Raw genomic sequence first — 123,947 nt, forward strand, 5'->3', positions numbered from 1 at the left:
TGAGATATATGTTCCATCATTCTGACAACATAAGATAGAGCATAGCAGGTTGTATCAGATTGTTAAAGCAGATAGGGAAACTGTAAGTCTGTTCTTCTTTGCGAAACGTAACAAACGAAGTGAAAAGAAATAAAAATGGATTTCTTTTTTATAAATAAGTTTTTGATGTTCCGTAAACAATGTGATTTATGATTAGATGTATGGTGCATAATAATTAATAATTACACAATCACGAATATTGGTTATTTTATTTGTTCAAGAAAACGCCTTTTGATTTTAAGGTAGTTCTGCACATTTGGATCTTTTTTTTTCTACAATGTAGAATTTGATTAAACCCTATTTTTTTTAAAACTTCCGAATATACTTAGAACATTCAGCAAATAAAAAAAGATATGGTCGTGTGCTTGATTTTTTGCTAGAGTTATTTGAAAAATTAGGACATCAAGCCAGTTTTCTTAATGGGAGTCAACGGGAAAATCACAATTTTCGTAACATTTTCGCGAATAGAATTTTTTGTACAAAGTAGATTTTAATGAAACTTCTCACAGTCGTTCATAAACATATGGCCTATAATATGGTGAAATAAAATGTATATGTTCTTGTGCTTGCTTTTGAGATATTTGCAAATAATTAAAGTGACCCACACATTTCATGCTGGTTTTTAGTCCTTATTTTGAATTATTTAACGTGTCAGATGTTTAAATATCATATTTTAACTTTAGAAAGATAGTTACGCTGCCATTGTAATAAACTTACTCACGAGTAGCCGTTAATTCGTAAAATGATTTTCTTTTCCGTACGCCGAATCCAGGCTTTATTCTACGTTTTCTAGATAAATGACGTTATGCCATCACTTCCGGTTTATCAAACGTGCAGAACTACCTTAAGAGCGGATGCGCATGGTTTAACGTTGGTAGTCATTCCGCCACACTTTGTCTCTCTTCCGTTTATATGTGTGTCTCTCTTCCGTTTATATTTGTCATTTACATCTCTTGACGTAGCTGCCAAGTGAGCTCTATCTTATCAGTGCGCGCGTTGATAAAACAGCAATTTTAACCATGTTACATTTATCCGGTCATTCACATCGATTCGTTTTACGTCAGCATCCACTAGTTATTGCTGGAAAAGCAGCTGGACATCCGTGTGTGTTAATTAGCTTCATCAATTACGGCAAAATTTCTAAAATGGGCTAGGCCATCATTCAGATTGGGCATTATTGTTCAAAGGGGTGTTCACTGAAAATTTACTGATAGAATAGCGAGCAGTGCAGACCATGAACAGCTTGCATGGACACACAGGCTGATCTTGGTCTGCACTGGTCGCAAAGGCAAAATCGTAGGGGAGAGCCGATCGCTAATGTTGTAATAACTTGGGTCCAAACCCTTTGCTTTTCAATGTTTCGTAAAGGTCATTGCTAATGTTGTAAGACCTTGGGCCCAAACCTTTTGCTTTTCAATGTTTCGTAAAGGTTTGTTTCTTTATATACATGTATATATAAGCAATAAAATATTATTAAACTAAAAACTAAAGGCAAAATCACTTGCCGCCAGCAGGCTAAAGATTAAGATCTTCAATGGTGCTTTGGCGTACGTTTTGAATTATTTAATATTTGTTTCTCTGAAAGTAGTATCTGTGAGCACTGAACATTTTGCCACCAGCTTTGAATGAGTACCCTTGGCTTAAATTTGCTGCCTGAGCGGTATTTTCATTGACTAGACTAACATGTTTTTTTTTTCTTCTTCTTTTTTGCCCTTCCTGGTGGTTTGTAATTTAGATCGGATTTATATTTGAAAACAACAAAAAATGACAGAATCATTAAATATAGTGCTTTTCAGGCCATTTTTGTTCTGTGCATTTTCAGGTACACAGCTTTATACGGCAACAGACATATTTCTGAGGTGATGGGTAACAGCTGTGAAATTATGCTTTACAGTGACCGGTTGTTTGTTGTTCCGAAATCGTGCATACATATATATACATTTACATATGTATAATGCAGTATGTTGTTTACGGTCCTTGAAATGGTTGAAATATAGATGGACAGGGCATGGGGAACCCTTACTGTTTTACATTATATATAGCCATGTCTGCGCTTTTTGCAGCTGATATAAATATAGATAGACTTAACAATATGCATCATTAATGTGTTGTTGATTGAAATACCATTAAAGGTATTGTGGTAAAAATTTTCACATCAAAGAGAATTTTACATGGATATTATTACAGCTTACATCAAAGGCGATATTCTAATAAAAAGATTAAAGATAATAAGGCATTAAGCTTTTGATTGGGGCGGCTTTTGATTAATTTATCGCATTTCATCATTATGTTTACTTTGGTATTGGATCATAGTTCTTAGATTTAGAAAAAAGATGTCTGCTTGAAGGGTTATAGTTTTACGATGTTATAACGATTATTTCATTTGAGCCGTGCCATCTGGTCAGGCTCCATGCTGTTCGCTTTTAAAGCCTATTGGAATTGGAGAAACTGTTAGCGAACAGCATGGATCCTGATCCTGCGCAGGCTGGTCTGGATCCATGCTGGTCGCAAAGCCACTATGTTGGATTCTTATGGCGTGGCTCATTTGTATCTAGGGCCTATCTTGGTCTGCAGTGGCCGCAAAGGCAAAATCACTTGCCACAAGCAGGCTAAAGGTTAATCAGGGACACATTTTGTCTTCTATGATAATATGAAGGAGTTTAGTTATGTCATACGAAGTGCAAGTTTTGCCAAGAGATAATCGTTCAGATTATTCAAAATTATTCATAATCATGTCTTAACATTTTTTTTTTACATTTTTTCCAAGGTTGAAAATGACAGAAATTGAGAGAAAATGTCCAGGAAAAAGAACCATTTATTTCACATGTTACGTGTCTTCTCATACATAATGTATTCTTTGAAATATGTTCTTGTATTTCTAAGCAAGTAATTCTTATATATGTTTGTCTAAATGAATAAATAAATAAATGGCAAACACGTCTTGTACGTGAATGTACGAAACGGACAAATAAAACTTTGTCTAAAACGTCCATTTCAATACACTGTGATAATAGTTATTATCTTGGAGATCATTTTCTTCTCCGTTGACATTTTTTCTGACATTTCACACTCTTCAATTATCGTGTTTTCAAAGGAGCTATGATTATGCGTCCCAATCGGATTTTTATGTGTTAGAATTTCAATCAGCTAAACACATATATGACTTGATTCAGTCGTGTTTATCCATTCAATTTATCTGGACGCCGTCCTGCAAGAAGCAATAAAGTTTTAAGACAGAAAAGTGAATCCGCGGACTTAATAAAAACGCACACTAATAATTAAGATCAGACATGTACTCCAGATGAAACACAAATGCTGTACATCGATCATTTTTCCCCCTATTTTAGGTTATTACATCGAACTGTGGTAATCAAGTTCTGAACGGTGTCAGTGTGACGACAGTTCAGTATAACTCAATATATCGATCAGCTTCTCCTCTGATGGACAAATGTAATGGGATGCCCCGAAATCCTGCGGGTCGTACAGAATATATGTATACGGTTACTAGTATACAGATAAATGTAGATCAGCTTGTACTGGAGATATTCATAAACCGCCAAGTTGGAAACAAAGAAACCTACAACTTCTATATTTTATAAGTATGTTTTATCTCAGCTGTGAAAAATGACCGTGCGGCTTTATCTTATTAGTGTCAATTCCTCATAATATGGTCTTGTGCGGGTAACATGAACGGGAATTAAGCATAATTCAAACCTGCAACCCAACTGGAGCGGAAGGCACAAGGCTCCGAGGTGAAAACTATAGCAATAGACATATTTATAGAATACTGTTTACAAGAGTAAACAGTCAGTAATGTTTCATATAGTTGACGTGAATTGCTTTTCTTTCCTTCTAAATGTTTCGCTAAAAGAATTACAGAATGAAGACGTATGCAGCTTTATTGATTTCACGGCAAGTGAAAAAAATCCGACTATCTGTAGCAAGATTTAGATGCTTTTCTATTTTAGCTCGACTGTGAGACAAGTTCCAGAGAACATCGGTCAAAAATGCGAATTTGTCATTGGTCAATTTGTGATCGGAAAACATCAATTACATCCAGTTCTCAAGAAACATCATTTATGCAGACAATATATTTTCATGTAAAACGAGATTTGTTTAGTTGACAAGTATTCTAATGGCCGTATACATACACCAAAATAAGATTCTAAAAACGACTTGAGTCTCTCTGCAGAAAGCAGCATCCTGTTTTCTCATTGGTGCTTTTTTTCGTTGTTGTTTTAGGCATACAGTCATAAACCGAGACCATGTCGCCGCATGCTAAAATTACACTAATTTTTTTAACAGAAAAAAACACAGTGAAACAAAGAAAACCATCAATAAACATCAAGTAAATCTCCAAATCACATAAATAATAATAAAGTGAGGCTAGGTATTTCTACCGTCTGCTGCTAAATTTTTAGTGACGTCTTTACAGACTAAAACTGTTATGCAGTGTTTGCATATGCTACAGCTTAGTGAAAAATGTTGATTTTGACGTCAATACAGTCAATGGCGTGCGGTGCTTGACGTTACCATGCTTTTTATATTTGAAGATATCTTAACAACAATGCTTTATATATTCATGACATTTTTGAACAACATTGTAAATATATCAAGATACACTGGTGTGAATTTTTGTTGTTTCCTTTTCATTATTCAAATTTTTTATAACACCAATGTCGTTACTTCTGGACCAACCCTCGTATGTACAGAAAAAAAATATCATTTAAATTATCAGTAAAAACTCATGACTATAACCTTCTTATGGAGCATCGTGAATGAATAAAAAAAAAATGCACGCCTTTAGAAGTATGTACGTAATTGCCATTGACCGCGCATCGACGTCGGATCGCTGATTACGTCAACATTCAATGGTAATGAGAAAAGAACATTTAGATAACTGAATAAAGAAGCTCTCATTGCGGTCATTGACTGACAAAGGCGTTAAATATTACAGAATCATCAGTAGCTATCTGTTCGTATACCGCCGTAGACAAAACACAGTTACAACATTTACATAATACGAACATTTTGTAGATGATTGCGACGTCAGTTTTGTAACCAAGCAAGTGGGGGCAAAGTAATAAGAAATCCGCAGTAAATGCTGTATTACATCACATTACAGATTTTTTTGCTCATTATGTGTATGTATCCTGACCAACAACATTGAAGCTTACATTTTACATACTACATTTTAGTATGGAAGGTTCCTAAAATTCTAAATATTTAATGGGGGTGGAAAGATTAACAATAAACTGATGTCATATAAAAGCCACTGTCCAATAGCAGCGGTTTTATGATAGGTTAAACTCTAAAATAGGATTCTAAGTGTCCTTCCATTACTTGTGTTTTAACCCATAGCCTGCTAAATTTCTAAAATGGACTGGTCCATCATTCAATTTGGGCAATACCATTTATTATTCAAATGGGTGTTCACTGAAAACTTACTGACTGGATAGCGACAAGTGCAGACCATGATCAGATGTGCAGACTGATCTTGATCTGCGTTGGTCGCAAAGGCAGAATCTCTTTTTCTCAGGCTAAAGGTTAATTCACATTTCCCTTTTACTTATGATAGATCTACAATAACAGCATGTTTTTGCAAAGACATCCACATTTTTCCAATTTTAGCTTTATTACACCAAATGACAGTCATTAGTTCTGAATGGTGTCACTGGAGTGTAGTTTCTATTAGGTTTTATTGCGTGAGAGAGCACGATATATCGACCGCTGACCGAGCTTTTCCCTGCCTTCTGTAATAGGTATTGACTCACAATAAACTATAACGGGATGTACATGGTAATACGCTTTATACAGATAAAAAGACATAGTGTTTAGATTTACAAAATAGATTACTCTCAAGTCCATATTATATGGAACTGCTAAAAAGGGGAGTGACCGTGTCCAAATGTGATTCAAACCTGCAACCGACTGAGCCTGCCTGGTTACACTACAGACCATGGTAAAAACAGTTTGGGGAACAATAACAACACTCCTGCATCTGATTGGTTGTCTCAGCTGCTTGCATCCAAACTTATATATACGACCTTTGGCCCTTAAGCGCAACATCATCGCCTTTGCCCCTCCATACAGGCATATTGTATATAAAGAGGGGTAAATGCGGACGAAGTGCTTCTTAATCTATATGTGCTCAGACGTCTTTCGTATTCACCCCTCAATATGTACCGTTCCCCAGAAGAAATGTTGTTTACAAGAGTAAACAGGTTGTATTTTCACTCACAACTCTCCAGTCTGCCATGTCAGTTACATGTTCCCTGGATGACGTTAATTGCATTAGGAAACCAAGGAATTGCCCAAGTTTCTCCAGGATCCTTCTCCTTCCTAACAAAAACTTTACATTTCCGAATATAAAACGTCAATCAAGGTTGAAAGCGACATGTCATTCTGTAGAAAACAGCATCTTGTTTTTCAGCTCGCTTTTGACAAAAAAAAGTTTTAACCGAGAAAAGTGAATATATTTACGTCAGAAAATGATACATATGTTTCATCATCCTGACAACATATGATAAGGCATAATGTTGCTAAAGCCGAAAGGAAAATTGTAAATTTTTTTCTCTTTCCCAAACTACATTGTATTGTTGTAACAAAAAATGATACTTCCATTGATATGTTTTCTTTATTATCATACATACCTATGTTTTAGATTTCCTGTAAACATTGCATTGTGAAATTACAAGCAGTGAATTACTATAGTTGTGGAAATAGCTTATTTCACATGGTACAAGAACCCTTAAGGTTTTAACCGTGGTAGATACTCCATGCCGCATTGTCTCTGTGTAAGCATTGCTTTTTTTCTACACATAGCGAGCTGTGTAACAGTTGAGCCTATTTTCTGTCTTTTTATACATTACAGGAACAATTTAATTACAAATGTTGAATGAACAAAGTGAATTATCTAAATTCCATGGCTATATGACCGGTCATCGACATCGATTCGATTTACGTCAACATAACAGTGTCGGAAAAGCATGATCGGAAAATTGGACGGATGACGCCTAGATATTGAGTAGGCATATACTGGCCCAAGGTTTTCTAAATGGAATAATTTATTACATGATTTTCAGTGAATTATTAAACAACTAGAGCGAATTATATCCGGTATTTTCATAGTGAAAAAAATATCAATTTTTGTTTGGTAAGAAACTTTAGAATGGGTATGTTTAATTAAAACAAGAAATAAAAAGAAAACTTGTTTGTATCTAAGATCAAAATATTTTTCACTCACGAGCACCATATCGATGCCACTCGTTAAAATATTGCATCTGGTGCTCATGCAATCAAATAAATATCCTCTATATAGATATTTCTACACAGATATCTCGTACGAGTCGTTCCATGACAACCTGTACATGGGAGAAAAACAATCAAAATTGAGGTAAACTATTCATGAAGAGCATTCTTTAACCTTTAGTATCTGAACATCTGAATGCAACAATCACTATTTCAAGACTAACAATGGAAGCTTAGACATGTGACGTCAAGAACGTCATGAAAGTAGTATGACGTAGTCATGCATGACGTTTATTTGCGACAAATTATGCGTATCACTAACTTTATATCATACATTTTAACATTAAGAATTTAACCCTTACCATGCTAAATTTATATAATGAACTTGTCCATTTTCCAATTTGGACAGTACCATTAACTGTTAAAAGGGGTGCTTACCAAAAAAGATACTGACTGATCTACACTGGTCGCAAAGGCAGAACCAGTTGTGTCCAGCATGGTAAGCGCTAACATGATTTTACTGTAAAATAACTTAACTGTGTATTTTTGGTTTCATCACGTACCTTTTATCTACACAGCTCTATTTTCTAATGGTGCATGGGTGCTTTAGAATTTCGGTTTCCATGACAACACAAAAAAAACACACTTATTTGTAAAAAATCGCAGAATTTGATTTGCCATAGATAACTAAATTACAATACAATGTGTGCTAGTTTTTCTGCATGAACCCAGTGATTTTCCAGTATTTTAACTTTTTATTATGCAATAATTATACATATATCATGTCACTAATACGTGGAACGGTCCATATGTAACTGTAAACGTTTAGTCTGTATATTACTCTGTGTACTTTAAAACTAGCTGTATATTTCTTTCAACATACATATATTTCTTTTTTGTACTCTTTTAATATGACTGATAAATATATATGTCTTACTTTCCATGTGTTTGCTATGCTTATTTACTTTTCAAATTAGAACGAACTTTCCTTACACCCTTAACATTTTCATAAACTGTTTTGTTAGCAGTGGACTTTGAACTACAGAACGAGAGTCTTTTACACCGAGTTTATAAAAAATTACCAATCAGAACGACGATATGAATAGATATATTATTTCAAAAGTGCAAAGATTCCACGCTCCTGGGAAACGTTTACATTATAAATGTCTGCATTCACATGTTCGGAACTTAACCCTGTCAAAGTGTCAGTGTTAACAATGTGCGAAAGAAATAGTTCCATATGCCTTTCACTTATCCACTGGCGTAGCTCCTACTGCATTTACATGGAACTTCTCTAGGCAAAAGAGATACTTACCAGTAATTTTGGGAAAATATAGAGCGCGTTGTCGCTTGCAAGCGCAGTCAACATGATACGAAAACTCTTTAATCAATTTTAATATACTCTACACTGGCTTCAGCATTCGAGAGAAATTAGACTTACAAAGTCTGTTGAGATCAAATAGTCTGTAATAATATTAATTTCTTCACACTGACACTAAATTATTTTCTCAGAAAAACATTTTCTCTCTAGGCTCATCTCACGTTAGTGACAGAGGCAAGAGATATTGTAAATTATTTTAGAAAGTGGTATCAGAGAGGATTGATTTTATGGCCAGGTGCTTTACATTCAATGACTCTAACGACTGATGTCAGTCTAGAGAGAAATGGAAACAAGCCATATAGTCCGAGATATATGGTTTTAAAAAAGCCAAAAAGCTTGATGAGGCCCAAGCGTGGTTTGTATCTCATCCTTTAATTTGACGTCAAGGAAAATGGACTATAGCTTTCCGATATGCTCCTCCAACATTAAATTTCTCATCTACGCTTCTGCCATCATGGGCATGATGCTATTAACTCTAATAAAATATCATGCACGATATACATGTACCGCTAATAAAAGTAAATAAATCTGACCTGTCTGGAAATAGCACGATTAATACGCTCATTATTTTCTTACCTGAATCGATCTGTTCGCACGTTGTCCGGCCATTGACCAGTGCGATTGACCAGTGCGGTCAAGATAGGACGACGTATGAAATAACCAAGCACCCAAAATAACAGACTAGCGACCAAATTGTTCCATTTTCGTTATAGCTTTTATTCAATGTTAAGCCCTACATAATATAAATCGTGCTTCGTGCGTGTTTCAGATATTTACATCGAACTGATTTGACAAAGCTATGTTAATTTAGGACATAATCATATAAGAGACCAACATATCATATATAGTCAACGGATATACGAGATGTATACAAGCAAATGTTGAAAAAATCTAAGATGATATTTCCTCTGTAAATACTAAGTCTGACCAGGAAGGTCTAATACGGGGAGTAGAAACTCCGTATAGATCAATACATTTATCTGTATTATGCTGTCGTCCATACCTGTAAATATCGACCAGTCGTGAGCGATCGATATTTTGTTTTCGCCACTATCGATTAGCGTGTAATTAGCATATTACCTCATGTTAATCATGGAGCTATAACACTTATTGTTCAAAGTGTTTACCAGTCACATGTTAAGTGGCGATAATTAGATGATCAGAGATTGATCTAAAGGGATTCTGAAGCAAAAACAGCATGCGACTGCATGTGGTGATATGCTTAATAATCATGAATTAACTCGAGGTCACTTCCCTGAAGAAATATTTTACCATGTAACTTCAAACCTTTATCAAAGGGCCGATTTTTTGTTGGATTTGAATAAAACAAATGGAAATAACAGAAAGCTGACACTTATCTTAATCTTGTAGAGCCATAATTATAATTATTTTCTATAATGTCAGATTTCCACATACAGAAACAAACATTCTTCTTGAACGTAGGGAATGTTTCAACGAAATTGTTGTTTAAACTCCAAAAATTAGTTTAATAAATTTAATCTTAAAACTGATGTGTGAAAAATACAATGTATTTAAATTAAAATAACAATTTTCTTTTTTAAAAGGCCGACAACGAAGTTACATTTAGTATTCCGAACCTTCAGATAAAACTGCAGAAAATCATCTAGGTTTAACACGCATTTAAATGGTGAAGAACAGAGCAATATCATAAACAAATATTTTCAGGCAACAGTTTACAGTTTTGACTTGCTATTTTCATTAAAATATGTCCTAATTTTTTTGTTCTAAATACTCTGAATCAACAAGGCAAATATCATGTAAAAACGACATCTTTCTCTCTGGATAAGACACGTCTAGATTTAGCCATTTTCACAGGGCGAAAAGTAACATTAATATAGATATCTTCCATTTAAAAACAGATGCAGGCAATAATTTCATGGCAGAACTTTTGTTTTCAACAAAAAATTCAACAAATGCTTTCCCAGATTTTCACTGAAAGGACGAGTTAAACTGTAAGGCGTAAGTGTTTGAGTAATAGCAGAATAACCTACGGCATACGCTTCGATTGGACAACAGCATAAGATATGATAAATGCCGGTTTCCAGTCCCCGTATCAGTTGTTCCAGGTCTGACCCAATTGGGCACTTGTCAAATACATATAGAATTTAAAAAGCTACACTTAGAAGATTTAGGTCCGAATCCCGGTGATGTTTGGCTGATTTGGTTACTTATCAACCACGGATTTCTGTTGGGAAGATACAAGTTACTTGCATGGAACAAGTTAACAAACAAACTTGGACAACAATAAAGAAGTGTTTTATATAAGTACAAGAACACGTAATTGTGAAGTATGGAGTTAAAGTCCTGCTTAACGTCCAGAGATCAAAAACCTCTGTAAGTTTTGATCGACTTATTATATGTTGTAATATTTAGCTTCTAACAAGTGAAGCACACAATGTTGACACTAACCTTTTCAGGGGTGCACATTTGTTTTTAGTTTGACGTAAGCATAAATGCATTTTAATGTAAAGGTGGCAGGTTAATGAACTATTCTCGGTGTTCTTTAATTTTATGTTCTCGTATTTTTTTTTTTTTTTTTTTTGGTTTAACGTTTAGGTCATATGGCAACTTTCCAGCTTTGATGGTGGAGGAAGACCACAGGTGCCCCTCCGTGCATTATTTCATCGGGCACCTAAGAGAATCACCGAGCTTCCTCAGATGAAGAATTCAACGCCCCGAGTGAGACTCGAACCCACATCGGTGAGGGGCAAGTGATTTGAAGTCAGCGACCTTAACCACTCGTCCACGGACGCCCCATATTCTCAGTAAGTAACTGCATGCAGCTTCCCCACATGTATCAAAGAGAAATATTTTATGTTCTTTGTCTCACACAGAAAGTTTTCCTCTATATACGTTTGCTCATTTCTTGACTAAATGAGTGGTATGCAGGTTGTGCTTGCTTATAATGAACATGCTTGCTTGCCATTTAGTATCCCGTGTACCGGTCTACAAATCCAGATGTTGCAAAGACTGTGGGTAAATCAGTATAATCGTATTGGACAATTCATAAACATGAACCCCCACTTGTACATGCTTGTTTAGTATAACAACGAGCCTGCGTCGTATTTAGGCCATTTACTGGGCAATTGACTATCATTAATTACAGATTGTATCTCATTATACCACGAAGTGAGTACATCAAAGAAGTCATTTAGCTACGTGTGCTTAATATGCTATTAGATTATTATTAATAATTGTTGTAGAGAAATAAATTGCGAGCGAGGGCGAATGCGCATGGGTACGTGGGTGCGAGGGTGTGTGCCAAACAGTAACAATGAATTATGAATTTGCGTATGGAGGGTATCACAATAATTGTTACTGACTAGAGAAACTCTTTTAATGAGTTGGTTATAATAAACACTGATTGAAGGTATGAACACTTGAGTTATTTAAAAATATCTTGTAAAAACAGTTTTAGAATTTGATATTTTAAAAAAAAAATAGACAGGTAGTTGTTTTTTAAATCGATGTCCCAGACTGGTTCCAGAATTTGTAAGACTTTATCCATTATTTCAACAATTACTTCCTGTTTGAGTGGGTAAGAAAATTTGCTAAATATAAATGTGCAATATTAATGAGAAAGTATCAGATTCATCAAGAAAATCAAACATTGGAATTTCAAAAAACTTAATCGTTAAAGAAAATCGTTCTTCTTGTCCTCTTTTCACGAAAGTTATATTTGTTTTTGGAAAGAAATATGTACCTGGATAGAGCTTGAACATTTTGTTTTAGTTCATTAGTTCATGAGAATACCCTTACTGTTTGCAGTATCATGCACCTTACTGTTTGCAGTATCATGCAAGTGCAAGAGTGTTTGGACAAAGGTTCTTCTTCAAAAAAAAAAACAAAAAAAAACACTCCAATCTATGAAAAAGGAATATAAAACGAAAAGTATAGAACCGACTGTATAGTGCCTCCGGTTTTGAAAAAAGCTAAAATCACCGTAGTTATTTAATCACTTAATTTGCGCTGCATGCAAATATACAATCTAGACTGCGACCTAACCCTCTGTCTTTCAAGTATATATACAGTATACCAGTATCCAATAATGAAGACAGAGGTCAAAATTATTATTTATACCCATTACAGGCAGTCACTTCTGATCCATTGTATAACAGGTTAGTAGTATATTTGATAATATAAATGGCCCAGAGGATATCTTAAGTTCATAGTACGGTCAACGAGTCCGCTCTCCTGACCTGTCCGTGTCACCTCAGATGAACTCGTAAAAGTCAAACAGAAAATTAAATTTAAACAGATCGGGAAGAATACTTACAATAAGTGTCTTTTAAAATAACTCGCCTACCGAAGTTTCTTCCTTTAGCATTCATTATACACAGGAATATTTCAACATTAAATATTTTTGTTAAATGTGCTTCTGATGAGGAACATGTGGCAAGGGAACCATAGTAGACTGGACGAGGGGTCCTATTTTATTTGGTCTTGTGGCTATGTTTGTGATTAAGAATTACTTTATGTAAAATTCCGTGTTATGTTCACATTTACCGACGAACCCTTAATGCACGACATTGATAGATCTGTGAAGTTATATACTGGTATATTTGTGCACGACCAGATATGCAAAGAAGGAAAGTACTTTCATTTAAATAGTGTTTCTTTGGGTTTACATATTGCAAAGCCTGGTTCTCCATTTTCCAATGCATTTGCATTTGCTCGCACAGAAAGCAAGGTAAAAAAAATACCCATGGGATACGAAAGCTCTTCGATCTTTTTCGTAGTTTTTAACGTAATATTAACCGACCGGAAATATATTCTGTGAGAACAAGAAGCTAATAATTTTCCCAGTATCCACAATACCCCCAGTAGCCTCTACTCTACCCGCCTATACGTATGTGTGATGAAATAATTTATCTTGTCAGTTGTAACAAATTATTGACACACTTTTCTCATTCTCCACGTCAGCGGAAGATATTCTACATGAACTAGTAATGAGATTTTAGACTGCGGTCACTGACCGGTGAAAGCGGTAAATAATTACAGTATCAGCGGTATCTATCTATTCGTATAACGTCATACACAAAACAAAGTGACAAAATTTACGTAATACGTAAAGTACGACAAATGTAGATAAATCGCAAAGAAAGGCATAAGAATCCGAAACAAAGTGATTTTTACGCTATGTTACATCTTATATTGCATTTTCTGTAATTTTGCAGTTGAAACATTTTGCCTTTACAGAAAAATGCACACGTATATATAATACTAATTAATGTTTTGAAAACATCAACCATTTGTCTTGCACTAACTGATCTCCATACCAAGTCAGTTTCTCTCTTACGGTGTAACAAAAGTATGGCTGATGTAAATGCTTGGAGTGGCCATTTTGCATGCTTTTCATTAATAAAAGATTTGAAAAATATAGGTGGGTTAGGCAATGAGTCGGTGATTGAAAACTATTTAAGCTTTTGTGGCAAGAATATTCACATCAAAGAGAATATTACATGGATATTATTACATGGTGTTCAAAGGCTCTGAATAAGGTTGTTATAGCTAATTAGCGAGCGGCTTTTGGTTACCTTTTCGCAATTCATCACCTTCACATTTTTATCCGATTTCTATTGTTTAATCTCGTATTGTTGGGTATAGAAAGACGTTTGAATGGTAATAGCTTAACTAAGCCATGAAATGGACGCCGATAGTTTTCATTTGAAGTATTGTAATAGAAAAACAGTAATGTCATATATGCCTCAGTCCAATGTTATAATTTCAATGTAAAATATTATCAGCCAGCTAAACTGAACATCTTTTAGATGTATGTCTTTATTCAACTGTAAACAAATGTGATTTTCTGATGACAACATATGGGTCTACAAGAAAAAGAATTCGACTGTAAAGGAAGCCTTAGACAAGACTTGCTTGTAACAAAAGGACGCATCATACAAGACTTGGTACAAAATGTACTCTATAGACTCACAAGTAATTTGTAATAAGTGTATTTCTTTCTTCGTAATGACACTAAGAAAACCCTTTTCTCCCTAGGCTAATCTCAACTATATGAGAGGATTATATGGCAGATATATTTATTTTAAAGGACTCTAACGACTGATGACAGCCTAAGTATTCCAGAGCTGAGTTCTTTACTGGTATGTGAAATAAAACTGTGCCCACATTTTGGTCATTTTTGTGCTTATATGTTATTACATCAAGTTCGGAAGTGCCACAGTGCCATAGTTTCTTCAGTTCCGAGATCACTGGTCGAGTTTTCGCTGATTCCTGTGATTGGCTAACGGTACTAGCTAAATACAAATTAAACTATCATGCGATGCTCCAGAAATTCTGCGGATCAGTAGAAAAATATGAGAAAATAAATGTTTATGATGATGATTCTATCCCTTTAAAATACGTTATCTATAGATGGACGTAGATCAGTGTAGTAGAGATTAGTCGATAAGTACACGTGCAGAACGTGCCAACTTCATTTTAGTGTGCATGTATCTAAGTTCAGAAAACACCTTACGGCCTCTTGTATTAGTTTTGAGTGCGCATACTATGAACTTGTCAGACAGGCTTAGTCGTCTCCCGACCAGTGGAGTTCAAACAGGATTCAAATCTGCAACATTAGCAGTGCAGCAAGACATAGATTTTCTACTAGTCCAAGTTCTGAGAAGAACAACACAGAGTTTGAAGAAAAGTTTCAGACTGTTTGTTATACTGGCATCAGTCGTGAGAGTCCTTTCAAATGAATATCTCTGCCATGAAATCCTCTCAAACAGAACTTTCTGAGAGAGAAAAAAAAACAATATCTCTTATCTCTGACTCTAGAGAGAAAATGGTTTTCTTAGAAATCATCAGTGTCATTTTGAAGAAAGAAAGAAACTTATTACAGATAACTTGATCCCAACAAACTTTGTAGGTCTAAATGGTTGTCTGTAAGAAATTTTGAAACTGACCAATGATAAAATCGCATTTTTAGACTGGTCCCAAAACTCAAGTGCAACCTGTATATCTTTTACCATTACTATTCCCCAAACAGATGGCAGTCATATTCAACAGGTTGTATTTTCACTTACAACTTTCCATTCTTCTTTGTCAGTTATATGTTCCCTGGATGACGTTAATTGCATTTTTCTTCAAATTGCTTTGCTGACGGGATTACTGAATGAAGAAGCAGACATGAACTTTTGTCTAAAAAAATGAATCGGGCTGACAGTCTGACGGAAGATAGCTTTTCTTTTCCCCCGCATGGTTAAAGAGCGTACCTGTCAAGTTAAATTTATTCTGTTAAGGTCAATTCACGGTGCGGAAAGCGCGAATCCTGCTTTGAATAATCTAATTTTTCATTGAAATATTAATCAGCCGTGCCATGAGAAAACCAACATAGTGCGTTTGCGGCCAGCATCGGTCCAGACCAGTCTGCGCATCCGCACAGTCTGGTCAGGATCCATGCTGTTCGCTTTCAAAGCCTATTGCAATTAAAGAAACCGTTAGCGAACCTGACCAGACTGCGCAAATGCACTATGTTGGTTTTCCCATGGCGCGGCTCATTTCATGAAACAATAGAAGCACACTCTGCTATACCTTTACGTGATATTTTTAATTGCTCTGGTATTAAAAAAGTAACCAGATGAAATCTAAAATTATCATGCAAAGCAACATAAACAAGCGAAGAAGTTGAAATACCTGAAACACGTACTGTAAACAAGAAAGTAAGAAGGTCTGAAATATTTCAATAGCATGTAAATAAAGAAACCAGGAAGAGTTTGAAAATAGCAAACATCAAACCAGTGCAGTATATGTATGATGATATCTTAAATCTGAATGTTATGATAACTGTGGTATAGCTGTATTTCAAAAGGAAAATCGGTGTAAACGATAGTGAAAAAAAAAAAGAAAAAAAAACCAGCTTACATTTTACTAGACAAAAAAATAGTTCCTTATTAACAAAAAACTCTACAATCGACCGATTTCGGTTAATGCATCTGCTTTAGAAAAACTTTTTACTAAACATTTCAAAGGCCATGCATGGGTTTTGATAACACCTAAAATGTAATATTGATAGGTTATTAACTTTGTAACGAGAAATATGCACGAGTTCTGCAGCGGAAATATTGCGCGACTTCAGGAGAACGAGCGCATATTTCTCTATACAAAGCTAATAATCGCAGTTGCACATATTTATATTTTAAAAATATTACGAATTTAATAGCCAAAATGAACAAAATTAACAATACAGACGTAATTAAAAGAAATTAACTCAACGACACACATTAAAATGACGTCTAAATTCATGTTGGGGCATGACGTCATTTTAATGTGTGTCGTTGAGTTATGTTTGACGTCGCTTGAGTATAATAAAGTCAATACATAAAAATGATAATTATTTCGAACGACGTATAACCGCCCGAGTGTATAAATAGTGATAAAACAACGTTTTGCTATAAATTATTTCGATTCTAATATGAATTTCATTGTAAAATCTAGACTAAATATGACAGAACTGTTTCTTCGCACATGCATGGCGCCATCTGTTAGGCCGTCACGCTCTTTGTTTATGCACACCAGGACCGGAAATGGTAATATGACTTGCGGAAGAGTTCAGTTTTGGCGCAAAAGGTTTGCGAATTATTCTGCAAAGCGAATAACCAACTTAATATATGTGTACATTAATTAAGACAGTTGTTCAATGTGTCATTTCGTTTTAAATATGCTATTAAGTAAAACATTTGATCTTTGAAAGCACTATTTCTAGATGTATACAGTGGCGCTAAATATCACGTCGACGTGACGTCAACATTATATCGTTGTGATGATTAAAGCATTGATGGTCATATTAGAATAAAACTTTGACGTCGACGTTGTTTATTGTAAAAGAAGACAGTGGTCAAATTGACTGGTTTATAATAGTAAAAGAAAGAAGAAATTTTGATGTTTCGACAGGAAAAGCTAACATGTTATAAAAAGAATATTACATTTGTGATTTTCCATATTGAATTTATTAAACTCGTTGAATAAATTCAATATCAGTATCAATGTAATATCCTCTATGTATGTAATATATATATATTTTTGCTCTGGAATATGTTCTCATCTTTCAAACATCTGTGACTTGTGGTGCTACATCTGTGTAGACATTAACAACCAGTCTATCTTGCGTTGGAAAAGTGTTTGAAAGAGTAATATTCAAACATTTACACAATTATTTTGTAAGAAACGATTTATTTTACAAATACCAGTCAGGATTTATGCCATCTCACAGCACAGTATATCAGCTTATTGAATTTATGATAATATTTGTCAGTCTCTTGAAAAGAGAGAACATACATGTTTAATATTTTGTGACATATCAAAGGCTTTTGATAGAGTTTGGCATCGTGGATTAATGACAAAACTGAAAGCATATGGACTCAGTGGAAATTTATTTAACTGGTTACGTGATTATATTTCTAATAGGGAGCAATGTGTATTACTAAATAATATGACATCATCCGTAGGTAAAATAAATGCTGGAGTCCCTCAAGGATCAGTGCTTGGACCTCTTTTGTTTTTAATTTTCATGAATGATATTGCTGATGATATCCAAAGTCTAACTAGGTTGTTTGCTGACGATACTTCCTTGTCTTACTCTCCACTTCATCAGCTGATATTCAAGAAAATATTAATTCGATTTACAGAAACTTAAATATGGTCAGACAGCTGGTTGACAAATTTTAATCCTAATAAAACAGAAATGTTGTTCATAACAAATTCATGCAAGACAAATATTTTCGCTCAAATTTGGTAATATTGAACTCAGCGCAACAGACCATCACAAACATCTTGGAGTCACAATCTCATCCGATGCAAAGTGGGCTTGTCCATGTTGAAAATATCTATACATCTTGCATGAAGAAAGTGGTGTCTTAAGAAAGTTAAAATATATTTTAAATAGAAAAACTCTTCTTAGATTGTATAATTGTTTTATTCTTCCGGTTTTAGAGTATGCTTCAGAGGTATGGGATGGCTGCTCTCTCGAAAGTAGTAACTTACTAGAATCAGTTCAGTTAGAAATGGCTAGAATTGCATGTGGTTTGCCAATATTTTGTAGGAAAGATGCACTTTATTTTGAATCAGGCTTTGAGCCACTTTCTGTTAGACGAGAAAAGCGTAAACTTTTGTACTTTCTATAAGATGCATAACAACCTTGTACCCACCTATTTAATAGAATTACTCCCTAGTCAAGTAAGGGATTCTGTTGCTTATCCCTTAAGAAATAGCGAAGATTATATTTTACCCAATAACAGACTGACATTAAGTAATAAATCCTTTATACCGTCTTCAGTTAGGCTATGGAATAATTTAGAAATTGATTGTAGACGCAAACCTACCTTATCTTCCTTTAAAACTTCTATTAATACTGTTAAAAATGATGTACCTCCATTTTATCTTACTGGAGAAAAGGAAAAGTAACATATGGCATACACGTTTAAGACATCATTGTAGTAGTTTTAAATTATGATTTATATAGAGTCAATATTATAGACGATCCGTCGTGCATATGTGGTAATCCTTGTGAAAATGCTTGTCATTATTTCTTTGAATGTTGTTTGTATGATGATGAAAGATTTACTCTCATGAGAAGTTTGTCTATGTATGATATATCACTTGATTTGTTATTGTTCGGTTGTGAAACTCTCTCTCTTGAGGAAAACTCATATATCTTTCAAACAGTGCATCGTTTTTTGAAGAGTTCAAACCGCTTTTAAGAAAACTGTATACTTTATTATTATCTGAGTATGATGTTTTCTAGAATGTCCACACCCACTATAAATAATCCTTTACTTTCAGTAACTATTGACAACCGTTTTTTTTTTTTTTTTTTTTTTTTGTTTATTTAAATTATACAATGTATACTTTTGATTTTGTAACTACATGTATTTTCTTGCAGTTGCCATTGTTTTGTTAATTTTCTGGGAGAGGGTTTTAATAATGTTGATATAACTTGTGCCCAATCCCATTGTATATATTACATGAAAAAAAAATATTATTAAACCTTAAACCAGTTATGACTATCGCGTATACCCGCCGTCTGCATTTATTATATGCAGACGCAGTACGATGCAGACGGCTGTTGCTGAAAATCGTAGCATTAGCAACGGGTAATCAGTATGTCATACAAATTTGGCATGACTGATATGCATGTGTTTCTTATCAAAGCAAATAAAAAATAATCTTTAACACGGCCATTATCTGCTTACCTGAATCGATCTATTCGCGTGTTGTCCGGCCACTGACCACTACAATCTACCGGACTGCGGCCAAGAAAGAAATGGCTCCACAAATATAATGGCTATGGTTACGTGCTATTCGGGAGAGCTTTTGAATACTGGTGAAAAATCATGTTGTTGTTATAAAACATGTAAATATTGTACGTATTGATAGTGTTTTAACTAATTATATGCCGCAAATGACATGTTTGTACAGTTCAGACGCTAACGCAATGGATTCAGTTACTGTAGGGAATGTATGCGTACTAGCACTAGCGCCCTCTGAAGTATTAAAGTTTGGCCCTATTTTGCACCAGTCCGTCCGGTTAGCGCAACACGTATAGAGCACAAGGACCATAGGTTTAAATCTCTGTTAAATGTTTTCAGTTATTTTTCCAGTTAAAGGTCAATAAACTATAGTTTAAAAAGCAATCTAGATCTTGCAGTGAAGTTATATAAGAATTAAAAATGATCGTTTGTTTCCGGTAACATGCTAAAGAAAATTAGGGTAGGTAGGTCGGTATTGTTGTTTTTTTTTTTTCTTTATTTTATTGTTGTTGTATTTTTGTTGTTTTTTTTTTTTGGGGGGGGGGGGGGGGGGGGGGGGGGGGGGGGAAGCTATTAAGTGGGAGTTCTCGAAAATTATTTTTGTATCAAAAATGAGTACAAATAAGGGGGTTATACCTTCAGAGCATCAGTAAGTTGATCTCTAACATCACTGACCATGTTTAAAGCGTAAAAAGTGCAGTTGTGCAACTTTTTTTATAAATATGAAAAACAATTTCTCCAAGGCCATTAAAACATTTAGAGTCGGGCAAACGATTTAGGGTAGGTCGGGACATCGGAAACAAACACTTTTTGAGGCCTAAGTACGAGAGGTCGAAATCCTGCTTTACGTCAAGAGATCAAAGACCTCGGGTTTACATCTTGACCGATTTCTTGTTATATAACAAGTTTGTTGACATTAATAATTAAAGGGCAATATTTTTTCAGTAACGGAAGTCAGTTAATGGTAATCGGATTATGTCTTCTCCGCAAGTAGCAGACCGTTTCCAGAGGGGGTAAACAGAGTGACTTTATAGGTATCTCAAACAGAGACAATGACGGGGAACTGTGTGGATCGAACTGGGGACCTCTAAATACAGTTAAAACTCTTTATTTCAAATTTCAAAGGATCGAGCGTTTTATATTCAGTTATCCGGAAAAAAGCCCGACTTAAAACGTGTTTTCGGACGGGACTTGAAAATATCTTCGAGATAACGGGAACTTTGTGATAAGCAAGTTTGAGATTGAGTTCCAAATGTATGTACTTATGTGCTCGTTCACTGGTGAACATATGAGCCGTGCCATGAGAAAACCAACATAGTGAGTTTGCGACCAGCATGGATCCAGACCAGTCTGCGCATCCGCGCAGTCTGGTCAGGATCCATGCTGTTCGCTTTCAAAGCCTATTGCAATTAGAGAAACTGTAAGGGAACAGCATGGATCCTGACCAGACTGCGCGGATGCGCAGGCTGGTCTGGATCCATGCTGGTCGCAAAGCCACTATGTTGGTTTTCTCATGGCACGGCTCAATTTTGTTTTACCAGCGCCAATCTACAAATACAGATGCTTCGAAGCCAGTCAGTTTCTACTTAATTAGTTAAGCACGGTTGCTAGTTAATGGGCTTATATTAAAAAGGTTTCTACATTTGTTAAAATGTCATTTCTTCTCGAATGCATGTGTTTGTCTAGTTATAATGATGAAGGCCCCATACTCTGCAATTACTTATCATAAATTATCAATTATCTACCATTACACCATGCAGCCAATACATCAAATGAGTGATTAAGCTGCGACTGTTTATGTTATTACTAGTATATGAAGCAGTTATCGCGTTTTCCGCACGCGCGCGTTAGGAGCCTATGTTAGAGGCGGTAGAGGGGTGTGAGGAGTTCTAATTGATTCTGCTCGTGAGAGGTAATGAAATGTGTAAAACCTCTCACAAGCAAATACTTTTAGTCCAATTATTACCTGGTTATTTTTTTTTCAGGTTTCGAAGGTCACCTGCAACGCTCTGCAAGCCACAATCTTCAATTATAAACCTGTGGATTTCAAGAAAACTTTTTTTTCTGACATGAATATCTCAAGACGTTTGACGTTACGTAATAACGAAAATGCCACAAGTTGGCCACCATACCTTCCAGAACAAATAACGGGTGCATATCAATGTTGTTCAGCTACCTGCATTGTCATCGAAAAACAAGAGAAAGAACAAAATGAAGATCTCAAAGTAGAACAGACCATGTCTTGGCGCTTAGCATTGGAGGGGGAAATGACTTTTTTCATCGCAGGAATGATTTATATGAGTTATAGAACTTGTATACTAAACTAAGCAAAATTTCCATATCTGGTACCATAAAAGCCACAAGGGAACCGTGTCTGGCACATAGCCCACCTTAATCGGAACTCAGTTTGCTCTGATGTTAATACTGTAGACATGTAAATGCAGGCGAAATAGCAATAATGTTATGGTCTGAACGTCCAGTTGGTCAGTTGTATAATGAATTGATAATTAGTTGGTGATTTATACCTTGCCTGAGTTCACAGTGCGGTCAACAAGTTAGCACTCCTGACCTACCTATGTTACCTGAGGTAAACTTGTAATTGTGCTGATTTTGTGCCAAATACAGAGTGTCGTGGGAGCTATATATAGTTACTTATCATATTTTGAAAATCATGAGTGGGTGACGTTGGTTAAAGGGACTATAAGAACATGAGCTTTTCTTTCTAAACTAACGCCTCGATAGCCTATTGGTAGGGCGTCCATTTCGAGTGCTGGAGGTCATGGGTTTGATACCCGGCTGAAACATACCAAAAACACGAATAATAGAACAAATAGCTATCTCATTAAAATATTTTCCCATACCCTCATAGCCGTGGAATTTCCATTAGAAATGAGGTGTCGACTGATTGTCATAAGTTCCCCGGGACCCAGGGGAATAATTTGAACAAACGTCATAGAGGACCTTTAGATGTCACATGGCAAATATCAAGGCTCTACACCTTGCGGTTTTGGACAAGAAGATTTTTAAAGTTTTTCATTTCGGTCGCCATGGCAACCAGAGTTCTGTGCGGAATTCAATTCTTTGAACAATTTTGAAAGGGGGCTACCCCATGATCATTCCTGTGAGGCTTGGTGTAAATCTACCCAGTGGTTTTGAAGAAGACGCATTTTTTAGAAGTGAGCTAAAAATGAGAGGTTCAGAAAAGTAATTTGAACATGCCCGAATCGGAAATCGCAACCGGACTGCCTCGGCAATAAAAACTTGAGGAAAATCAAAAAAGTGCACATGCGCAGGCTGTAATAAAAATGTAGCAATACACAACGCATGAAGAGTTCAAGTCGCGCCACAAAATAACTGCATTCTTTTGTATTTCCATGATGGTAATTGTACACGCTTTTCATTTAAGGTGAATTTAGATCACACTTTGTTTTTACAGTGTAAGATAGTTTATAAAATTATATTGAAAAGAGAACGACTGAATAAGTTTGCAGATAAAATTGTGGAAAGAAAAAGTAGGTCACTAGATCTTGGTGGGTCTTTAAATATATAAAGGTTTATAATAAAGGCAGTTTACCTCCGGTTTCCCGTTACAAACGTTTTACAATGTTAACGTGTTTCTTGCCTTCTTAAAAAATATAGCAATTATTTCTGATATCACAAAATTGTCAGTGCCTTTAAAGCTTGAGGAATTCTTTGATGTGCCTACACATTCTTGTCATATAATTTAAGATTAATGTTCAAATATTCTTACTGATAAAAAAGACACAAGAAATGGTAAAATAAATGCTCACATGTATTCTTAAAGTCTGCCAACGTGACATGATGACATTTTATTTTCCTAAACCGACATATAATTTCTCATTACAGAGCTGGTGCAGCCGTTCTGCGCATGCCCGGAATGATTATCAATAGGAGCGCACGGCAAAATTACGCAATTTTTTTGCATGTCCACACGCATTTAGTGTATAATATGCAAAATATACTGACTAAAGGGTAGGGTTAGTATCACCATGGTTACAAAATATACACATGTAAGACATTTTTCGTTCAAATTTAGTTAATCCGGTATATACCGGAGTCTGTAATATATCGCGGGCGCACCAGCTCTGTTTTTAGTCACAGCCTATTTTCTTGACAGTTTTAAAATAAGCCGTGCGATCTCGTGCAATCAATACTGTAATGGATCATCATTCAACTCCTCCACTAAGTGTCGTACTGCCTGTCAACTTAAAAAAAGTCACTACAACCGAGCAACCCCAGCAAATCGTATTCTAAGCATCCGCATCTTGACATCTTGCATATATGTCTTGGTAAACTAGCTCCTAGACTATGATATATCTTTTTACATTTTTATGATTGAATGTAGTGAACTGAGCCAGTCTATATACTATGTCCAATATCATGATAATTTCAACATCAGTCCTGTGTGAAAATCTCTGAAATAGACTGGCTTTTGTCTCTATGAAACTGAATTCGTCAAAAAAAGGGAAAATATAGAAATATAGTTATTATCAGTCTAGTGGCTAGTCTAATGTCTTGGCATCTTACATCATTATTATAACTCCGCAATCTTTGCATTTCAAGCAAAGCTTTATTGGCACTTTGCATAAATGTATAAAGCACTTTCCGGCATCTAACAACGCCATTATAACCCCGCAAGTCGCATTTGAAGCATCGCAAATTTCGCATTGTGCGTCAATGTCTTGGTTTCTAACATCACCATTATAACCCGTCAAAGAGCATCTAAAGCATCGCTTCTTGGCATCGTGCATCAACGTCCTGGCATCTTGCTATCATAACCCCGAAAATTGCACTTTTTAGCATCGCTGGCTTTGCACCGTAAATTTTATATCGCCCATAATCGCAAATCGCGTTTTAAACATCGCCATCTTAACACCGTGCATCAATGTCCTGGCTTCTTACATCGCTATCATAGTTCTAACCCTGCATTTTAAGCATCGTTACCTTGGCATCTTGCACCATTGTCTTAGTATCGTTTGCATGGTTATCGCGTGTTGTTGCTAGCTGTCGTACTGTTCATTACGGTCATAATCTCAGTTGCGACACTAAGAAAAACAGGTAGTTTTGCATTTTCTGAAAAGTGCATTCGCGGTTACTTTGACCTTTTGCTATAATATTTTATCGATCTTATGGTACAACAAGGAAATAAAGTTTTCCAAAATAGATGTCCAAAATAGATCTAATCAAAATCAAAGCCTTGAGATGTCTGGTGGTTACGGGTTTTGTTAGATTTATTTTCTGTTTAAATGCCAATCTATAAATAAACATGTATAAGAATCAAATACAAATGTGCCTCATATCTAAGATTAAGTCTGCCTGACCTTACATGAACTTATCTAGATTGACAGCTGGAAGTCAGTGATGTAACAATGGGCTGGAATACCTTATCTATGATCAATCTTGTATAACCTAAATGGTAAGTATAAATGGATAGAGGCCTGATCATTGATAATTCATCCGAATTGTTCATGAATGGGACTACTTTGTGTAGCACATGAACATACTTTGGATGTGATTTGGAATCAACTAAAAGGTTACATTCTACCAATTCAATTCCTTATTTATTTCATATTAATAACAAAACATTCAGACCTCATTTTCAGCACTTTGGAGCATTTCAATGATATGAAAACCATATATGGTCATTTAGTATAACATGTCTTCTTATCAAAAATAGAAAAATATTGACATGTTATGTTGTATATAAGAAAAATAATCTGTTCTGAGAAACATCACCCTCTAAAAATGCCCCCATGAAAACAGCCGTTTAGCAGTTACGCGTAGGTAGACATTTTTTCGCAAAGAATAAAACCTATTCCAAGAAATTTACAATGAAAATGGACTAGATCTATTCTCAATACTATAAGCAATAAACAAAAGCCAAAAATTTAACTGTCACTTCCTCATGTCACTCATTATACCAGATTTCATCCATAGCATGGAACTACATTTTGGACTACTTCACATGTAACACTGAGTAGTCACGTCCGGTTTAATCCGTCCTAAAGATGCTATATGATTGTCAGAAATACACTTAAGGTAGTTCTGCACGTTTGATAAACCGGAAGTGATGGCGTGACGCCATTTTTCCGGAAAACGTAGAATAAAGACTGGATTCGGCGAACGGAACAGAAAATCATTTTATGAATTAATTGCAACCTGTGAGTACATTTATTACAATGGTACTGTTGCTATATTGTAAAGTCAAAATATGATATTAAAACATATCACATGTTAAATAATTCAATATAACGTCCTAAAATTAGCGTGAAATGTCCGGTTTACTTTAAGCATGGTCAAATATCTCAAAAATAAGCACACGGACCTATATATTTTATTTCATCAAATTATAGGCCATGTCTTTATTAACAACTGTGAGAAGTTTCATCAAAATCTACATTGTAGAAAAATTTCTATTCGCGAAAATGTTAAGAAAGTTATGATTTTCCCATAGACTCTCATTATGAAATACTGCATGAGGTCCCTATTTTTCAAATCAGTCTAGCAAAAAATCAAGCACACGACCCTATCTTTTTTATTTGCTTAATTTTCCAGGTATATTCTGAAGTTTTGAAAAATCAGTGTTTAATCAAATTCTACATTGTAGAAATAATTTCGATCCAAACGTGCAGAACTACCTTAACTTTGGTAGCGGGATAAACCCGAAACCAAAAACTGGTATGATTTTGTTATTGTCAGTGATTTGTCATGTTATTTTTATCCCCTTAATGACACACACACAAAAAAAAACATACGATTGAAAGTCTGACACAGTTCAATATAGCTCTGGATATGAAAAGAAGGTCTCTAGGACTGATTACACCAAAGAGGAAGTGACATAGTGTTACGTGTGAAGTAGTCAAAATGTAGTTCCATGCTGTTGATGAAATCTGGTATAATACTTTAAGAAAATGTCTACATACACGTAATTGCTAAGGCCTTAAAAATGATTTGTTTCCGGTAACGTGCTAAAAAATAGGGTAGGTAGGTCGTTTTTTAAATATTTTTTCTATTAAGTGAGACTTTTCGGAAATTATTTTGAATGAATGCAAATAAGAGCGTATGCCATTAGAGCATCGGTAAAGTGCAGTTTTGCAACTTTTTGTTAAAAAGTTGAAAAAAATATTCTCATAAAACATTTAGAATATGGTCAATAATTTAGGGTAGGTCGGGATACAAGAAACAAACATTTTTTACGCCTAAACGGAATCGGTTCCCTTGACAGCGAACTTATTCGTCCGGAACCGGTTCTCTAACCAAAATATCGTACATAGGCTAGGGAACCGATTTTATCTCATACTTAATGATCATATATGGTTTTGAAACGATCATAATGTGTGAATAGTTTATTGTTTATACACTTTGGTCTAAGGGAAGTAACTCTTGTACTTAAAGGAAGCGTCTGCTGATTTTGAACCGAGACAGGTGCTTGGTTAATTGGTTGGTTCTCTACTCCGTCTGCGTAAAGCTACTTTCAGAATACCAGCTACTCCAGTTTCATAATCCCCTCAACGAATACACGTGGAATGGGTATTTGGAAACGGTGCTTCACAACAACATAAACAACATTAAACAAAATGGCCGCTGTTATGTAGATATTTTTGATAAATCAAGTTCTAGCGAGATTTTAGGTTTGTACAGAAAATAATTATCTGATATTTGAGGCCAGTTGAAAGCCTGTAAATTGTGAAATAGCAAAAAGTGGGTCAATTGTGTCATTTGCAATCTATGGACATTATTCAATATCAAAACATGCCAATCTGCTACGAACTTCACGAATTATGTCTACATTCATGAGCAAAATTAGCAACATTGAAGTGATGATATTGTATTACTAAAATTGCAATATCAAAGAATTGTCTGCGTGCACATAGAATCAACTTTTCCAGTGCAAACCACCAGCAGTCATTTGAGCTCTGTAACAGTGTACTATATGTAATAATCCTTCCATTGCAAGTGTTTTTAGTTGCATAGTCTGATGTTAGTCCAAATAATTGTACTCGAGAGTTGAATATCGTTATATTATTTTGACTTGTCGATATCCGCCTCCGAGTACAAACCAGAAAAGGTAAAGAATGTGGTAGCACTGTCCTCTTCTTTGCGTAAGTAACACCCAATGGAATCCGTTGGGCGGGAATTATGTTATGATAATGCAACGGATAAAAAAAAGAAATACATACACAGAAAGCCTGTAATTTTTCCTTTTCAATGATGTATATATTACTGAGATTTCTTGAGAAAAATTCAAACTATGACAGTTAAAAAAATGCCAAGGTTTAACACAAGTGTACTACATATTGGAAAATGGCCGATCACCGGTAAACACATTACTACACGAAGCGTTTTCATTGGTCACGCCTCCGACCGCCATTACATGAAGACGATTGAAACGTTAGAGGTTTAAATTTTTTACAACAGAAATTCTTGATAAATATGTCCTGTTCTTATGTTTTTTAATTACTATTTATGATTTAAAACAACAGGTAAGCAGTTAGGGCTAAAGAAAAATCGTGACTACTGATAAATCGTAATTTCAATTGACCACAGTTTCCACCACAGTTTTGATTGTTTCTGGTTGAGACCTCTAGGTAGACAACGTAAAATATCAAAATGTAAAATCGGTCTGCCCGAGGTCTCATTATTTAGACTAAGTCTGATGTCAGTATAATGTCATAAAGTCAACTAGATTCTATAATGGAACTGTAATCCAACTAGCCTTACTAAAATCCAACCATAAACCAACAGTCAAACAGCTACTAGCCTTACTCATAAGGCATATCTGGATGACTTGTTTAATGATCTGTTATTTTATAGTTGTCATCCCTCTATAAGCCTTAAGTCTCAGTCACACTACACCGTATAGCGTTAACGGACGTCCAACGTATAACAAAATTTTCTGTTGGTTCGTGTCCATTCGCGTGCCTTATACATTAGGCATATCAGGATGACTTATTTAATGATCTGTTATTTTATAGTTGTCATAGAAAATAATAGGTTAGTGCCATAGATGAGAAAGTTTATCTGGCGAGGTGGAGGAGGTTATCGGGTGAGCCGAAGGCGAACCTGATAACATCCGGAGCCGAGCTAGATAAACTTTCTCCATCTTAGGCACTAACCTATTATTCTATTTATCTTGTCATTACTTCATTTTCCGATATTTGGCAATTCATTTTACAAAAATAAGTGTGCGACAACAGTTTAAATGACGTCATATTCATAATGACGTCACTTATATAATGATGTAATCATCGACACAGTAATGTGGTTACAATTAAAAATAGCAATAACTTCTTCGTTTTTGAATAAAAACTCATCATTTGACCAATCATTTTCTTAGTTCGGACATTTTCAACACAATGGTGATGGTTTCAATGCAAAATTTCTTATGACAACAATATCGATCATAAGGTCACATGATCAACTGACCATATATATCACTGGTCATGTGTTAACTGACGTTATATCAAGAAAGATATACGGCACCCTGATATCGGGTCGAAAATACTGCAAGTGACAGGATAAATCCCTCTATAAGCCTTAAGTCTCGGTCACACTACAACGTATAGCGTTAACGGACGTCCAACGTATAACAAAATTTTCCATTGGTTCATGTCCGTTCGCGTGCGTTTCTTTTCCGTTTCTCATGCAGCGCCTGTGCTCCTTGTCCGGCCATGTTCGCTCCATCTGGTGGAAGGTTTTGAGCATGTTCAAAATTTAGAACGTACACCACAAGACAAAGTTGTCCGTTAGATTACGGTAGCAATGCGCTGGTATGAGATTTGTTCGTTACTCGTGCATTCCTTATTCTGTACCTGATTCACGGCCGGGCTACTACCGGACATACAACGGATATAACATATGTTCAATGGACGATAACTGACAAGAACATTTTGTCAGTTTCTCATGCGTTGCGCTTACATTTTACGCGGTATAAGTGTGTTACTAGTACAGTGATATCTGTTAATTGAACGTTGTTCGTCCTAAATATTTGTGGTCATTGTGCGTTTTATGCGCCCCATACACTGAATGCGAGAGCACCGAGCAGCAGCGGGGAATGCCTTTCATCACCGTAAAACTTTCGACCGCAATTTTTCTATATGTTGGACATCCGTTAAAGGTCCATTACTAAGGGAAAGTGAGTTGGCAATTTTTTTCATAGCCAGTGCATAGACTTCTGCAAGACACTAAATAATGAAGATTGGCAGGTCAAAATTTACAGAAGGTCTTTGGAACTCAAAGAAATGTATGTGTATTATGTTGAAATTTCAATGAATCGACAGAATGACCCCCCAGGTCTTTTTAACTTTCTTCATACTTCATAGAAAAATAATTGTACATATACTGCGATTTATTTCGAATTTCTACATACCAACTTTCATTTTCCAATAAAATGAAATAGTTTCTGTGCTTTTTAAAAGAAATTAAAATGTTCACTTTCCTTAGTATTGGACCTTTAACGCTATACGGTGTAGTGTGACTGACCCATTACCGTATCTACATTTTACTATTAGGATAACGGAGACGTTAAAAAATCCTAAAAAATCCAAATATACTGGTCAAACTTACTTGCTCCAATAAATTAAACATTAATATTCATGTAGAAACTTCAAATGGGTTGAATATAACACATAATTTTTAAAAAGGAGACTTAAATCTTCGGAAATATCTGTAAACAGGTGCAAGGACTCCAGTTTCAATACACAGGAGACTGCCCATGACACTAAATTGCAGAAATAAAACACAAAGTATACATTCAAATAATGTCAGCGAGGCAATTTTAAGCTTTAATGTCAACATAAATTAATTATCTGAGATGTAATCATTACAAATATATTGTACATGTACCAGAAAACGTTCCCAACGGATTTCATTGGGGATTTCCTTACAGAAATATGCAGAATAAGGACGTGATGGGACAGCGGCAGTCAAAAGTTATCACGCGGTCCCAAAACATCCTATTATTTGGCCTACACTTGAACAACCAGAATTTTTTGATGGTGGTTAATACATGTTGAAAATTTGATATGCAAATCAAAAATTCAACAGTGCCCTTTTTGTATTCCCAAACAACCTATTTCCGACCACATGACCACCTATTTTAAACTGTCTGAGACTTGGTATGATAAAAATCTTTACCAGCCAAATTTATCAGTTGCGATCATTCATTGTTTACAGTAGAGACATAACATGTTAGAAACATATTCTCCCTCAGTTTTGATAATTGGAAGTTTGTATAAGTTACTTTTAGTCAGCAGTACCATGCTTTCAGGAGGTTTTTCTTAATACCGAAAAACCTGCATGCTTGCTTGGCTACTTCCAATTCTTACTTAAACCAATATTCATTATTTACATATCTTTTGCACTAAATCTTTATTCCTTATCCCACATTTCCTTCCAAAATTGTAAGCATACCATTCAGAATTATATGACAATGCAATTCTGATGCCTGTCCTTGCAACAGTTTTCTTCATTTTTTGAGCATTTTGAAATATTTAGAGTGTCAAAAGCTTAGCAGTAAAGTCATACATTGTCAACTTAGACAGCTATCAATGTAGATGTGACACCTAGGTTCTCTTGAGTTTTGTGCACATGATATAGTTCTTTAGATAATGCACTATCTATTGCATGGCATTTACTTTACCCTACCCCCCAACACCCCCCACCCCCCAACCCCTTTCAAAATTAGAGGTCATGTCGGGGATTCAGTAAGAAACTAGAAACATAAATGATATGCTTTTATAGCATTAATGCTGATAGAACATGTAGAAAGTATGAGGCAATAAATGAAAGAGTTGGACTCTGGACAGAAAACTTGTTAAGTGGTAGAAAACTGGCTGTGCCAGGATATATGAATTATCGTTATCTTCAGCAGAGCTTAACTTTGGTTCTTAAGTTTACCTCATGAAATGTATCAAATACAAGAGTTCCATCAACTGACATTTCCTCAAAAGTATTATATAAAACTAAAACAGTTATAATAGTGATTGCTTCATATAGGACAGAAGCTATTAAGTGAAATCGTCATCATTTAATTTAAGAAATAAGTAGAGAGAGCACAGCTACTGAACATGGACAAAGTATCATCCATTGAAATATAATTTTTATAAATGCTGAGTCACTGTTTTATAACCTTTAGCCTGCAGGTGGCAAGTGATTCTGCCTTTGCCACCAGTGCAGACAAAGATCAGCCTACATATCCATGCAGTCTGATCATGGTCTGCACTGTTCGTTGTTCAGTCAGTAAATTTTCAGTGAACACCCCTTCAGATAATAAATGGTAGTGCCCAGATTGAATGATGGACCAGTCCATTTTAAAAAATTAGCAGGATAAAGGTTAAACTCTTGCATAAGTTGTTCAAAGCACTGCAGCAACTATTATTAACTTGACCTGTAATTTATATTTAAACCATAATACATGTTTTATTGACCCATGTCTGTTTAGCAGAAGGCTCCAGGTCACAAGGCTATTATTATATTGAACTGAGTGTAAAAACCAGTTTCAGGATGCTGTCCTGTCATTGGTCAGTTTCAAGATTGAGCTCAGAATTGGCTAATCAGATGAATTTTACGACAGGATGGTCTCTAAACTCAGTTTTATTGCCTCAGACCCAGGTCTGGTAGTAGATACTGGATAGTCAGTCCAGTTCCTGAAATAAAAGTAGCAGGCAGTTTCTAACTCACTATTATTTAAATGTTTCATGAGTCCTTAAGATAAAAAAATAATAAAAAAAATGTTTAAGTGAAGACATGTTTGCATGCCTACGAATAATGAAATATCTTACTGTCATATTTTTAGAATTGTGAAAGTTAATTAAAAGAGTTGATATTTCAGGGTAACAGAATGAGCTTCTACAATTATGACTTATGCTTGCCAGTAACCTGGACTGTTGAAGTTGATGAGTTTACTGTTGATAAAGGATGGATTGCTGGTGCCTTCTTTCTAGGGCTGTTCATTGGTGGAGGTCTAGCAGCTCTTCTTATACCAACATGCCTCAAAGACTGGGAAAAGAAGAAGGTAAATTTTTTAACTGTGTGTGGACACAAGGAAAGGGACTATCTGCGTAAATTTTTCCACTTTTGTAAATTGTAAATTCTTTAAATTGAACAACCCTTTGACCAGTACATATGGGTAATTGCAGAGATCAGCTTAGGTTCAGAATTTAGGGAGAAATGACTTCTCCCTCCCAATAGTTGAGGGAGAAGTGACAAACATGGATGAAACAATACTAGTACCGTTTTCGCCAAACTTCTCAAATACAATCATTTTCAAAACTTATATTTAAAAACATAAAGTTGTATTGCTATAATATGATAATATATTAAAGCACTTTGTGGCAGTTACTAAAAGTACAATGTCATGAACTAAACCGATAACATTGAAATTTTCAAATCTCAGAACACTTCATTTGAGAAGTTTCGTAAAGTGGGGCTTTGTCACTGGAGTAAAAGTGGGGTTTTGTCACTGGAGTATGTGCTGCATAAAAAGTTCAAGAAATATCTAGGATAAACATTTTTAGAATCCATACTATATGGCAGAGGGAAGTCAGTTGATCATGATAAAAAACAAGTTTCAAAAGTCAAATGGCCTTTAAATCTTTTTTTTTCTATGGGAAATTAGCATTTATATTGTTAGAATTCAGAACTGCAAAATTTGTTCAGATTAGAGGAGGTTGTCGTCAAGGGGTCAAGTTTCCACTGTTGAGGGTTTTCAGTGTATCATGATAATTTTCCCATCAGAAAAAATGTGAGAGGAAACTCTTCAGTTGGAATGATACTAAATTGTAAAAAAACAACAATAGGAAACAAGAACGACATGTACAAGTTACAACATAGCAGAACATCACTTAAATTTACACAGAAATCCCTTTTCACAAAGTTGCTCACATTTGAATTTCTATTCTGTTTGATGTAGCATGACCGTCTTCTGTTGTAATATTTTGTACCTGTATTGAAATGGGAAAGATGTATTATGAAGACAATTTTCATTCTGAAAAATTCTTACTTGAAGATGAAAGTTAATTTGCTGTATATGAAAACAATATCATACTGATTATTTTTATGGCATTTTCAATTAAGTGTTCAAGATTTTTTCCTTTTTCTTTGCAGTTAACCTGTTGTGGCAAGGTATTTTTGTTGTAATATTATTCTTTTTCCTATACTCTATTACTGGTAATAGCTTTATATTTCTGCCAAACGTTCATATGTTGAAATTTTGAGAAGTTTTAGTTCTGTGTGTGTGTGTGTGTGTGGAAGCTGGATGAATTCACAAACACCAGTGATTTCACTGATATTTGTTAAGTCATGAGCAGTGCAATTTTATTCTCTCTCAATTCGTGTTTCAAGGGGAATGAATTTGGTAGCAGGTGGCAGAAGTCACACTTATATCTACTGTGAAAGGTTTTCACTTTTAAGTAAGGTAGTAATTAGAAATGCATGCTTTTGAATGTCAGCATCAAAGTGTCTTACTTCATGTTAGTTAAAATTTGTCCTACTTTATGTTAGCAACACATTTTTATACACCCAGTGTCCATCTATCCGTCTGTCCGTCCATTACCAATTTCGTGTCTGATCCGTAACTCTTGAACCCCTTGAAGGATTTCAAAGAAATTTGACACAAATGTTCGCCACATCGAGACGACGTGCAGAGCGCATATCTGGATGGCTGGCTTCTTGGTCAAGGTCACACTTAGGGGTCAATAGTCATGACCCACTTGGAGGATTTCAAAGAAACTTGACACAAATGTTCACCACATCAAGACAACTTGCAGAGTGCATGTTCTGGATGTCTCACTTCAAGTTCAAGGTCACACTTGGGGGTCAAAGGTCATCGCTCTGTAACTCTTGAACCTCTTGAAGGATTTCGAAGAAACTTGACACAAATTCACCACATCGACACAATGTGCAGAGCACATGTTCTGAATGGCTAGCTATAAGGTCAAGGTCACACTTAGGGGTCAAAGGTCATACCTTCATGCATATATTGCTCCGCATTGCGGTGCTCTTGTTTACTTTATGTTAGCATGAAAGTTCCCTTCTTTATGTTAGCATCAGTGTCTTACTTTATAAATGAATTGACCCTGTGAGTTTTGTGTTTTACATGAATGATATTATTATATTATGAGATTTTAATTATTTGTGACCCCCATGTCTATTTTATTTTATTACCAGTATGTATACACATATTCATTTTTCCACCTTGTTTTGCTATGAAATTCTTACATCTTGTATTATTCACCTGGGCATAAGGGGATTGCTTGTTCTAAGCACATAGCATTCTGGTTGAATAGTTGAGTTATTAATATGCTAACTAAGTCAAAGTGATTCTTGTTTTCCTAAAAAAAAAAAAAAAGATCATCATTTGGAAAAGTTAACTGTTTATTTGTAAAAGTTCCAACACAGCATAAAGAACAAGGCACAAAATATTAAAACATTTTATTATTGTGTATCTCGTCTTTTATCCAACTGCTGGAAGGCAAAGGGGATATGGTAATGGTCTATCTCTGAGTGCGTCTGTAACACTTCTTGTGCGAAGCATAACTCTGATATTATTGAAGCGATTTTGCTAGAACCTGTCTTCTTCTTCTTGGCTGTATTTACACGAAACATTTGCTTTGGGAGGGTGGATGGCCATGTTTGTCATGGCTGATGTTTCGAAAGAAAATTCTGAAATTCTTATACTGTTAACATTTCTTGTGCGAAGCATAACTCGGAAATTATTGAAGTGATTTTGCTAAAACGTGTCTTCTTCTTGGCCATAATTACACAAAACATCGCTTTAGAGGGTGGATGACCATGTCTGTAATGGCTGATGTTTTGAAAGAAAATTCTGAAATTCTTATCCTACTGTTAACACTATCAGAGTTATTCTGTGCTTTGTGTTATTTATGCTTTTGTTGATACATGTATATACTTTACAGTATGACCTCTGTTAATGACACCTCTGAGGATCGAATACCTCTGTACAAAGGATTTTTTTCTCTTTCAACAGAACTCCTTTTAAATAAACCTTTGCAGAGCAACAGCCACTGTACAACAAACACATTAAAGGGTTCTATATTAATTTGGTATAATATGATTAATGTAGTGGATGCGAAATAACATTCAGCAAGTTACGTATTCTTTGTAATAATTTTGACTTTGTCCGTTTTTTACGGAAAGTTTTGTGCGCATTGAGCTTCTTGACATCCAAAGAAGTTGCCTAATGGGAATACAAGGAAATTTCCGAGCATTATTACAGGTCCACTACCATAAAGTCTTGGTGGTGTTCACTCTAGAGAGGTTGTAACATTTGACTAAACTGAAGTAGAATTACGGGAAAATTTTTTTATCATTCTAGAGACAGGATGAGGAAGAGAATATCCTTATAGATGAGGATGACACGGCCCATGCTGAATACACCCCTGAAAAGGTATAGATAAAACTTGATAACTTTGTTTACAAAATCTAAACGCCATCATTGCAAGAGAAAAAAGTAAATGAATTTGCTGTTTTAATGTTATGTTATTAAAAGTAGTGACATCTGCAGATTACTTGTTAGACTTCAATGAAATACAGAAGTTGGTTATTACTCAATATTTTTTCACCACTGTAATATGATGGTCCATAAAGTCGTTTTATCGCATGATTGCGTTCTGTTACCTAATTCTCAATAATGTATATTTTATACACTGCTTATTATTCTTTTTCTTTTTTTTTTCAGAAAAAGATGATAGATGATGTAAATGGTAGAGATGGAGGAGGCAAGAAGTCCAAGTTTGCCGCGGCAACAGCTTTCTTTAAACGTAAAAAGAACCAAGGAAACCAGCAAACAGAGACCAAGGATACCAAGGGCTGGGTTCAAGCAGAGGACAAAAATAAAACACAGTCAATTGGAACAGACTCTATTGGCTTGGTCACAGTTTTAACCAAGCAAAATAGGTAAGAGATCTTTAAGAGTCTGGTTGGTTTATAACTTTTTAGTCACATTAACCCAGATTCAGGTCATAATGTGACTTTTCCAGCTTTAATGCAGGTGAAAGACCCCAGGTGCTGTTTGGGGCATTTTATTCAGATACAAAAGAGCACCTGGGTAGAACCACCATTTTTCTGCAAACCAGCTAGTTGGCTTCCTCTCTTGACCCGAACAGGACTCAAACCTGCAGTATATAGTTAGCTTATATTTTAGGCATGTTTAATCTGTATTATGTTATATGTATATATATTGGTATAAGAAAAGAATAATTAGCTAAATTTCAATAATTCAGCCTCAAATTCCTCATACTCAGACATTCATGGTCTTTCTTATATAGAGGTTTATAACTGAAGACTTTAAGTTCATTTCTCATAGTTCATGTCTCATATTTTGTGGTTAACTGAGTCTTTTATACATCATGTTGATTGTAAGATGTCAGCCTGCATTCATCATGTTGTCAATATAATTGCAGCATATTTTTTGGCTCAGTTTATTTTTGTGGAATTCAAATATGTTGCAAGATTAATCCTAAGGTACATTCATCATGTTGTTTGCACAATTCAGATTTGTAAAGATCTCAGCAATTATCAGTTGTGATGAGGAATTCTGTTGTCATGTTATTTGTACAGTTGCGGCATTCATCATTCTTGTTGCTTTCATGATTTTGCAATTCATCTGTCTTGATGTTTGTTTGATTGCATTGTGGATGGGGCTGTAATAAGTCGTGACCCAGTAGATTTGTAAATGTCACTGTATTTGATCTTATTATACAAACAGTGCTTTTATCACATAATAACCTCACACTTCCAGTCTTCTTTGTTTATTAGGAAAACAAGTCCAGTTGTAGTAGAATGTTACAGTAAAATGCTGTTAATCCATGATGTTGTTAATAAATTTTATTTTCACCCATCATGTTGGTTACTGGTATAAAGTTTATTTTCACCCATCATCTTGTTTAAATAATCTATTTTCACCCATCATGTTGTTTAAATAATTTATTTTCACCGATCATGTTGTTTAAATAATTTATTTTCACACATCATGTTTCTTACCAGTATAAAGTTTATGTTCACCCATCACAGGGTTTTTTCTAGCTAATTTGGGAACATAGCCTATACCCCCAAAATTAGGAATTTTGATGTGTAAATGTTCCAAATTGGGAAATATTTAGTCCCATAGGATATAGTAAGGATGTGTTTAAGCACTTTCTCATACACTTATTTCACATTGTACAACCTCTTTAACAGACTTCCATTACAAAATTGTCCATAATTTGGTCAATTTTTGTGCAATTTTGATGAAATTTTTTTCAGAATGTAGATTGGGAATTTTTACACGCATTTTGGGAAAAAGACATACTTTTTGGCATTGGGAATATAGCCGAATAACGGCTATAAAAACGGCCGAAAAAAAACCCTGCATCATGTTGTTAATATAATTTATTTTCACCCATCATGTTGTTTATAATTTCAGCGGAGAAGCGGATGCAGATCTGACGAAACAGGACATAAATGAAATGGAGAAACTTGATAAAGATCAGAAAGATGCCAAAGATGATGTAAATATTTTTATACATCCATTCTGGAAAAGCAGGCATATTATGTGATGACATATGCATCTGTCAGACTGTCTGTTCATTTTATTTCATGTCTGAAGCATAACTTAATAATCATTTAAGATATTGAGTGTAAACTTTGCATATCACCATTATCGGTAGCTGGCAATGAAACAATATACAGGTAGTTCAAGGGTCAAGGTCACGAATGGAGTTCAGATGTAAATTTGCCCTTATATTTCATGTCTGGAGCAAAACTCCAGGTCAGTAGGTAAAAGGTTAATTAAGTTCAGAGCAAGGTCAAATCTGTCAGTCATATTTTGTGTCAAGAGCATATCCTAATAACCATTTAAGATATTGACTTCAAACTTAGATTGTAGGTAGGGGGCAGTGAGAAAATGTGTAGAGTGCATGAATTTTGTTGGTAGGTTAAAGGTCAAGGTCACAAATTGAATGAAAATGTCAAATATGGTGTTGAGACGATTTGAGGGGTGCAAAATCTACATCATTCCCCCCCCCCCCCCCCACACACACACACGTACATTCACCACTTTTATTTTAGGTTCTTGTACATTAGCATTCCATCACTGCCTCCACACAAACCCCACCCAGACACCCTGCAAAAGAAAAATCTTTAGATTTTTTTTTTTGATAACTTATAATTGTAATTGGTTGTATCCGATTTTCATATCATTGAAATGCTCTGTAGTATTGAAAATGACGTACACATTTATCCTCATAATCCAGACGTAATATTAGTTTAACATCAGAAGATCAAATAGATTATATTTTTGCACTTTTTAAATGCTTCTTGTATTTATTTTTTGCAGATGATGTTAAAGATGTTGAAAATGAAGTTGAGAAAGATGAAGGGTAAAGGTCAGATCGGTGACCCCTACTTGGCTGACTTCACGCAGAAAATAATTGATACCCGCAAGAGTAATGATGAAATAATTGCCATGGACAGACAAGAAGGGGAAGATGTAAGTGTCCAATCTACTGTTTTTATTTATTGACCACAGGTAATCTTACAGTTGAACCTGCCTGAGTGGTCACCTCTATTAAGCAGCCAGTCAGCTTACTTGCCACATTGACTTTCTGTTCTAATTTCAGCCTCTCTTAAACAGCCACCTGCCTTTAGCAGCCAGATTATGCTGCTCCCTTGGCTGGCTGGTTAACACAGGTTTGATTGTATATTTTAACTTGTAAGAATACTTGTGCATATTTTCTCACAACATTAAGTTATTTGACAAAACTTATTTATAGCTTCAAACCTGACATGATATTGACTTCATAACTTGCAAGCCATTAATTACCCAGTATTTGCCATCACATGAAGAGAAAATTACATTTTAAAGTAGAAAATCCTCTTCGAATGTATTTAAAGATATCCAATGGTGTTTCTAATATATTTTATTAGCTCGACTATTCGAAGAATAGGGGAGCTATCCTACTCGCCACGGCGTCGGCGTGAGCATGAGCGTTAGCATGAGCGTGAGCTTCACACAAATGTTAAAGTTTGCGTACCATCCCAAATATTTTCAAAGTCCATTGAGATATTGCTTTCATATTTTGCATACTTGTTTACCATCATGACCCCAGTCTGTGGAGAGGAGGAGGTAACTCTATCAAGCGTTTTGACTGAATTATGGCCCCTTTTAGACTTAGAATAAATGTTAAAGTTTGCGTACTACCCCAAATATTTTCAAAGTCTATTGAGATATTGCTTTCATATTTTGCATACTTGTTTACCATCATGACCCCAGTCTGTGAAGAGGAGGAGGTAACTCTATCAAGCGTTTTGACTGAATTATGGCCCCTTTTAGACTTAGAATAAATGTTAAAGTTTGCGTACTACCCCAAATATTTTCAAAGTCTATTGAGATATTGCTTTCATATTTTGCATACTTGTTTACCATCATAACATCATAACCCCAGTCTGTAAAAAGGAGGAGACAACTCTATCAAGCATTTTGACTGAATTATGGCCCCTTTTCGACTATGCTTATTGTAATGTTAAAGTTTTACTCATTGCTTATATTATACTATCAAGCACTGAGAATAGTCGAGCGTGCTGTCCACTGACAGCTCTTGTCTTTAGACATATAAAACCTACTTCAAATGTAGAAAATCTACATTAGATGTTTTTAACTTTACTAAATATGTAAACTGATTGTGTATTTGAAGCTTCAAAATTAAAGGCTATGCAGTAACAGTTGTTTGTTAAGGAGAACTTCTTTTATTGGTAGTACACATTTATACTGTGTAGTACACATTTATACTGTGTTTAGCTATATATTATTTATATGTTCTATATTAAACCTAATGCACAGTACTGTTAATACACTTAACTTGTTCATTTTATGTTTACATAAATCATATGTAATAATAGTAGTCCATTATTTCAACTGAAATTTTGGCGGAGTATACCTTTAACATATGAGCCGTGCCATGAGAAAACCAACATAGTGGGTTTGCGACCAGCATGGATCCAGACCAGCCTGCGCATCCGCGCAGTCTGGTCAGGATCCATGCTGTTCGCTTTAAGCTTCTGCAATTTAATAACCGTTAGCGAACAGCATGGATCCTGACCAGACTGCGCGTATGCGCAGGCTGGTCTGGATCCATGCTGGTCGCAAAGCCACTGTGTAGCCAAAATTTGAAAAATTTGAATAAGTTCTGCTACTGCAATCCTATTTTTATAATTATACTGAATATTTACATGTGTACTGTGTATTGATAAACCTTGTACATTAATGTTCTGTGTTTTTGCAGGAACTCAAAAAGAAACATGGAAAGAACAAAGCGCTGCTGGATAGTGAAATAGACAATCTTAACATTAGGCTAGATGCTAAAAGGGTAAGGCAAAATATAGTAATGTATAGCCAATATGAAACAAAACAAAACCCTCATCATAATTAAACATTCTGCCATACTGTTCTTTTTGTTTTCTTGAGTAAATATGAGGTTTTGAGCCTGCTTTAACAGTGAACTGGAGATCAAAAATTAAACAAAAGTAGCTTTGATTTTAATTGATATCTGTTTGATGCCTTTCTTCAACAATGTGGTTTGATACCTCCCAAGGGATGTAAAATTCTTTTATGTGAAGAAGCCATCAAGCTGGCTTATGGAAGGTCAGTGGTGCTATCCAGGTGCCTGTATGTAAAATAATGCTTGAAGGGACACGTAGTCTTCCTTGTCTATTTAAAAACCACTGAATTGTGGTAATATGACCTAAATTAATTCAATTTGACTTAATACCAAATGATACAAAACTTCTACAAGCACCGAATGGATCTTTGCAAATAGCTGACAACTTCTCAACATAACTGATTCTGAAGACAAAATAATAGATCTGATATTTCCATTTTAGAATCAGCTGGAGAAAGATGAACTAGAGAGGATACGTGGGGAATTGTTACGCACATCTGGACTCACTGAGGCTGAGGTATTGCAATTATTACTGACTCATTCATTATCAGTTTGAGTTTGAAGACCAGTCTGAAAGCTCTAGTTTCTGATTGGCTGTCTCAGAGAACCGTTTTGAAATTGACCAATGGACAGATTGCGTTCTGAGACTGGTCTCCAAGCTACGTTTTCTAACCTTGGAGTCTAGGAAAAGGAACTCTGACCTTGTGTCAGTATCATATGTATTTTTAAGACAATGAAACATGCACATTATTTGAGAATTATCTCTTAGAGGCTTCTAGGGCCAAGTAGTTAAGGTCACTGAATTAGAATCACTTGCCAGTCACCTCTAAGTGTCCAAACCCTGAACAGGTAGTCTTGTGAGCAAGTCAATTGTATGGCTTACAGAAGGTCAGTACTTCTACCCTGGAGCCCCTACTTACATTTTTGTACCCGAAATAGTGCCCAAAGCATCACCTGGAGTCTTCCCCCATTGTTAAAAGCTAGGAACAAGCCAAAGTTTTAACCTACATTTTGCTGATATGTCTCAAAACCCAACAGAAACAAAACAAAACATTTATTGCATGAACAGTGCATCAGTACAGTTCAGATAACTTGTTTGTATTTTTGCATTTCAGTTATATTTCCTTGTGTCATGTCTATATATTAGACATTTCATATATTGTATATGTCTCTTATCCTGACACTTGATGGATCTGACTGTACTTTGAATAAGACTCTTGCATCAAATTCAAAAAGGATAATTTTGCACAGAAAGATAATAAATTATTGTTTGTTTTGCCTTATTTTGTAAGTGTATAAAAGAATTAAAGCTGACATTTACATGTAAACACAGGTAGAAGACCTGATGGAGAAATTGAAGCAAGAAATGGCAGAGTTTGACAGGCGTCAGGCTTTGGAGCAAGCCAGGCAAGCACAGGTAAAGTTTGGACAGACAAATATTTGAATCAGTAGTTATAGCATACTGTTAAAACCTTGAAGTTTGTTGGTAAATAGTTTGGTGGTTTTGCTCAAAAAGCTTTAACTCAGGAACATAAATTAGTGGATTTCAGATTTTGAAGGTAAAAGCAGCAGAATTTTATTTGTAAGGTTGTGGATTGATGCATTCATAAAATACACAGAAGTAAGTCCCTCACAAATATTAATGATATCTTAGTCTACTTAATGGGTAAGGATTCGGCCATTCTGGTGATGTTCTTTAGCTGGATGTGGACTTGAAAACAATAGAGGTTTTAGTAACAACTTTTAATTTTTACATCAAGTTTTCATGTCAAACATGCTAATTAATACAGTGCTGAAACAAAGAAATGTGAAATCAGGTGTACGTAAAACATGTTGAGGCTTTACTTGAACACTAAAAATAGCACATCAAATCCTGTTTGGCATAACATTTGCTTTTACCTATAAGAAAAAGGAGGATGGAAATATATTTTCTCGTGATAGTTCAAGGAAGGGTTCTTTTAAAGTGGGATATATCTTACATTTTCCAGCATTTGGCAGAGAGGCTTGAAAAGCGGCGACAGTTGCTGGAATTCCGCCGTCTCCAGGAGCAACAGAGCAAAGGCAAGGTATCGGAGGAAGTGAAGGCATTTGAGGAACCTCTCGATAAACTTGTACAAGACGGCAAACTCATTGATAGACAGAAGAAAGAAATACTTGATGAACATGAGAAGAATTTACAGAACTTGCAGAGGCAGCATGAAATTGGTCAGTAGAAATTAACCATTCTTTCAAAATAGTGTCAATTTTGAGTTGCTCGTATTTTGGTATAAGTCTGCCCAGTTATCTTAGTAGGTAGAGCACAAGAATAAGGATACGGAGGTCCAGGTTTGATCCATGAGCCTATCATGTTCTCAAGAGGATTTGAATGTGTTTGAAAATAGATTTCTTAAAAAGTTTGTAACAGAAATGATACTATGCATTTTTTGAAAAAACACTTATCATTTAACAGATTCAATGCGTCTCCAAGCCGACCTTGCCGAGAAGTTGCAGAAACGCCGAGAACAGAGAATGAACAAACTGGAAGACAAACACATGAAAGAGAAGGCCAACTATTTACAGAGGTCGGAAAAAAGCACAAATTCAGCAGAATTTAGCGCAGTAAGTTTAAATTCCCGATGGTTTTGTTTTTGCTGATATAGTACAATATGCCAGGAAAGACATTTTCCAAGAATTTTGTCTATATATATATATGGAGAAAAAATCATTAAATTTTGATGTTATGGCCAAAACAGCTATTTCATAGAGATAAGAATTCATGGTTTTCAACTTTTGAACATAAAATGAACGGGATTTTTTCTTCTTCTTTGGGATTTAGTTTCATGGATTGACTCGACCATGAAATCCATGAAAATTAGTCCACCACGAATATTAATTATTTCATAGTAAGTGTTGTTAACCAAGGTTGTAATGTATGCTCTCCCTTGTTACTCATTACCCTTTACTCGGCTAAATTTCTAAAATGAACTGGTTCACATTCAAGTAAGGTAGTGCCACTTATTATTCAAAAGGGTTTTCACTGAAAGTTTACGGACTGAATAGTGAACAGTGCAGACCAAGATCGGACGGACATGCAGGCTGATCTTGGTCTGCACTGGTCGCAGAGGCAAAATCGCCATCAGCAGGCTAAAGGTTAAAAAGTAGTCCAGAATATTGACAACATACACTATTTGAAAATAAAACACACTGCAAGAAAACATGAATTATTATAATGTTAAATGTTTGCAAGCTTTCAAATGGTGAATTATAAGCTTAGTTTGCTCAAATAGAACAGACCAAGATTTAGAATCTGTAAAGGTTAAGAGTTAAATCCCTTGGTTAGTTACAATTTGACAAGAGGCAGTAGATATGAAATCATTTGTTCTTAACCTCATTCATGTGAGGAAGTTGTTAAAGGAGAATTAGATATCACAGAATCCAGGGCTGGTATTCTCCGATGTTTAAAGTCTGCAGCTTAGACTTTGACTACAAAATGCTGAATTTTCTATTTGCTCAGTCATCGTAAAATTTTCACAGATTCTAATGGAACTTGGCCTGAGTGTTTAAAAAGCACCTACAGGTGGCTTAACAACATTTCATCTGTAGAAACTGGCTTTAAACAGAGTCATGTCTAATGGAAAATTCAACATTTCATCTGTAGAAACTGGCTTTAAACAGAGTCATGTCTAATTGAAAATTTGTCACTCTCAAGTCTAACTGTTGGTGAGTACAGGCCCTGGAACACTACTTAGGTTGAGTGACTGACCGTAATTATACAAAATACTCTTAAAAATTGTAATTTAACCTAGAAACAAACTAGAATACTGTCATGTGATACTTATAGATGATGTTAATTAACTTGACTATGAAATTTTAGAAACCATAAATATTTCTAGTTTTGTTGTAAAAGTAGTTATACTTTCTTCATCTTTTCAGAATTATCAGAGTTTGTTACAACAACAGCAACAGGAAGTAGAGGAGACACTGACAGAACTGGACCAGACAGAAGTACAAGAATTAGACAAACTTACACAGGTAGGATATTGGCACTGTTGTCCTTCATTATGAAATATGACACATTTCTGTTTACTGTAACATTGTAACATCATATACTTGTAAATATTGTTACTAAGAGCAGTTACTGTAAAATCATTGTCTTTGGGGGGAGACATATTGTTTTTGCCCTGTCCGTCCGTCCATCCGTCACACTTCATTTCCGATCAATAACTGGAGAACCATTTGACCTAGAACCTTCAAACCTCATAGGGTGGCAGGGCTTATGGAGTAGACGACCCCAATCGTTTTTGGGGTCACTCCATCAAAGGTCAAGGTCACAGGGGCCTGAACATGGAAAACATTTCTGATCAATATCATGGTGTAGGCTATAATAGCTATTTTGTGAGGACGTGCATTTTCAAAGTTACTTATAAATTTAATCTGAATTTTATCTGTTTATTTATATTGTTTGAGTCGAATGAAGATTTGTCTTTCATGAATATGTAAGATTTAAGAGTATTAAAAAGCTTCAAACCTAGAAAACAGATTAATTTTTTTAGAAACCAATATTCATGATATATTGTATTTCTTTGCCTTTTTCTAGTAATATTGCAATTGTTAATTTAATTCCTGTTCTGGACAAAAGTAATTCCTTCAAATCGGTTGTTTTCTTTGAGCAAGACAAAGGAAAGTATTCAGATTTGGTCTGAAAAAGAATAAATAATTTTTTACAGGTCTAAGATAGTTTTTGATGCAGCCGTCTAAAGTTCTTGATATTTACAGAATCTTGAAGCCCAGAAAAGCAAGTCAATTCAGGAGACCTCAGATAAGATGGTACAGTCTGTTGCACAGATGGGACAGCTTCCGGACAGTGATGTGAAACGTATTATTAAATTACATAATTTACGCATGGATGCCTTCGATCAGCGTCGTCGAGAAGAGCTGGAGAGAACGCGAGCGAGACTTCAACAGAAAATGCAAGAGAGAATGAAGGTGTGTTTTTGCTTATTGTTATTATTACTTAATGCCATAAATAATTGGTAACTTGTCATTATACCCCCACAAAATGAAGTTTTGGAGGTGGTATATATATATATATAGAGAGAGAGAGAGAGAGAGAGAGAGAGAGGGAGAGAGAGTAAGCTTGTCTGTCCATCGGTCTGTCTGGGGTTTGACTTTGACATTGGCTTACTTCTGTGACAAGGCCATATTGTGGGGGTATAATTTGTCACTCCTGTGACAGCTCTAGTTTAATAACTGTTTCTTGCAAGTTTTATCAGTCCTGCTGTACAGATGAACCTAGTTTAAACTGTTCTCTCTATGATAAACTGTTCCTTACACTTCTCTTTTCAAGCATTTGATTGACTTTGATTGCATATTTCTTACTGGCCTTTGGCAAAAGATGTGAAGTTGTAGCAGCAACCTCTAGTAAATAGCATTGACTGTTCCCTAAACATCAATGAAATAATTGTTTACTGTTTTATTATGGGGAAAAATGTTTGGATGTAAAGGGATGTTGAATGCTTTTTGATGGTTTACTGATGGAGAGACTAAACACTTTTTTACCAAAAATGACTACACATGAACCATTCAGCTTTCATAATAATTTACCTCACATGACCCTTCCTTCATTCCATCATCTGACCTTATATGACCCTTCAGCTACACAATGAATGGGTCTTCTTCATAAAAATGTACTTTTCATGACTGACCTTATATGACCCTTTCACATTAATAAAATCTTAGGTCACCTTATCTTTTCCATTTCACAAAAATTGACCTGAAATAAACTTAATCTTCAGCCAGTCCATAGTTTGTGTTATTGGCCAATCTTTAGTTAAATATAGGTTTGATGAGCTAAAAGTCTAAACTTGGGGAAAAAAGGTTTTCACAGTAACTGATTCTTTTTTTCACATGACCTCCTCTTCTTCATAAAAGATTATCTCACTATCTCACAAGATTCTTTCACAAAATCTTACCTCCCTTGACCTTTTCTCCCTCACAAATACTGACCTTACATAACTTTTAAATGCCTTTCATGTAACTTTACCTCATATGACCTATTCACCTTCTTATAGAAATGAACTTACATAATCCCTTTGGCTTTCTTAAAAATTCACCTCACTTTACCTTTTCACATTTATAAAAGCTGAGGGGGCCTCCATGGCCGAGTGGTTAAGGTTGCTGACTTCAAATCACTTGCCCCTCATCAACGTGGGTTCGAGCCTTACTTGGGGCGTTGAATTCTTCATGTGAGGAACCATCCAGCTGGCTTACGGAAGGTCCGTGGTTCTACCCAGGTGCACGCTTATGATAAAATAGTGCACGAAGGGGCACCTGGGGCTTCCTCCACTATCAAAGCTGGAAAGTCACCATATGGCCTGTAATTGTGTCGGTGCGATGTTAAACCCAACAAAATAAAAATAAATAAATCATAGAAGCTGATCTTACCTGATCATTTTCCTTTCCATAAAGAGATTTACCTCATAGGATCATTTCTCAAAAGTTAGTCTCATGTAAACCTTTTTTCTGTCAAAAGGTTGACCTTCTACTTCACAAAAGTTGATCATCATTAAACCTTTTTTCCTTGCAAAGAGTCCTTCCTCAGTTTTACACTTTTGTCTTATCTCATTGCGCCTTTGCCTTAACAGAAATTGACCTCACACTGGGTTCATACATACCTTGAAAAGTCCTTGAACTTGATTCTAGTCCTTGAATACTCCTTGAATATGACTAAAACACTGAAAGAAACAATAATAAAAATGCTGGAAATTTGAAAAAAAAATGCATTAATTTCACCCAGAAATCCTTGAAAAATATTCTGTCAGTAACTTGTTTTATGGAAATAATAAAGTTATAAAAAAAAATTTGAAAAGAAATTACTGATATATGGTTACATACCAATTCCAGTTTATCTAGTAGCAGTCATAAATAGTATTTTATCACAGTTTACGCAGGCCACAATTTGTACTGTTGCACCAGTTGTATTAAACAGAGTTCAATTTGTACTGTTGCACCAATTTTTAGATAGTTGAGAGTAGTTATTGGAGCAAACATTTCAAGACATGGTTTTGAGATAAATAGTTATTGAAAAAGTAAAAGAAGGTCCTTGAAATTTTTCTCAGATGTTCTATAAATGTTCTTGTTGTTGTACTATTGCATCATTTGTGAAAATATTTCAGAATAATACATATAGTAGCTATTGTCCCAGTGCTTAAAGGTTTTCGACTGATTGTGAAGGTGCAGTTTGATTATGTCAACAAACAGGAGTCAGCTTGAGGAAAATTATTATAGTGACGTCTGCTTCATTGTATATTTCTCTGTATTTAACATAAGTTCTTATATTCTCTGTGTGTAAAGCAAAAAAAAAAAATTGTGAAAAAAAAGTCAAAGCAAGCCATTAATGTAAGACGAGATGTTATTTATGTTGTCATGAAAAGCGATCAAAATAATGTCAGAATGAATGGAAATTTGATCATAGCTAGTTCCGATTCAACAGCTTAGAAATCTTTATAGTATTAGTGTACAAAATACATAATCACTAAAACAATTTAATTTGTCAAAATATGCTTTAAACAAGACTAGACAAGAATTGGTTGGACACTGCTGTAAAAACAAACATAGTACAGTTACTAAGGCTGACTTCAAGCAATTCAAATTGTCCCAACCCATTTTTTGTATATTTTCTGTGTTTGACTCACCTGAAACACCGTTTTTCTCATCATCTTAAGACTGCAAACGGTCAGTGTATTACTTTGGTCTTTTCAATATCGTACGTGTGAGGAAAATCGCTCGATTCAGGTAACATTTTTGCTTATTATTTCCTTATTATGTGACAGATTTTGATGAAATAAAAAGCGTTGAAGACAGGAAACATGGGTTCTTTCCTTACAAAAAAGCGTCTGATAGAAATTCTTGATACTTTTCTCAAACACTTCACCCAAATGTGTAGGTAACATACACACAGGAGTTGAAGTGAAGTGTTTGAAGACAGTATTGATTCAATCTGCCTGACATTTTTTGCAGAGAAAGCACTAAATGTCTTGGCCTAGGTTTTTCTGTCTTTGGCACTTTTTATTTCATTAAAGGCATATGCTAGAATTTCCTGTATATGAGATTGGTGGAATTTTTCCCAATAATAGAATTTCTTCAAACTTTGGATATTGAAGGACAATCACCTAAGAAGCAAAAATTTGCAATAAAAGTCATAGGTCACCAGTATTGAAAAAGAGTTATCTGCCCTTGAAAGCGGCATTTTCACAAAAAATTATTATTATTGTACCCCCCGACAACAAAGTTGTAAGGGGGGGTATACTGGTTTCAGGTTGTCTATCTGTCTGTCTGTCTGTCTGTAGACGCAATCTTGTGCGCACCATCTCTCCTCATCCCCTTGACACAATTTAATGAAACTTCACACAAGTGATCAGTACCAACAGTAGTTGTGCATGGGGCATGTTAGGTTCCTTTAGAAAAAATTTTTGCAGAGTTATGGGACTTTGTTTTTTTGTTACTATACTATATACATAGACACAATCTTGTGTGCACCATCTCTCCTCATCCCCTTGACACAATTTAATGAAACTTCACACAAGTGATCAGTAACAACAGTAGTTGTGCATGGGTCATGTTAGGTTCTTTCAGAAAAAAATTTGCAGAGTTATGGGACTTTGTTTTTTGTTACTATACTATATACATAGACACAATCTTGTGCGCACCATCTCTCCTCATCCCCTTGACACAATTTAATGAAACTTCACACAAGTGATCAGTAACAACAGTAGTTGTGCATGAGTCATGTTAGGTTCTTTCAGCGACAAAAATTGCAGAGTTATGGGACTTTGTTTCTTGTTAACATACTATGTACATACAGTCTGCATATGCAATCTTGTGCGTGCCTAATCTACCAAACCCTTACACACAATTTAATGAAACTTCACACAAGTGATCAGTACCAACCCTAGTTGTGCATGGTGCATGTTACGTTCTTTTAGATAAATATTCTGCATAGTTATGGGACTTTGTTTTTTGTTACTATACTGTATACATACAATCTATATACATACAGTCCACATAATTATGCAATTTTGTGTGCGTCAAATTGCAATGTACTGTGTCAGTGCATGCGGGGGGGTACATTCATCACCTTTAGTGATAGCTCTAGTTATTGGGAAAATTTTTTGCCCCCAATTCTAGTGTACATCCTTAAAAATAAAATCTATGAAGTACAAGGAAATTGCAAACAAAACTGTTACATGAATTGAGTAATTTTCCTGATGAGTACAACATCAAAATTCACTAAGTGTTGGTGCAAATTCTTTTTCACACCTCTATATTTATTTCTCATCCTTCTAGTTTGATTGCAGTATCTAATTCTGATTATTTTTTGTACCCCCCGACAACAAAGTTGTAAGGGGGGCGTATATTGGTTTCAGATTGTCTGTCTGTCCGTCTGTCTGTCTGTCCGTAGACGCAATCTTGTGCGCACCATCTCTCCTTATCCCCTTGACAGAATTTAATGAAACTTCACAAAAGTGATCAATACCAACAGTAGTTGTGCATGGGGCATGTTAGGTTCTTTTAGAAAAAAAATTTGCAGAGTTATGGGACTTTGTTTTTTTGTTACTATACTATATACATAGACACAAACTTGTGCACACCATCTCTCCTCATCCCCTTGACACAGTTTAATGAAACTTCACACAAGTGATAAGTAACAATAGTAGTTGTGCATGGGGCATGTTAGTTTCTTTCAGAAAACAAAATTGCAGAGTTACGGGACTTTGTTTTTTGTTACTATACTATATACATAGATACAATCTTGTGCGCACCATCTCTCCTCATCCCCTTGACACAATTTAATGAAACTTCACACAAGTGATCAGTAACAACAGTAGTTGTGCATGGGGCATGTTTGGTTTTTTCAGAATATTTTTTGCAGAGTTACGGGACTTTGTTTTTTTGTTACTATACTATATACATAGACACAATTTTGTGCGCACCATCTCTCCTCATCCCCTTGACACAATTTAATGAAACTTCACACAAGTGATCAGTAACAACATTAGTTGTGCATCGGGCATGTCACGTTCTTTCAACAACAAAAATTGCAGAGTTTTGGGACTTTGTTTCTTGTTAACATACTATGTACATACAGTCTGCATATGCAGTCTTGTGCGCGCCTAATCTTTCAAACCTTGCACACAACTTAATGAAACTTAACACAAGTGATCAGTGCCAACTCTAGTTGTGCATGGTGCATGTTATGTTCTTTTAGATAAATATTCTGCATAGTTATGGCACTTTGTTTTTTGTTACTATACTGTATACATACAGTCTATATACATAAAGTCCACATTATTATGCAATCTTGTGTGCGTCAAATTGCAATGTACTGTGTCAGTGCATGCGGGGGGTACATTCATCACCTTTAGTGATAGTTATAGTTTTACTTGTTATACATTCTATTGTCATTCATATTAGAAACACTTGCTAGATGACATAAGGATGGTATTTCATGATCAAATGCTTAAAAAAGGCGATACGGCATATTACATTAATTTACATTAAATATGTTTGACATTTTATAATCTTTACTTGGTCCATTGTCATGTAGGACTTTTTTATTTTTCATTTGTCTGTTAGCATCTGTTTAATAACATGAAATTTATGCAGAATTTCTAAGAACATGTACATAAAATAAATGTAAGATATTGTTTTCAAAATGGAAAACCCTGGTTATTTTATAAGTACATATTTAGAAAACTGCTGTAAGATTTTTTTCCAAATTGAAAACCTGGTTATTAGATTTGCGATTATTTTGATCACGAGTGGGCAGGAGGACGTTGTCAAACTTATCATGTCCGCTCAATAACTAGCTTTAATTGAGATATTGAATTGAAACTTAGCCCATAGGTAGGTAGTTGTAAGACCAAGGTTTGGAATGCATATTGGGCCATTTGGGTCAAGGTTAAAGTCAGTGTTACTAAAAATAGAAAATAACAGTGTCTAATGACGTGAAACTTAGTTCATAGGTAGCTTATACAAAAACCAAGGTTGTGATTGCACAATGGGTCAATAAGGTCATTGATTTTTTAGCTCGACTATTCGAAGAATAGTCTAGCTATTCTACTCACCCTGGCGTCGGCGTCGGCGTCGGCGTCGGCGTCACACCTTGGTTAAGTTTTTGCATGCAAGTACATACAGCTATCATTTAAAGGCATATAGCTTTGAAACTTATTTATTCTTTTTCTAGGTCAATTACCAACCTCACTGGGTCAAGTCCCATAACTCTAACATGTATTTTGAGCAAATTATGCCCCCTTTTGGACTTAGAAAATTCTGGTTAAAGTTTTACATGCAAGTTACTATCTCCAAAACTAATGCAGATATTGAATTGAAACTTCACATGTGTCTTTGAGGTTATAAAACTAGTTGATAGCACCAAGTCCCATAACTCTGACCTTCATTTTGGCCAAATTATGCCCCCTTTTGTACTTAGAAAATTTTGGTTAAAGTTTTGCGTGCAAGTACATACAGCTATTACTAAAAGGCATATAGATTTGAAACTTATTTTTTCTTTTTCTAGATCAATTACCTACCTCACTGGGTCAAGTCCCATAACTCTGACATGTATTTTGGCCAAATTATGCCCCCTTTTGGACTTAGAAAATTCTGGTTAAAGTTTTGCGTGCAAGTACATACAGCTATTACTAAAAGGCATATTGATTTGAAACTTATTTTTTCTTTTTCTAGATCAATTACCTACCTCACTGGGCCAAGTCCCATAACTCTGACATGTATTTTGAGCAAATTATGCCCCCTTTTGGACTTAGAAAATCCTGGTTAAAGTTTTACATGCAAGTTACTATCTCCAAAACTAATGCAGATATTAAATTGAAACTTCACATGTGTCTTCGGGTTATAAAACTAGTTGATAGAATCAAGTCCATAACTCTGACATGTATTTTGGGCAAATTATGCACCCTTTTGGACTTAGAAAATCCTGGTTAAAGTTTTGCGTGCAAGTACATACAGCTATTACCAAAAGGCATATAGCTTTGAAACTTATTTATTCTTTTTCTAGGTCAGTTTACCAACCTCACTGGGTCAAGTTCCATAACTCTTAACATGTATTTTGAGCAAATTATGCCCCCTTTTGGACTTAGAAAATTCTGGTTAAAGTTTTACATGCAAGTTACTATCTCCAAAACTAATGCAGATATGGAATTGAAACTTAACATGTTTCTTCGGGGTTATTAAACTAGTTGATAGCATCAAGTCCCATAACTCTGATATGCATTTTGGTCAAATTATGTCCCGTTTCGAACTTAAAACTCTTTTGATATTTAACATTTTGGGTAATAATTTCCTGCTTCTGTGACAATATTTCGAATAGTCGAGCTTGGCTGTCTTACGGACAGCTCTTGTTTATGTGTGTGGTGGGCATGGAGGTGGGGGGAAGGGGTGATAAAGTCATGGTCACAGTAACTATATTTTTGGGGTAAACTGAAAATTTGGGCCATTTTTACTTAATTCGTATGCCTGTTAAAATTTTATTTAGGTCCACATAATTTTCTTGAGTGCTAAGAGAAATAGCCTTAATTCTTTGTACACTTATTCATCATGTAAGTTTGGCAAGTAGGTGAAGAAGCATTACTCTCTAATACATTTTGTCAGAATTATGGCTGTTTTTTGTACTTTTTTGTGACAAGAAAAGAACCTTTGATCAAGATGAAGGTCAATGTTACTCAAAGTTACAGCTTGAAATGGATTGCAGCTTGAATAACCTTGTGTTTTTTTGGAATATATTTTGCACATTTCTTTATTTGAAATAAAAAATTAAATTAGTTAACCCTTAGCCTGCTAAATTTCTATAATGGACTGGTCCATCATTCAATTTGGGCAATACCATTTATTATTCGAAGGGGTGTTTACTGAAAATTTACTGACTGAATAGCGAACAGTGCAGACCATGATCAGACTGCACGGATGTGCAGGCTGATCTTGGTCTGCACTGGTCGCAAAGGCTCAGTGACTTGCCGCCAGCAGGCTAAGGGTTAAACACTAAAGTCTTGTATTTGACAGTATTGAAGAGGTGTTTATAAATAAGTCAAATTGCAAGGTTCGCACACATCAGAGAAAAGCCAGGGAAGTTTACAGTTTTTCACAGTCAGGAAATTTGGAAAGGTGTGAGAGAAAGTTTGAAATTTGGAAAATGTCAGGGAATGTTACCAGTATTTTATCTGGACATGAATGGTCAGATTTCTGAAAGGGTGGCTGTATTGTGTGGATCAAGCCCAATGTCCCAAAATATGTTCAAAAATTCTGTTACAAGTTTTAAATGAATCAGATTAACCTTTCCTATAATAAAATGTCTTATAGACATTATCTTTATTAATATGCAAGGAAAAAAGTAATTAATTATTTTTGTAAATTAAAACTTAGTGTGTATAAGTATTAATAATTAGGGAGGACATTTTTTTGTGAGATAATTTGGGAGAACTGGGACATTGTATCGGATCTCAGTCATTGAGTTCTGAGGAATGAATTTACATTAATAAAACATTGCGATGAGGGGATACTACTGTTTGCAGATCAAATTGCCCTTTGTGCCTTTTTTTAAATCGATAGACTTGTAACTTTACGTCACAAAAGCAGCTATGCTGAAGCTATTTTTGGATCTCGTCTATACAGGTAACTCCGCCTTTCCGATAAGAGTAAAAAAATTACCGGATGAACTTGTTTACATTGGCTACATGACCAAGAAATGCTGATTTAAATACTGTTTGAATGTGTGTTTAACCGGATTGTAACAGATGTAGGCATACTAGATCTAATCTTCATTTAAATGAATCTTGCCACAATGCACACTACATTTTAGTAGCTTGGATGTGAAAAAAAGACACCCTCTTATACATTACAGGCCTTTTTCTGCTTAAATTTCAGTACCTTTTGCTGCAGACTTTTCTTTTAAATAATGTGTCTCGTGTTTAGTTTTCACAATAATTATAAAACACGACTGACTCGAGTTGTTGGATTCGCTCATCATTGATTGAAGGGCATAAGTTCGATTCCCGGAACCGACCATGCCTCTTTAGTTGAAAAAAGGCGGGAATTTCTTACGGAATATATGAGTCTTAGTCTAACTAATTTGACGCGATCCTAGGAAACAGTTACGAGTTATTTTCTCCACTCGAAAGAAATTGTCATTGCTAGATTTGAGTTTAAAACACGATTAACGTTACAAATATGTGCAAGCGATAAAACCAATAACTTTAAATGACGGTGTGCTGTTATTTATCCTCAATTATTTTGGTCCTTTTAGAGTCACCGTCACAAATATAAAACAAACTAAACGTCGAATTATTTTGACTTCTAACTGGTTCTTTCCATGAACGATGATAGGGCTTATCAACTACCTGTATGTAAATAACAGAAATAGTGTTTAAACGACTTCAGATAAATAGTAGATCAGTTCACATACACGTAAACCCCGCCAAAAAATAAAATAAAAAACTAGATCTATAATGGAGTTAGATTTGCGATAGTTAAGCTACGGAAGACTGCAAAAGTTTGAATATCAAATAAATCAGTTTTTATGGATATGACAGATCTACAAGTGTTGCGTAGCTTGAAGGTTCAATGATACCTTTCTATAAAACCTTTTATACCTTGCGTACTTGAAAATTTCGTCGATAATAATTGTCATAACAAACAAAACACGGTGTTTTCATTTGAACGTAGTTGAAATATTCTATATTCTTTTAAAACAACATATCTATTATCACCTTATTGCCCTTTACAATGTATGAAAGTATGGGGATACTTCAAAGATAGAGCGCGCGCTTTGTGTGACGTCAAGATAAAGAAAAAAGTTTCACGACAAGGTGAATGAATAATTTATTGTGGATGAGGCGGGGTTAACCTGTCAGGATTACTCCAAAAATAGCTTCAGCTTCACCGTTTTTGTGACGTAAACATGCAACTCTATCGATTTCAAAAAAGTTGAAGGGGAAATTTGATCTGCAAACAGTAGTAATTGTCACTGTAATTCTAACTTGCTAACTGTTTTTGTTTTTCTTTCTACAATTCTAATCATTACAAAAAAAAAAACATTTCTAAGTTCTAGAATTTCAACCCATGTCATTTTCCACAAATTGTTATGTAAAATTGTAAGATAATTATATACGCAGCATTGTATAATATTCTTTTTGCGAACTGTTATTGCGTCACCGGTGATATGAGTTACTAATAATTTGCCTACGCACTGCATTAAAGTAAGCAGCGTTAAGTTATAATTATATAGCTTCCTGTTAAAAAAAAAAAAAAAAAAGAAAAAAAAAAAAGAGTCTTTTTTAAGAAATCAAGGATTGTGCATATAATTTTGATTTGTAGGAAAATCCTACGCATTTTGACCAAGATTTCATTAATTCGTTATGTATTGAATTACAAAGGCCAAAAGAGATCATAAATTTGAAATTCATAAAATGAGTCTGCTTTGAATTATAATTAAACAGCTATGATATCTATTCCTGGCAAATGAAAATTTTATTATGTCGGTTAATGGTTTTGTTTAACATTAAAACATGATATAAGGAAAACCATGTTCCTATTGTTAAAATTAAAATATGATATGAGCCGCGTCATGAGAAAACCAACATAGTGCATTTGGGACCAGCATGGATCCAGTCAAGCCTGCGCATTCTTGTCAGGATCCATACTGTTCGCTTTCAAAGCCTATTGCAATTAGAGAAACCGTTAGCGAACAGCATGGATCCTGACCAGACTGCGTGGATGCACAGGCTGGTCTGGATCCATGCTGGTAGCAAATGCGCAATGTTGGTTTTCTCATGGTGCAGCTCATATATGGAAACCATATTCCTCGAATGACATTTGAAGCTTTGCTTTAGTTATCTGATTATTTCTATTTCGCACATACTTGAATTAATGGGATTTCTGGTACTATCATATATTACAATAATTTATATGGGCGTGTCCAAAGGCGGATTCAACATGGGGCACACCCCAACAAAAAAATCTGTCAATCATACATATTTATAGACTACGGTTAAGACGTCAGTCATTTTAGAACAATTTTCAGGTCAATTTAAATGAAAAATATTATTTTCGTAGGATTTGTAAATGCTGAAGTTGAGCAGCCCTCAATCATTTAGGGCAGATAAATTTTTATTTCAATAACTTCAAATTTAACCCCCCCACCCCCCACCCCCGAAGTTGTGCCCCCAATACCAGAATCCTTGATCCACCCCTGGTTTCTGTTATCTTAAAGTGCAATCAATATTTATGTGTTGTTGAAATTGACAAGTCAATGTAAATAAGTACAGAATTACATGATTTTGATACACAAAATTAAAAAAAAAAAGAAAAGAAAAAAGCACTGATAATGTTAAATTGAGAATGTAAAAAAGAAAAAAAGAATTTTTCGGGGGCATATCAACTTTTTGTTACTTTGTTGGTTGTTATAATATTGCAAACATCATTTTTATTCTTTCCTGTGTTTACAATCCATGAGTATAAAAACTATTAATATGAAATAGCCTGAGTCGACACTAAAAGAACAGAAACTGACATGAGCCTTTGTAAGAAAAGTCATGTGCTATAGCCACCTTGAGCAAGAACAACAGTAATGCAGTGATATATGGTTTGTTTTGTGTTTCTTCAGAAACTGGAAGAAGACCAGAAACAAGACGAGGCACAGAGAGAAGCCATCTTGGAACAGCAAGATGCAACTGTGAAACGTGTCCTCAACAGCAACATTGATCTATCAGATGAGTAAGTACATGTGCAAGAATAGTTCTATTTCACTTATTATTTTAATTGTATTCTAGCATAAAACTGCTGTTCTTGTCACTTTTTGCAGGTGTTTTAACAGGAGAAAAAACATGTGTAAACAGAGAGGTTCTCGTGCTTACGTGCTGTTAAAACACCTTTTTAGCTCATCTGATTTTTTGAAAAAAAATGATGAGATATTGTCATCACATGAGCGGATTGTCGGCGTTGCGTCTGCGATCGCGCTTCCGGGTAAGTTTTATGTTTAGGTCAGCTTTTCTAAACTATAATTGCTAATGCTTTGAAACTTGGAATACTTGTTCACCATCATAACATGACCCTGTATAGCAAAAAACATAACTCCATTTGCTTTTTGCAAGATTTGATGGCCCTTTTTTCTAGGATATATTATCAGATTTACTTGGTTGAAGTTTTATTATTAGGTAACTTTTCTACCTAAAAACTTCAATAAAGCTTTTGCTTTGAAACTTGAATACTTGTTCACCATCATAAGCAGACCCTGTACTCAAGAAACATAACTCCATCTTCTTTGCAAGAATTATTGCCCTTGGACATGAATCATTTCTTGGTTAAGTTTATGTTAGGTCAGCTTTATCCTAAACTATCAAAGCTATTCCTTAAAACTTGCAACCTTGTTCACCATCATAAGGACCTGTACATCAAGAACATAACTCCATCTTGCTTTGCAAGAATTATTGCCCCTTGGACATAGAAAATCAGTTCTTGTTAAGTTTTATGTTAGGTCACTTTTCTCTTAAACTATCAAAGCATTGCTTTAAAACTGCAACTCTGTTCACCACATAAGCTGACCCTGTACAGCAAGCAACATAACCCATCCTGCTTTGCAATAATTATTGCCCCTTTTGGACTTAGAAAATCATTTTCTTGTTGAATATTATGTTTAGTCAACTTTTCATAACTATCAAAGCTATTGCTTTAAAACTTGCAACAGTTTTCACCATATAAGTGGACACTGACATCAAGAAACATAACTCATCCTGCTTTGCAAGAGTGAGGCCTTTAGACTTAAAAATCATGGATAGACAATATTCTATTATACAAAAAAAACAGTTAAACAGAGGTTCTCCGCAAGTGCTGTAAGCCTTGTTTATATGCACATTCCTGGCAAAGTGTAAATGTATTGCGGCCCCAAAAGGGATAATTCAAAAGGAAATGAATACAATGCACTAAAACAACACAGACATTCCCGGGCATTTTAAGTAAATTTAATGATGTTGAGGGACAATATAGTTAGTTTAGTTTTTTACATGTTTTATGCTAAAGTAGAGTTAGCGCATGTTGATTTCATGTTATGACGCAAAAAAATGTTATCCCTACATAATTGGTCAAAATGGCTATTTCCTGGAGGCTTGTTTTCAGGGATTTTATTTATCGGTAAAAACAAAATGGAAATTTTATAAATTGTTAATATTTAAAGGGAAGAGCAAATACCTCTTACAAAAGTCAATATTTTTCTGTCCATCATATATTTGTCTTCATAAATGAACTTCTACATAGCAACAAACACTTTACAACAAATGCGTTTCTTTTTCCAGCAATGTTTGCTCAAGAGAGTTCGCAGTATAGTGCGTTTGCTCAGTTACATAGGCATAGGAAATAGAGATCAATATAATTGCACCTTTACTAATCCTACCAGGGGTTCTGTATTACAAAAGTGGACCTATTGTGACATTTTGATACAAGCAAAACTGTATTATCTGCGCTATTATTTACCTACTGGTACTTCATTTTATTATTGGCTTGTTAAAAGTTAATTGTTTACCATATGTAAGTTGACAGAATCATAGAACCATGTCTTGAGGTAAATCAAACACAAATGAATAAATCCTTAATGATTTTGTTGTGCAAAAAGTATGATATTGTGTCTGAAACAGTTTTCATTTTCACTCAATTGTGTAATTGCAAGGAAGTAAACTAATAGATATCTACTTATAAGTACTAGCCCAAGGCAAGAGTTGTCATTCTTTGTGGATCACAACTTTAAATTAAAAATTAAAACTTCTGTTATTGATATTAACAAAACTATCATAAACTTCACATTTGTGAAATCATTTTTGGTTATTTCAAGGACTTGGAAATTAATTTCTAGTCTTTATTTAATGTAATACTATCATTGAAAATTTTAGGGTCTATCTCTACTCAGTATGACCATATATTTCTTGTCATGAATAAAAACAGTGAAACACACAGCTTACTGCAGATTCGGTTGTTGAAATTTCTGGGTTTTTTTTTTCAGAGCTAAAGAAAAGATCCTAAAGGAACATGAGAGAAACATGCAGTCACTGAACAATCAGCTAGCCAGAAGTAAAGCCAAACAACAAATGAGGTCAGTTCAGTCAATTATTTTACACATTAGAATTCTCTGTATTCAAATCCCATTAGATTTTATTTTCAGGTTGCATAATAAGATTTAAAGGTACTACTTTGTAGTATGAAAATATTGAAACTTCATTAACCTTTAGCCTGCTGGCGGCAAGTAATTTTGCCTTTGCGACCAGTGCAGACCATGATCAGCCTGCACATCTGTGCAGGCTGATCATGGTCTGCACTGTTCGCTATTCAGTCAGTAAATTTTCAGTAAACACCCCTTTGAATAATAAATGGTATTGCCCAAATTGAATGATGGATCAGTCCATTTTAGAAATTCAGCAGGCTAAGGGTTAAAGCAGTAATTATAATGTGAAGGAGAAGAAACTGGTGTAATCAAACTGTATTAAGCCGCCAGCCAGTGGAGCACTGCAATCTGGCTGCTCAAAATTGTTTGGTCAAAGAATTAAGGGAAAAAGACAAGACATGATGCAATTTCACCAATTAACGATAAAAAATAATCTGCCTGTTTACAGTTTGGAACACAAGCTGAGTCAGCGTAAAGCTCGTCTTGCGGAAATACAAGCCCAGCAAGCCGCCATTATTGCAGACAAGAAAAACGCTTCGGAGAAGGAAATACAGCGTCTACAGGCTGCATTGGTATTTTAACTTACTTCCTTATGAAATCTTTTATCAGTGATACTGGAAATGCCTTAGACAGGAAATTAATAAAACTTTTGTCAATCTATTTGATTCGTATTAATATTCTTTTTTCCGAGAAACAATTTATCATTGAAACTTGATTTTGTTATAGAAAACTGACTGTGTGCAGTACAGAAACAGATTTTGATATTTCATATTATCTCTTTTGTCATTTTAATTGTCTGCAGCTGCATTGACGGTGTAACATAAGTTGCGGTTATAAACGTATAGGTGTTGCGAGAGCTTTGTGATTTTTACACACAGCTTGCAGCTAAAAATTTATTTTTATGATATATCAAGTATTGGAGTTGTCTGTCTCATATGAATAAAGTTTATCAGTCTTTTTAGTGCACTTTTAGGGTGTTGAGGTTGTTAGGAGAAACTGATATGATATAGAAATAGACCCTACAATTTTCAAAGGTAGAAGGACATTAAATAAAGTCTAGAAAGTGACTTCTAAGACTTTCAAATAACCAAACATGTTTTTACAAATGTGAAATTTATGAAAGTTTTTTTTATATCAATAACTGAAATTTAAATATACATTTTAAATCTGTGATCTGCAGAGAATTACAACTCTTGCCTTAGGCAAGGACATTAAAGCAGAGATATCTATTAGTACTACGCTTGCAATTATACAGTTGAGGGGAAAATGAAAATGGTTTAAGACACAATTTCATAACTATTTGCACAACAAAAACAATTAAGATATATTCATATTATATGTTTGATTTATCCTTAAAAATTGCTTCAGACGTTTTTGTCAGCATATTTATGGGGAAAAAATCACGTTTAACAAGCTGATAATAAAATGAAATATCACTTAGTGTTTTATAGTGAAGATAATACAGTTTTGCTTGTATCAAAATGTCACAATAGATCAGGTTTTGTAATACAGGACAGGTAGGATTAGTAAAGGTGCAATTATATTGATCTGTATTTCATATGCCTAGATATGATGCAGTCAAAACTATCTACTAAGAGTTTGTAACTTATCTGATGAAAAGTTTTGTATGTCATTGTCATTATTGATGTTTAAGCAACCCATTTAAAGAAAATAAAGTTTAAACGCCTCTAAAAAAATTACAAAAAGTCTCTACTCCAAATCCTTTTTCTTATAATCTCTAATCCTGTTTCTGATCTATAGGACCAAGAGATGGTACTGTTTGAAAAGGAAAGGCGGGAAGCAGAAGCAAGTCTAAGAAGACGATTGGCTGTTGAAACTGAGGCTGCCCTAGCCCAGCAGGAGAAGGAACTGGCTATACTGATGGGTAGATTAGAGGTGCAGTCTTTATTTAAGAAAATAAACTAGACATTCCCTAGTTAACCCCGTCCATCTATTGAATGCTCTCTGCCACCCTATTTTTGAAAAAAAATTTTTTTTAGTAAATTTAGGTCATAAGTTAATACCAGCAGTGTGGTTGTGCTGTAATTGTTAAAATACCTTCATTATTATATTTAAAGTTTATGTTTACAAAAGAAAAAAATGTAAAAAGACCCCCTTTTTGGGTGTTAATAAATGCCAGTGTAACACCACTAGGGGCATTAATAAGGGAATATACTGTAAAATAAACTTAACAAAGAGGTTTTTCACCTTATAAAATAATTTTATGAGGATAAATACAACCGATTCTGAAATGATCATGATTTCTTATATTACAATACTCACTTTTAAACAGATTAAGATTCACCAGAATTAATTCTTTTTCACAATAATCACAACTTTCGTTCTTAAAAACTTTGTGATAAATTTGTTTCCCCAATTGTCCATGATATTTTTCATTTTAGAATTGATGCTAAGCTATTATATATCACAGTAAAGTAATTTAAATTTAAAAAAAATGCACTTATTATCATATTTGTCAATCAAAAACTGATTGAAAGATGGTGTGTTAATAATTTATTAGTTAAAATTTGCGAGACTTTGAATGTCAGATCGGTGATGAAAATAGAGTTCTTTTTAGCTCATCTGATTTTTTGAAAAAAAATGATGAGTTATTGTCATCACTTGATCGGCGTCTGCGTCGGCGTTGCCTGGTTAAGTTTTATGTTTAGGTCAGCTTTTCTCCTAAACTATCAAAGCTATTGCTTTAAAACTTGCAACACTTGTTCACCATCAAAAGCTGACTCTGTACAGCAAGAAACTTAACTCCATCCTGCTTTTTGCAACAATTATGGCCCCTTTTGGACTTAGAAAATATCACATTTCTTGGTTAAGTTTTATTTTTAGGTCAAATTTTCTCCTAAACTATCACAGCTATTGCTTTAAAACTTGCAACACCTGTTCACCATCAAAAGCTGACTCTGTACAACAAGAAACACAACTCCATCTTGCTTTTTGCAAGAAGTATGGCCCCATTTAGACTTAGAAAATATCAGATTTCTTGGTTAAGTTTTGCGTTTAGGTCAACTTTTCTCCTTAACGGTCAAAGCCATTGCTTTAAAACTTGGAGCAGTTATTCGCCATTAAAAGCTGACTCCGCACAGCAAGTACCGTAACTCTACATTGCTTATTTGCAAGAATTATGGCCCTTTTTGAAAATCATGGGTATGACAATATTTCTATTATACAGAGACAAAAAAATCAGATGAGCGTCTGCACCCGCAAGGTGGTGCTCTTTATCATTGTCATGAATTGTGATTTTGTACAAATATCTATAGAATAAAACAGATCTGAAACTAGCTAAATTTTGTGATAAGGCCTAAAAAAATTGTTTCCGGTATCCCAACCTACCCTAATTTTTGGCCTGACCCTAAATGTTCTTATGGCCTTAGAGAGTTTTTTTTCAACTTTTATGCTTTAAACATGGTCAGTGATGTTAAAAATCAACTTACTGGTGATCTAAAGGCATAACCCTCTTATTTGTATTCATTTTTTGACACACAAAAAAATTCCGAAAAGTCCCACTTAATAAAACAAAATCTAAAAATTTCCGACCTAAATACCCTAATTTTAATGTGCATGTTACCAGAAACAAACAATTTTTTTTAGGCCTAACAAAATGAGATCTTGATGCGTTCTCTACATTTTACTTAACAACTCTCTGTAGATCTGATAAATTGTTCATGATAAAAGAAAGTGACCAGTGACAATTCTGTTGTTTCTTGATAAATAGATATAACATTGTTATGTCTGTTACAGGTTGGACATGCAAGAAGACAAGCTGTGCTGCAGAAACAAGACCAGACGCTCAAAGATTTACAGGTAAAAAAAAGATTGATTCATTATTTTGACTGTGGATTTTAGAGATATTCCTATTATAAATTGGCAGGGACAAGCCATAAAAAAATAGGTGTGTTTTCAGCATGTGATAGTCATAGTGATGATCATACCATATTGATTTTGACACAACCAGCCTTTTGGTCACTCTTAGAACCACAAAGTTTTACTCTGTCTGAGATGGAGAGAATTTGCAGATACCTTTCCTGAGTCATTCCTGTAGAAGAAGTCTTTTTGGGACTTGAAAATTTGTACAACGTAAAGAGCTGGTTTCAGGTAACAAAATTTTGCTGTCTGCAGTATTAATTTTTTCTGATTAATAGACAGGTTGAGGCTATATATATTCATTAAGTATTTACTTCGATAAATGTCTATAGTTAAAGATTCAGAACTGGCATTAAGATGTACATGTTTATAGAACAGTCATAAAACTTGAATTTGCTGTTTACGTGTTGCGACAATCTTGACTTTATGGGACAATTTTACAATTTTTAGAGTACATTTCTTTTCATTCTGTACCTCTTTTCCTCTTGCACTCATCTATTCAAAGTTGTTCCATGTCACCGTAAAATATTATTAGATTATTTAATACTGTTCACTATACAATACGGCAATTTAGATTTGCAAGAGTACCCACTTGGAACAAAAACATATTGAACCAGTCTATAGGCAAGTCCAATATGTTTTTTGGATAGGTACATGTCAAATTACGTATAATGGTATTGTATAGGACAGTCTTAAATGGTTTGTTATTCAGTGCTTATTTTTCTCTGTAAAAAAGGAAAAAAACAGTCATATGGACACTGCTCACTGTACAATATGGCAATATATACTTGGACGAGTAAAACAATCAAACGGACACAATTCCTTCTTTCAAACACATACAGAATCATCACATTAGTCATTTATTGATTTTTATATTTTATGTGGACACTTTTATTGGTCGACGGCTTTTGTCGGTTCAAATCAAAATTGAAATATCCAATGCCAAAGATAATACAGATTGATGGGAATCATTAATTTGTAGAGAAAGATAAATACTGTGAAATCATTAATATTCATAGGGGACTAATTTTCGTGGATTTCGTGGTTGAGACAATCCACGAAATTTAATCCCAATGAACAAGTAAAATTCCCATTCATTGTATGTCTAAAAGTTGAAATCCACGAATTTATATCCCCACGAAATTGCCATTTGGAACAAAACCACGAAATTTCATGTCCACGAAATTAAATGATTTTACAGTATACAATGAATTTCACTGCATGATGCAACTCTGCTACAAATTCTGATGTTAACCCTTATCATGCTGGATACAATTAATTCTGCCTTTGCGACCAGTGTAGATCATGATCAGCCGGCACATCCATGCAGTCTGATCATGATCTGCACTGTTCGCCATTCAGTCGGTATCTTTTTGGTAAGCACCCCTTTTGAGAGTTAATGGTACTGTCCAAATTGGAAGACGGACAAGTTCATTATAGAAATTTAGCAGGGTAAGGGTTAACTAAAGAACAAAAGATTGTAACCTTAAATGATTACCAGATGAAATTCAACATCAAATTCTTAATACATGACTGAGCCGTGCCATGAGAAAACCAACATAGTGGGTTTGCAACCAGCATGGATCCAGACCAGCCTGCGCATCCGCGCAGTCTGGTCAGGATCCATGCTGTTCGCTGACTGTTTCTCCAATTCCAATAGGCTTTAAAAGCGAACAGCATGGATCCTGACCAGACTGCGCGGATGCACAGGCTGGTCTGGATCCATGCTGGTCGCAAACCCACTATGTTGGTTTTCTCATGGCATGGCTTATGTGTTTCAATCTCCTGGAATGTAGATGGAATTGTGCCCATCTGCATTGTTTTTCTTTTCTTTTCTTACAGAGAGAAATAACTATAGAATAAAGATTCCTGTACAAAACGGGATAAAGAATTTATGTGGACTTACACCCATCTGAAAAAGATATTGGACATGTCCACCAGATTGTCCAATATATATTTAATTTTTGAATGGGCAATTGTCCAAATATATCACTGTATTCACAGAAAATTGTTAAGTTACCTAATAGTATAGGTATTTCTTACATATAAGTGTACAAGGTAATAAACATATAGAATTTCAACTTTTCTAATGCTACAGTATATAGATCTTGTATACAATTGATGTACAATTTGTAGGATGTAAAGAGACAGCAGGTATGTTGTTTGTGCATGATTATTTGGTTTTGGAAGGATTTTTTTGCTATGCGTGTAATTTGCTAGATTTCTGCTATAAAAAATCTTGTACGAAACTGTTGGCACTGTACAAATCACCAGTTCTTTTACCTTACCTTGGATAAAGGTCATGTATTCATCTGGTTGAGGTCATTGGCTTCAAGGCACCACTTAGGGTTTGAGCTTTACTGGGGTTTGAGTGAAGGGAAAGCATCCAATAGGCTTGCTACCCATGTACATGCTACATGTAAAATAATATTCATCATAGCACCCGTTGTCGTCCTGAAATATTAAAAGCTTGAAAGTTGCCATTAAGGTAGTTCTACACCTTAATTAACTTGAAGTTGTTTATCCAGATAAAATAGAAGAAATCGTCGACCTGGCATACAGAAATGTAAAAATGTCATCAATTGTAGACATTTATAAAAATGGCAACTTTATTTCTAAAGATGAAAAAACGATAACAAAAACATTGTTGCATGAAATAATTCCCATTTGTTTTATGATTGAAATTTGAAAATTCATATCCGTCTGAAATAGCCATTTTTGCCAAAACCACAAAAATTCTTGCCCAAAATTAATTGATTTTACAGTGTACGAAGCTGTTCTGGCTCCTTTTGAAAGTTGTCTTTTTTCTTTGCATGTAGAAACATCGTACCTTGCTCTGTGTTTCTCTTTATTTGAGTGATTTAAGCTCAACTGGACTAAAGCCTTTCACATGAGCGGTCTCTGTCTTCCCTTGTGAAGTTTTTACTTTTAGTGGCTCCTTAATTTTTATTATCAGGAACCTCTTTATAGATATTCACTATACTTGGAAAGAAGCATCCATGCATGGACATTTCTCAGTATCTTTTTGAAATGGCTAGAAAAAAAAGTAGAAAAAAAGTTAGAAAAAAATGATTTAAACCCATGATCTACTTAATGAATGTTTCACAAACTTGGTCAGATTATCCTGAAATGGACCTTTTCTGCCCTCAGTATTTAAGGGGAAGTTGCTGGAGGGCACATAGGTTTGCTTTTGTCTTTACATTTTTTGTGCAGTTTTGTGTAGGGGCTTCGTTTGGGATTTCACTCAGTCAGATTGGAGTTACAGCCCTTGACTTAGGGGGGGGGGGGGGGGGGGGGAGTGCTATTGTAAAAACAACACTTTGTCTCACAATTTCTTGATGGGTGTCCACCAAACTTGGTCAGAATCAAGGTTAAAAGCTTAAGGTCCTCCTCAGGTGAGCAACTAAGGTCAATTTGGTCCTTTCGTTTTGTTCATACCGATGTGTTTTGTTTTTATTGAAACATGATTGTATTCTATCTGACAATTTTGCTTATTCATGCTTTCTTTATTTGTTCATTTTTGTCCATGTTCTATATGCATCTTTTATTCATTCTACTCTGGTGTCTTCCTATCTGGTCAGGAAAGAAAGAATATATGCATGCATTTTTTGTCATGTACTACATTTGTCATTCAGGTACTTCTAAAAGTCTAAAATGACCTTGAAATTAAGTAAAATATTAAATGTCCTTGAAATTATGAAATGATTTCCTGCAAAATTAGCAAAGTTAGTTTGGACGGTATATTGCTGGTGCTAGCTAAATACAAAGTTTTAATGTCACTGTCAAGACCTGACTGTTGATAGTTGTGAATAATATATTATTATGTCATTCGAATATTGCTGTTTTGAACAGTTCTAGATTTACGATATACAAGTCTATCAAATTTCACCCCTTCGTGTCTGAAGTACCTTCTTGCTGTTTTTTTACTGTATATCATAATTTTTATATGCCCTGTTCCTCCAACTTGCTGATAATTTTGGTTAACTACAAATCATTTGTAAACAAATCTGCTCTATTTCATTCCAGTTTCAATAAAGCCCACCCAAGTTTGAAATATGTTCTTTAATTTAGGTGTTAAGTTCATACGTTCCCACAGATTGCTGTATTTAGAAATATTATAATTTAAAAAAAAAAAACTTTCACTGCATGCTGGCCTTGAAATACTTCTTTCTTGGAATTTCTATTTTTGAATACAGCTTTACCTTATATGGTATAATTACAGCATTGAATAACAAGGAAAAATAAACAATGTAGATATCATCATACAAAGTACTTGAACGCCTTCTTTCTTTCAAAACTATGATAAACCCAAATTCTTGGAGATTGTCAACAAATGTATTTTTATCTTGGTATGATCTATATGAAATGAATATGCAAATGGTCACGATTGAAATATTTAAATGCTTTTTGTTACCTTGACTTCTTGCAAGTTCTTTCAAAATGATGCTGATAACCCTTACTCTTTGAAGTTGTTTATAAATCAGGGTGGCCAACCTACATGACTATGGGATACTATTGTAACACACAGAGAAAACATGATTGCAGTCACTTTATGCTGAGGAAAACACTATTTTTGCCGCCTTTGAGACACTTTATCTTATGAAAATCCGTCAAGTAATAAGGAAAATATAGGCAATTAACTATTATCTGAATTGGGATTGTTTCTCCATGTGTATGGTATCCAAAAGTGACGTGGGTTGGTTGCCCTGTAAATACAGTTTTACCTTTTACATAGTTATTTAATGTCAAAAAAGCATATTAGACGGACTTTTTAAAGTGTTCTTTTTTGCAGTGTCTTTAAGGGCATTTCCGGCAGTTGTTACTGCTAATCCATTTGTGCAGTGGCCAGTGTGTTACTTTTAAATTCTTTTTTTCATGAAATAGAAAGTTGAAAAATATTTTGCTGCTTTAATGACTCACACATATGAATCAAAATGGAAAGAAAAAGCTTTGAGTCACCGTGCATCGAAGAGATATATTTAGGGGAAAAAAACCTGTTAAAACTAGTGAATTTTGATAGAATTAGATTTAATGTGTATGGGTGGATGGATAGCTCAGTGGTTTGCACACTGGCCTTCCAATCCTGAGGTCGGGGGTTCGATCCCCGGCAGCTAAACGGGAATTTTCAGAAACGCTTTTCAGTGTTTCCCACCCAACTAGAGGTGTACTGGTCAGGAACCCAGGCAATCCTTATATCAGTGCTATACACTGGGCACGTTAAAGAACCAGGCTGTCTATTCGCAACGAGCTAGGCTAAGTTAGCCGGACAAGCCTGTATCTGATTTCTGATCTCTCTGTCACGAGGGCTTTGTCTCACTCTGTCCCTCTGGTCAGATCGCTCTGTGTCTGTACTAGAAGAGGATGAATTATGCACCCTGTGTGGCTGCATTTGAACTATGTAAAGCGCCTTTGAACGTGAAATTGATCATGGAAAGGGCGCTATATGAATCTGGTATAATAATAATAATAATTTAATGTTGATAACTTTTACTTTAATCATAGCTTATATCTGTTAGAAAAATATCAGAACCATACCTTTTCTTTTTTATAAATAGATATTTGAAAATACCAACCTCTACTCTATTGTGCATCTTACATCAGATTTAGGCAAATTTTGGCCAAAACTAAGGGTCAAATTTCTTTTCTGTACAAGTATAATCTGTATAGTTATAAATGGTACATTATTTTGATGATTTAGCATTTAATTTTAAGATACACATTGTTGGAAAGAAATATTCAAAAAAACATTTTTCAAAATGGTGTATGTCCTGAAAAAGGAAAGTGGCTGGGATGGGGATTGGGGAGGCTCCGTGGCCAAGTGGTTAAGGTTGCTGACTTCGGATCACTTGCTCCTCATCGATGTGGGTCCAAGCCTCACTTGGGGTATTGAATTTTTCACGTGAGGAAGCCATCCGGCTGGTTTACGGAAGGTCGATAGTTCTACCCAGGTACCTGTTTAGTGATGAAATAATGCCTGGGATCTTCCTCCACAAAGTTTGCCCCATGTGGTTCTGGGATGATCTGTGTATGAAAAGAATTGGAACCACTGCCTTACCCTTGCATGATCGTAAGAGGCGACTAATAGGGTCTTAACACTTGGTTTTGCTGTAACTGTGATTCCAGCAGGTATGCAAATTTTGATTCCATACCTCATGTTTTTATTTCGATGTAAATGAGATGTGGAACCAAAATTTGTAGTCCTGTTTGGCGCCATATAACTATACTGTGTTGGTGTGCCGTAAAACCCAAATAAATAAATAAATAAATCCTCCACAAAGTTTGACAGTCACAATATGATCTATAATTGTATCAGTGCAAAGTAAAACCCAACAACAACAAAAAAAACACTTACATCCTTAATACTGTAATTATATATATAGCTAGTTGGAGGCTTGTTCCTTGGCGCAAGTTTTCATTTGTAAATACAGTATAAAAAATGATGAAGTGTGGCTATGAAAATTTCACGGTTAAGTGTGATTCTGTTTTACTTGGTAAAAGTTTGAAATAGATATAAAGAGGCAGATCAAAGTAACTCAATCTTTGAGGCAATTTAACTTTTCTTTGAAATTCATTTAAATGGTATAGAAATAGCTATGTCAAATATTTTAACACTGATGTGGTTTCTAGATTGGAGTTGATTTTCCTAGAAGCTAAAGGTATTATTCAATTGTTTGTTCAGTTATTACATGTATAATACCCTTAAGTAGAGCTAGGTTCAAGGTCTCAGAGCGTAGACAGCAGAGATATACAGGTGAATAGCCTTGACAATTTTTGTGTTGTATTAAACATGATAGCAGGGATTTCCTTTCCTCATTGTATTGTATTGTTGTATGCAATTATAAATTCTGATGAAGCCAAAGAAGTCAAAACTAGTTAAAAAAGTGTTTTCTTCCTTATACTTAATTTTTCCTCAACCTCGAGCTCCTCACTCTTCCATTGTTCATGGGTAAATTAACCCTACCCTGCTAAATTTCTATAAGGAAACTTGTCCATCTTTCAATTTGGACAGTACCATTAGCTGTTAGCATACCAAACAGATAGTGACTGAATGGCGAACAGTGCAGATCATGATCTTGATCAGGCACTGGTCGCAAAGGCAGGATCAATCGTGCCCAGCATGTTAAGGGTTAATAACTGACAGTTGTCTGCTGTTTTTGAAATTTTTTTTTATACAATTTCTGGTAAACTTGTCTTTTGTACAGACTTTGTTTGCATTTTATCGAAATCAGACAAGAGAAACAGTGGTCAAGTATGTCAGGTATCATACACACCATATTAAGGTCGCAAGTTCGAATCTAGTTTTAGTCATGACTTTATACCTCATTATGTAACACAAATACAGATTTTTCTCAAGAAGAGGTATTATGTGTGATTGAAAAAAAAGCTAGTTTAATTTTTAAGGCCGAATAGATCTACTTGTTGTAAATTAATGAAGTTAATATCAACAATGTTATCTTTACTCTTTTTTTCTCAAAGCTTGAAATGATCTTGCTTTCCTTAACTAAAGCCTGCTAAATTTCTAAAATGGACTGGTCCATCATTCATTTTGGGCAATACCATTTATTATTTGAAGGGATGTTCTTTGAAAATTTGTTGACTGGAAAGCAAACAGTGCAGACCACATCCATGCAGGCTGATCTTGACCTGCACTGGTTGCAAAGGTAGAATCACTTGACGCTAGCTGACTAAAGGTTAAAAGCTACTAGAGCTGGTGAAAATTTGTACTTAGTAAATTCAGATATTAGAACAGTTTGTTAACCTTTAACCTGCTAAATTTCTTAAATGGACTGGTCCATTATTCAATTTTGGCAGTTCCACTTATTATTCGAAGTGATGTTCACAGAAAATTTACTTACTGAAAAGTGTTCATTGTGAGCATTTAGGATCTTTGAATGTCTGTCATCGGTCCGTTTGTTGTCAACAATTTCTCTTAAAAAAAAACAACTCCAAAAGTTGCCATATGACCTATAATTCTGTTGGTGCAAGGTTAAACCCATCTCCTTCTAAACCACAAAGCCGAGTTCATCTTAGCTTCACAGGAGTGTTCCTTGTACAGTCCTTTCAAATTCTCTCAAATCTAGGTCATCCATGCAAGATTCTGGTTGCCATGGAAATTACAAGCAAAAAGTAAATAAATCTTTTCCACAGAAACTTGTAACTTGCTTGATTTCAAAATAATGTCACAGCAATATTTCTTTGGTGGCTCTCTAGCCTTGTTGATTGTTTAAAAAATATGATTGCCGCTGGGTGGCGTTAATTTTGTCTATACTTCTATATGTAAAACTACAAAATCTTGGGTGGCTTTCTACCAAATTCTTGTTGATTAGTTCAAGAACAATTCAGCCAGGGGTGGGGGAGTTTTCTCTTTATGGCTGTATGGAAAATTTTGTAAATCTACTCTTAAACCATGGCCCAGTTTCAATATGATTTTACCAAAATGTCCCTTGTTTGTCCTAGCTTTTACAGAAAGTTCAACATAATTTCACACAAATATTCCCTAGTTGACACTCTTTCAAAACAGTTCAAGCCAGCTGTAAAACTCTGGTGAGCAAGGTAGGGCTACAATGTCCCTCTTGTCTCTAGTAGGGAAAAAAATGCATCATTGTTGAGAGGTACTTGGGTCGCAGATGAGGAGCCTCCGTGGCTGAGTGGTTAAGGTTGCTGACTTCAAATCACTGGCCCCTCATCGATGTGGGTTCGAACCTCACTTGTGGTGGTGAATTCTTCAAGTGAGGAAGCCATCCAGCTGGCTTAGGGAAGGTCGGTCCTACCCAGGTGCCCGCTCGTGATGAAATAATGCACGGAGGGGCACCTGGGTCTTCCTCCACCATCAAAGCTGGAAAGTTGCCATGTGACCTATAATTGTGTTGGTGCGACAGTATACCCAAAAAATAAAATAAAATAAATTGGGTTGTTGATGAGTTTTAACAGAAGTTTTACCATTGATATATCTTATACCTACAGGAACAGCTGGAGAGTAAGATAGAGGATGGTCGACTGTCAGCAAACAGGGCGGACCAGATCATACAACAGCACTATAACGAGGTAGAACATGTCAATGACAAGATACAGATGAACAGAGAGAGACAGGAACAGATGATCAATGAGAAAATACAAGCCAAGAAATTTGCTAAACAAAGGTAAGAAAATACAAGCCAAGAAATTTGCTAAACAAAGGTAAGAAAATACAAGCCAAGAAATTTGCTAAACAAAGGTAAGAAAATGCAAGCCAAGAAATTTGCTAAACAAAGGTAAGAAAATGCAAGCCAAGAAATTTACTAAACAAAGGTAAGAAAATGCAAGCCAAGAAATTTGCTAAACAAAGGTAAGAAAATACAAGCCAAGAAATTTACTAAACAAAGGTAAGAAAATGCAAGCCAAGAAATTTACTAAACAAAGGTAAGAAAATACAAGCCAAGAAATTTGCTAAACAAAGGTAAGGAATTTGAGTCAAGATATTTGCTAAAATAAGGTTAGAAAATGCAAACCAAGAAATTCAGAAAATACAAGCCAAGAAATTCAGAAAATACAAGCCAAGAAATTCGCTAAACAAAGGTTAGAAGATACAGGTTATATACTTGGATGCAATTATCAAGTAAGGACAATTGCTGACTATAGTTAAGAAACTAGGAAAGTATATGAAAATCTGTGTAGATGACTGGCAAAATCAATGAAACTCAAATAGATGCAATGTACGGTCATTATTATATAGGCATTATAGCTGGTTTATCTTGGGCTGGACAATCTCAATATACATGACGTTGTATGTTGTTAGAATTAGAAATGAATTGTTGGGTGAAGTGTTCAAGAAAAGTACTGAGAACTGATGGCAGATGCTTTTTGCGGAGGAAAACACTCATTTTGCTGTCTTTGACGAACTTTATGTTATGAAAATCCATGAAGTATTAATTAAGGTAAAAAATGTTACCTAATCGAGACGTTTTCTCCATATGTACGGTATCAAAAAGTCATGTGGGTTTGCCACTCTGAGAAAGTATACATAAGGAAAGGCATTATGAATATGTGATCAAAAACTCATTTTTGTTGTCAGTTAAAGTATAGTGTTGTTACAGAATTTTTTTTTTTTTTTGAAAATGAAGCTTTTTGTCCTTGTTTTGTTTTAGAGTGTCATTTTTTGATAGTGGGTGTTTTATTGGATGATTGAAGACATGATGTCTTGTCTGGAACATTAATATCTTTTAATTGACAGCAATATATAATTGATTGGAGTTGACATAATAAATTGAATTTATAAATGAGCCGTGCCATGGGAAAACCAACATAGTGGGTTGGCGACCAGCATGGATCCAGACCAGCCTGCGCATCCGCGCAGTCTGGTCAGGATCCATGCTGTTCGCTAACAGTTTCTCCAATTCCAATAGGCTTTAAAAGCGAACAGCATGGAGCCTGACCAGACTGCGCGGATGCGCAGGCTGGTCTGGATCCATGCTGGTCGCAAACCCACTATGTCGGTTTTCTCATGGCACGGCTCAAATAGATTAATAGGAATGTTATGAACACCAGACAGCGTGACGAGACAGCTGTTACCATAGTTTTAGATTACAGTTTAACAAGCTTCAGTGCACCACCAGCACGGTGGTACGACCTTCGTGATTACTTACGTGGGTGTTTTAGCCTTGTTCATTAAAACTGATGAACTGATGAGAGTTTAATTAAATGATGATGCATATTTATTTATGTATAACTGTAAAGTGGGAATCTATTATTATGTATTAAATTAAAGTTGTTTTTTCCCAGTCACGACAAATATGTCTTTTTGTTATATAACTGAATTTCATATCTTTGAAGTGAAATAAAACAAATCTATTTTAATGTTGCTTTTTATACCCCCCAACAACAAGGTTGTAAGGGGGGGTATAATGGTTTCAGGTTTGTCTGTCTGTCTGTCCATCTGTCTGTCTGTCTGTCCGTCCGTCTGTCCATAGACACAATCTTGTGCGCACCAGCTGTCCTCATCCCCTTGACACAATTTAATGAAACTTCACACAAGTGATCAGTAACAACAGTAGTTGTGCATGGGGCATGTTAGGTTCTTTCAGAAAAAAAAATTGCAGAGTTATGGGACTTTGTTTTATCGTTACTATACTATATACATTGACACAATCTTGTGTGCACCATCTCTCCTCATCCCCTTGACACAATTTAATGAAACTTCACACAAGTGATCAGTAACAACAGTAGTTGTGCATGGGACATGTTAGGTTCTTTCAGAAAAAAAATTTGCGGAGTTATGAGACTTTGTTTTTTGTTACTATATACATAGACACAATCTTGTGCGCACCATCTCTCCTCATCCCCTTGACACAATTTAATGAAACTTCACACAAGTGATCAGTAACAACAGTAGTTGTGCATGGGGCATGTTAGGTTCTTTCAACAACAAAAATTGCAGAGTTTTGGGACTTTGTTTCTTGTTATCATACTATGTACTTACAGTCTGCATATGCAATCTTGTGCGCGCATAATCTTCCGAACCCTTGCACACAATTTAATGAAACTTCACACAAGTGATCAGTACCAACCCTAGTTGTGCATGGTACATGTTACGTTCTTTTAGATAAATATTCTGCATAGTTAGGGGACTTTGTTTTTTGTTACTATACTGTATACATACAGTCTATATACATACAGTCCACATAATTATGCAATCTTCTGTGCGTCAAATTGCAATGTACTGTGTCAGTGCATGCGGGGGGTACATTCATCACCTTTAGTGATAGTTCTAGTTTTTTCTGTATACAATTTAAATATTTATTCAGTTTATTAGCTCACCTGAGCCAAAGGCTCATGGTGAGCTTTTGTAACCACTCAGTGTCCATCGTCCGTCGCCCGTCCATCAACATTTTCTAAAAAAAATCTTCTTCTTGAAAACCACTGGGCAGATTTACACCAAACTTCACAGGAATGATCCTTGGGTGGCTCCCTTTCAAAATGTTAAAAAAATTGAATTCCACACAGAACTCTGGTTGCCGTGGCAATCGAAAGGAATAACTTTAAAAATCATCTTGTCCAAAACCACAAGGTATAGAGCCTTGATATTTGGCATGTGACATCATCTAATGGTCCTCTATGAAAATTTTTCAAATTATGCCCCTGGGGTGAAAAGAGGCCCTACCCTGGGGGTCCCAAGTTTTACATAGACTTATATAGGATTTTTTTTTTTAAATCTTCTTGTCCGAAACTGCAAGGCATAGAGCCTTGATATTTTGCCTGTGACATCATCTAATGGTCATCTATGAAAAGTTTTCAAATTATGCCCCTGGGGTGAAAGGAGGCCCCACCCCGGGGGTCCCAAGTTTTACATAGACTTATATAGGAAAAAAACTTTAAAAATCTTCTTGTCTGAAACCACAAGACCTAAGCCTTTGATATTTGATATGTAGCATTGCCTTGTGGTTCTCTACCAAGATTATTCAAATTATTACCCTGGGTTTAAAAGAGGCCCCGCCCCGGGGTCCCAAGTTTTACATAGACTTATATAGGAAAAAAACTTTAAAAATCTTCTTGGTCTAGGCGTTTGATATTTGGTATGTTGCATTGCCTAGTGGTTCTCTACCAAAAGTGTTCAAATTATTTCCCTGGGGTGAAAAGAGGCCCTGCCCTGGGGGTCCCAAGTTTTACATAGACTTAATAATATAGAATTTTTTTTTAGCTCACCTGTCACATAGTGACAAGATGAGCTTTTGTGATCACCCTTCGTCCGTCGTCCGTCGTCAGTCCGTCCGTGCGTCTGTCAACAATTTCTTGTCTGCATGATAGTGGTTTCATTTATGATTTTATTTTAACCAAACTTGCACACAACTTGTATCTCCATAAGATCTCGGTTCCTTTCTTGAACTGGCCAGATCCCATTATGGGTTCCAGAGTTATGGCCCCTGAAAGGGCCAAAATTAGCTATTTTGACCTTGTCTGCTCAATAGCAGCTTTATTTATGATTTGATTTTTACCGAACTGGCACACAACTTGTATCACCATAAGATCTTGGTTCCTTTCTTAAACTGGCCAGATTCCAGTATGCGTTTCAGAGTTATGCCTCCTGAAAGGGCCAAAATTAGCTATTTTGACCTTGTCTGCACAATAGCAGCTTCATTTATGGGTTGAATTTAATCAAACTTGCACAAAACTTGTGTCATCATAAGATCTCGGTTCCTTTCTTGAACCGACCAGATCCTTTAATGGGTTCCAGAGTTATGGCCCCTGAAAGGGCCAAAATTAGCTATTTTGACCTTGTTTGCACAATAGCAGCTTCATTTATGATTTGATTTTAACCAAACTTGCACACAACTTGTATCACCACAAGATCTTGGTTCCTTTCTTGAACTGGCCAGATTCCATCATGGGTTCCAGAGTTATGGCCCCTTAAAGGTCCAAAATTGGCTATTTTGGCTTTTGCAGCCATATAGAGACTTCATTTATGGTTTTATTTGACACAAACTTCCAAAATATCTTCAACAACAATAAATCTTGGATTCCATGACAAATCAGATCCAATCGTAGGTTCCAGAGTTATTTTATATCTGATTACCTCCCCTGATTGTAATCAAAATGGATTTATATCAGTAAGTACTTATAGGACTTATTTGAAATTTCATTATTGTCATTAGTTGGACTGAGCCAATCAGGGTAGATAACTATGGACTGATTTTATGTCAAATTACCTCCCTTTATTTCAAATTAAAATGGGTATATCTCCGTAACTAATGAAGATGCTGATCTGAAATTTCATTTGTCAACAGATTTATTTGGCAGATCCTTCTTTTGTTCACTTACAATTTTTTTTTTTTTTATTACTTCCCTTTTACGTTACTATAAATAGCTTATTTTTAGTAACTTTTTTATTATTGGCCGTAGGGAAAAACCGAGACCACTTTCCTGTGGTACAACATGGATGGTACCTCCAATTTTTAGGTGTATTTTGACATATCTGTACCTTGTAAGAATTTTTTTTTTCTTTTTGGTTAAATTTCTTCCCTTTGTTGTTCCTGTCCTTTGGACTTAGATATTTTTTCTGAGGACCTTCTTGTCCTCAAGTGCAATGATAACAGGTGAGCGATATAGGGCCATCATGGCCCTCTTGTTAAATCTTCTTGTCTGACAGTTCAAGGCCTAGGCCTTTGATATTTGGTATGTAGCATTGCCTAGTGGATCTCTAACAAGATTGTTCAAATTGGGGTGAAAAGAGGCCCCGCCCTGGGGGTCATTTGTTATATGAGTTATATAGGAAAAAAATACTTCAAAAATTATCAGATCATATTTCCTAGACTGTTTAATTATAATTACCTGATGATGTTAAGTGATAAGGGTCACTTAACTGTGACCTTGACCTACTGACCCACTATCTTGTATTTTAAGATACAGCCTTGAAATTTGGATGACATGTACAGTTTTGCATACTGATCTTAAATCTGACTTTCAGTGACCATAAATGTGACCTACTGGCCTACTTTCTTAATATTTTAGCATCAATATTACTCAGGTGAGCAATCCAGGGTCATCATGACCCTGTTGTTTTTTTACTTCTGCTCATTAGTTGTAAATGACCACCGGAGTGTTAAAGACACACCACAAAATAACTGTATTCTTTTGTATTTTCATGATGGTAATTATACATGATTTGCCTGTACAAGTATCTACTAACAAATTTACTGTGACATATTTAAGGCCAAGACAATGTGTTTAATGTCTAAACATTGTATTGAATGAATGTAGCATTAAGAACAGTATTTGCTATATTAAGCTGAGTTTAGATCAGTCTTTGGTTCTACAGGGTAAGATAGTTATCAAGGTTTTAAAGCCTATGATGAAAAGTGATTGACTGAATAAGTTTGCTGATGAAGTTGTGAAAATATAATAATTCAGGGAGGGCCTAAATTGTCCACTTGTCATCATGTAATATAGCTGTATTATACCAGTATTATCAGAATGATTTTCACAAAGTTCTTGTGGGAGAAAAAAGTAGGTCACTAGGTCATGGTGGGTCTTTAAGGCTATTTTTGGTTGCTATGGCAACCCTGAAGAGGTAGTGATTTCATATTTGTCAGGCCAGATACATGTAAATAAAGGGTAAGCATCCGAGCAGAAAATTCAGAACAATACAATGTTCACACAGTTTAGCTGTAAATATTAGGAATGTATTTTTGATTAATTAATGTGTAGCAAGCAACTCTATTACGTTTATCGAAAAAATTCAGCAAACACTTAATTAGTATGTAAAGGGAATCACAATTAAAAACACAATTTTTTTTGCCTCTTACCCCCCCCCCCCCCCCCCCCCCCCCCCAAACGAGACTTCCACCAAAATTAGACCCCCACAAATGTTAATATTTCCACAGTATTTGGTTTGAAATTGTATTATTCGTTGGCATTAAATTTTCTTTGGTTAGACGCATCCATGAAAATTAGTCCCCTATGATTGTGAGTGATTTTACAGTATTCCTATATCAGGATCTGTAGGAATAAGGATATTCATTTTTTTTACCCCAAACATGAACAAGTTATTGTAAAAATTCAGTTGAATTTGTTGAAATGATTTTGTTATAATTACTGTGAAACCAGTAAATTTTATGGGTGTAGAACTTGATGGTTTCTGAAGCAGGTGTTTTGTTTGGATATGAATTTATGGATTTTCACTTGTCAAGATAATAAGATAGGAACTTTGCTTGTTCTTTGGGATTTATGTTTGTGGAATGATGCAACCACAGAGTCCACGAAAATAAGTACCCCATGAATAGTTATGATTTCACAGTAAGTGTATGATGTATATATGTTTATTACAGGGAGATAGAAGATGTAATTAACAAAGAGAAACAGGAAATGATGATGGCAAGGAAACAAGCAGGAGCTGGGTAAGTTGGATAACTCTTAGAAACTTTTTGCAGCATAGTTTGTATTTCTACTTCTTTTGGAGACGTATAAACACTGATTTTCTAGCCATATGCTGTGTTACTGTAGATTGGATAATATTTCTGAAGGTTTTATTTTCATTGGTATTTGCAAATAAAGCCATTCACGAATCTGCTTAGCTCAATAGGAAGAGCTCAGATCTACGGATTGCAAAGTTGAAAGTCTGATCTCCTGGTTGAGGCATATATTCTCAGTGATGGTTTGATTAAAGACATTGGGTCTGAAATCATTTGGCATCCACCTCTGATTCATGTGTGAAAGTTGGCAGTTACTTAGGGAGAATAGGTTTATACTGATACAGAATCCAGGAACACTGTTTGGCAAGATAAGTGCAAAAAATGTACTGTAGAAAATTTGCTGCTGAATATTTTTACATGAGTCCATACATGTTTTTCTTGGCTCTGCATATGAGTCAGTGTGATATTTGATCTTTATTCATGAAACTATGTTTAGACAAATGAAACTGACTTAAAAAAAAAGTTGCACCATCTTTGTCAATTTTTCACCATTTCTTGACCTCCTTGGCCGAGCAGTTAAGAGTGCTAACTTACTGATGTAGGTTCAAAACTTTGTTTGAGGAGTAGAATTCATCTTGTGAAGAAGCCATTCAGCTGACTTTTGGAAGGATGGTGGTTCTACACAGATTCCTGCCCATATGTGAAACAATGCCCAGAGGAATACTTAGGATCTTCTTGTACCGTCAAAAAGCTGGAAAAGTCACCATTTGATCTAACACTTTGGCAGACTGCGACTTAAATCCCAATAAAGAATATTATGACTAGCATTTAAAGTTATGTTACCATTTAAAATTGAATTATATACAGTTTTTCGAAGCAGAATGGAATCGGGTATTTTAGTAGTTAAAGTAGACAGTGTACTAAAATGGCGGCACCAGTGTAGCAGAACTTTTAATACATTTCAGTATAGCCATAGATTTGTTCACTTTTAATAACAATTTCATATACATGTAAGTCTTATTCATTATAGTTATTTTCATTAAAAACAGTTTGTATATTTCAGCCAATGATGAATACTACATATTTTACACAAACGCACATTAATACATAATGCAACATGTTCATATTTTTATGCCCTCACTTTTAATTCTTATCAAACCTTTTTGGGTATGTTTGTGTATGTATAGATATCCTGGACATTCATTAAAGAGTAAACCTACATATAAATAAAGAAATAAAAAATAAGATTTGACATATACTGGATTTTTATGCCCCCACTTTTGGGGGGGGCATATAGATTTGCCCTTGTCCCTCCGTCCTTCCGTCCGTCCTTCTGAGAATGTTGTGTCGCGCGTAGCTCCAAAAGTATTTGAGGTAGAGTCACAAAACTTTACAGGAATGTTGGTCAGCATGTGTAGTTATGCACCTGGGGTTTTGCGTCCGGATTCATTCAGTCGTGTAGGAGTTATGGCCCCTGACTTTGTAAAAATTGGCCATTTTAATGTTGTGTCGCACCTAGCTCTAAAAGTATTTGATGTAGAGTCACAAAACTTTACAGGAATGTTGGTCAGCATGTGTAGTTGTACACCTGGGGTTTCGCGTCTGGATTCATTCAGTTGTGTAGGAGTTATGGCCCCTGACTTAGTAAAAAATTGGTCATTTTAATGTTGTGTCGCGCGTAGCTCCAAAAGTATTTGACGTAGAGTCACAAAACTTTACAGGAATGTTGATCAGCATGTGTAGTTGTGCACCTGGGGTTTCGCGTCAGGATTCATTCAGTCATGTAGGAGTTATGGCCCCTGACTTAGTAAAAATTGGTCATTTTAATGTTGTGTCGCGCGTAGCTCCAAAAGTATTTGATCTAGAGTCACCAAAGTTTACAGGAATGTTGGTCAGCATGTGCAGTTATGCACCTGGGGTTTTTCGTCCAGATTCATTGAGTCATGTAGGAGTTATGGCCCCTGACTTAGTTAAAAATTGGTCATTTAAATGTTGTGTCACGCGTAGCTCCAAAAGTATTTGATCTAGAGTCACCAAAGTTTACAGGAATGTTGGTCAGCATGTGCAGTTATGCACCTGGGGTTTTTCGTCCAGATTCATTGAGTCATGTAGGAGTTATGGCCCCTGACTTAGTTAAAAATTGGTCATTTTAATGTTGTGTCACGCGTAGCTCCAAAAGTATTTGACCTAGAGTCACCAAAGTTTAAAGGAATGTTGGTCAGCATGTGCAGTTGTGCACCTGGGGTTTCACGTCCGGATTCATTCAGTATTGTAGGAGTTATGGCCCCTGACCTAGGAAAAAATTGGTGTCCTTTGCCATGTAGTGGGGGCATCTGTGTCCCATGGACACATTTCTAGTTGTACATGAAATACTACCCAGGGGGCACATCCTTATGAAATCACGAGAGTCATCATATGAACTGTATACATGTGACTTAAAACACAACAGAACAAAAAAGAGTGAATAGCGACAAAAAATTGAACTGGTTAGTAATACTAGGAAAAAAATTTAAGTGTATATTACAAGAGAGTGAATATTATGATTTCTCCATTTTCAGTATGGCAAGTCATATCCTGAACAAGGCTTTGATGGAGCAGCGACACAAGAAAGCAATGGAGGAGCTCGAGAAAGAGATGCAGCTAGAACTCGAGAAAAATCGAGAACAGCTCAACGCAGAGCTTCAGAAATCTTTAGAAAAAGAACTTGAAACTCACAAGGGAGAATTCTTGAGCCAGCTTGCTGCTGCAAGTAAAAAGTCACCATCAGATTTGCAGGAGGTGTCCAATAATGCTGGCATGGGTAAGTAATGCCTATGTTTTAAATTTTTGCTGTTTTTTAGTCCCCTATCAGTGGAACACTACACAGAAATGTTCCCTATGATTAGACAGTGTGTTATGCACATGACCCATGGTTGTTGCTCAAAGGTCAAGGTCACTATTGAAGGTCAAGTTAATATCTGTATCTGCTCCATCACTTTTAATTACATTGAAGGATTTTTTTAGTACTACACAGAAATGTTCCCCATGATTAGACTATGTGTCATGCACATGACCCATGGTTATTGGTCAAAGGTCAAGGTCACTATTGAAGGTCAAGTAGAATTGTTTTTTTTCTCCGGTAGGGAACTTCTGTATTGTCACTGCAATACTCGGTCACTTGTGTTTTTGCCTGCAAAAGCCAAGACAAAAATTATCTGATCTTATCATCCTTGGTTAAGATATTTTGTTTAAAATAAACAAATTCTTCATGAAAATAAGTTCTATTGGAAAAAATCTGTTTTTTTTTTTTTTTAAAAAAAGCAATGCTAACAGTACTTGTTGTATCAATCCTAGATTTGTCAGAAGTACATTATTTAGTGTGTAGTATCTTATTTATTGGAAAAAAGATATGTTGGCAATACAGGAACATGAGAGTTATAGCAAAACAAGGTCTGGAAAAGTGATATCTTGTTCATGACGGAATATAAGAATCTTTCATTGGTTGAAGTTTGGGATTGACATTAATTATTGAGATATAAAATTGTTGCATAGAGCTGGATATTTCCATCCGCACCTACAACCAGTGATAGATTCTTTGGCATATCATGTTCATTAAGAGTAGGAAAAAAATAAACTGAAATGAATGCTTTCCTTTTAAGCATTTTTTAGCTCACCTGAGCATGAAGTGCTCAAGGTGAGGTATTGTGACAGGTCATTGTCCATTGTCAGTCGTGCGTCATCAGTCAACATTTGCCTTGTGAACACTCTAGAGGCCACAGTTGTGACCCAATCTATATGAAACTTAGTCAGAATGTTTGTCTTGATGATCTCTAGTTCAAGTTCGAAACTGGGTTATGTGGGGTCAAAAACTAGGTCTAATCAAAGGAAAGGCTTGTGAACACTCAAGAGGCCACAGTTGTGACCCAGTCTTAATGAAACTTTGTCAGAATCTTTTTCTTGATGATCTCTAGGTCAAGTTCAAATCTTGGTCATATGGGGTCAAAAATTAGGTAACCCGGTCAAATCAAAGGAAAAGCTTGTGAACACTCTAGAGGCCACAGTTGTGACTCAGTCTTCATGAAATTTGATCAGAATGTTTGTCTTGATGACCTCTAGATCAAGTTCGAAACTGGGTCATGTGGGATCAAAAACTAGGTCAGTAGGCCAGATCATAGGAAAAGCTTGTGAACACTCTAGAGGCCACAGTTTTGACCCAATCTTAATGAAACTTGGTCAGAATGTTTGTCTTGGTGATCTCTAGGTCAAGTTTGAATCTGAGTCATGTGGGTCAAAAACTAGGTCACAAGGTCAAATCAAAGGAATTGCTTGTGAACTCTCTACAGGCCACAGTTGTGACTCAGTCTTTATGAAACTTGGTCAGAATGTTTGTCTTGATGATTTCTAGGTAAATTTTGAAACTGGGTCATGTGGGATCAAAAACTAGGTCACTAGGCCAGATCAAAGGAAAAGCTTATGAACACTTTAAGCAGGTTTATAATAGTGTCTTTTATTCAGACAAGTGGTCTTTGATGAAAGGTGGTCTCTGAACACAAGTAACTAGTCCAAATTTCCTCAAGTCACATCATATTCCTGTTGCATCACAAAGCAAATTTTACAGACTTCATTATCGTTTTTAAAGCTCCTTTAAATTTCATTTCGGTCGGCCAGTCCATCTGTTGGTTGATAGACAGTTTGGTTTCTATTGAGTAACTAGGGAATGCTTTGGCATACAGTAGTCAAACTTTATAGGATAATTGTCTTTTAATAGTAGATGACTTGTATTGTTTTGAAAATACTTAGATAAATATTCAAGGATGCAATGACCTTGGGACTGAAAGATTAATGGGTTCCAATCAATAAGAAAGAGAAGGCTAGGGTCAGAAGTGATCAAACGTTATGCTGTGATTGCCTGTGATCAGAAGTTGACCCTTCTTGTTTAAAGGGGCAGTATGTCAAAGGTTAAGGTGACCTTATGTTGAAAAATAATTTCCAGTTAATAGTTGGAGAATGCTTTTGGCAAGGACTGCTCAACTTCATATTGCCTGTGGTCAGAAGATGGCCCGAGTTGTTTCACTGCTCAGTAGGTTATAGACTAAAACTGATTTCTGATCAGCTTGGGAATGCTTGTGCTTAAAGCCATTAAATGATTGTATTGTTGTAAGTGGCCAGTAGATCATCCCCTATAGTTTTTGGGGTAAGTAGGTCACAGGTCAGTATCACAGTGACTTCAGACAGACAATTACACCCCCAGTTACTGTACAGTTGTTGGGAAGGGGAGTGGGGGGGGGGGTGGGGTCGGGATTTTTGTTTTACAAACAGCTCTTGGTATAGATATATATATATATATACCACCTAGAACTTATTGAATTCCTGCAGTAGAACTTGGTTCGCTCCAACTCGTCAGGACCTGCAACATTTATTCGAGTTATTGGTAGTTTGAACCATGATAAATTATATATTATATAGGGATTTTGCTGGGAACTGAGAATGAATTCGAGCAAAGGGTGGCGTTTGAATTATCCCAGTTTGAGTGAATGAAGTTTGACTGTATATTTTCTACCCAAAATTTACCATAGCTATATTAACTAGTGAAAGATCTTTCTAATTTTTTTTAGAAAATTCGTATAAATCTGAAGGCATGCTCATTTCATTTAGGAAATAATTTTGATTTATTAAATAAGAATTACATAAGCTTTAAATGAATTGTATTGTATGACACAGGAAATGACAGACGGAAAGGCAGTCGTTTTACCAGAGATTCAGTGCCTGAGTACGGTAAAACCAAGTCAACTCTTGGCATGATGGAAGAAGACTCAGAGGGTACATAATGTGCTTTAATTACATGTATAGTGTTATACAGTGGAATTTCTCTAAAAAGAACTTGGTTTTGATCAATCTCTTGCCAAGTGGTCTCCCCAGACAGTATATTGTAGCTAGGGGAGGTAAATCCATAAATTCATATTCCTATGAAATGGCAGTTTCGGGGAAAACCAAAGTTTTATCGCAGTTAAAAATACAAAAAAAACATAACATGATTTCACAGTTTATGAAATGAAATGAAAGTTAACATCATGACTTTGGGCAATCCATTTATGACAGCAATCAAAATTTAGAGGGATTCCACTGTATTTTATGACATCAACTCAATTTGGGGAACTTACCGTAGATACCCATGTATAATGCGCACCCGTGTATAATGCGCACCCCCGATTTTGGCCCAAAATCTTGGGAAAAAAGCATTTTTGGTCAACTTTGAGGTGGATGGAAAACAAATGTAGAGTTTACATCGACACTGGTAATAAATTTTATCTCCGCGGCAGAGAGCAGCATTGGTCTCGCGGTACTATTGATTTTTGTTTTCTCGAAAATAAAACCAGTAAAATATTGTTATATTTGTTGTTTTACCTTCTTAATTAACTATTTTGAATAAATAAACAGCAGCTGATTCAATATTTCGGAATGGTATCTTTCAAAATGACATGAGCTTCTCAATTCAAACCGATAACAAAAGGTGTGATAGTCAAGATCAAATAGCCAGTAATTATCGGCAATTAACGTGTCACCTCGTGTCAAATTACGTTGTTCACAGTTTGATCTCGGTTAAAGATAATTCTCGATCTTTAATTAGTATCAAAATTTTTGTGATTTATTAACATTTCTTTCACCAAAATACTTTTAAATTTATATGAAATTAATTTTGTTTGAAAGAAAAATAAACCATTCGATCTTTTACGGAACATAACAGCAATATTAGATTTTGGCGGTGACAGTAAGCGCTGGAAGTACAATGTAGTTTCCCTTTACCAAAATGACGAACATCGGTAACAAACTTGTTTTGAAGTTGGAAAATTGTCTGTACCTGTGTATTATGTGCACCCATGATTCGCGGGTGGTCCCGGGGGTCAAAAAACTGCACATTATACATGAGTATCTATGGTATCAGGAAGCGTGTTTCATTGATAACAGTGTTCAAACTCAGTCCTGATTGCTCAGTTGAGTTGTGTGTCTTTTATACATTGCTTAAATCTCAAGAAAGTAAGCATGCATTATACACTTAACAAAACTTTTTTTTTTTAAATCTAGGCAAAGGTTTTAAATTGAACAAAATGATATCAAAGCATTACTCAGTGTTGATGATATTTTAATGTTATCAATAACATAATTTTCTAAAGGTGCCTGTACTGTTAGTTATATGAAAAATAATGCCAAATTATTGAGGGGGTGGGGTATTACTAGTTTTGTTGAGTGTAGGTGCTTAGTGAGGAAAAAACAAAAACCATAGACATAAATGTTTGCTTCCTGTGAACTGTGGCATAATAACATTTTGCATAAGTGTGTATTTTATCTGTTGCTAGGCTAAAAACAGTAACTAGGTAAATGATAAATTACTTTGTCACCTTGCATTTCTTTAAATGTACACATTCTATGAAAACCCTTTGGTATTTCTTTCTAAATGACTGATCATTTTGCTCACATCATTTCATTAAAAAAAACCAACAGGTTCCAAGGTTATAAATGAAACAGGAGACCAGTCACCAAACTCTGGCATTTGATTGGTTAATTCTGAGCCCAATTTTGAAATTGACCAATGGCAACTTTGCGTCTTTAGACTGGTCTCCAAACTGAGTTTTATAACCTTGACTGTTGTCACACATTTTACTAAATTTTGAGAAGGAAATTTACTAATCTCAATCATATCACTTGTTGCATATCTTGAATTCTTCTTTGTGTGTGTGTCTGTTTTTAAATAAGTTTTTTTATTCTGTGTTCTGGTGGCTGTGCATGCATCATAACTATGTGTGGTATTAAAAAAACTAATCTCATGACCATGTCATGTATTAAGGGAGAACGGCTTGACCTCATTTCTCTTTTTGGGTCAGTACCAGTTGAAACACAGAGGAGAATTTCTTGCTGGTACCGATGACAATTTGAAAGACAGTATAAGCAGTCAGAAATTATTGTAGGTTTATCATTGCCAATTTTTGGCAAAATTATCTGCTTAATTTAGTTTTGGTTGTTGGGCTTCTGTGGCTGAATAGATAAAGTTACTTGCTTCAAGTTATATGTTACTTGCCCCATACCTGTATGGGTACGAGACCTGTTTGGGTCATGTGTTGAAGCCAATCTGCTGACTTGCAGATCGTATGTGGTTCTACCCTATTGACAGCCTATGCCTGACAAAATACTCGTAGAGGAACTGGGGTTCTTCCCTCACTATAGTATTTGGAGAGTGCCATATGGCCTGAATTTTGTAAGTGGGACTTAAAACCTAACAAATCAGTTGGTCAAGTAAGTCAGAAAACTGCAGCCTTATGATCGTGCTTGTATATTAATTTTTTTCTCTATTTAAAACAAACATCAAAACTTGTTTTTTTATTTTTAGCTCACCTGTCACATAGTGACAAGGTGAGCTTTTGTGATCACCCTTCATCTGTCGTCAGTCAGTCCGTCCGTGCGTCAACAATTTCTTGTCTGCACGATAGTGGTTTCATTTATGATTTTATTTTAACCAAACTTGCACACAACTTGTATCACCATAAGATCTCGGTTCCTTTCTTGAACTGGCCAGATCCCATTATGGGTTCCAGAGTTATGGCCCCTGAAAGGGCCAAAATTAGCTATTTATGTCTCCCCCAGGAGACATATTGTTTTTGCCCTGTCCGTCCTTCCGTCTGTCCGTCTGTACGTCACACTTCATTTCCGGGCAATAACTGGAGAACCATTTGACCTAGAACCTTAAAACTTTATAGGGTTGTAGGGCTGCTGCAGTAGACGACCCCTATTGTTTTTGGGGTCACTCTGTCAAAGGTCAAGGTCACAGCGGCCTGAACATTGAAAACCATTTCCGATCAATAACTAGAGAACCACTTGACCCAGAATGTTGAAACTTCATACGATGATTGGTCATGAAGAGTAGATGACCCCTATTGATTTTGGGGTCACTCAGTCAAAGGTCAAGGTCACAGGGGCCTGAACATTGAAAACCATTTCCAATCAATAACTTAAGAACCACTTGACCCAGAATGTTGAAACTTCATACGATGATTGGTCATGAAGAGTAGATGACCCCTATTGATTTTGGGGTCACTCTGTCAAAGGTCAAGGTCACAGGGGCCTGAACATTGATAACCATTTCCGATCAATAACTAGAGAACCACTTGACCCAGAATGTTGAAACTTCATAGGATGGTTGGTCATAAAGAGTAGATGACCCCTTTTGATTTTGGGGTCACTCCATCAAAGGTCAAGGTCACAGGGGCCTGAACATCGAAAACCATTTCCGATCAATAACTAGAGAACCACTTGACCCAGAATGTTGAAACTTCATAGGATGATTGTACATGCAAAGTAGATGACCCCTATTTATTTTGGGGTCACTCCATTAAAGGTCAAGGTCACAGGGTCCTGAACATTGAAAACCATTTCCGGTCAGTAACTTGAGAACCACTTGACCCAGAATGTTGAAACTTAATAGGATGATTGGTCATGCAGAGTAGATGACCCCAAACGATTTTGGGGTCACATTGTGAAAGGTCAAGGTCACAGAGGCCTGAACATTGAAAACCATTTCCGGTCAGTAACTTGAGAACCACTTGACCCAGAATGATGAAACTACATAGGATGATTGGTCATGCAGAGTAGATGACCCCTATTGTTTTTGGGGGTCACTCTGTTAAAGGTCAAGGCCACAGGGGCCTGAACATGGAAAACCATTTCCAATCAATAACTTGAGAACCTCTCGACCCAGAATGTTGAAACTTCATAGGATGATTGTTCATGCAGAGTAAATGACCCCTATTGTTTTTGGGGTCACTCCTTTAAAGGTCAAGGTCACAGGGGCCTGAACATTGATAACCAGTTTCGATCAATAACTTGAGAACCACTTGACCCAGAATGTTGAAACTTCATAGGATGATTGAACATGCAGAGTAGATGACCCCTATTGATTTTGGGGTCAGTCAATTAAAGGTCAAGGTCCCAGTGGCCTGTTCATGTAAAATCATTTTTGGAAATAACTTGAGAACCACTTGACCTACAATGTTGAAACTTAATAGGATGATTGGACATGCAGAGTAGATGACCCCTATTTATTTTGAGGTCACTTGATCAAAGGTCAAGGTCACAGGAGCCTGAACAGTGACTTGAGAACCACTAGGCCAAGAGTGTTGAAATTTAGCGGGATGACTGGACATGCCAAGTAGATGATCCCTATTGCAGCCAACCATCAGTGTCTCTTTGACTTTCGCTCCTGACCCCTGTTGACTTCTTGCCTATAGGACTTTGCATTGGGGGAGACATGCGCTTTTTAGCTCACCTGTCACAAAGTGACAAGGTGAGCTTTTGTGATCGCGCAGTGTCCGTCGTCCGTCCGTGCGTGCGTCTGTAAACTTTTGCTTGTGACCACTCTAGAGGTCACATTTTTCATGGGATCTTTATGAAAGTTGGTCAGAATGTTCATCTTGATGATATCTAGGTCAAGTTCGAAACTGGGTCACGTGCCGTCAAAAACTAGGTCAGTAGGTCTAAAAATAGAAAAACCTTGTGACCTCTCTAGAGGCCATATATTTCACAAGATCTTCATGAAAATTGGTCAGAACGTTCACCTTGATGATATCTAGGTCAAGTTCGAAACTGGGTCACGTGCCATCAAAAACTAGGTCAGTAGGTCAAATAATAGAAAAACCTTGTGACCTCTCTAAAGGCCATATTTTTCATGGGATCTGTATGAAAATTAGTATGAATGTTCATCTTGATGATAGCTAGGTCAAATTTGAAACTGGGTCACGTGCCTTCAGAAACTAGGTCAGTAGGTGAAATAATAGAAAAGCCTTGTGACCTCTCTAAAGGCCATATTTTTCATGGGATCTGTATGAAAATTAGTCTGAGTGTTCATCTTGATGATATCTAGGTCAAGTTTGAAACTGGGTCACATGCGGTCAAAAACTAGGTCAGTAGGTCTAAAAATAGAAAAACCTTGTGACCTCTCTAGAGGCCATATATTTCATGAGATCTTCATGAAAATTGGTCAGAATGTTCATCTTGATGATATCTAGGTCAAGTTCGAAAGTGGGTCACGTGCCATCAAAAACTAGGTCAGTAGGTCAAATAATAGAAAAACCTTGTGACCTCTCTAGAGGCCATATTTTTCATGGGATCTGTATGAAAGTTGGTCTGAATGTTCATCTTGATGATATCTAGGTCAAGTTTGAAAGTGGGTCACGTGCCTTCAAAAACTAGGTCAGTAGATCAAATAATAGAAAAACCTTGTGACCTCTCTGAAGGCCATATTTTTCACGGGATCTGTATGAAAATTGGTCTGAGTGTTCATCTTGATGATATCTAGGTCAAGTTCGAAACTGGGTCAACTGCGGTCAAAAAGTGGGTCAGTAGGTCTAAAAATAGAAAAACCTTGTGACCTCTCTAGAGGCCATACTTATGAATGCATCTTCATGAAAATTGGTCAGAATGTTCACCTTGATGATATCTAGGTCAAGTTTGAAACTGGGTCACGTGCGGTAAAAAACTAGGTCAGTAGGTCTAAAATTATTAAAATCTTTTGACCTCTCTAGAGGCCATATTTTTCAATGGATCTTTATGAAAATTGATCTGAATGTTCATCTTGATGATATCTAGGTCAGTTTCAAAACCGGGTCACGTGCGGTCAAAAACTAGGCCAGTAGGTATAAAAATAGAAAAACCTTGTGACCTCTCTAGAGGCCATATTTTTCATAAAATCTTCATGAAAATTAGTGAGAATGTTCACCTTGATGATATCTAGGTAAAGTTCAAAACAGGGTCACGCATCTTCGAAAACTAGGTCAATAGGTCAGATAATAGAAAAACCTTGTTACCTCTCTAGAGACCATATTTTTCAATAGATCTTCATGAAAATTGGTCAGAATTTTTATCTTGATAATATCTAGGTCAAGTTCAAAACTAAGTCACTATGTCAAATAATAGAAAAAACGACGTCATACTCAAAACTGGGTCATGTGGGAAGAGGTGAGCGATTCAGGACCATCATGTCCTCTTGTTTACAAAAGCATTTTCTAGTTTGACCTTGTCTGCACAATAGCAGCTTGATTTATAATTTGATTTTTACCATACTGGCACACAACTTGTAAAACAATAAGATCTTGGTTACTTTCTTGAACTGGCCAGATTCCATTATGGGTTCCAGAGTTATGGCCCCTGAAAGGGCCAGAATTAGCTATTTTGACTTTGTCTGCACAACAGCAGCTTCATTTATGATTTTATTTTAACCAAACTTGCACACAACTTGTATCACCATAAGATCTTGGTTCCTTTCTTCAACTGGCGAGATTCTATTATGAGTTCTAGAGTTATGGCCCCTGAAAGGGCCAGAATTAGCTATTTTGACCTTGTCTGCACAATAGCAGCTTCTTTTATGATTTGAATTTAATCAGACTTGCACAAAACTTGTGTCACCATAAGATCTCGGTTCCTTTTTTAAACCGGCCTGATCCCTTAATGGGTTCCAGAGTTATGGCCCCTGAAAGGGCCAAATTTAGCTATTTTGACCTTGTCTGCACAATAGCAGCTTCATTTATGATTTGATTTTAACCAAACTTGCACACAACTTGTATTACCACAAGATCTTGGTTCCTTTCTTGAACTGGCCAGATTCCATCATGGGTTCCACAGTTATGGCCCCTGAAAGGTCCAAAATTGGCTATTTTGGCTTTTGCAGCCATATAGAGACTTCATTTATGGTTTCATTTGATACAAACTTCCTAAATATCTTCAACAACAATAAATCTTGGATTCCATGACAAATCAGATCCAATCGTATGTTCCAGAGTTATTTTATATCTGATTACCTCCCCTGATTGTAATCAAAATGGATTTATATCAGTAAGTACTTATAGGACTTATTTGAAATTTCATTATTGTCATTAGTTGGACTGAGCCAATCAGGGTAGATAACTATGGACAGATTTTATGTCAAATTACCTCCCTTTATTTCAAATTAAACAGGGTGTATTTCTGTAACTAATGAAGATACTGATCTGAAATTTCATTGTACCCCCCGACAACAAAGTTGTAAGGGGGGGTATACTGGTTTCAGGTTGTCTGTCCGTCTGTCCGTCTGGCCGTCTGTCCGTCTGTCCGTAGACGCAATCTTGTGCGCACCATCTCTCCTTATCCCCTTGACAGAATTTAATGAAACTTCACACAAGTGATCAGTACCAACAGTAGTTGTGCATGGGTCATGTTAGGTTCTTTTAGAAAACAAATTTGCAGAGTTATGGGACTTTGTTTTTTTGTTACTATACTATATACATAGACACAATCTTGTGCGCACCATCTCTCCTCATCCCCTTGACACAATTTAATGAAACTTCACACAAGTGATCAGTACCAACAGTAGTTGTGCATGGGGCATGTTAGGTTCTTTTAGAAAAAAAATTTGCAGAGTTATGGGACTTTGTTTTTTTGTTACTATACTATATACATAGACACAATCTTGTGCGCACCATCTCTCCTCATCCCCTTGACACAGTTTAATGAAACTTCACACAAGTGATCAGTAACAACAGTAGTTGTGCATGGGGCATGTTAGGTTCTTTCAGAAAAAAAATTTGCAGAGTTATGGGACTTTGTTTTTTTATTACTATACTATATACATAGACACAATCTTGTGCGCACCATCTCTCCTCATCTCCTTGACACAATTTAATGAAACTTCACACAAGTGATCAGTAACAACAGTAGTTGTGCATGGGGCATGTTAGGTTCTTTCAGCGACAAAAATTGCAGAGTTATGGGACTTTGTTTCTTGTTAACATACTATGTACATACCGTCTGCATATGCAATCTTGTGCGTGCCTAATCTACCAAACCCTTACACACAATTTAATGAAACTTCACACAAGTGATCAGTACCAACCCTAGTTGTGCATGGTGCATGTTACATTCTTTTAGATAGATATTCTGCATAGTTACGGGACTTTGTTTTTTGTTACTATACTGTATACATACAGTCTATATACATACAGTCCACATAATTATGCAATCTTGTGTGCATCAAATTGCAATGTACTGTGTCAGTGCATGCGGGGGGTACATTCATCACCTTTAGTGATAGCTCTAGTTTATGTCAACAGATTTTTTGGCAGATTCTTTTGTTCACTTACAATAATTTTTTTTTAATTACTTCCCTTTTACGTAACTATAAATAGCTTATTTTTAGTAACTTTTTTATTATTGGCCATAGGGAAAAACTGAGACCACTTTTCTGTGGTACAACATGGATGGTACCTCCAATTTTTTGACATATCTGTACCTTGTAAGAATTTTTTTTTCTTTTTGGTTAAATTTCTTCCCTTTGTTGTTCCTGTCCTTTGGACTTAGATTTTTTTTCTGAGGTCCTTTTTGTCCTCAAGTGCAATGATAACAGGTGAGCGATATAGGGCCATCATGGCCCTCTTGGTTACTTTAGTAAAGCATGTTCAAAAATTTTACAAGTACACACATTTTTAACATGTACAACTAAATTATGTTATAATTTTGTGTTGAAATTGCATGTGCTCCATTATCTCCTAAAACATAACAAATAATGAGGTACGAGTTCTTATTAGCCAAACGAATATGACTGTCAACTACAGACTCACCAAAAAATACCCAAACTATGGTTTATTGTTTATTATAGATAATATCTGTACTATATATTATTTTCCGCAGAAGATTACAGACAATCATACACCAGACCTCATTCAGCTGTCATGACATCCAAAGATCATCCTCATCGTGAAAGCAAGAAGAAAAAGAAGAAACATATCTTCGGTCCGCAACCCGCTCGTCCAGCTTTTAGTACTTCAACGGGAGAACAGATTCACAGTGCATGGGACTTAGATGATGAATTATTGTAGCAGTGATAAACTAAGATTTAGAGATTTAAAGAAGTATACTCAGCGACGTTCTATCAAGAAAACGCTTCCATTTCACTATGGCCAACGTCCTGATGGTAGTTTATGCAAACTAAAACTCCATCATGTGTAGAAAATATTCCTCAAATTATATGTTTTTAGGTAAAATTGTGAAACTGGATACACTCAGGTATTTGTTTTCAGACATTACCGGTAATACCACTAGATATGATAATTGTTTTAAGTAAATATGCGTTAAAAATTTGTTAAAGTCTGTTGATGGTGCTTTAAGCGTTCAGTTCAAAATACTCACTGTTCACATAGTAAATTTATGATTCACTGTTCACATAGTAAATTTATGACTTGGCGGCACTGGCATTTTTGTACATAATATCATGAATGTGCTACTTCATTCACTTGAACATGCTATGAAAAAATATATCACTTCAGATAAGAAATTTCTTTCATCGTACAGTAAAATTAGATGTTTCTGCGGACCAAAATTTCACACGTTCATATTCATTACAAGGTAGTCTCAGACATCTTGACAAGGATTGAAAGTTGTGTAATTGAAAAGTTATCAAAATAAGCAAGTTCATTTTGGGTTGTTTTCTAATTATCCCTCCAAAGAAGTGCCAGTAACTCGTGTATTTTATGTGAACCTGTACACTACAACAATACTCTTTGGCACAGTAAAAGCTAATAACAAATGCGGCCACTATATAAGTATAGATTTGAACATCATTGTTGATTTGAACATCCATGTTGATACATACTTGTTGATTGGAATAAACATGTTGATTTCAACATACATGTTGAAATGAACATATGTGATGATCTGAAGAAATTGTTGATTTCAACATACATGTTGACTTGAACAACCATGTTGATCTGAACATACGTGTTTATTCGAACAAAGATGTTGATTAAAGCGTATGTGTTGATTTGAACATACAATATGATTTGAACATATATGTGTTGATTGGAAACGTGCATTTATTTGAACATACATGTTGTTTAATGTTCACATACCCTGAATAATGTTTGCATGAAAATAGAAGACATAAAAAAGAAGGCAAAAATTATTGCCTTGCGAGTGTTTCTGATTTTGCTTTACACTTTATAAGAACTGATCTCCCGACAGAAACTGGGTAACATGTGTTGTTACACAATATGTATCTGATGATACAACAAAACAAGGGGACATTATAATTCGATCAATGTAGTAGTAATACAAAATTTTCAGGATGGCTTGTTAATGTGTTGTTTTAACTTTGTTTTCAACATCTGTTGCTACGGCAGGTGTTATTTCATTAATGGAGTAGGCCAGTGGTTATTCTTTATTTAACTGTTGTTATTAGAATGTGAAATTATGAATGATAAATTTACTTCCACCGCCATAGTTTCGAACAACTTGCTTTTAAATTTTTGTAAGTTGTTGTAAACATTTAAGCTTTTTTTGAGCATCAGTATACTTAAGGTACTTCAAGCATCATTGTGCTCATGTGACTTACTTTGCATCAGTTACCTTAAAATAGTAGAATTGTCATTTTTAAAGTCGAAGTTTTCTATCACTTGTAACCCTTGAACTGTTTTTCTGTATGTAGATGGTAATATTTGTAGTTTAAACTGTTATTGTCTACATGTTAGGTTTTTATGCCCCCAGCATCTACTGATGCGGGAGGCATATAGTGATTTTCCTGTCCATCCGTCCATTCGTCCGTCCATCCGTACGAGGTTAACCAAATGGGACCGTTTCGTCTAGCATCAATACCCCTTACTAGAATGACTTGATACTAATGCAGATGTAACATGTGACCATTCCTCATCTTCAGACATCACCTGACCTCAGTTTGACCTTGACCTTGACCTCATTTTGGACTTAGGTTGCTTTATATGGGCCATCTCTTGGTTAACCAAATGGGACCGTATCATCTAGCAGCAATACCTCTTACTAGAATGACTTGATACTGATGCAGATGTAACCTGTGACCATTCCTCATCTTCAAACATCACCTGACCTCAGTTTGACCTTGACCTTGACCTCGTTTTGGACTTAGGTGCAAAATCTGTCGACAAGGATGCCACTGGGGGCATCAAGCGTTTATTAAAGGTAGCTCCTTGTTTATACCAGTAACAGTAAAGATTAAAAAAACACATCATACTTAAGCTTGTCTAAGCACAATGCCAATTATCTTAAAACATTAATTTTGAATTCTCATTAAACACTTCTTTGGGCTGACAACTTAAATTGTTTAAACCATCACTGTATATGTATTAATTAATAAAGTTTTTTTTTACATTGATAACCTTTAGACTTTTGATGTCTTGTTATGTAAGTTCTTTTTAATACTGTTAAGAACTTGCAAACATTTTTGAGCTTTTTATATATAACTCTGTAACATGATCCATCCAACATTTATGGCAGCATGTTAAAAAGCATCTCTGTGATACTGATGTTGATATTACCGGTACCCTGCTTTTATATACCAATGGGTAAATTTTATATTTTTACTCACAAAATAATTGCATTTAAAATTTTTACGTGCGTTAATTCTGATTTACTGAAAAGATCACATTTTGTTTACAGAGTTTTGTTGCATGTGGGTAGTGTGCTTGTCCAGAAGTGGGGCTTTGGGTAAAACAGTCCCAATTAAATTTTAGTTACCTCAAATGTTGTCATCATCACTTCATGTATTGATAGCATCTGTTGGCTGTTATAGGTTTTAGGGGTATTTGACCTATAGCAGTGCCTGGTAAACCAGAGGTTTGCCAAGAAGACTTTAGTAGCATCTGTTTTTAGCTGTCCTTTCACTTTTTATCACCTTTTTCAGATTAATCAAGAAAATGTTTGTGATGATATTTTTTTATAAATAGATTGTAGTTTTGCCAAATGATGGGAATGTATGTCATTTCAATGTTTGATTTTGTTACATATAAATTTATTAGTCAAAATGATTTTAGTGTAAGTTTACATAATAATGAAAATGCAATGTGGAATGTCCTTTGAATCAGTAAGTTGCGTGCTAAAAGTATTTTTGTACTGCAAATACATGTTAAGCAAAGATGCTAATTTATGGCTGCATGCAGTTCTAATATACAAGAATATTTGGTTAAAATACCGTAGTTACCCATGTATAATGCGCACCCATGTTTTATGTGCACCCCTCGATTTAAGCCCAAAATCCTGGGGAAAAAACATTTTTGGTCAATTTTGAGGTGGATGGAAAACGAAAGTAGAGTTTACATCGACACTGGTAATAAATTTTATCTCTGCGGCGGAGAGCACATCGGTCTCTTTATATGAAATTAATTTTGTTTGAAAGAAAAATAAACCATTCGATCTTTTACGGTACATAATGGCAATCTTAGATTTTAGTGGTGACAGTAAGCGCGGGGAGTAGTTTTCCTTTTTTCCAAAATGGCGAACATCAGTAATAAACTTGTTTTGAAGTTGGAAAATTGTCTATACCTGTGTATTATGCGCACCCACGATTCAGCAGCGGTTCCGGGGGTCAAAAAACTGCGCATTATACATAGGTATCTACGGTATGTTGTCAAAAGCATATATCTGATTGACAATTAATTAATAGATAATTTTTTGAAGCATGTAATGTTGTCTTAAGTTGATGAACAATTTGATGGATTGAATACAAAGTATATCTTAAGTACATTACAATATTTTGACCTCAAATTAACCAAAAGAATGCTTAAAATATTTTAACCAAAACTATTTTTCAAAACAATAACAGATAAAAGGAGATTTTGTGTAGTTTTATTAGATTTGCCCATTTTAGAACACAAGGCAGACATGTAATTTTATCTTTGACAGCTGACTGTGAAATAGTCGTTAGTTTCAAAACAACCTTTTTGTTTTACAATACGGGTTTTATTTCATAATTCTTGCTAGGAAACAATTTATTTATACATCCTCTTTTGTAACAAATGTTCCAGATTATAGATAATGTTTTTCCCATTATGCTGTAACAAAAGGTCTACATAATGGACAGTATTTTTATTACACAATGTTCTGAATAATTTTATGTCATGTAATCTGTCCAAAAATTGTGCCAGATTTGTATACAGACACAGACAGAATCTTTATGTTCTTGGGTCCTTTGACTTAAATGCCAATTTAGGGGCCTCTGTGGCCAAGTGGTTAAGGTTGCTGATTTAATTCAGATCAGTTGCCTGTCATCGATGATGGTTCAAGCTTCGCTTGGGGCGTTGAATTCTTCATGTAAGAAAGTCATCCAGCTGGCTTTAGGAAGGTTGATGGTTCTGGGGTCTCTCTCTACCATCAAAAGTTTGAAAGTTGCCAAATGAACTACAAATGCGTCAGTGTTACGTTAAATCCAACAAATGAATGGCAGTTTTTGCATGCCAGAGCTTTACAGAATATTCTTTTATTACCATTGGAGAGAACAAATTAACATAATCAAAAAGTTGTCTGAATAAATTAAGAGAAAGGAGAATTCTTTTGTTTAATCATGATTTTAACAAGCATACAATTTTGCATTAATCACAATGGGTTCAAACTATCTGAGGAAAACTTTTTTTAAGGGAAAAAAATGACCAAAAGGCCAACCATATGTTTATAATATAAACGAGTGGAAAAAAGTACATTTCTTATATCATAAAAATGATGGATTTTTGTAGGTAGGATAACTGTCAATACTTCTGTATGGCCAAATTCTTACTACACATGTGTAGTATTCAGTATACATATTTTTTATACGTGTAAAGTGTGCATATTCAAATCAAAACCTATCATGTTGCTCATAATTATTGTGTATAGTTGCTCACATTTTATCATTTAATTGAAAATATGCTCTTGTGCCTTTCTTATTGTTAATTTTGGGCATTACTTGGATCTGTCTGTAACATAATCTGTTGTAAAATTGTTTTCAAGAATAAAACTTGTGTAAGCAATTTTTTTTCCAGACATATTATATAGAATTAAATTTTGTAGACAGCAGCTGGTAGGAAGACATACGATATTTTCCTGAACAAATTTGTTTGAGAAGCTTAATTTTCTTAATTTTCTTCAGAGGATTGCTGCTGTAGATAAATAATGTATGATTATTGAAATTTTTTAACAAGTCTGGTCTTTTTTTCTCTTTTTCATTGCCAGATGTATTTGTTTAATTTTGTACCATCGCTTTTGACCAGTTAGAAGAATAGACTGTAACAAAATAGTCGAGTTAAATAAGAAATTGTAAAGAATTTTTAGATGACCTGACTACAAAGTGCTTGAGATGAGCTATTGCAGTTACTTACCATTTGTCCATTTGTTAACCACTTTCTTTAATGAACATTTCCTTTGAAACTTTTTGCTGGAAGTCAATGAAACTTTGATTTTCTTGAATGGTTCTCTTCTTGTTATACATTTCTGCACTTATGAGGCCACCATAGCCAGAAATAGGAAAATCTTCAAAAGACGTCTCCTCCTAAACTTTTGATCTGATTTTGAAATAATTGAATTAAATATCACAGAAATTTACTTTTGTTTGATCTCTCCTAAACCTGTTAAAAGCCATCTTGATCTGTCGAAACCAAAACATGGCTGTCAGACAGGTCTAGTTTTTCTTATATGGCTTATGGTAAACTTTGAAAATCTTTTCAATTGAATCAGCAGGCCATTTTTCAAAGTAATTTGGCAGAAATGTTTGGGAAATAGATTCCGTTCTAACACGTTCAAATTACACCAGGAAGGGATACTAATCTGGAATGAAATGTGGTTTTAAATACGAGGGAGTAAACTGGAATAACCAAAAGTAGGTCGTTTTGCGAAACCTGTTCTAATCGACAAGACATTACATGGTGAAATCCTTCTTTGTTTATATAAAAGAAAATCTGAAAAGTGTTAGAATTCTTGTATACATGCTTAAACTGTGAAACTGTACTGAGCAATATAGGGCCATCATGGCCCTCTTTTGTCAATTAAGATTTTTATATGACCCTTTAGGTAATTGAATGCAAAATTTAAATACACAGAGATTTTCATTTTACTTCGATTACAAACTTACGTAGGATGACAGTTTTCTTAATGTTATCAATGATAATAAGTGATTGGATTGTTCATTTTCAGCTTGACTATTTGAAGAATAGGTAGAGCTATTGGACTCGCCTGTTTTTCGGAGTCTGTGCCGGCATCCTGATTTGGTTAAATTTTTATATGTAAGCTGGTATTCCAGTATCCATTAACGGGAATGGATTGCAATGCACACACTTGTTTACTGTGATGAGCTGACATGCTGTGTACAGGTTCCATAACTCTACTTTGCATTTTTTTTTATGAAATTATGCCTGTATTTCAACTTTTCTATTCAGGCTGTCGAATAGTCGAGAATTGCTGTCCTCCAACAGCTCTTGTTCTTTGCAGTAGCCTTAACACTATTCTGTGGTATTCTATTAACGACAGATTGTACTTTAACGGAATTTTATGTACTAGATCTACTTATAGATTAATAATAAAAGTCATCTTGGAAGTAATTAAAAACATTTTATTGTAGTATTTTACCTGCTTTATTGCCAATCATTTTATTAAAGTACACATACTCTTTATTTCTGTAAAAGTACATTGATTTTAAATTTGTATCCAGGTTTAATTTGTATGATGTACATAATTTATTTATTGAAGTAGATTCGTAGTCATTTGCAGTAGGGTTTTTTCATGTAATTCTTATAATTTTATTGGCAATAATAAACTTGGTTGATATTTGTGCCATTGCAATAAAAAAAAATTTCAACGTTTTTTTTAGCAACATCCTGAAATTTGGTACCGGTACTTTTTATTAAGAAAATACAACTTTGGAGTGTTCGGAGTTCATTCAGAGCTGAAAATAAGAAATCTTAACATGAGACTGTTACGGTATAAACTGGGGTTCAGTGCTGTAAGACGGTCCCTGTAAGTGTAATGACTTGAGGGGAGAGGGGAGGGGGTGAAGTGGGTGAGGGTAATATTTATCCATTTGTAATGATTCAATAACCTCTAATATTTCATACCCATTGTTTCATCTGTGATTTATAGTCTTGGAACAATGACATTTAGAACTCTTTTAATTTACATTTTGTATCAAATTTTGTAGTTTGTTATTACTTTTTTTTTCTCTTTTTTTATATATTTATATTATAACATTTTGAAAACTGTTCCTTGTTGAATGTTTTTTTTTTTTATATGCGATCTGTGATATTCTTGTTTCTTATTTATATGACATTGTTCTTGTTGATGATTGTTAGTAAACTTTGTATCCTAGTAATTGTATCATTTTATGAATCGTGAAGGAGCACGCCAGCAGATTTATGTCAGAGTTTTCAAATTTTAGAAATTACTTTCATATATTAGTGATTGAACAAAAAATAAAAACAAAGTGATTCAATAAGTTTTATAGGATAGTTTATTTGTCTATAATAACACTCTATGATACTCTATTTAAGAAATAATGTATAGAAAAACTGTGTTTTAACTTTATTAATACATATATGTCAGTGGAATAATTTCACGAGGGCGTAGCCGATTTTGAGTGTATTAATTTAGGTAAAACACGATTTTGCTATACATTATTTTGATTCTAATATGCCTGTAATCTAAAACAATAGATAAAAAAAATATTGTAGCGCTCTTTCTTTGTCGCAACAAAAACATTGACGTCATCGCGTGTTAACGTGACGTCATTTTAGCGTAAGGGTGTTTTAACAGGAATTTTAATTCATAACTGTCTGTTTACACATGAAATCACCTATAACCGTGATCAAACTACCAGATGAGTAGATGCTTACAAGTGCAAAGAAAGCATCTTCATTGATAGACGAGGTCTCGTTTTTAGTGAGATTTTGCTCAGTATTCATGTGATAGTTTCAGAGCTATTTTATTTTATAGATCTTTGCCCGTTTATTGGGATGTACATCTGGAAGCGTGTTCCTTTCACATGTTTGTCATTTCTGTTGATCAGAGATGTTTCCATATTTCTTGCTTTGCAGAAGGGATTAAAGTCTTCTTAAGTTTGATAAACAACTTATTGCCGTTTTTTTTGTCTAAACTGAGTAGATTTTCTGTTAACTTTTAAGTTTAGAATTTGATAACAAAATTAAAGATATAAACAATTAGATGCATTGAAGAATATATATTACTATATTGGCTAAATTGGAGAAAGTGTCTCCTGGCCCATTGACAATCTACACTGCCTTTGCGACCAATGCAGCCTGCATGTACATGCAGGCTGATCATGGTCTGCACTGTTCCAATTCAGTCTGTAAATTTTCAGTGAACATCCCTTCCAATAATAAATGGTACTACCCAGATTGTATGATGGACCAGTCCATTTTAGAAATTCAGTAGGCTAAATATTCCTGTATTATGTTACACTGGAATTTATTTTAAAACTATTTATTGATAACAAGTTGGTAGAAGTATATTTGAAAAATCTACTGTTGTCTGGAATCCAGTGGATAATTTCTTGATACAGAACTTGTCAACCTTGCATTTAGAAAGTTGTTTTTAGCTTGACTATTCGAAGAATAGTCTAGCTATTCTACTCACCCTGGCGTCGGCGTCGGCGTCACACCTTGGTTAAGTTTTTGCATGCAAGTACATACAGCCATCAATTAAAGGCATATAGCTTTGAAACTTATTTGACCCTTTTCTAGGTCAATTACCAACCTCTCTGGGTCAAGTCCCATAACTCTGACATGTATTTTGATCAAATTATGCCCCCTTTTGGACTTAGAAAATTTTGGTTAAAGTTTTACATGCAAGTTACTATCTCCAAAACTAATGCAGATATTGACTTGAAACTTCACATGTGTCTTCGGGGTTATAAAACTAGTTGATAGCAGCAAGTCCCATAACTCTGACCTTCATTTTGGCCAAATTATGCCCCCTTTTGGACTTAGAAAATTCTGGTTTAAGTTTTGCGTGCAAGTACATACAGCTATTTCTAAAAGGCATATAGATTTTAAACTTATTTTTTCTTTTTCTAGATCAATTACAAACCTCACTGGGTCAAGTCCCATAACTCTTACATGTATTTTGGGAAAATTATGCCCCCTTTTAGACTTAGAAAATTTTGGTTAAAGTTTTACATGCAAGTTACTATCTCCAAAACTAATGCAGATATTGATTTGAAACTTCACAAGTGTCTTTGTGGTTATAAAACTAGTTGATACCAGCAAGTCCCATAACTCTGACCTTCATTTTGGCCAAATTATGCCCCCTTTTGGACTTAGAAAATTCTGGTTAATGTTTTGCGTGCAAGTACATACAGCTATTACTAAAAGGGATATAGATTTGAAACTTATTTTTTTCTTTTTCTAGATCAATTACTAACCTCACTGGATCAAGTCCCATAACTCTTACATGTATTTTGAGCAAATTATTCCCCTTTTTGGACTTAGAAAATCCTGGTTTAAGTTTTGCGTGCAAGTACATATAGCAATTACTAAAAGGCATATAGATTTGAAACTTTTTTTTTCTTTTTCTAGATCAATTACCAACCTCACTGGGTCAAGTCCCATAACTCTGGCATGTATTTTGGGCAAATTATGCCCCCTTTTGGACTTTGAAAATTCTGGTTAAAGTTTTACATGCGAGTTTCTATCTCCAAAACTAATGCAGATACTGAATTAAAACTTCACATGTGCCTTCGGGGTTATAAAACTAGTTGATAGCAGCAAGTCCCATAACTGATATGCATTTTGGTCAAATTATGCCCCCTTTTGAACTTTAAACTCTTTTACTATTTAACCTTTTTGGGTAATATTTTCCTGCTTCTGGGACAATATTTCGAATAGTCGAGCTTGGCTGTCTTACGGACAGCTCTTTTTCTCCTCCGACTTCTTTGAATACTGCACAAAACAATGAATAAAAAAAAATTCCAGGGGTATTTTCAGCATCTTTCTTGTTTTCCCATAAAATTGTATCTGAATTAATTTGCAAACTGCCTTAAAAGCAGATTAGTTACTCCATATAATAGCAAATTAATTTTCCTTTAAGAAATTTGATGAAAATGTTGATGAATTTCTAGTAAACCTTTGGTCTTTTATATTAACTCACATTTTCATTTTAAAATCATATGTATATTTTAGTATTCTGATTTATAACAGCTATAAATATATTGTCTGCTTTTAGTTTTTATTTATATCATTTGGTCATCACGCAAATCTGTTTTAGTGAAATCAGCTTTTTTGTATGTATCTACTTAACCATGAAAATTCCATGCACCTTCTATTGATAAAGATGGATGAGATTAAAATTAGAAAACATCTTTTGGTGTTGTTGTTTCATATATTTTTATAATGCCCCCATGTTAATTGGTTGGTTCGATTGTTGGTTGGTTGACCAGATGGCTAAGGACAAGGTCAGACTGACCCTGAGCATGAAAAAGTGTTCAACTTGATGTTACTTAAAAGCACTGACCTCCAGATTTTAGCTAAAAATGATCTTTTTTAGAATTGAAGTTAGGTTGTATTATGATCATTAGAATATGAGTTTTTATGCCCCCGAAGGGAGGCATATAGTTTTTGAACCGTCTGTCCGTCTGCCCGCCATTTTCGTGTCCGGTCCATATCTTTGTCATCCATGGATGGATTTTCAAATAACTTGGCATGAATGTGTACCACAGTAAGACGACGTGTCGCGCGCAAGACCCAGGTCCGTAGCTCAAAGGTCAAGGTCACAGACGTTAAAGGTCATTTTTCATGATAGTGCATTGATGGGCGTGTCTGGTCCATATCTTTGTCATTCATGGATGGATTTTCAAATAACTTGGCATGAATGTGTACCACAGTAAGACGACGTGTCGCGCGCAAGACCCAGGTCTGTAGCTCAAAGGTCAAGGTCACACTTAGACGTTAAAGGTCATATTTCATGATAGTGCATTGATGGGCGTGTCCGGTCCATATCTTTGTCATTCATGCATGTATTTTAAAATAACTACGCATGAATGTGTGGCACAGTAAGACGATGTGTCGTGCGCAAGACCCAGGTCCGTAGGTCAAAGGTCCTAAACTCTAACATTAGCCATAACTATTCATTCAAAGTGCCATCGGGGGCATGTGTCATGCTATGGAGACAGCTCTTGTTGTTTCTAAACTCTCTTAAAAAAAGCCAGATCAAGAAAAAAAGATGTCCGAGTCGGGAACCAAACCCGGGCGCCATGGCAATAAACTTTACCAATACACCATGGCGGAATATATATTCAATGTAGGGACAACGCATGTTTTTGTGCCCCCCCATGAGTGTTGGGGGCATATAGATTTGGTCTTGTCTGTGTGTCCATCCGTCCGTCCGAAGTTCATGACACGCCTAGCTCAAAAAGTATTTGATATAAATTGATGAAACCTTGCATGAGTCTTTATCATGATATGAACTTGCGCACCTCCTATTTTTTAGCTCTGCTATTCAAAGAATAGGGGAGCTATCCTACTCGCCCCGGCGTCTGCGTGAGCGTGAGCATCACACAAATGTTAAAGTTTGCGTACCACCCCAAATATTTTCAAAGTCCATTGAGATATTGCTTTCATATTTTGCATACTTTTTTACCATCATGACCCCAGTCTGTAAAAAGGAGGAGGCAACTCTATCAAGCATTTTGACTGAATTATGGCCCCTTTTTGACTTAGAATAAATGGTAAAGTTTGCGTACCACCCCAAATATTTTCAAAGTCCATTGAGATATTGCTTTCATATTTTGCATACTTAATAACCATCATGACCCCAGTCTGTAAAAAGGAGTAGGCATCTCTATCAAGCATTTTGACGGAATTATAGCCCCTTTTCGACTTAGAATAAATGTTAAAGTTTGCGTACCACCCCAAATATTTTCAAAGTCCATTGAGATATTGCTTTCATATTTTGCATACTTGTTTATCGTCATGACCCCAGTCTGTAAAAAGGAGGAGGCAACTCTATCAAGCATTTTGACTGAATTATGGCCCCTTTTCGACTTAGAATAAATGTTAAAGTTTGCGTACCACCCCAAATATTTTCAAAGTCCATTGAGATATTGCTTTCATATTTTGCATACTTGTTTACCATCATGACACAAGTCTGTAAAAAGGAGGAGGCAACTCTATCAAGCATTTTGGCTGAATTATGGACCCTTTTCGACTTAGAATATGCTTATTGTAATGTTAAAGTTTTACTCATTGCTTATATTATACTATCAAGCACTGAGAATAGTCGAGCGCGCTGTCCACTGACAGCTCTTGTTATCTGTCTCCGCCCCCTATCTTCAGAGTTATGACCCCTGAAATAGTCAAAAATGGACATTTTCACCTTGTGACGCACCTAGCTCAAAAAGTATATGATATAAATGGATGAAAACTGTCATGAGTCTTTATCATGATATGAACTTACACACCTTTTATTTTTTGGCTGGCTCCACTCCCTATTTTTAAAGTTACGGCCCTTGAAATAGTCAAAACATGCACATTTTCACCTAATTATGTGCCTAGCTCAAAAAGTATTTGATGTAAATTCATGAAACCTTGCTTAAGTCTTTATCATGATGTGACCTTGCACACTTGGCATTCTTCTTGAAAATTTTAGCGCTTATTACAGAGTTATGGCCCTTGTTATAGCCAAAGTAGTGGATTTTTTGTTTGTGATGCTCATAGCTCAAAAAGTATATGGCCTAGAATAATGAATCCTTTTCATAAAATGTTTGTTGAGGCTATACCCCCTTAACACTGCAAACATTTAAATTATTGCCCCTTATTTGTGACAAATGTACCAGTGGGGGCACGCCCTGTGTCCTACAGACACATTCTAGTTTCGTGTTACAATCCCGAGGGATTCTGAAAATGTTATAACACGAAATGAACATGCGCTAACGCTATTCTGTCATAAAGCGCGAAAATAACTAATAAATGAATACATTCTCCCTCAATGTAATCACACTGGCCATAGCTTTCGCAGAAGCGGTAGTTCCAACGCAGCGGCGGTGGAGGATTCGTCACAGAAGCGGTGGAGAAATATGGCCGACTGACTATATTTACGCTCTCATCGGTGCATTTTCTAACGAGTACTTCACGTTTGACTGAAAACAACCAGTGAGACAGGAGCCCACATGTGTATTCTTCCAGCCACAAGCACTTGTTCAGTACAATTCTTTGTCATTAATGTAAACACTTCTGTACAGTTTGACGAGGGACTGCCGTTTTTGTAGAATTTCTATTAGAAATGGTAAAATCTTGTACAAAACGACCTCTGACCACGTTTGCATCAAAATGTAAGTCTGACACTGTCAAGCAAAAACTTTTTCTCCATAATCGGAGATTTTTCATTGCAAGCATACAAAATAATCAACCAAAAATCATCCCAACGCAGTGTGCGGTGGATACAGTTGCAACGCATTACGGTGGATTTTATTTCTTTAATGTTCGCTGTTGACTTTAAATTGGAGTAAACAGCATTTTCCCAGAATTTTGGTAGGGCCATGAAATCTCTTTGACATTAGATAGCGACAGAAACTGTATAGAATAAATATGACATTGATTTGCACGTCCGTAAATACATAATATCAAGTGACAATATTAATTTTCTGATTTGATCACATGTGACTTTTGCATCATATGATAAACTAACTTGACTAAAGTACAATACTATTACTAATAGGTAGCATACCTTAACAAAATGCCATTGAGCAGCTGTGTTACTGGAGTTAGGACTTTTTACAAGTAGGCAGATCACCCCTTCTTCAACAATATACTTTTATTTTTAGACGTTTACCACAGAATCTTAGCGACAATATGAGATTATTTGATTGCCCTTCGTCCGTCGTCCGTCAGTCGTCTTTCCGTCCGTCATCCGTCTACAATTTCTTTTGAACACGACAGAGACCTCATTTTCAACAGATTTTAATCCCCGAAAGAGCCAAAATGTTCACCTTATGAACATGATAGCAGTGATATTTTACTTTCGACTTTAAATACATTTACACACAAATTAAGTCACAATAAGATCTCGGTTCCTATTAAAAAAGCCCGATTCCATCATATGTTCAAGAGATACAATCTGACTAAAGTAATTGATCTTGTAAACGAAGATCTGAGAACGACCCATTCACATTCGTCTTCTGTATATTTTGGATTTCCAATATCGCTTTTTTATTTTCGCAAATCTATTTTTATTTGAACCAATCAGACGACTTGTTCGAATGTCAAAGAATAAGAAAAATTTACAGTTAGTCCAAGGTTCGAACCCGGGACCCCTCGCTAACAGAGCAACTGCCCTACTGACTGAGCTAACTGGCTATATGACCTCTTACGACATAAGAATTGTAAATATCAAAAACCAAGGCTTTTTAAGCGTGCAGATTGTTGTAAGGCTAGCGGAAGGGTCGTCAGAACGAGGTTATCAATAGCTCGTGTTCAGATCCTAAGCGTGGCGTAAAAGGATATGTATTGTGCTATTTTTTAACCTGTCAAATGTGCATACATTACACGCTCTGTGCATTCGATATTATAATATTCGGCCCACCTTCGGTACTATCCGTATGTTTTACAGAAAGAAATTTTGGTTAGGTGTCCACATTTCATCATTAGTATTGTAAGTGAAACACCTACTCGTCGTTCTTTCTTTCCGTATACTATACGGAATGTACCGAGTATGAACCGAAGATTAAAATATTCTGTGCACCTCCCATGTAATCAATATGCATTTGACAGTTCAATAAAATAGTACAATACTTTAGTCAGATTGCAAGAGATACTACCCCTGAAAGGGGCAAATTTTCTGTTCTGGTCCTCTCAGCCATATAAGGTTTCATTTATGCTTGGATTTGATACAAACTTGCATATGTGTGCCCAATCACATGATCGCGCTATGTCATTTAAATTTGAGCCCGAAAGTGAAAGTGGAAACGTAAACAAAAATTATAAATCAGGGCGTAAGTTTATTATTCAATATATTGTGTTAATATCATGTACATCGTCCGAAACCTATTTAAAAGTGCTAGCCCCGTTACTACAATCGTCCCGCCAAAACTTTCTCGTTTTTATTCCTGTTCAACCACTTTCGACAGTATGCACTCAATGTGCAAGTCAATTGAACAGGAATAGCATTAAAACGAAAAGCTTTTGGTGGGGAACTCGCGGGGATAGCACTTTCAAATAGGTTTCGAATCATATGCACAATATAAACACAATATATAGATTAAAAAATACGCCCTGATTTTCAATTTTTGTTTACCTTTCTACTTTCACTTTCGAGCTCAAAATGACGTGGCGTGATCACGTGATTAGACACACTGTGCATGGAATTTTTATCTTAATAATCTCTTGGTCAAGTTCGAAACTTTGTTATGTGGGGTCAAAAATTATTATTTTTAGTAATCTTTATCTTGATGATTGAAAGATAAACGGAGAAACGGAGTACAAATCACTAACAACGGACAAGCAGAAAGAAATGTTGCAAAAAATGAAAGACAAAAACTTCATTTTCCTCTGAAAACTGTCACAGGGCCAATCAAATATATTAAGAGACCTTTAACTCCTTGTTCTAGTGCCAAGAGGACGACAAGGAATCAACTCATTTCAGTTATTCTTATTATAACAACTGAAGAGAAACTACAGCTTGGAATATACTTAAATATGCTAAAACATGATTAAAAAAAAACTAAAAAAAAAAAAATGACAAATGGTTGCAGCATGCGCAGTGTGTTGGAGAATACTCCCCCGCCCCCACCCCAATGCGAACCTGACTTCGATATTATATGGCCAAAACAAACAAAGGGACAGCAGAAACCCTGTCAGTTTGTATATTAGATAAGTTGGTCTGTTCTATGATATAAAAGTCGCATGTGGTAAGCATTTGATCAAACAATCAATATTGTCAGTTGATATTTTATATATAATAAGGGAAATGAAGAAAACCTTCATGCTTTAATATTAATAATCATAATTTCGTGTGTGCATTCAACAGAACGGAAGTGCAAATCAATAGTATATTATTATTAAACATTAAGTTTCTGTTGCTGTCCTGATGTCAAAGTGATTTCATGGACCTACCCATATCAAAATCCCAGGAAATGCTGTTTACTTAAGTTAAAAGTCCATAACAAACATTAAAGAAACAAGATCCACCGTAATGCGTTGCAATTGTACCCACCGCACACTGCGTTGGAATCATTTTTGGTCGATTTTTTCATATGTTTGTAATGACAATTCACCTATTACAAAGAAATTGTTTTTGCTTGACAGGGCCGTACTTACGATTTGCTGCAAACGTGCTCAGGGGTCGTTTTGTACAAGATTTTACCATTTTTAATGGGAATTCTACTAAAACGGCAGTCCCTCGTCAAACTGTACAGAAGTGTTTACATTAATGACAAAAAACTGCACTGAACAAGTGTTTCTGGTTGGAAGAGTACACATGTGGGCTCCTGTCTCACTGGTTGTTTTCAGTCAAACGTGAAAAGGTCATTAGAAAACGTACCGATGACAGCATAAATGTAGTCAGTCGGCCATATTTCTCCACCGCTTCTGCGACGAATCCTCCACCGCCGCTGCGTTGGAACCACCGTTTCTGCGAAAGCTATGGCCAGTGTGCGGGTATCTAAGTTCCAAAGCTTTCATAAGAAATATAGCATTAATTTCGTCTTTTTCGTTGTTTTCATACAATCTGGAGGCCAGTACCTTTAAGTCATTGACAAAAGAAGAAACCGATGATGTATATGTAACATTACCTTTTACTTTTTGTTTTTCTTACGAAGTAAAGTACATAGATGCAACAACAGCCTTAAAGTCTTATCAAACGTTTGAATTTCTGAGGTCTGAAAAATGCTCAATGTTTTTGAATTTCTTAGACCTACAACAGTCTCAAAGTCTTTGAATTTCTGAGGCCCACAAATAGATGGTCAGTCAAAAGCTATGTCGGTCTAAAGCTATACATAGCTTATGTTTTATGTTATATTGTTTACAGACAATAAATAAATATTGAATTGAATTGATAAAGCCAATTAATGTTGTGTCTCGAGATCAAGGACATATGAACGGTGCTTTGGAACTATGAGAGAATACTTGTCAACGGTTAATAATTTCGTACTGAAGGTCAATTAGTCATGACAGATCTGAAACTTTCATGCGCTTTCTGACGAGACTAAACTAATGAAAAACATACCCAGCAAACACACCACGTTGTTACAACGTTGTTATGACGTCTTTTCCTGACGTTGTAACAACGTTGTTTTTTGGTTGATAATGAAAGGTGCGTTGACGTCTTGTCACAACGTTGGAAAGACGTCTTTTTTGCAACGTTGGAAAGACGTCTTGTCCACAACGTTGGAAAGACGTTGTTGTTTGGTTGATAATGAAAGGTGTGTTGACGTCTTTTTCACAACGTTGGAAAGACGTCTTTTTCACAACGTTGGACAAACGTTGTTTTTTGGTTGATAATGAAAGGTGCGTTGACGTCTTTTTTGCCACCTTGGAAAGACGTCTTTTTCACGTTTGAAAGACGTAGTTTTTTCTTTGATTGTGAAAGGTGTTTTGACGTCTTCTGCAGTGTTGGAACTACATATTTTTCACAACTTTGGAAAGATGTATTTTTTACATTTGAATGACATCTTTTCTCAATGTTGTTTCGTCTAAAAGCACAAAAAAAAACCCCAACAGTCTATGGTTTTAAACAAAAGTGTACTGAATAATAGAATAGTCACAAGACGTATCATAACATACTGGGTCTAGTAAGAAAACATACTAAATATGATTTAACTGAAATGTTTTTATTAAAAAGTACATATACCATTCAATCAAAAATAAATTTTGTTGATGCATGTAATCTGTAAAAAGAGCTGTTCAGGCACAGCAACAGTCAATCGACTATTCAATAGCTTTTTAACAAAATATTTCATCAATGAATACAACGATAAACACTTGTGGAAATGGGCAACCATTTTGCTTGAATGTAATAAAGTGTCATAGCATATAAAAACAAGAGCTGTCATAGAAGCAGCATGTTTAACTATTTTAAAACTTGATACTAAGTGAAGAAACATTATCTTGAATTCTAGCATAAAACTGCTGTTATTGTCACTTTTCGGGGGTGTCTTAACAGGAGAGAAAACGTGTATTAACAGAGAGATTCTCGCGCACACATGCTGTTGTAACACCTTTTTATTTATGCGCGTTCCGTGGCAAAGCGTAAACGTATTACGGCCCCAAAACGAATAATTCAAAAGGAAATGACGTGAACGTGATAAAACAAACTTTACCGCGCATTTCATGGGAATTTAATGACAGTGAGGGACAATATATTCATTTACTTGGTTTTGCGTTTTATGCCAGAATAGCGTTAGCGCATGTTATTTTCTTGTTATAACATCTACAGAATCCCTCGGGAATCATTGGTACCTGGCTTGGGTACCAACCAATCCCTCGGGATTCTGGAGATGTTGTAGCACGAAAAACATGCGTTATCCCTACACAATTACTTTATGTTTGAACAAAAAGCATTGAATAATAGCCATAAATGAGTGAAACTGCCTAAAATTCCTTTAAATAATTCAAGAAATACTGGTTCGATACCACACTTCGGTCTGTGAAATCTGATCTTAGATGCTGACAGAAAACAAGTAGGATAGCTCTGCATATAGTTTGTACAGTTTAGCTAAAATCTTAAAGTTACTCACCCACAGTTTGGGTGAAATTTTTCAACATCTTCCTTTCAAAAAGTTTAGCAGAGAATGTGTATTTAACACAGAAATGTGATCTAAAACGGTTGAGAATAAAATTTAGATATTGGTAAAAATGCAACAGGAATGTAAATTTTCTGCAATATTTCAAATTTAGTATACTACATTCTGCACAAGATTTATTGTTATTTAATGGAATATCTTGCTTAATCATTCCAATAAGTTTGACTGAACCAATTTCCAACTCCAAAAAAGACCATAATTTATCCAAACTCGTTGACAGAGTTATCTGCTCTTGCCTATAAATGGAAATCATGATAGTAAGTAAGTAAGTGTTCAAAGTTTCAAAGCCATATGTCAAATAGTTTTGACAAACACGTACTTGTACGCAAACTGAACCAATTTCTAAGTACAAAAAGGCCATAATTCAGCCAAAATAGTTGACAGAGTTATGAACACTTACTTACAGATGGCGATCATATAATAAACAGTGTTCAAAGTTTCAAAGCCACACATCAAACAGTTTTCACAAAACATGGACTGGTAAGAAATTGTACCAATTTCCAAGTCCAAAAAGAGTCATAATTTAGCCAAAATACTTGTAAGAGTTATGTACTCTTACCTACAGATACAGACTATGGTATAATAATAATCAAGTGATAAAAGTTTCAATGTCATATGTCAAACAGTTTACACAAAATATGAACTAGTAGGAAATAAAAGGTACCCTAATTCAGCAAAAGTCCTTGATAGAGTTATGTGCCCTTGCCTAAAATTGGATATGGTGATGATAACAAGTGTTGAAAGTTTCAAACCTTTATCCCCGAAGGTTTTGCCAAAATGTAAACTGGTACCAAAAACTTAACCAATGTGTGATGCAAAGCTAATGCCGTATCGAGTAGGATAGCTATTCTTATAGTTCAAATAGTAAAGTTATAAAGGTCCAATTGCGGCGTCTTTTATGCAGTTTCCGAAAATGATTTTAATAAAAAATCTTGCAAAAAAGTTCTATGTAGAACAATCTAAACAAAATACATTTTTTTTCATATATAACTTTCAGCCAGGTCATTTAATATTGATTTATGTGACAAATTATTTTAATTATTCTCAAAATCACTACAAATGGATAAAGTCTGCCCATCACTTAGCTTGAGACAACATTAACCTTAACCAACAAATTCTTGATTTTGCCTTGTGAATGAGTAATCTAATCCATTCACAAAAATATTAAGAATAATAAAGTAAAGTTTAAGTGTAATGGACTGGCAAAACAATGAACAAACAACTGCAAATTTTTGAAAAACAATTCATTGTGCAAACTTTTTTTCTCGAGATACTATTTGAAATATCTTCATCTTGAAGAATTTTAAATTATCTGAAAAAAATTCCAATAACACTGTGCATCCAGAAAATGAATTGGATAAAAGTTCTTCAGTTTTGTATACAACAAAAAATCAAACTTAACTTGCACTGTTTTCACACATTTCATGTATATCACTTTTCAGCTGCATTTAGAATTTACCGAAAGATTCATTTTGTAAGTAGAACTGTTTTGCATTTAACACATTTTAAATTCAAATGTTTGTGTTTTAGAGCAGATTACACAGTATGTAAGTCATGATTTCTGCTATTTCACTATTTCAGATTTCCTTTTGAACTGGATTTCTATCTGATAGTGCATATATCAGTCACAGGCACTTCTCCCACTCCTAGCTCCCCTTCCTGGTCCTATGTCTACGCAGGCTGAAAATATACATTTTAACACGCATGTAAACTTAAACGTTTTGTTAAAAACTAGAAGATGATCACACATATTAGAATTATGTATAAAGTTAAATGTATGGTAAGGTGACGGTGTATCATTTTTAATGCATGACATACTAATTTCTTTACTTTATCACAAATTTTATACGGTAATACAGTGGGTGGGATAGCGCCGATGTCGTGAATTCATTTCGGACATACTGAGTTTTCAAAATTTCTGGAGCCCTGAATACATTGGACAGGTTCATTCAAATGCTAGAATTTCTATTCTTACTAACAACATTCTCACGTAAGTATGATCAAATATCGTTTCTTAAATATTTACCCTTCAAGATCGAAAACAATGTTGTCCTTTCTTCTCCCAGTTTGCTTTTCCCCTGATGTTAACATGGTCATTAGTTTCATTGTCATCAACCTGTGAATCAGAATGAATTTGGTGATAAAAAGTTAATAAAAAAGGTACAATTTGAATCTATATCACTAAAAATTAAATCAATAAGACAAGTATGCCAAGGAGCAGAGTGTTGAGCCCGCCAGCTGTCAAGTGGACCTTGGACCTAGGGGCCTGGTTCTTGCGCACGACACTCCGTCTCATAATGGTAAACATTCATGCCAAGTTACATCAAAATCCCACCATGCATGAAGAAGAACTGCTCTGGACAAACTTCAGTATGACCGTAGGCCTCTTAACTGTGACCTTGACCTTTGAGACAGGAACATGGGGTTTACGCATGGCACACCTTCTCACTTAGGTAAACATTCATACCAAATATAAACAAGATTGGTTCATGCATGTATAAGTTATGGTCCGGACAAAATCAGACAGACACAAGCACATACATCGAAAGTGGCGACTATATCGAGCTCACCGTAAGTGGGTTCAACAAAAACTTGACACAAGACAAATACAACTCTTGCATAATTATTATTTTTCATTCTCTTAAAGTATTCTTCTAAATTTAAAACATGCACAAAAATGCTCGTGAAACACGATTCAGATGAGTTTCAGGTAAGTTCACGCATATTTTATTCAAGAGGAAGTAAAAAACAGGTAATGAATTTATGGAAACTTTATTCCAATATTACTTACTTATCAAACACCATGATATCCTTGTACAGCTAGAAATTGTGCCACTGGCCCATGAGTAAGTGTTGTATATAAGCAGAAGATAAAGATTCTATTCACAGTCCCTCATAGATGTTCTTCCAACAGCAGACAACATGGAAACCTGTCAACAGCAAAAAATTTCAAATTAGAGCTACTTTGTAATAATCTACATTTTAAGCACACACAACAGTAGTACACCCATGCATAAAATAAATTTTGAGAACTTACTGTCTTGCATTTTAGATGTAAACAACCTTGAATCAGTTTCACAACTAGTTTACGGTAAACCTTTAGCCTACTAGCAACAAGTGATTCTGCCTTTGCGACCAGTGCAGACCAAGATCAGCCTGCACATCTGTGCAGGCAGATCATGGTCTGCACTGTTCGCTATTCAGTCAGTAAATTTTCAGTGAACACCCCTTAGAAAAACAGATGGTACTGTCCAAACTGAACGATGGATCAGTTCATTTTAGAAACTTAGCAGGGTAAAGGTTAATGAAAACTTATGCCTGACTAAACTCAGACATACCAAAGTCTTTGTAAAACAGATCCTAGGTTTTTCTGCACGAGGCATATATGTTACTAGTCAAAATAATTCGCCGTTCAGATTGTTTTATATTTGTGACGGGCAATCTAAACGTCAAAACTTTGAAGGACCAAAATAATGGAATATAAATCACAGTACACAGTCATGTAAAGTTATTGGTTTTGCGTTTTCGCATATTTGCATGTAGAGACACGGTAAACTTTAATCGTGTACAGTACATACATACATTTAAACTATCACCAGAAAATAAGTAATTTTGGATAATATTTGATAATTTTGGCATAAATCATTGAGAAATTGAATCCCCGTTCAATACATGTAAGTTTATTTGAATTTAAGACTAATGTTTGAAAATAATCGGCATTTAAACCTATAGCATGTAAAGCGTTGGCAGCGATGAAAATTTCATCGGAAATTGCTTCAACTATTTTGATCTTTCGAGTGTTTGACGCAAGTGGGGATACTGCCCATATGAAAAGAATTATCCCAACATTTCCTAGGATCGCATCAAATTAGTTGGACTATTATGTTACTTCTGAAGAGGATCATCAGGCATCAAACGAATGTGAAGCAGTATAATAAATTATATTATATGGAGATGTCCAAATACAACGTAACAGGATATTTCGGGACAGTGTGATAACTTGACTGTCGCTGTCTCAACATGTCTAAACTTATTTGGCACGATTTCTTTCAGGAAATCTCTAAAACATGTGACGTCACGCAATGGCTTTGACTACAAACAAAATGTAAAAACTGTTGATTTTATGTTAGTCAATATGGTGACAGCGACAAGTAAGCATAGTTCCGGCTATATTTCTGTTGCCTTTAGATAATGGATGGCACTTCTGTTAAATTTTCTTGTTGTATGGTGGATGGCGTATGAATGCATTGCATGTTATTATGCAGAAGGGGGGATGGGCAGGGACTTTTTTCATATACAGACTTTTGGTGGCTTGATAGAATTTTGATCAGAATTGATAAAAAAAAATATTTATAGAATCTGTGTTTTAAGAATATTGATGCAGTTAGAAAAACATCACTGTTTACAAAAAAAAGACATGGACGTCTAGCCGCTCACTGTCTTATCAGTTCTAAAAATAGAAACTACAACGGATTTGTTTACAAACACCATCTAGTCTAGTCCTATATCAACATACAAATGGCATGTAACTGTTAGACACTAAGCATACGTGAATTTATAAACTAAAAACCCTTTGTCAAAACCTTTATAATTTATTGAAAGTTCTAACTATTTTTTGCACTGTAAACAGTAAAAGACTGCAAAATGTTGACAGTCTGATCTTCATCGCATGCAAGATATTTTAAGTAAGTCCATTTCTAGCCTAAAATGCATAATTATTAATTTATCCTCATGCAACACAACAATGTCAACATACAAATTACCGGTAATAGGCCTACCGCGAAAATATATGACAATATAAGTTATAGCTATAACTTCAACAGTTTTAAAAACGTCATGACAAAAAATAACTGCTGTAAAAACTAACAACATACTTACAGGTGGAGAAGCCATGATTTGACATATAATCTGTACAGGGCGCATTTTAAATACTTCCACGAATTTTAAAAACTCCGATCAACAACAAGAACGAGGGCAAAAAGGCACGTGAGCTAGACCTGTTTTGATTGGTCAATTTCGAACACATGTCGGAAATCATGGGACGGAACTCTTTCGAGTTAATGTTAGATGGTTAATGTTACTAACCTCACGACATGACGAATAGCGCTAAACGACAAATATGCAATAAAGTATTCACGCAATGAAATTATTTTTGCAGCTTGAAATAGTTTAAAGTTTCAGTAAATCTAATGACGTTGTTCCAACGTTTTTACAACGTCGGAATAGCGATGTCGGATTTTGGTCGCTGTAAAGCCGTTGGAACAACGTCGGAATTAGCGACGTCGGATTTGGTCGCTGTAAAGCCGTTGGAACAACGTCGGGATAGCGACGTCGGACTTTGGTCGGTGTAAAGTCGTTGGAACAACGTCTGATTCTGGTCACCGACGTCGCGACCCCAAAACAACTATAAAAAGACGTCTTTGCGACGTCGTGTGTTGTAGATTTATAACAAAAATATTCAAATAACTTGTAAAAGTACGATTAAAACATCGGCAACTCTTTGATGAATTGAACATGGACACCGATACAAGAAATTTAGCCGTGACATCCACAGCCTATGACAAATTAACGGTAAAATGCACCTTGGTTATTTATAATAACGTCATGATACATACCCTTGTCCCTTGAAAAAATAGACATATATATATCTGGTTATTTATAATAACGTCATGATACATACCCTTGCCCCTTGAAAAAATAGACATATATACATTTGGTTATTTATAATAACGTCATGATACATACCCTTGCCCCTTGAAAAAATAGACATAAACTGTATGTCGTGCTGCACATAGTGGAGAGTGTGAATACCGGGGATGTACAAATACAGTGAAAAATTATACAATTTTCTGTTTACATAGATCTACTTTGACTTGAAGAAGACTTTTACTCTAAGTTACGCATATCACTTGGGCTCGGTGTTATTATATTTTCCGATTCCTTGAGATGACGGAGAACATTCAATTTTTGCTGTAATAGAATTCCGCTTACGTCGGTGCTAGGAGGCATGAGGGATATTCACCAGAGGCGTACCTGATTTTGAACTGTACGCCAGATATGAGCAGCATAGCTTCGAACCAAGCAGAGATGCTGCGAGTGTGGGGTAAGTGAGGGAGGGGTCTCCATCTTCCGGCGGATTTGGTTTTTGGAGTCTCCCCCAACATTTTTCGGCAAGAGATGCGTTATTTCCAGCGTTAATATATTTTGTTTGTCACATTTGTACTACATATTACAAAGATGATCATTTAAAATCATAGTTCATCACACCGCTCATGCTTACTGGCAGGGATCGTGACAGTGTCTAAAATTGCAACTGGAACAGTCCCCGGATATTTTGAGGAATACAACCATTTTTCGTAAAGAGTCCTATGTAACTTTAACCTGGAAAGTGTGTGCTTCAATAGCTCGATCGCTCTGGCAGGATACTTTGCCCGTACTAGTATTCATTAATAATTTTATCTAAGATTTTAAAATCTTTAATATCTATTTCGCAGATTTTTCCTTAAATTACTTCGATACAACAATAAATAACAAAATGAAATATGCCAGCGTTAGAATGTTGAAAAATCAGATTTCTGTGAATTGCTCTACAAAATACACTTCAACATTAAATCATTAGTAACAGTAGATATATACTTATGTTTTCAAAATATTTGCGTCACTAAAACACTGTGTCATTCTATAATATATTTTACTGACCTATTGTGTCTGTTATGGTAACTGCATCTGAACTCTTACCTTATCCCAGCTGCTACACGTGAACAAATCGCATATTTGAACCCTGTGCAAAGCTGTTTTTATCACTATTTATTTATTTATTTGTTTATTCAATATCCTCTACAATGTAAAGATTGCATAGTCAATACTCTGAATTAAGGGTTTTTGATAAATGTATCTACCCATACATTGCAAATATTTCAAGTTTTCTCATACGAAACGTAACTTTTTCCTAGTTAGGCCTATCCAGAATTAGATATAGATTGATAGATTTAATTGCAACCATTAAAAAGTCTTCAATATCACGCAAAGAATGTTATGTTTAGCGTAACTTTTTTCTTACTCGAGACATCGGCTGATCATTTTGTTCTCTTTCTGCTCTCTTGATTTACCAATAAAATACATGTCATTTGAAACTTGAACAGCAGAGGGAGACGGGTGTCCTGTTTCTGGGCAAACAAATTTTCGGACATGCCCAAACTGAGTACATCGAGGTTCAGAAGACATACATATTGTTGTGCCGGTATGTTTGTAGAAAACGAGCGCTCAGTCGTTTCCGTAGAAACTTGCATACACAATAGATTTGTTGGGTATAACGACGCACTGACACAAATTTAGGTCTTATGGGTAATTTCTAGATTTGATGGTGGAGGAAGACCCCAGGTGCCCCTCCGTGCATTATTTCATCACGGGCGGCCACATAGGTAGAACCACCGACCTTCCGTAAGCCAGCTGGATGTTTTCCTCACATGATATGCACAATAGAATCTCTTTTTTGACCGAGTATCGCAACTTGGAGTTTGTGGCAAAATGATTCCCCTGAAGTTGTGCTCTAAATCTTAAACATCCAATTAGTATACATGTATATTAAATATAAATCATTGGCTAAACTTTTTGTACTAGTAATAAATATTTATGCATTTTGTCTTATTTGAACCTATTGCATAGTACTGTTAATTGTATGTTTAAATAAACTATATGTAGTCAGACATCCCAACTTTTTCGGAATGCCAAATGGGAGTTTTTCTTCCAAGTGGGAGATTGAGGTGTTCAAGTGGGAGATTTAATACCTCGGTATTTACGTTCATGGTATTACTTTAAGGAAGCCTTTGATACATACATATGTACTTAAGACACAATGTACCGGTAAAGTGTAAAACAGCTCTTTAGCACTCATAAAAGACTGTAAAATTACATGCAATGCAGCAGCTAATGATAATATCAACTTATTTGCACTTATGATATCACTAGTCATTACTCTTCACATGTTCATTTTAAATTTACCTATTATGCAATTTTTTCAAGTCCTGAAATGTTAATTAATATCTAACTTGTCTCCATTACTCAACTCTTTGTTGTAAGTTATGCAAGCCTTCTTTGCTAACTTTAGTAGCTGTAGCACTTTTAGCACTATGTCTTAATTCAAAACTCCACTGAAAATTAAACCTGCACTAATCATATTTCTTATGTGGGAAACAAGACTCCCCAGGTGAATTTTTACATTCTGGCATGAAAAAAAATGCAACTGTTAGAACCGTCAAAACAAAATGTACAGAGTTAAAAAGAATTTAAGCTTAGAAAATTAACTGTTTGATTCTCATCCCCGCCCATCCTTATCTAAAACCCCTAGCCCCAATTTTTTTATTGATCAAAAGCCGGATATCCAAAATTGTATGTCCGGATACTGATACACTTTCGTAAACACTGCCTGAATCTCCACTTTAAAGGATGTGTTTGACAAATTGTGATGGTGCAAAGACAGTTTAACAGCATTTGACAGTATCTGATATTTAAATTTACCATGATATTACCTCTTATTAAAATGACTGAAGAAAAATGTTTATCAAAAATCGGCGAGCAGACAACCTACTTTCGATTTCAAAGGTAAAGCCAATATATTTTTTTTTATCAAAATTTGATTGTGATTGAATTTTATTGATTAAAATTAAATATATATTGCCTGGATTTCAATTTCAGTTGTGTACAACACGGACGTTTACGTTACAATCAAGCAGACGGCACTACCGCGCTATTTCATAAATTTGGATATAGGGGTCAAATATGTTACTTTTGCAAGTGCATTAAATTAATCAACATTTGAAGGTAGTAATTGATCATAATTCGGATCTAATTTACCTTTGAGATATGGTCTGTAGCTTGTATCCACTCGTATCTTTGAATGTTTGAATTCCCGCACGAGGTGTCTATTTTTAAAGAGTAAGCCACCAAGCTGGCTTTGTGAACAATACATGGCTTTATCCAGTACCAGTTCGTGGCTAAAGTGCTGTCCGAATGAGGCACCCGAGGTCTTCCTTCCAACATTAAACACTGTTTAAAGGTGGATAGTTCGTTTGAGACACAAACACGAACTTGTAAAATATTGCATGCTTACTTTAATTGATCATCTTATACTAAACTTTCTAAACGTTTCATAAATATTTTCCATGACATTAATACACTTGCTTTACTTTTATTGTTCGAATGGTTCTACTTAAGTTTGCCACTTGGGCAGTTTTGTTCTTGTGAGACATATCTATGCGAAATATCTTCTATAGAAAACTTTAACCAAGGGATGCCCAATGTACACATGTGTAATCAAGATCATATGAAATGGTTGTGAAAACCTTTGCAAGTCCAATTACAAACATACAATAGAAATAATTAATATAATGTTATCGACACCAGTTTTGTTCACTTAAAATTGCGCTGTTGGTTACAACAATATTGATTCCACTAATGAAAATTGATGATCATTCATGAGAACTGCAAACTGCAAATATGATATACAGCTTGACAAAAAGCACTGTCAGTAAGACCAGCTTTCATCTTTAAAAGCAGTATATTATTTAGAAAGAAGAAAGATATAAATAGATACATGTATCGTTCGAAGGTGTTGCCACTGGCCCTTCCTGGGCAATGCCCAATATGTTCCTTCATCCGTTCGTTTTGTCCTCGCTGTCAGTTTGTGTACTTGTGCTTGCGTGCGTGCGTGTTTCTATTTGTGGCAGGCCTGTTTGTCGATCTGTGTCTCTGGCTGTGTTTCCTGTGCTCTATGCTTCCAGGAAATCTACACTAGCTCTATCCGTTTTTCTATATTCTCGATTATTATATAAAAACACAAACCAGTCTAATATTTCAAAAACGAATTTGATAATCTCAATAAGATGATGTTATTCAAATGAAGAACTTTAAATAGCCACCTAACCGCCTTTGATTTCAAGGTAGGCCTACGCACAGGCGTACATAGGATGGCCGTATGCCCATGTACGTCCCTGTTCACATTTCATTACCTCTCATGAACA

General features: G+C 35.4%; 1 protein-coding gene and 1 long non-coding RNA gene across 6 annotated transcripts; one reads left to right on the forward strand and one right to left on the reverse strand.

The window, feature by feature from the left end:
• Positions 1-27,501: 27,501 nt before the first annotated feature.
• On the forward strand, positions 27,502-105,495 carry LOC123547383 (myosin-7-like). 5 transcript variants are annotated; one of them, XM_053551657.1, is made up of 26 exons: positions 27,502-27,596; positions 32,798-32,980; positions 34,072-34,089; positions 36,302-36,373; positions 36,665-36,882; positions 38,390-38,474; positions 39,302-39,454; positions 41,247-41,330; positions 41,845-41,919; positions 42,736-42,819; positions 43,391-43,607; positions 43,852-44,000; positions 45,315-45,413; positions 46,158-46,367; positions 58,057-58,166; positions 60,442-60,531; positions 61,049-61,172; positions 62,362-62,496; positions 64,357-64,419; positions 66,616-66,633; positions 73,444-73,619; positions 80,277-80,345; positions 82,919-83,160; positions 86,061-86,159; positions 87,695-87,712; positions 95,046-95,175. In XM_053551657.1, exons 2-25 carry the CDS (start codon positions 32,807-32,809, stop codon positions 87,697-87,699), a joined length of 2,769 nt encoding a protein of 922 aa, XP_053407632.1. In that variant the 5' UTR covers positions 27,502-27,596; positions 32,798-32,806; the 3' UTR covers positions 87,700-87,712; positions 95,046-95,175. The 5 variants fall into 5 exon arrangements, with proteins under 5 accessions (XP_053407632.1, XP_045190368.2, XP_053407631.1 ...); XM_045334433.2 differs by lacking the exon at positions 87,695-87,712 and having other exon boundaries at positions 95,046-105,495; XM_053551656.1 differs by lacking the exons at positions 66,616-66,633; positions 87,695-87,712 and having other exon boundaries at positions 95,046-105,495.
• A 7,442-nt stretch (positions 105,496-112,937) lies between these two features.
• Positions 112,938-118,917, reverse strand: LOC123563986 (uncharacterized). Its single transcript, XR_008372469.1, has 4 exons — positions 118,807-118,917; positions 116,720-116,858; positions 115,955-116,044; positions 112,938-115,608 (listed from the first exon to the last, which is right to left on the reverse strand). It is a non-coding gene; the product is annotated as an uncharacterized LOC123563986 (long non-coding RNA).
• Between the last annotated feature and the right edge of the window lie 5,030 nt (positions 118,918-123,947).

Source organism: Mercenaria mercenaria, chromosome 9 (assembly GCF_021730395.1).
Source record: "Mercenaria mercenaria strain notata chromosome 9, MADL_Memer_1, whole genome shotgun sequence".
In the NCBI taxonomy this organism is placed as follows: Eukaryota; Metazoa; Mollusca; class Bivalvia; order Venerida; family Veneridae; genus Mercenaria; species Mercenaria mercenaria.

Coding starts and splice junctions, on each gene's coding strand:
- LOC123547383 (XM_045334433.2), top strand. CDS start 32,807: ATGAGCTTCTACAATTATGACTTATGCTTGCCAGTAACCTGGACTGTT. Junction 46,368..58,056: donor AAATGCAAGAGAGAATGAAG/GTGTGTTTTTGC, acceptor GTGTTTCTTCAG/AAACTGGAAGAAGACCAGAA. Junction 62,497..64,356: donor TACTGATGGGTAGATTAGAG/GTGCAGTCTTTA, acceptor TGTCTGTTACAG/GTTGGACATGCAAGAAGACA.